The sequence below is a fragment of the Ursus maritimus genome, unplaced genomic scaffold (genome assembly GCF_017311325.1).
Source record: "Ursus maritimus isolate PB19 unplaced genomic scaffold, ASM1731132v1 scaffold_25, whole genome shotgun sequence".
In the NCBI taxonomy this organism is placed as follows: Eukaryota; Metazoa; Chordata; class Mammalia; order Carnivora; family Ursidae; genus Ursus; species Ursus maritimus.
In genome coordinates, this window is record NW_024425008.1 from 257,147 (window position 1) to 383,564 (window position 126,418).

General features: G+C 61.6%; 4 protein-coding genes and 1 long non-coding RNA gene across 10 annotated transcripts in view; 2 read left to right on the top strand and 3 right to left on the bottom strand.

Moving 5' to 3' along the window:
* The window catches only part of PACS2 (phosphofurin acidic cluster sorting protein 2), a 53,995-nt gene extending 34,646 nt beyond the window's left edge, over positions 1-19,349 (bottom strand). For 3 of the 4 annotated variants that reach the window (XM_040641299.1, XM_040641298.1, XM_040641301.1), the window contains exon 1: positions 19,222-19,349. In XM_040641299.1, the coding sequence (XP_040497233.1) occupies positions 19,222-19,340 (119 nt within the window). In that variant the 5' untranslated portion in view covers positions 19,341-19,349. Of the gene's footprint in view, positions 1-2,049; positions 2,082-19,221 lie in introns of those variants that run through there. The other variant, XM_040641300.1, reaches the window with a different exon arrangement.
* Positions 19,350-39,316: 19,967 nt separating this feature from the next.
* Positions 39,317-97,204, top strand: BRF1 (BRF1 RNA polymerase III transcription initiation factor subunit). Of its 2 annotated transcripts, XM_040641303.1 has the most exons (18): positions 39,317-39,525; positions 47,165-47,245; positions 57,706-57,879; positions 69,432-69,463; positions 71,840-71,912; positions 78,211-78,360; positions 79,177-79,270; positions 80,105-80,231; positions 80,667-80,706; positions 80,792-80,884; positions 84,864-85,133; positions 86,608-86,669; positions 87,039-87,120; positions 87,195-87,250; positions 88,234-88,490; positions 91,509-91,560; positions 91,955-92,123; positions 92,520-97,204. In XM_040641303.1, exons 1-18 carry the CDS (start codon positions 39,342-39,344, stop codon positions 92,555-92,557), a joined length of 2,034 nt encoding a protein of 677 aa, XP_040497237.1. In that variant the 5' UTR covers positions 39,317-39,341; the 3' UTR covers positions 92,558-97,204. The 2 variants fall into 2 exon arrangements, with proteins under 2 accessions (XP_040497237.1, XP_040497236.1); XM_040641302.1 differs by lacking the exons at positions 91,509-91,560; positions 91,955-92,123; positions 92,520-97,204 and having other exon boundaries at positions 88,234-89,134.
* On the bottom strand, positions 73,295-75,477 carry BTBD6 (BTB domain containing 6). Its single transcript, XM_040641304.1, has 4 exons — positions 75,092-75,477; positions 74,910-75,000; positions 74,665-74,783; positions 73,295-74,487 (listed from the first exon to the last, which is right to left on the bottom strand). Exons 1-4 carry the CDS (start codon positions 75,454-75,456, stop codon positions 73,455-73,457), a joined length of 1,608 nt encoding a protein of 535 aa, XP_040497238.1. The 5' UTR covers positions 75,457-75,477; the 3' UTR covers positions 73,295-73,454.
* Positions 97,205-107,121: 9,917 nt separating the features above from the next.
* LOC121105175 lies at positions 107,122-110,473 on the bottom strand. 2 transcript variants are annotated; one of them, XR_005837563.1, is made up of 3 exons: positions 108,655-110,473; positions 107,597-108,565; positions 107,122-107,434 (listed from the first exon to the last, which is right to left on the bottom strand). It is a non-coding gene; the product is annotated as an uncharacterized LOC121105175 (long non-coding RNA). The 2 variants fall into 2 exon arrangements; XR_005837564.1 differs by having other exon boundaries at positions 107,597-107,684; positions 108,121-110,473.
* A 3,491-nt stretch (positions 110,474-113,964) lies between these two features.
* NUDT14 (nudix hydrolase 14) lies at positions 113,965-121,258 on the top strand. The gene is made up of 5 exons (XM_040641305.1): positions 113,965-114,140; positions 116,961-117,004; positions 117,609-117,673; positions 117,839-118,076; positions 120,943-121,258. Exons 1-5 carry the CDS (start codon positions 114,060-114,062, stop codon positions 121,181-121,183), a joined length of 669 nt encoding a protein of 222 aa, XP_040497239.1. The 5' UTR covers positions 113,965-114,059; the 3' UTR covers positions 121,184-121,258.
* Positions 121,259-126,418: the final 5,160 nt, after the last annotated feature.

Sequence of the window (126,418 nt, forward strand, 5' to 3'; positions counted from 1 at the left end):
CTCCAACAGAGCACAGGGGTTTGCTTTCAACGTCTGACCAAAACCTCTGCCAGGAGGAGTTCTCCCACAGCCTGAGACGCAGGCAAGACTGTCTCCCCGACTGTCCCCCAGGCCCGCCCGGGGCGTGGGGGGTCCTCCGTTCATGCACCGGCTGAGAACGCCGGCGGACAGCGCATGGAGAAGACACTGCTCCCTCGGACCAGAGGAACTGACGTGTCAGGAGGGACCTGCAGAAGGGGCTGTGTGCCTGCCCAGACCCTGCCTGCAGTGGATGCAGGCGGTCAGGCAAGGCGCCTGCGCGGCCTGGTGGGGGGGGCGGACAATGGACCCGCCTGAAGGAGTGCCAAGGCCCCTGCCCTCGGCACAGGCAGCACCTGTTTCTGGGATGTTGGGGCGCCTGCAAGGGGCCCAGTCTCTTATCTTTTCTGTCCATTTCCACCCTGTTGCTGCTCTGTTCTCCTTGGCTTTGTCTTGCCCCCCTGTGCTGAGCTTTCTGTCTGCCATCAAGTTCTGGCGCTTACAACGGAATGTTCTGGAATGTTCCTTCACCAGAGCCTCCCTTTCCCATTTCACAGATGCAGCGATGTGCCACCATTTAGTTCTGCCCCCTGCTCACCTGCTATCCTGGACCCACGTGGCTGCTGGAGCCCAGAGTGGGAACGAGGAAGTCACCAGGCTCCACCCTCTGCCTGGGCCCCGTGTCTCGGCCTCTCTCCCTGCTGCCAACCTGGCCCAGCGGCCCTCCTGGCTTTGCCGGGCTTGAGGCACAGGTGTCCGTGTACGTGGGCACCACCTGCGCCCACTCTGCTGTTCTCTACATCCTACCCAGGATGAGAAGTTCCCAGAATGCACCTCTCCCCAATGCGTGGCCAGTGTCTCCAAGACCACCCAGGACTGCAGCCCAGGCCCGCCGGCCCCGACTTCTCTCCACCTCCTAGAAGCCCTCTGTTCTCTCCTCCTGCGTCGCCTGCCCTGTGGGCCCCCGAGGTCCTGTTGGTGCCAGCCGGTATGGAGATGCCTCGCTGCCAAAGCCCAGTGCCCACCTCCAGCCAGCCTCTGGGCAGGTGCGATGGGCAGTGCCACCTGACACCTCCTGCCTCCAGCCCAGGATCCGAGCCAGCCCCCTACCCCCTTGTGGTTCCCCCAGCAGCAGCAATCAGGCCCGTGCTCCAATGTCACCCCCCCCCACTGAGGGCACTCAGGGCCGGGAAGTGCGCGTTCCCCACCATCTGGACGGGCCCCAGGGCCCAGAGCAGTGCCAGCACAGGCAGGCAGGGTCTCGCCGAGGAAACGGGGCCGGGTACACCAAGCCACACGGAGGAAGGCACAAGGCCCCAATGCAGGAGACCCACTCTTCCTGAGATGGGAGACGCGGACGTTACCGCGAGCAAAGTCAGACAACAGATGCAGGAAAACAGCCACCGGCAGACAAAGGGCTAATGTCCAGGGCACAAAGCCTCTTACAGAAGCACAACAAAAAGACAAGCAAGCCACAGAACGTGGGCGACAGCCACGAAGAGGCGACCCACAGAAATGCAGACCCACAATCCCAATGACCTCAGGCTCCAGAACCTTCCAGGGCTGCTGTCCACCCCCTGCTGCCTGGAGCCCCGAGGGCGAGGGCGGGATCAGGCCACACCCACTGCACACCCCTCACTTCTCACTTTGAAAAGCTCTAGCTACAGGAAAGTTAGTGGTTCAGGGAGTGCCCCGTCCCCCCTACCACCGATGGACACCTCCAGGATTTCCAGTCAAAAACCCAAGACCGAGTCAGGGCATCAAGACCCTAAGCCCCCAGTGAGCAGCCCCCAGGACTTGGGGGCTGTCTCCTGAGATGTCCATGGGTCCGGCCACCTGCCACACGCAGAACCGCCGCCCCCCGGGCAGATGCCCCGACTCGTGAGGCCTGGGGTGCCCTCCACCGTGGGCAGCATGGTGCAGGTGGGCTGTGAGCCATACACCAGTTCACCTGCCTGCTGTCTCCTCAAATCCAGAACGATCCCCGCCCCACTTCCTTCAGATTACTTTCTGTTGTGGTGAAATACGTACAACGTAAAGTTGGCCATTTTGAAGTCTTCAGGTCGGTGGCGCTTACTAGGTTTAACAGGAAGCAACTACCACCTCTCGGGGCAGAACGCCCTCATCGGTCTGTGAAGCAAGCCCTGCCCTGGCACCTGGCGGCCACCGGTCCGCTCTCACTCCGTGGGTCCTCCTGTCCGGACGTCCCGTTGAACAGGAACCGTACAGCATGTGGCCTTCTGTGTCTGGCTTCTTCACCGAGCACGTTCTCCGGAGCCGTCCATGCTGCAGACTTTATTCCTTTTTAAGGGCTGAATAAGAACCCACTCTCTGGACATTTCTACGCATTCACCCTCCCTGATGCACGTGCGGGTTGCTTACTCCTGGCGACCGCAGGCCGCCGCGGTGGACATTTGTGAGGGAGCCTCCCCTGGTCTGAGACCCCCGGCCCCACATATGCTCTGTTTTCCCTACACGCACACACCTACCATAAGGCTGGGCTTACACATTGGGCACCGTCCGTGCTCACACAGCCGCGGATGGTCAGAGAACAGTGAGGGTCAGAGGTCAGAGAACACCGCCAGCGAGGCTCCAGGAAGGCAGTCTGACTACTGTCCAGTCCCGCACTCACCCTGCCTGGGGTGACATGAGTGATGTTGGCGTGTGACGAGCATGAAGCTGCCACTGCCCTCTGACCACGTCAGGAGGAGGCCCATCTGCCTCCGGACCACAGCGGATGGCAAGCCACTGAGGCGGCCACGAGAGGGCTGCTGGGAGAGTTTCTGCGGGATGCCCTGCCCCCACTCTTCTGAAGAGTGATTTGCTGAGCCACCCGGTAACTCCACCCAACCCTCTGAGGGACTGCGCACTGTTCCAGGATGGCTGGCACGGAGCACCCCACGTGGCCAAGGAGGGGCCCCTCCAGGCCCAGCTCCGCGGGTGGCACACAGGGCCTGCAGGGCTCAAGGGGAACACTTCATGGGTTTCTGCAAAACGGACCAGCACTCCGGCTGGCCCTCTGAGCCAAACACTGACTTCTACAGTTTTCCTCCAGGCACGGGGGCGTGGTTAACACTGCACCCACGCGTGGGGCATACCTCCGTGGTCCCAAACGTGCTGACTGTGTGCTTAGTAGGAGGGAAAACTGAGGGGCCTTTTGTGTTCAGAAGCTGACCCGTCTGTGCGGTCACGTGTCTGCCCTGGTGGGAGCTGAGGCTCTGTGGTGGCCACTGGCCAGGGGCCCCCACACTCCAGCCACCTCTTGGGGATCAGCCAGTCCAACAGCAGGGCCGCCAGGCCCCACTCTAGGCTCCAGGTGTGCCGGGCCACAGCCTAGTCTCGGGGCAAGGCTGGGGGAGGTGGAGGCCTGGGGACCAGCATTTGGCCGACATGCTTCCTTTAAAGACCTTCCGGCCATGCAAGGCGGTGGCCAGACAGTTTGTAAGAACAAGTTCTGCAAAAGGCTGAGGGTTCCAGTTCCGCCCACATCCCAAGCACTGGTCTCCTTTCTCCGGCAGCCTCGGGTGGCTGCCAGCTCTCACTGCCCAGTGCAGCTTTCTCTGGTGTTTGAGACTTATCAGGACATGGTTGCTTCCTGCTGATCAAGAGGCAAGGTCAGCGGTGCCATCTCAGTGTCTCTGCTGGCCAGCATAAGGGGCCAGGATGGCCTTCATCACCGAGGCTGGGAACCCCTGGAAGTGAGGGGAAGGAGGAAGAGTGGCTGGGTCACTGTGAGCCCACCTTCTGGCCCCGGTCCAGCCAGCCTGCCCATGGTGGGGTCAGGGCACCAGAGGAAGGGGGGAGGAGCCAGTCCCCGAGAGAGGTGCTGGTGTCAGAGACCAGCGTGGCCACCTGAAGGGAGTCAGCTGCCTGCAGAGAGCACTGCGTGTCTGCGGGGGGTGCTCTGAGGGGCTCTGGGACCCCAAAAGCTCCAGTCAGCCAGCCACGAGACCATTTTCCACAAGAGCACTGGCCATGGGCCACTGCCTGCTCTAGGACCAACCAACCATCAGGAGATCTTCTCCTGGGGCTGTGTCCTCCACTCTGGTGACCCAAATGCCCCAGAGGTCACCCCGGCCCCTCCTCTAGCCCAGCAGCCCCAGGCATGCAGGTGAACCTCACCAGCCACTGGAGGGGAACCCCACATTGTCTCCAGCAGGCAAGTCCCTGCCCAGCGCTGTTCTGGAGGGAAGTTCACCCAGTCATGTCCCCAGGCTAACCCAGAAGGGAGCCGAAACCTTCTCTGCTGGGACAGCAAGCTCCCGATTTTGGGCAGTACGGCCCTCAGTGATGGGCTTCTACGAGGGCCAGGAGGCGTGGGGCCCCCCAGCTGACCGCAGAGAACCGTGCAGCAACCCCATCATGGGCCGGCTTAGGGGAGGGACAGAACAGCCCCCACTGGGCATGGGCTGTGGCCATCTGGAAGGGCACTAGGTGGTTCTGGGTTGTCCAGCAACGGGACTGTGCATGGGGCAGCCCGACCTCCCAGAGGTGAAGGGAGGCGGGGGCAGACGGGGCAGGTATGGTCCACGTGGGCCTGACCCAAGTCCTGGGCTCTGCGGGGCTCCGGGTCCACGTGGATAAGGAGCGACGACGCTGCCCACAGGTGCGGTCTGGGGAGGGGACGGTGGAGACCTGTGATGGGGAGCAGGACCCCCATGCTGTGGGCATCCCTCCAAACGCCAGAGGGACAGTGGGTACTACAGACTAAATTCTGTTTTCCCCCAAATTCATGTCGAAACCTGACCTGCTGTGTGATGGCATGAGGAGGTGGGTCTCTGGGGGTGAGGCCTGGGCGGCAGAGGCTGTGGCTGATGGACTGAGACTTCCACGGGCACTGATCCACTGGGGCCACACGGCTCCCCACACAGCAGTCTCCCCGAGGACGCCCGGGCACCCCGAAGGCCCATAAGCGACGACAACCCTGCCATCACAGGGTCGGGCGCCCTGCCTGCCCGCCCGTGCGCCCCTGCTCTCACCCACAGCCACCTCTGGCCAGGGGAGTGTTGGCACGGCCACGGCTTCCGTCCAGGGCTCCTGAGACCCCACTGTGTCCCGTGTGCCCAGGGTCACCCCAGAACAGCGGCCTGCCCCCCGACAGTGCGCTGACACGCCCAGCACACAGGGGCCACCAGGGACGCATGGCCACGGCAGCACCCCCCGGAGCAGTCCCGGGGGAGCATGGGTATTCCCGACCGCGTCAGGCACGCGCCCACCGAGCCCACAGAGGCCGAGGAACGGACCCGCGCTCGTATTCAGCAGCGTTGCAAGGACAGCAGTGGTGCTGATGACGGACTCGCGCCGCGTGCACCAAACCCAAAGGAAGCCCTTCCGAGCAACCAGCGGGAGCACGTGTTCCCCGCCGAGGGACCAGGAGCAGGCCTATCTCCACCTTCTCAAAGTCGCAGCGGAGGCCCGAGGCCAGACCCTCAAAGGGCCGAGGGCAGGAGTGCAGGCGCCCCCGTGCTGGTCCCGCTGTGCAGGGGGCCGGGGGCGGGGTGGTGGGGGGCGCCGCTCTCCCTTCAAGGTCCCTAACACCACTTTCACACAAGCCAGCCACAGAGAAATAGACCAGAAAACACATTTCCTGGAAGGGGTAATAAAGGAAAGCCAATCAATCTTGATCGGTTTTTGAGGAAAAAATGACCAAAACTAGCGAAGGGGAAGCACAACAAAGAGAAGATGAGGGAACGAGTGCAGATACATCGGTTGCCACAGAAACACAGACCTGCCAGTCAAAAGTCCACGCGGGTTCTCACAACCCTGTAAGCGCCAGGAGGCCGACCCCACGGGCTGGGCGGGGCTGCACCAGACGCAGCTGGCACCTCAATGATGTCAGGACGTGCTTCACACCAAGAGCAGGATTCGAGCAAAGAGGGCAGAGGGGACCACCCCCGTCACCAGGATGCGGAGCCACGGCCGGCTCTGGCCACCTCCCGATCTCCTGCGGGAGATGGGAATGCTGGGTCCTGAGCAGGGCAGGTGGCCCGGCCCTGGTGGTGACCTGGGAAGTACCAGATCCACCCCCAGGACCAGGATCCACAGGGATGCCACTCGCCCCACTGGCCAGGGCACGTGACCGGAGGCCGGCAGGAAAGGAGCATGGATGTGGTCCCCATGCTCGTGGCCTCCGCTGGGAAAGGACCCCAGACGAAGTTCCAGGAAGCCCTGAACTGCGCCCTCTCACAAACACGCCGTGGGCTTCTTGGCACATCCAGCCCAGCTCTCTGCTGAAACCATCCAGCAGGCACTTCCAGCCCACCTGGGCGGGGTCCTGGCCCAGGAGCCACCACCCTCTGGCCTCCATGCACGTCACAGGGCCTCTGCCAGCACCAGGCCCCCCATCCTTCACTCCATGCCGCCCCCAGCCCAGCGCCCCTTTCCCCCCACTGGTGCCACCGGGGCACACCCACTTCACCAGCAGCTTTGCACCTAAGATGCTGGACACAGCCACAAAGAACGTGGGCATCAACCACCCACCCAGCTCCTCCACAAGGCCTCGGGTCTCCACCGCATTCCCCGGGCCACCGTACATCCCCTCGCACACCCTGCTCTGACCCCTGCTCTTCTGAGCAACAGGGGATCAATCCAGGAGGGCCGCTCCTCGTGCCAGGAAACACATGGCCACCTGCTCCCCCTGGCCTGCAGCCCTCGCTCCCCTCCCTCCCATTCAAGGCTCACACACACCGCCTGCAAGCCCCTCCAGCTACCACCACGACCCTCCTCCCCCAGACAGCACCCATTCCCTCCAGTTCTCTCGTGGCCACGCCCATCGGGCTCAGCGGCCACGGAGAACTTCCCGGGCAGCCCCAACGAGGGGCTCGTGCTCACACATCTCCTCCCAGGAGCAGCCTCCCGGAAAGCCTGGGTCTGGGGCCGCTGGCTTCCAGGGATGTTCTCACCCCTCCCACCACTCGGTGCCCTGGAGCCCAGCGCCCAGCACCCAGCCCGTCAGCCCGTTCTCAGACACACGCCTGACCTCGGGCCAGAAGGGAGTCACTCAGGTACACCAGGGCTGTTACCAAGCAAGAGGCAGGTCATACCGAGGTTAAGCCCCGGTCAGCTGCATCGGCCTGCAGCCTCCTCCGTGGGTACAGAAGTCATCACTCAGGACCCCTAGCTCCCCGAGCAAACGTGCGAAGCCAGAATCGTGCCCACGCGTGTAAGAGCCAGGAAGGTGCCAGCACATGGGGTCAGGTGCACCTGCTCGGGAGGGCCCTGCTCGCAGCCCTTCGTCTCCAGAGGGGCTGCGAGAGCCCGCGAAGTGAGGGGCAGAACTGGGTGCCGGGTGGAGCCGGCACAAGGAGGACGCAGATGCGGGTGGGCCCCTGCCTCTCCTCCGTGTGCACCCTGAGTTCCAGATGCGCCATTTTCCGACTGGGAGTCTTGTTCTGTCTGGTGGCACCTGACGCCGGGCGCCACGTGCCTGCTGGGGTTGGTAGTGAAATGAACCCACTGTGGGCCTGCCAGCCACCTGGAGCCTCAGGTCTGGGGACAGTGCTACAGGTGTGCCCCAGACACAGAGGGACTGCCTGCCCCACCCCCAGCCAGTTCGAGCAGCCCTCTGGGTGCTTACACCACAGCAAGCCCCCCAGAGGTTGCTCAGGACCCCCGCCCCCAACATACCACACTACAGAGATGGAGACTGTCCCAGAGCTCCTGGAGGCCCCCGTGTCCTCCCCAAACCAGCAGCCAGGCCGGTGCCCAGGATGGTGCTGGAGGGCTGCAGGCAGCACATGGGGGACGGCAGGCTGGGCCTGCTTCCGGGGAAAGGCAGCAGCTCAAATGACGATGGGAATGCCAAGCTGAGCGCCTGGTGCAGGGGGGAGGGGGTGGGGACGGGGCCGCGCTGGGGGCCTCAGCACCCGGGGGGGGGGGGCACAGCGCAGGTCCAGCAAGGATGAGAACCCCCCGCCCTGGCTTCACCTTGCCCTCCCACGAGGGTCAGTCCACAGCCCGGGGGTGTCGGACTGAAGCCCGCTGACCACAAATCTCCCTGCTGCACGACTGAGTCTGCCTGCCTTTCTTCCTGGGCCACCAGCCGCAAAAATGGGCTGGGCTGCCAGGTGGCATCTCTCGGGAGCAGGGATCTCCTCGTCCCTCCTCTTAAAGGTAAGTGGGAAAATGCGCTGGTGGAGGGAATTCACCAGGCGCTCTTCTAAACAAGGCTAAGCAGACACGTCTCTGTCCAAACACAAACAGCGTAACTGGAAACGCTCCGTACATTGCCCAGCGCGCTCCAATTTAAAGGAAAGGTGGTGGCTGGGGGCCGATCCCGAGGGTCCGTGTGGCGGTTTCCCCACCCGCCTGGCCCATCGCACCCGTCCCAAGAGCCCTCTGCCTGGAGAGGCAGCCGCAGCCGCTATTCCAGGACAGAGTGCACGCCGGACGTCCCAGCTTTCCAGTGACCGTGAGGCCGGCACAGTAGTTTCCTGTGTCCCCCACAGTGACGGCTGGTGACACAGCTGTCCCCTCCCCAGGAGCTTGCTCCTCCCTGGCGGGCCTCTGTGCTGGCACAGGATGGAATGTCTGCCTGTCCAAACCGCTGAGCCGGGGCAGCCCGCCCCCCTGCCAGCCACACGCCCCAGGGGACGGCCATCATCACCTTTTCTTGAGAAAACTATTCTCCAAGAGGCAAAATAGCAAAGAAGAAAGCAGGTGTGGTCATCCTCGGTTCAGGTCAGAAGAAGGCGGAGGGCAGAACCTCGCAGGGCCTACCCCATCCTCGCCAGCTCCTCCCAGAGAACCTTCACCGTGGCCCCCACAGCCGTTTGCCACCTGCTTGAGGCTTTTTTCTGCCGAGATCAACACCATGGGGGCCGCTCGGGGGACTCAGTCATCGGCAGTCCTCCTCCAGGGCTGGGCTACAAATCAACACGCTTCTGGAACCTTCTGTGACCTGCCAGGGCCACAGTGACACAGTCCAGAACCCACAGACGGGTGCGGCCCAGCCTCCCCGGCACACGCAGGCAAGTCGGGGGCAGAGGCGTCCAACCCTCCCCCTCCCCGGCCCCCGGCCTCCTCGCGGCAGGGCCCTTCCCTCAGCTGGGCGAGGGCAGCACATGCGAGGCTGGGGCACGAAGCAGGAAGGCGGCCTCTGCTCCTGCAGCACTGCCTGAGCGGCGAGCCACTGGTAGGGCGTCCTTGTATGCCCCCACCCGCCAGATCCTCAGCCTCCCCGACGTCCCTTCTCCTCTGGGATGCCCCCACCATCTTCCCTTCCCTGGGCTCGCTCTGAGCAGGGCCCTGCCCGCCCACCCGGCCACAGCTCAGCCCCCGCCCTGTCCTCACGCCTCTCTCGAGGGCCCCACACCCACAAAGCAAACGCACCCACAAATGAGTTCATCGTCCTGAATGCTCCATCGGACAAGCACTGTGTTTGTAAACACACACCACGCTCACGCGTTTCAGAGAGGGGGTGCACCCATGTCATTCCTCATTACCCGCCCAAAGTTACCTTCAAGTTACGGGGACCCTGCTCTGGAGGACTGGCCGCACGGCCTAGGACCCCCACGGGGACCCCAGTGAACAGCGAACTGGCTGCAGGCTAGGTCACCAGAGAGCCCACAACCCAGGACAGGTCTTCCCAGCCAAGGCGCCCCCCTGCCCCCTGGCCGAGCACACCCCAGCCTGGAGCAGGGGCAGCGGGGGAGTGCCTGGGCCACTGCAGAGTGCCAGAGGGCTACCTGACCCCCGCTCCCTCTCTGGGCCCACTGCAGAGCGTCTCCAGGCAGCCTGTGCCCAGCCATGTCCTCAGTGGTACTCGGAAGGACAAGCCAAACTGCCCGTGCAGAGGGAGGCCCTAGCATGGCGACTCACTGACCAGAGCCTGCCCCCCCCCCCCAGGACACCTGCCCTTCAGATGCCCCGGAGGCACCCAACATCCACTCCCTGGTGGGCAGGGCTGAGCCTGTGAGAGACGAGACACCACAGAGCACCCTGCCGAGTTCAGAAGCGCGGGACACCTGTCCTCCCGGGGTCTGGGGACACCTGCACAGAGCCTTCCCTCACGCTGTGGCAGGGAGGCCCAGGAGAAGTTCATCGAAGACCAGGGAGGTGCTCACCGGCCACGACAGAAAGATGCACCATCATGGGACGCGAGGTCAGCAGCAGCCACCCTGGAGAGTGAGCCTCAGGTTAAGTGAAAGACGCAGGCATCCCTGCTGTCCCCAGTCTGAGGCTCTGACTCATACACAATCACCCCAGAGGTCACCCGAGGGTCTGCCTAGGGGGGCACCACCACTGTCCCAATGCGGGCAACGTGTGCCCCACAGATTGAATGATCGGGGACAGGAAGGAGCACGTGCCACATGTAGGCTGGAGGCTGTGCGGTCCACACAGGGCAGAGCCAGCACGCTGGTGAAGGGCACAGCCACATCCAGGCAGAGAGAAGGGCCTCCGAGGGCCTGCCCAGGGCTGGGGGGCAGAGACAGCGGCCAGCCCCCTGCCAACAGGGCTCCGCCTCCAGAGGCCAGAGGGCGACAGCACCGACAGACCCCCGAACCCGCGCTGCTCACCTGGCCTGCACCATGTAGGGGGGGCACACGCTAGGGCAATGGAACGGCCACAGGGAACCAGGACATGAAGCCAGCTGACAGCCAGCCGTGAGGCATTCGAGGCACTGCCCTTACTGCCAAGAGCAAGACCTGGCACGGGGGAGAAAAAAGCTGGGCCAGGCCCCTCCTGAAGCCCACCCAGCCCACCTGACGATGGGGGAGCAGAACCCCACTGGGGGTCGGCCTGACCCTCCTGTGGCCACTGCCATCCTGTCCTATCCTCTCCCACCATCGGGACAACGGTGCCCTCAGGGCAGGGCCACCAAAGGTGCCAGCGTCCCCGGCACCATGGCTGGGTGCTACCTGCAAGGGGGCCAGGGGGCTGTGAGAAAAGGCCGGTGGCGGCAGTGGGGACAGAACAGCCACTGCAAGCCTGGCCACAAGAAGGGCTGGTGCGCTCACTCCCTGGTGCCTCCCACCCCCACCTCTGCCCCTCTGAGGTGCAGTCGACACCGTCTATCGGGCGCCCCCACAGAGGACCCACCCTGGGCAAACCAGCCGCAGACCCAGGGCTGCAGCCTTGACTCCGCGGGGCGCGAAGGGCCAGGCCAGCAGCAGCCAGGCTCTGCCTGTGGACGGCTGCTGACAGCGGCCCTGAGGGGCGTGTGCTTCTCCACGAGTCAGGTGCACAGCACGGAACACTGCCTTCCTCCAGGGGAGACGGGGCCCGGGCAGGCGGGAGACGCTTCAAATCACACAGCGCTATCACTAGGCACAGATGCCCTGCAGACAGCGCGGCTCTCAGCGCGCCACGGCTCCTGCACCGTCCGCCCTGACTTGGGGTGCCTTTGAGACGACCTGCCTCAGGGCACAAGGGAACACTCCCACGCTATTTTCAGGGCTGACTTTCCATTCCATGCCGCAGCCTAGCAATCCACGGGAGCTGACAAGGCACAGGCCAGGAAGGGGCCAGCAGCTCCACGCGCTTGCCACGCTCTGTGCCATGTCCACACTCTGCCCAGCACCACCAGCAGGAACACAGGGATGTGCCAGTTCCCAGACAGCAGCAGCCTGAGGCCGGCGGTGCCTGCGGGGAGGACGCGCTCAGTGGCACTGTGCTCCCCACCCTGCCCACCTGCATCTGAGCATCTCTGTGACACCTGGGCTCCAGAAGGACCCTCAAGATCTGACCCATCACAGGGCCAAAAAGACCCATCATTTTTCCTGATTGTAGAGCCGCCCTCTGGAATGGTCTCCCTACTCCCACCACCTGCACCATGGACACCCTCCCTCATCTACCCCTCCTGGGTGGGATGGCCGGCACGTTGGGCAGAAGCAGGGGGAGATCCCAAGGAGAGATGAGGGCACAGCAGGGCACCCGAGGGGTCCCCACCTAGTTCACAGACCCTTAAGCACCCAGTGAGACCACACACCTGCCCCAGCAAAGCACCTGCTCAGGTCCTTTCAGGCAGCTCTTCCTTCCTCACAGAAGCCCTTTCTGCACGGGAAGCACGGGAAGCAGACCGCAGACTGGGCGTGCACATGTGTGCACGGGAAGCACGGGAAGCAGACCGCGGACTGGGCGTGCACGCGTGTGCACGCGAATAGGTGGGCTGAAATGAGCTGCGGCGAGGGGCACTGACGGCCCACGTCCTCCTCACAGCCGCAGACCGCAGAGCCGGCTTCCTTGGTCCCCCCACAGCAGACTTTACCTTTCAGACACTGCAAGCATGTGATGCACTCTCAAACAAATGCCCCCCTCCGTCCATGCACACATCCGACGACCCCCGCTGCCAGCCAAGTCCACACTGGATGCAGCCTGCGGCCCGCCCTGCACGGCTCTCCCAGCACACACCCTCAGTGAGAGTGGTGGCTTCCTCCCAACTCACAACAGAACCCACACTCTGAGCAGAGCCCCTCCAATCAGCTCCAGGAGTGCTTACCAAGTAGCTACTCCATGATCACGCCGTGCTCTGGGCAGGGCCGGGGGAGAGCGTGGTCCCCACCAGCCGCAGCAGCTCTCGTGTGGGCCACAGGGGCAGCAGGACGTGGACAGAAGTAGAAGGAGGGGCTGACAACTGGCTACCATTACAGGGACACGTGAAACCTGCCCAGCCCGCCTCACCATGACCACCCAGTGGGGGAAGGGCTACTACACATCCAGATGGCAACCCAGACGGGAAGAGAAAGAGCACAGGACAAAGGCAACAACTGGACTGAGGGTGCTGACCCTTCCCAACACTGGTAAAAACCACCAATCCACAAAGTTGGAAAGTCCCAACACTGACCATGGCGGCATCAAGAGAAAGCCACACCTGGACACAACGGAAGTGATCGCAAAGCCACCAGGGAGAAGGACAGACCTTCAAATGACCTGCCTGACTGACAGCTGACCTCTCAAGGGCAAAACTGTGCAAGTCAGGGAATGTGCATCCTTCACATGCAGAAAGGAGATGCCGCCTGCACCCCCACACCCCCCAGAACACCTGCACGTGCAGAGGGGACATACCGCCTGCACCCCCCCGAACACCCTCCAGAAACAAGGGTAAGCATTTTGAGAACACAGAAAGAGCAGTTAGTTACCAACACACCCTCACTAAAGAAAATCCTGAAGATGCATTTTCAGACACAAAAGGGAGAGAAAGAGTTCCACGTTCTGAGTTGCCAGAAGAATGAAGAAAAGCGATGAGTTCTGAGGTTACTCGAGGTTAATCGAGTGCTAGCAGAACAAAGAAACAACAACCTGTCGTGGGCTGAGCAGGACAAATAAGATACACTGAACCACAGTGCGGGAGCGTGAACAGGCCGGGTCAGAACAGCACATCGCGAGGTTCGTGCCTGCACCTGTCAGGAACAGGATAAAGATAACTTTGAAACACAGCCAGTATGGGGGCACCTGGGGGGCTCAGTCAGTCAGCGTCTGACTCTTGGTTTCAGCTCAGGTCATGATCTCGGGGTCGTGGGATCAGCCCGCGTCGGCTCCGCGCTGGGCACACTGGGTGTGGAACCCGCTAAAGGTTCTCTCCCCCGCACCCCCCCATAAAATAAATACAGCCAGTACGCAAATTACAGTTCACGCAGTAACCACTAAAGAGGCAGAAACAGTGCTAAGTTTCAAACTAATACATGAGGTGGAAACAGAATAAGGAAAAAAACCAGCGCAGACTAAGGTAAAACAAAAGAGAAAAACAGACATAAAAACAAGAAAATAATAAGCACAAAAACCAAAATAACTATGAACCCAAATATCAATAATTCTGATAAATGACAACAGACTGAACGTTGTAGTTAAGAACAAAGATTGTCAGATTGAACAAAAATGGGTCCTAGCTCCACGCCGAGGTACCAAAGACACATCTCACGTATAAGGGTGCGGAAGAGTCTAAAGAAAAGAGATGGAAAAAGAAATAGCAGCAAATACTACGCAGAGCTAGCCTGTCACCAAAGCGCACGTCCAGGCGGAAAGCATCACCACACAGGGTCACATACGCTCCAAGTTCAAAACCCCCGGAAGGTATTCTAACCAACCGTGTATGCCTAAAAATGTAGTTTCAAAACGAGAGAACTCCAAGAGAAACCGATACATCCAGCATCAAGTTAGGAGGTTTTAACACGCTTCTCCAGGAGACAGGAAGGGGAACAGACCTGCAGACCGCAGCGAGCAGACATCCCACAGCGTCCACTGCCAGACGCACAGTCCTGCTCGGTACAAAGAGGGCAGGCACGAAAACGGACCTCAAACTGAGCATAAGGCAAGTTCCGAAAAACGTTAAGGACCTGGTGTGATACTGACCACTTTCTCTGACCACAACATGACTAAGCTAGGAAAGAACCATGGGAAGAAGAAATGAACTGGATCATGGAACAGTAACTAGGCTCGTACGTTTGCCTGTTAGGAAACTTTGAAATATCCCGACAGGTTAAAGAAAGAATGATGGGAAATTAAAAAAACTATTTGAAGCGGGACGACTGTCCATATAAAAGCTTGTGAGCTGCAGCGAAGGCAGCCCTTGTCTGAAAGGTACAGGTGCCGCAGGAAAGGAAGTGAGGAGCAAAATAAGCAGCCGTGCGCGTACGTTAACAAAATTACAACAGCAGCAGCAAAATAAACCCGAGGAGCTCCTGGTGAGGCAGGTCGGAGCGTCCCTGTCCACCTGCACTGTCAGCGGAGGGAACTGAGGGGGACAGCTCTACAGATCCTGCAGCCATCTAAAAAATAAAAGAATATTATGAGCAACTTTGTGCCAATAAATCCAAAAATCTGGACAAAGCGTACAAATTCTCAGAAATACGTATTTTTAAAAAGCTAACTCAGAGAGGGCGGATGTGTCCTACAACTGCTAAAGACACTGAGTCCGGGTCGCGCTGCCTAGGAAGGAACCCCAAGCTATGGTGACTTTATGGGTGACTTTCCCCGAACATGCGGACACACAGTCCCAGTCCTGCACAGGCGACACTCTGACGTGCGTCCTACGAGGCTTCCTGGTGCCGAAATCCGGTGAGGTCGCAGACCCTGCATAAACACGCAGCTGTGCCAGAGTGTCATCACCCAAACCCACCAACGAACAGCAAGGGTAACGCTGCATGACCAGGCTTTCTTCCCCAGGAATTTTTCCAAGGATGGAAGGTTAGTTTAATACTAGAAAATCCATTTATGTAAGATAACGTTACGTAACGTAACAGCAAGTCAAAGAAAATGACGCGATGCTCTTAATTTTTAGAGAAACCTGTTTGCTTATGCTCAGCCTCTACTCCCACCAAGCACAGAACGAGTCTCAGGAGAAGCCGCTGCCAGCTGAACGGCTGCAAGTCGCGAGATGGCGGCATGGAGTGTCGCAGAGTCATGGGTGGTGCCACCACTCCAGAAAACGGCAGTTCCTCCCAAAACTGACACACGCCCACCTCCCCTGCAGCCAGTCATTACCAAAGAGAAGTGAAAGCATAGGACTTCCAAAGTCCTGCACCCAGACGGTCATGGCAACTTTGAACCCAAGAGCCTCAAACTGCAAACAACCCACCCACCTACCAGAAGCGGCGGGCTTCCACAACGTGTGGTTTACTCCTGCAGTGGGATACGGCGCACCGGGAGCAGGAAGCTGCGGAAACAGACTCAGCACGGGTGAGCCCGAGGGCCGCACGCTGCCCGTGCCACCACACCGACCGTCTAGAGCAGTGGGACCGGCCTGCCGGCACGCACAAACCAACACTCTCGTCTCGCTGGGGTGTGGCTGGTGCGCACAGCGCTGCCAACACACGCGCTGCCAGCCGGCCATCCCTCCAGCACGTGAACCAAACCACAACCAGATCCCTCAAATGGCCCAGGATACAAACAAGGAGTTCACAGACTAAGATTTCAGCGAGTGTTAAGCACAGGAAAGGATGACCAGCCTCACAACATTTAAAATTGGTGAATAACCCCAAACAGGGAAGAAAAAATAGTAGGAAGCTCAAGGGTCTCAAGGGACCCAGAACCTGCTGGGGTCCAGGGTGGGGGCCCAGGAGGCCGCTTTGGGAACCCCAGTGGTGGGGCACGTCCAGGCGGCGGCTGGGAAGGGTCAGACACCGCTGCTGATGGTCACCAGGGAGGAGTGCTGCCCGTAGTGGTTACCTCGAGGAAACACACGAGATCCGGCCTCCCTCGAGGTACGGCCCTGACACCTGGCAGGAGCCCCTGCGAGGAGCAGAGCCCCGACCAGAGGGAAGAGCAGGAAACAAGCCAGCCAGGCCGAAGGCAGGTGCACAGGCCTTGCAGACGGCCAAGAAATTCACATAGTTGGAAGAAGACAGTTTCAACACTTCCTGCCGGGGAAGGATTACCCTGAAGAAAACGCTGAGACTCAAGTCGGCAAGAAAAATAAAAATAAGAAGGAGAAAGAAAAATTGGCCAAAGAAGTGACCTGCAATTTCGCTGACAAGGAAGTGCAAATAGCCTGCATTAGTATCAGGGAAATTCAAATTAAAACCACAAGACCATTTCACACCCACCAGACTGGCAAAAATTAAAAGTCAGGCGAAGTGCTGGCAAGAATGCCGAGCACTGGGGACGCGCATCCCCGCCGGTGGGGGCTGGAGTTGGCACAACCACACTCCATGAAGCCGCCTGGTAGTAACACTGAGCACACACCCCCTACTATGGGCACATGCTTACCCCAGGCCTGGCTGCCCACAGCCACACACGTGCAGAGCCCCGGCACTCAGAGGCCGACGGCAACACGGACGAAACTGGCCGCCACCTGGAAATAAGCCACAGGTCGCCTAAAGAGCAGGGACCCACACCATCATTTTGTAGGAACCACCACACGGCAGTGACAGCCACTGGCCCAACGTCACTCCAAAACGTAAAGACTGGGCAAAAACTAGACATGCGAAGGAACAGAGAGAGTACGACCCCTTTTACAGAAAGTCCCAGGAGCAAACTAAGAACAGCCCGTCCAAGGACTCTGACCTGCAGGCAGTACAAGCAGGAGACCAGCACCACCTCTCAGGGAGGGGCTCTGGTCACCGTGGAAAGTAGGGGGCCGTTGCTCTGACGTTCTGAACGTTCAACCCATCAACTCTGAGGGCCTATCAGACGACTCCATGGCCACAGGACACAACTTGCCATCACCCCTCCCCCATCCCCAATATCCCATCCAGGCGGAGCCATGGAGCCCCCAACACCTGTGTTGTCCAGCCCACTGCACACCCTCCCCCCCACACTCACTGGAGTGCACTTCCCAGACCAGCTCCAGCAGGGGCTCACGAGGCCCCTAAATGCAGCTCCCACCCTCCTGTCATCTCCTGCAACCAACCCCCAACACCCCCAGTTAAACTTCAGTGGTCTTTTGAGGGAGCCCCAGAGAGCTGGTGAGGAGGCACAGCAAAGACAGGATACAGTCTGCACCCTGTCCGGGGGCACTTGGAGTAGCAAGGGAGCAGTGACAGGAGGAGGCAAGGAGGGGTACAGGCATGGGTTTGTGGGACGGTGATGGGGAAGGAGCCAAGGAGGGGAACAGGTGTGGATTTGTGGGCCAGTGATGGGGAAGGAGGCAGGGAAGGAGACAGGTGTGGATTTGGAGGGCACTGACAGAAGGCAGCCAGCAGAAGAGGTCTGCTGGGTTGTGGCGGTGACAACGCAGAGGGGGATAGACAGAAGCATGGGGGGAAGGAGAGTCCACAAAGACCCCTGGCAGTGGGGCTCGAAGCTAGGGCAATTGCCCAGGATGGGAAAGGGTGAGCAGGCTGGGCCTGGGGAGACGCTCCTGAGCTTGGCTGAGAGGCCCAGAGACTTCCCAGAGAAGAGGCAAACAGGTGGATCTGAAGTCCTTGGCCCCAAAGCCTGGCTAATGCTGACCCTCAGGTCACACAGGAGGCAGGTGTATGGAGGGCCCATCCTCTTCACTTGGCACAGCCAGTGCTCTGACCGCCCAGCCCTGCAGTCCTGGAGGGGAAACCCCAGACTGGCAGCCCCAACACCTGGCCCCACGACCCCTGTAGGATGAACCGGCTGCATGTGTGGCACCCCCAGCAGTTCACCACCCACGTCTTGTGTCTGGATGGCAATCCTGAGGTCCTCACCAGGAGGTCTCCCCAGGAAGCGCTCTTCCCGGCAGCCCTCGAGGTCTGGTGTCCACTCCAGAATAGACCCTGGTCCAAGTCTGTCTGTCCCCCTCAGCCTGAGAGCTTCATCATCGGGGACCACTGAGTCAGGAAGAAGCCAAGAGAGCTCCAAGCTGACAAGAACAACAGGGAAGTCACCAGTTCGACTCGAGTTGATCTGGATACAGCACTGGCCTGTGGCCTAGACCTCCACCAGCTATTCCCACAGGGGTCCAGGCACTTCCCCTCCAAGTGAGAGGGCGGTCTTTCACCACCGCGAAATTGACAGCCTGATGCAAAGAACCCAGCTTAGGCACACACGCAGGTGTCTCTGAACTAGGAAGCACAATGCAAACAGGTAAAGGGCCGGCAGGACAGAGCAGGCCCCCGAGACCACGAGTAAAGAGGCGTGTGCTGGATGGGACAGAACAATCATAGTTCCAACTTTAGGTGTTCTATGGACACTGCGGGCCCTGAGGGTCACTCCCAGGACGCTCAGGCTTGACGGGGTGGCTGACCGCAAAAGGAAATCTGACAGCAGGGGAGAGAGGAGACACCCTGAGTCAACTCACCAGCACCGCATCAGCGGACAGGTGCAATGATGCCGCCTGGGAGCAGAACCAGGTGAGCTCCCTGAGCCTCGGAAGACTGCGGGGCCAAAGAAACCCGCGCCACTCCCTCCTGGCGGTGCCAGGACCTCAGAGGCGCTCCCCGCGTCAGAGGCTGCTCCCACCGAATACGCAAGCTCGAGTGGGGAGCGCAAACGCGAGGCCCTGAGTGCGGGACCCCGGGGCAGACGGTCCCATCTGCGGGTCCTGGGTGGACCGTCCCGGGTGGGGCCTCCGGGTGCGAGGTCCCAGGGGACTGCCCCGCTGCACTATCCCGGCTGCCCCCCCTTCCGAGCACGAGGTCCCGGGTGGAGTCCCGGGTGGGGACCGCCCGGGGCGCAGGTCCCGGATGGACAGTGCCGGGCGGGGACCCCGGGCGCAGGTCCCGAGTGGACGGTGCCAGGCGGACAGTCCCGGGTGGGGACGGCGCGGTGCGCAGGGCCCGGATGGACAGCCCGGGCGGACAGTCCCGGGTGTCCGGCAGGTGCGCGCGGGAACAAAGCGGCCGGGCGGCGGCGTACCTGGGCACGCAGCTGGGGCTGGAGCCGTCCACCTCCCAGGTGGCGAACAGGTTCATGGGCACGGGCGTGTTGAGCGCGGCGGGCGCGCCGGCCAGGCCCAGGCGGCCCCGCTCGGCCATGGCGCCGGCCCCGCCGCTCCCTCGGCGGCCTGGGCTGCGGCCGGGCCGCGGACGCGCGGCGGCGAGCGGGCGGCGGCCGGGCGCGCGGAGGGCGGCGGCGCGGTCCACATGGCTGCCGGCGGCGGGGACGGCCGGGCGGGCGGCGGACAGCCCGCGGGCGGCAACCAGGCTACGGCCGCCCCGCCCGCGCCGCGCGCCCCGCCCCGCCCGCCCGCGCCCGCGCCGCGCCCCGGCACGCGCCCGCCCCCAATCCGCCGCCGCCGCCGATTGGCTGGACGGGCGCGCGCTCGCCGCCTCGAGCCCAATCGCGGCCGGCGGAACGCTCGCCGGAAGTGCGGGGACGCGCGCGCTCCCCGCCGCCGACTCGCGAGGCGTCCCCGGCCCGCGGCCCGCGGGAGCGCGCGCCCGCGCCAGGGCACAGGCCCCGCCCGGCCCGCCCCACCCCGCCCCCCGCCCCGGGAGCCGCCGGGTGGGACCCTCCTCCCCCTCCCGCTCCCCCCTTTCCCCCTCTCTCCTCCCCCTCCCCCCGGGGTCCGCGCGCCCAACGCTTTCCCGCTTCCCCGGCCTCCCGCACCCGCCCAGACCCCAGCCCCGCGCACTCGCGTGTCCGCGGCGCCCCCAGGGGCACTCATTGTCGCCCGGCGTGCCCCATGTCTCCACGCACCCACCCCGGGGCCTCCGCGAGTCCTCGCCCCCCGCGCACTGCCCCTGCCCCCGGGGTCCCCAGTACCGACGCCCTAGCGCACCCGGCCCCGCGCCCCTCCTGTCCCCCGAAGGCTCTCCCACCCCGCGAACTCTCCGTGCGCCCCCGCGCCGACACCGCGGACCTCGGGCGCCTCTCGCCCCGCACCGACGCCCTTGTCCCCCCACCCCAAGGCCCTGGCGGACCCCCGCTGGGGCGTGCGGACCAGGGCCGCAGGGCGTTGGGGCCCCACGACTGGCCCCGCGTGTGGAGCTGACCTTCGGCCGGTCCCTCTGCAGCGTGCTGTCCCCGCCCGAGCCCCCTTACTGCCCAGCAGTACCCCGTGCGCTCTTGACCAGAGACAATGGAGAACAAATGTCTGGCCCAGGGGCTCGTGGTGCACTTGGGTGTCCAGGCGGGTAGGAGACCGTGACCAGGACGACCCACTGGGCCTGTGGAGCAGGGAGGGTGGGGAAAGCACCCAAGAAAGGCCATCTAGATTTGGGGGCCCAAGGAAGAGTCCCCTGCCCCATGCTTTTGGCGGTGGTTGTGGTCAGTCAACAGATTGCTGCCTGGGACGAGGGAAAAGCTTTTCTGGCTCCTTCTCTTTGTATCCCCGCTACTACACCCTCGCCTTTCTTTCCGTTCCTGTCTGTGTTTCGTTGTCTACAAGTAGTTTTCTTGAAACGAGTCCAGTCCAAGCAAACCCTCTTTCTTCCCTGGCCCTGGGGCTTTGCCATCCTGGGTCTGCTGTGTGCTGCAGGGGACCCCGTGCCCTGCTCCCTGTGAGAGCCGGGCCTCCCGCCACGGCTCAGTATCCACAGCTACACACAGACAGGCCACACTTGGGAGAGAACACGAGGGTCCGTGTCTCTCACATGCTCCTGCCCCTGTGGGGTGGCACGGCCCGAAGCCCGAGGGCCTGTGTCCTCAGCTAGCTGACCGGGTATGGTCATAGAGAGCTGGTCCCGCCAGGCAGAGCGCCTGGGGGTTGCCTACCTGCGAGGTGGGGGGAGGGGGATGTGGCGGTGTTCAGGGAGCACGCAGCAGTCCCTTGTGAGGACAGGCCGCCTTTGGTGGCGGGGCAGAAGATAGACAGCCACCAACCTCAGCGTTTGGACAGCGCGAGGAGCCGTTGCACTCAGCTAGACGGGCTGCGCGGCACTCCATGTCTGTGTGTGCCAGCATTGTGCCAGGCAAGGAGTACAACGGGGTGAAGAAACGTGGGGTGACCACGCCAAGCATGTGGGGGCTTGACCCCGGCGGCCCGTTCTGGCAGACCCGCGCCCTTCCTGGACGTGACAGTCCTGTCTGCATTCCCACTTGACTGCTGAGGAAACTGAGGCACAGACGTTATGCAGCTGCAAGGGGAGGCGCCCAGGCGTGTGTCCCACAGGCTGGCCCAGAGCCGCCCCAGGTGACCACCACGGTGGAAATTCTGAAATACTTCTTCGAGTCAGGGAACCAGAGACGGAACACACGCCCACCCCACCCCGTGCACTCTACCTGTGAGGCTGCCTGTTCTGTTTTTTATTTTTTATTTTTTTATTTTTATTTTTTTTTAAGATTTTATTTATTTATTTAACAAAGATGGAGACAGCCAGCGAGAGAGGGAACACAAGCAGGGGGAGTGGGAGAGGAAGAAGCAGGCTCATAGCGGAGGAGCCTGACGTGGGGCTCGATCCCATAACGCCGGGATCACGCCCTGGGCCGAAGGCAGACGCTTAACCACTGTGCCACCCAGGCGCCCCTGTTCTGTTTTTTAAAGTGGGGAGATGAACACCAAAGTGTTTGTGGGGATGGGATCGTGGCCTTCTGTGTTTTCCAAATTTTCTATAGCGGTGATCAGAGTTAACTTTTTTGGCCAGATACTGTTATTTGCATTGTCATTCTCTATAGTTGAAAATGAGTCTATGTTCATCTTCCACTTGTGGAATATTCCAGGAAGAGTGAGGACACCCCTCCACACAAGCCTGGCGTGGTCTTACACACACACACACACACACACACACACACTCACCCTAAGTGTGGGCAGCGTACCTGCTTTCTGGCGGCTGTTTCTTTAAGGCAGGAACTTAGTTCAAGAGGAATTTCTCTGGACTGGGTGTGGTTGGGGAGGGATCCCTGAGAAGGGGCTGTCCAGAATCCTGGAACCCAGGAGGGCTCCCTGACGACCTTTCCTGAGGACCTGACTGTCTTGGCCAGACCTTTCCTGAGGACCTGACTGTCTTGGCCAGACCTTTCCTGAGGACCTGACTGTCTTGGCCAGACCTTTCCTGAGGACCTGACTGTCTTGGCCAGACCTTTCCTGGCCTGCCACCGTTTTTAAAATGAATTAAAGCCTCAGGTTTCCAGCTGGTGCAATGGACTCCCGCTGTATTGCAGGTGGGAGGAGGTCAGGTTCAAAGCCCCTTTGACCCAGGCCCCACCCACCATCGCTGAGAGCCTCGCTGCCTGCAGGTTGGGGCTCTGGCATTTCTAGGTGGGCCCTACGGACCCGCTGACTCTTTGGAAACTCATCCATCTATTTGGCCTGACCAAGGTTATACACCCCAGGTGTGGGGACATGGTGAGGCATCAGGCAGGTGTGGTCCCTGCTGGCAAGAGGTTCCCCTGTGGGTGTGGGACTGCTGGGCTCCCCTGGGTGCAGGAACTGGGCATGCATCTTCCCAGCAGGAGACCCACAGGCTCAGGGGCACAGTTGGCAACAGATGGCGTGCAGGCGCCAAACCTCGGCTGTGCTCAGGTGGGGAGGCCGGTAAGCTCCTGTGCACTGTCGGGGCGGCTCAGCCTGTCCGCTAGGTGGCCGGGGCCTCCTGTCGGCCCGGGCGCGGGTGAGGTGCATGGCCTCTGCCTGCTCTAGCCTGCAGCTGTGCCGGCCTTCTCTTCCTTCCGGGAGCCAGGCTGAGGAGGCTGCCCTCGCTGGAACCAGTGTTGTCTAGTCTCTGCTCCTGTCAGAAGAGTAGGTCTGACACTCCAGCACGTGGCCTGTGTCGCATCCACCGCCCTGGGCGGAACAGGGGTGTGCCCCAGCCCCCACTGCTGAGGTAGGCACAGAAACTCCTTGCACAGAAGGCACAGCAGGTCTCCAGGAGTGACCAGGGAGGCCAGCCTCCTACAGGGAGAGGAACCGTGGTCGCCAGGGGCCCAGGCAGCTTCCTGACGCAGGGCAGGCACACGGGGGATGGTGTGAGTGGAAGGCAGGCTGCTAGCCCCCGGGCACGTCTGAGATGCTCCAGGAGTGCAGCAGGGGTGTGGGCACTGGGTGCATGAGCTGCAGAGGGTGTGCGGACTCAGCTTACGAGCACTCCCAGTTGTCCGCCTGTGGGTATTCCAGCCCCATTAACCACGGCTGCTGAGCCACTGCTTCAGAAGCTACCGGTTCCCTCAGGAACCTCCAGCACGTTCCAGGTAACCCTCACAGGGTTGAGGCCAAAGGCTCAGATATTTGCTCATTTGTTCACTAAATAGATGATGATCAAGCCAGTTTCAAACCTCGAGAATACAGGAAAGAAACCGCAGGACAGTTCTCACCCTCGTGGGGCTCGCATTCTCCCCGACGAAGAACGTGAATGGTCAGCTGACACAGAAGCCCTGAGCTTGCAGATGGTGGGGGTGTAGCCAGCAGGGTTCGCAGAGCTCGGTGGATGGGCTACGGTAGCAGACTTGGTTCTGCGGACGGCGGAACGGGAAATCACCAGATGGCCGCGCTAATGGGAATTACAGAAGAGAGGTAGAGAATGTGGAGACAGGTATGAAGGCTAATGATATACTCACCCAGAGTTCTGGAACAAAAGAGAAGGGATGACTGCAGAGGCCCTGCCACCAACAGGACCCCTCGGAGCAGCGGGGCGTTGGGGCAGTGCTGTGAGCAAGACGGCAGAGCCGACGTGGAGCGAGGAGGCCCACAGCCAGAGCTGGTGTCGCCCTGGCTCTGCAGGAGACGGGCAGAGAGGCGGGCAGGGAGGAGCCCATCAGCCACGGTCGGGGGCTTTACTCCCCTCTGAAGGGTGCTGCCTCCACAAGGCTTTCCAAAGCAGGGAGAGGCCGCCTGCTTCCTGCTTCTAAGGCACCCCTGCTTGTTCTGGGGAGCACGGACTATGGGGGCAAAAGTGGGTGGAGGAGACCCTGGGGGGGCATGGACAGAGGGGAGGCAGGGAAGGGATGGGCACGATTGTAGGTGGCAAGGGTGTTAACTGGCGCACAGGCTCGACGAGGAAGATGGGGGTGTGCGGTGCAGAGGAAGATGGCGGCCACCGTGTTGCTCACGGCAGGAGTGACGGGGGCGGGGGCGGACAAAGGGGAGGCGAGCTGCACCCAGTAGGCAGGCGATGATGAACTTAATGGGCCTGTTAATAATGCAATGTTGATGAAGACCACAGTGTATCTGGAAACGTCCTTCTGGCAAACACCCACCTGGGGGCGGGTGTAAGGGAAGCCCAGACAGGGCAAGAAGGGACCGGGAAGGGGAAGTCATAGAAACCTGGAAGAGGGAGCAGCATGGAGGGCGCCGAGCGGCCCGTGAAGGCTGACCTGCCCGGAAGCCCAGACACAAGGGAGCCCGTTCACACAGAGGCCCCCCTTGGTAGTGGGAGTAGCTCCACGCGCATCTGTGGAATGGCCAAGTGGGTGAGAAAGAGCTCACAGAGGAGACGGTGAGCAGCGCGTGGCACCCCTACACCCAGAACACCGGCAGGTAGAAAATAGCAGGGAAGCTGGGAAAGAAAAACAAAACACCTGGGAACAAATGTTGTCAAAGTTAGAAAGTGTTAAAATTCTACTGAGGCAGATAAGAGAGGTTTACTCGCTCCTGACTTGAACTTGGACTGTGATCTACGCCAAAATGTCGATTTGGATATAGTCACATTAATTCTCAGATGGACGTGCAACGCTGGATGTGAGCGTATGGCCAGGATGCTTTTGCAAGGGAAGAGGGAGGAGGGGCTGCCTGACCCTAAGGATGGAGTGACTGGTGTCACGAGGTAGGGACCAGCGGGGGCGTGGGGGGGGCTGAGAGCCCGGGTCGCACCTCAGGCACTCAGGAACCGAGGGGGTGCTGACAGCTGCACAGCACGGGGATTATCAGGGAAAGATGGGTTACCCCAAAAATGGTATGGGGACAACAGGCTGGACTCTTTTTGTAAAACCTTAATCTTTACCTCACTTTTTACACCAAAATAAATTCCAGACGGAGCAAGAATTTAATCATGAAACATGAAACTATAAAGGCTCTAGAAAAAGTTAGAAAGAGTAGTCCGTATTTTTTTTTACTGAGGAGGGTTTTTACAAGCAAACCACAAAGCGCTAAAAGATGAGATTCATAATCTTGTCTATGTTCCTAAAAAAAAAGCCAAAAAGACCACAAACTTGGAAAAAATGCAAACGATAGATCAAAAGAATAATTTTTTTTAAAGATTTTATTTATTTATTTAACACAGATAGAGACAGCCAGCGAGAGCGGGAACACAAGCAGGGGGAGTGGGAGAGGAAGAAGCAGGCTCATAGCGGAGGAGCCTGATGTGGGGCTCGATCCCATAATGCCGGGATCACGCCCTGAGCCGAAGGCAGATGCTTAACTTCTGTGCCACCCAGGCGCCCCAAAAGAATAATTTTTTAACACATAAAGAGGTCTTGGAAATCAGTTAGGAACAAAGAGAACCAAGTAGAAAAATCTGCAAAAGATACGACCCCCGTTTTACAGCCACTATTAAAAATTAAATCATATGAATTTACAATCAAATAACCGCTATGAAAATGAAAGGTAATAACCACTCTGAACTCACGCTACTAGGTGCAAGGCATTTTAGGACGCTCTGCGCTCCTGATGTGTTTGTGTCTGGGGCATCCACTGGTGAAAACGCGGCTTGCCACGCTCCCTGAGCTCACGGTGGGGCCAGTGCATGCGCGGCCTGAGCTGGCCATGTGGGAGCGTCTAGACACTGGCAAACACCCGGGACTGGAGTCACTGCTTTCTCCGTGGCAACAGCCAGGTGGCTTGTCCCACAAGAGGGTGCCTCTCAGGTCTTGTCGCCAGCCGCCAGAGCTCCCGCCGCGCAGGTGATGTCCTACATTCTGGGGCTTCTCCCCTGCAAACAAATCCTCCCCTGCAAACAAACCAGGAAACCGATGTTGAAAAGAGCGTTGAACACAGTGGCAGATGCTCCACTTCCCAGAACAAAAGACAAAGGCCGTGAAACAAAGACGGCCGGGTGGCGCCTGTGGTCCTTGCCGAGCAAGCGTGTGGGAGAAGAGCGCGTCCCCTCCTCCTGTGCCGAGCACCCTTCCGGAGTTATCCTTGCCCCCAAACGCACGACCTCAAATGCGCCTCCCGAGATCCAAGATCCCGCACCATGGGCCCCTCCTCCAGCTCCCAAGGGAAAACGTGCAAAGGACACCCCTGTGTTTCACAGAAAAAAGTCCTCTGATGATGGCAGTTGTGCCCAGGAAGGAGGGACGTAGACAGGGCACTGTGGGGGGTGGGGAGCGCGCTCTTCCCCCCCCCCCGGACTTTATGTCTGCACAGACCACGGCCTCTGTACAGCCACTCCGTCCACCACCAGGTCTTCCTAACTTTGGACTGGCTGGTGGCTCTCACCCCTTCCCGAGGCCCCTGGGTCCTCCCGCCAATGACCACCCGTCCCTCCTCTCCTCCAGGCCAGGGGCAGCTGCAGTGGATGTGGCCTGCATGGCTCTCAAGGCTGGTCGGAACAGGCACCCTGCTCACAGGCGCTCTCCCTCCCCCCAGCTCCTCCTCTCTCCCTGCCTCTGTGTCTATCTCTGTCCCTCATTCTCTGTCTCTCCCTGCCGTGTGAGCACAGGGCAGGAAGGCAGCCTTCTCCGAGGCAGTGGCTCCCCAGGGGCCTCACTGGCAACACCTTGACCTCAGGCTTCCAGCCTCTGGAGCTGTGAGAAACAGACTGGAGTTCCAGGTGTCCCGTCTCTTATGGCGGCCCGAGCCGACTGACTCTGTCTCCCCGCTGACCGTTGGAAGCCAGCCACCCTGCACTGGTACAGACGTGGTAGGTGAGCGAGGGCGGAGGGCCCCGCGTGACCTTCCTACCACGGGGCCGCACGGCAGCTGGATCCAGCCTGCTGAGCCCCGATCGAACGCCAGTCCCGGCACGATGGAAATGTTGTCCTTCATGGATTTTTTTAAGTAGGCGCCATGCCCAGGGCAGAGCCCAAGGTAGGGCTCGTTCCCACGACCCTGAGATCAAGGTCTGAGCCGAGATCAACAGCAGGACGCCTAACCGACGGAGCCACCCAGGCGTCCCATCCTTGGTGGGGTTTTTAACAGCTTTATTGAGGTAGAGTTAACGTGACAGAATCCATGGGGCGCCTGGGCGGCTCCGTCGGTTGAGTGTCCGACTTGATCTCAGCTCGGGTCATGATCTCAGGGTCGTGGGATCAGGCCCTGTGTGGGGCTCCACACTGGGTGTGGAGCCTGCTTGAGAACATACAACAAAATCCACCCATTTAGAGTATAATTAAGTGATTTTAGTAACTGTAAAGTTGTACAGCCATCACCACCAATTTGGGACTGTTCTCGGCACCCCCAAACTCCCTTGTGCCCATTTGCAGTCATGTCCTGTCCTGTCTCCGGCCCCTGACAACCATGGTCTGCTTTCTGCCTCTACAGACTGGCCTCTTCCGGGCATTTCACACAAACAGAAGGATACTGTATGTGAGCTCCTGCAGGTGACCTCTTTCACCTAGCACGGGGGTCCGGAGGTTCCTTCACGCAGGCCTGGGGTGCTGTGTTCTTTCTGTGGCCGGCCACGTGCCATTGCGTTGTGGAGATGTGCCGCCTTTAGTCTGTGCATTCAGCAGCTGGTGGACATTCCGTTGCTCCCAGATGGGGCTATGTTAGGGGTGATGCCGCCATGCACGTCCACGTACAAGTGTTGGTGTGGACCTAGGCCTTCAGTTCTCTTGGACAGGTTCCCGGGAGAAGAGTCATGTAGTATGGTAGCTCTTGACAAGTGAGACGCTTAGAGAAACTTGTAAAGATCCTCTTAAGACTTTATGAAATGGCCAAAGTCTTTTTCCAGAGTAACTTCACCGTTTTCCATTGTTTTTAAAGATTTTATTTATTGAGAGAGAGAGAGCACGAGCAGGGGGAGAGGCAGAGGCAGAGGGAGAAGCAGACTCCCCGCTGAGCAGGGAGGCTGACGTGGGGCTCGATCCCAGGACCCTGAGATCATGACCCAAGCCGAAGGCAGACGCCTCACCGCCTGAGCCGCCCGGGATCCCCAGCACTTTCCATTTTCAGCAGGTACGGGTGAGGGCTCTTGTCTCCCCACATGCTCCGCCGCCCTCACTGCCCGTCGTTTCCGTTACACTGCTGAGTGCAGAACGGTGTCTGCTTGTGGCTGGACGTGCGTTTCCCTAACGCGTGATGACTGGAGGGTCTCTTCCTGTGCTGCCTGGTCGTTTGTGTGTCTTCTTTGCTGAAATGTCTACTCAAATCTTTTAATTGGGTTGTTTCTACTTGAATGATTGAGTTGTAAGAGTTCTTTGTATACTCTGGATATGAGCTATCCACCAGATTTGTAATTTGCAAATACTTCTCCGATTTGTGACTTGTATTTTCGTCTTATTAATGCTGTTTTTTGAAAAGCAAAGTCTCAAATTTTGATGAAGGTCAATTAGTCAGCTGGTCCCTTTATGCTTTTGGTGCCAGATCCACGAACTCCTTGCTCAACCAAAGGTTCCAAGGATGGTGGTTCTGGTAGTTTCTACGGGGACCCTTTGGGACTTTCTACATTTAGATTCTGTGCTCTTCTTCCTGTCCAGTCTAGATGCCATGCTGTCACTGTTCTTCCCCCTAATTTTTATCTGTATTTTATTTTCGTTCCAGTACACTGCATTAACATACTGTGTCGTATGTCAGGCTCCACTGTGACACACTGATGCTACAGTTCTCTACGTACTCGCTGCTCGTCACGGTAAGCGCTCTCTTCATCCTTCCCCTGTTTCACCCGTCCCCCCCGCCTCCCCTCCGCCAACCGTCTGTTTCTTTGCTATAGTTAACAGTCGGCCTTTTCTGTTTGTCTCATTTTTAATTCATTTGTCTTGTTTCTTAAATTCCACATTTGAGTGAAATCATACAGTATTTGTCTTTCTCTGACTGGCTTATTTCATTCAGCATAACACCCTCCAGTTCTGTCTGATCTGTGTTGTTGCAAATGGCAAGATTTCACTCTTTTTACGACTGAATAACCTTCCATTGTACATACAGACCATCTCTTCCTTACCCCCTCACGTGCCCGTGGACACTCAGGAGCTTCCACGGTTTGGCTATGGTAGATGTTGCCGCTATAAACACAGGGGTGCGTGGACCCTTGGAACTAGTGTTGGTGCTGGAGCTTGCCACGCGATCAGTCACGCTCCAGGCTGTGCACCAGGTGAAGTTAGAGCTTATGGTCACCACCCTCCTCAGGCCGCCGGCAGGAAGATCGAGTTTCAGCCTTCCCCCACAAAACACCAGCAGGAAACCCAGACAGACCTGCGGTGAGGCAGGAGAGGCCTCAAGCACAGCAAAGCCACCCTGAGACGCCGGGGGTGTCTCAGTGTAGACGCACCCAAGGACATTCCTGGCGGAGAGCCTGCAGGTGTCAGATGTGTCCGCGGACAAAACCACCATCAGCAAAGTTAGACGGCGAACGGGAGAAGCATGTTTGTGACCCCGAGCACATGACAGCCTCCCGCGAATGGATGGAAACAGTGCAAAGGCCGGGAAGGGCGCCCCTGCAGATGGTGTGGACCGGCTGGAAGTCACGGGCGAGGATTCCCACACGCGAGGTGCTCCTGTCCTCGTCAGATTGCGGGGGGTTGAACGCCAGGGTCCCTGCGCCTGCGCCGGGGGGCGGGGGATGGGTGCCAGCGCCCTGGAGCAGTTGCATCAGGCCGCGGAGGAACTGCCGGAGGGCAGGTCAGGAGAAGACCCTGCGGTGGCAGCACCGCGCAGTGATGCTTGCTGGTGACCCCAAGGTCACCATCAGACCAGTGGGGAGCAGCGTAAGTCTAGAGACCCAGCCGGCGCGGCTCCTGAGACTGACTGTCCAGGGTCACAGAGTAGGGCGTGGTTAGGTCCCGCGGCACAGCCACGCTGGCAAACGTGCCACAGCCGTGAGAAATGGCACGTTTGCAGGTGGCTAAAAATAGAACACTCGATGCGATCCTGTCTGGCCGACAGAGGCGTGCACAGGTGCACAGGTGGGACAGACATTTACGTGTAAGCAATGTAGCACACGGAAGACGTACTTTCAGGTTGGAAATGAACCAACGTGGTAAGAAGTGACCTCCATGGTGGGAATTCACTCGATTTAGTTTCTCCGTTTTGCTTATCTTTATTTCCAATTTTCTCTGCAATGGACATGTACAAATTGTGTACTAAAAATAGAGGAAAATAATACAAGCTCAGTCATCAGAAGCCAGCAGACCAAGCCGACTGCTGGCCGGGCGTCGCGTGCCGTCAGGCTGGGGCTCCTCCCAGGCCTGGAAACTGCACAAAGGGCCCCCGCCCGCCACCTGCTCCCACAACAAGCAAGAATGCTGTCTCTCCAGGGTAACACCCCAATATCAAAGGGAAGCGTGCAAATCTATGAGGCAGTTAAAAGGTCCCAGCGCAAAAAGTTCAGAAAAGCAGAAGATTCAGACAAGACGTTGGATGAAACATCGCATTGCCCATCGGCTCCAGCATTAGGAGCTACGAGTTAAAACAAGATGCGTGTTTCATCGGCTCCTGGATACGGATGAACGTGGACGAAACGTGGACCTCAGGTCACCAGGACACCGTGGTGTCTCAGTTTGCTCACGGCAGGTGTCCCTCCCGCTCGTTCTCTGTGCAGGTTGGGTGCCCGCGCGGCCTCTCGAGGGCTGGACCGCGCAGCCCCTGTCAAGCGGCTCAGCCTTGGGTCTCGGGCTCATAGACGTCTCGCGGCATCTTCAGGCGAAACCGGGAACATCAACGGGGATGGGGAACAGGTGCGTGCCACATTTCAAAGAGCAGAACTCGGGGAGAGGAACGTCTAAGTGTCAGTATCAAGGATGGCACGTCCGCCCGCGGAGTGGAGTCGCCAGGAGAACGGAGGCCCACGCAGTTGTTCCACGGTGGGGAGGCGCTCGCTGCATATCAGCGTGTGAACGTCAGCCTGCACAGCCGAACACAGCACGCCCTCGGCTCAGGAGTAGTGCGTCCAAGAAGCACCCGCGGACAGCCTCCTGCCTCCTCCCCGGGCTGTTCTCTGCCCTGAGAATAAGGGCCGCCATTGCGTTTAGACTTGAATATTTCTCTGTGTTTCCCACAATGGAAACCGCGTCACCATCAGCCACTACAGCAGGTAAACGTCGGAAAAGAAGGGGAAGCAGTGAGGCCGTACCACAGACGTCAGCGGAGGGAGCTCGCCGGCACTTGGTGGAAGGTGGGAGCTCAGCGTCCGCGCTGCCTCCGAACCACCCGCCCGACGCACGGCTGCTCAGGTGGGTGTGGAGCTGGTGTCTGGTTTTCCTTACGGCTTTCTTCATTTTCCTAATGTTTTACAATTAGCTAAAAATGACCATGGTGATCTGAAGGCAACAGGATTTCCTTTTTCTTTTTTTTTTTTTTAAGTTGTCAGAGAGAGAGAGAGATCGTGAGCTGGGGGAGGAGTAGAGGGAGAAGCAGACTCCCTGCTGAGCAAGGAGCCGGGGGTGGGACTCGATTCCTGGGACCATGGCCTGAGCCGGAGACAGAGGCCCAACCGACTGAGCTCCCCAGGCGTCCAGGCAACAGTATTTCTTAAGTCAAAGAAGTGAAGGTGGGTGGGCTGGAGGTGGGCCCAGGAGGCTGGGTTTGGCGCCGTAGCAGGGCCGAGGTGGGAGGGAACCGCACAGTTCTGAGCAAGCAGGACCTGAGTGACACGCACTTTTCACAGCCTGTGGGACACAGGGCATGGGACGCTGGCGGCACCTGCGGGGGTCGCTGCCCTGCTTGGCCTGGCGGAGGCTGTGGGGTCCAGGCGAAGAGCCATGGGGAAGAAGCCTGCCCGCGACTCGATGGCACTCGGGGCTGCGGCAGGAGGAGAGAGGAGTACGAGCCAGCTCAGGGCTGGAAACTGACAGTGCCCAGGAGAGAAAGAAAATTCGGGAGGAGGAGACACAGCGCAGAAGGCCACACACGCACACGCACGCGCACGCGTGCACACGCGCACACGCGCACACACACACGCACGCACACGCACACACACGCGCGCACACGCACACACACGCGCACACACGGGCCATGCGAGCGTCTGGATGTGGAGCTGTGTGCTGGAGGCGCTGGTCTGCAGCACACGTCTGCAGAGCAGCACGGAGTCACACGGATGCAGAACGTCTCCTGGAAACTTCCAGACACTACAAATGGGTGGAAGTCACCCTGACAGGTTTGGTCAGTGGAGGGACAAGAGGGAATTGGTCGGTGGGCTGCCTGCACAGGGTGGAGGGACGGGCGTGCGCTTTGTGAGGCGGGGCCAGCCCAGAGGAGATCCTGTCCATTCGGCAGGTAACTACTGGGTGTCGTACCCTTTGGGCCAGGAGTCACGTGTTTGTACATAATTTTAAATTTTGCAGTAGACTGGGAGTTTGCAAATATAGATCCAGCCGTTCTACTGACTAACGTTGCGTGCTCACCTGTCCAATCCAGAATGACCCTGGTTCAGGGGCTGTGTCACCACTGTGATGTCCCCTCTCCCCGGGTCCTTCCCTTCTTGGGACGTGTGTTGGGGTCCTTGGGTTCAGCCGAGGCTTGGAGACATCAGGACATCCCAAGAGCCCCAGTTCTTGCTTTGAGTGTCAGAGGTGGGGTGGCCGTGCTGGGTCTGGACATGGAATGTGTGCCCTGGCCCTCGGCTTCCGTGGAGGAGGACGGACTGAGCCCCACCAAGCCTCACGGTCAGGGAGGTGTGTTCTGAGCTGTCTGCAAACAAAACTACTGTCCGTAGGATATTGGTTGCTCCCCCTAGTGTTCCCACAATGCTAGCATGGAGGTGCCATCACCCCTATTATGCAGACTGGAGAGGGGAGCTTGGAGAGCTGGCCCGTGGCCGTGCACCGGGTAGAAAGGCAAGGTCATGGGAGCCTTAGGATCGGTCTCTGGGGTGGAGGGGTGGCCTCTAGTGGTCTGGAAGCTGGCCCTGGGGTCCTCCGGGGTGGGGGATCATGTCCCGGACTGCAGGAGAGGGATGGCATGGGGAGACCGGGTCTGTCTGGGGTTGGTTGGTGTGTGTATCAAAGGAGAGCTCAGGCCAGCTGTTTGCTGTCTCGAGGAATGAGCTGACCCTGGGTCTGCATGGTCACAAGACATCAAAGCATCGTAAAATATAGAAAATTAAAAAAACAGCATGACGAATACAGAAAGCCACGAGGAGTGGGCAGTTTATGGGGCCTCATCGTTCCCCTGGCCCTGGAACCCCGCTGGCTAGGCTGTTTCCCAGGCCCCGAGGTAAGGAAATCCTTTCTGCTTTGTCTCTGGGGTGCGTCAGCTTCGATTAAAGCTGGTGTCTTTCCCGTCTGATGGTCACACTGCTTTCTGGGGTCCCTCTAGGAAATGGCCGTGCCCTGAGCCCCCAGTGGGCCCGGCCTGTCTGCTCATGTGTTCCTGGAGTCAGACAGAGCAGAGAAAACCCAGGGCCCTTGTCACAGTTGACTGGAGAGCATGGCTTACCCTTCCCGGGGCCTGACTTCCATTCCCTAACCTGCTCACGCGGGAGCCCTCGTGGGTGCTTGGGGGTGGGCGTAGTGCCCTCTGTCTGCCCACGCTTGTCAGGACAGGTAGTCCGTCCTAGGTGTTCAGTGAGCATCTTCTGTGTTCTCGCGGCCGGGGTCCCCCAGGGGCCTGACAGGTGTCTCAAGGGGGCAGCATCCCTACATTCTCCCTCCACACTGACTCTGGCCTTCGTACCCTCACTCCACCTTGGGGTGGCTCACTCCGCCCTGTGGTCCCTCTGAGCAAAGGCTTCTTGGCCCAGGGGCGCCTGGGTGGCTCAGTCAGTGAAGCGTCTGCCTTCGGCTCAGGTCACGATCCCAGGGTCCTGGGATCGAGTCCCACATTGGGCTCCCTGCTCCGCAGGGGGTCTGCTTGTTCCTCTGCCTGCCGTTCCCCCTGCTTGTGCTCTCTCTCACTCTCTCTGTCTCTCTCTCAAATGAATAAATGAAATCTGCAAAAAAAAAAAAAAAGTTTTCTTGGCCCGGACAGCACCCACTTCTCCCCAACCCCCAAACCAGCCGCACTCTTCAGACCTCTTGCCCTGGGGGGTGCCGTCATCCCCACCCCTTTCCCCTTTGTTTAGTGAAACCCCAGGCCTGCCCTGCGCCCAGGAGGCCCCAGGGCCTTGCACGCGTCTGCCTCCAGGAGCTTCCCTGTGAGCCCGTCCGGTGTACCGGGGGAGACTAGGATTTAGCAGCCACGCGGATGCAGGCTGGATTCTAGCTTTGTCCCCTGTTGGCCGTGAGTTCGGGGCTGTCACCCCTCAGGTTATCAGGGGTTCCCTGCAGAGAACGGGACCTGCAGCAGAGTGTTGCCGCGAGGACTGATGCAGCCGTGCACGGAGAGAGCAGTGCGCCTAGGAAGCAGTAAGAGAGAGATTTGAGACACCCCCAGATCCCATTCCCCAAACTAAACAACGGGGCTTCCAAATAACCCTTGGGTCCAAGAAGGAGTCGAGAGTGGGATTAGAAAGAATTGCAGATTGAATGAAATGAAAACCGGACATGTCGAAATTTGTGGGATTTGCTGAAGGAACCCTTGGAGGCCGACATCTAGCACTACGCGGCCTGTGTCGCAGAGGAAGGGAACTGTCGATGAGCTCGTCTCCCCACGACAAAACCAGGCAGGAAAAGAACTAATTAAACCCCACTTAAGCAGCGGGGAGAATGGAATAAATGTCAGAGTAGAAATCTGTGAAATAGAACACAGAAAAACAATAAAGAAAATCAATACATCCAATATGGTTCTTGGAGAGAGTCGGTCACATTGATAAGCCTCTGGAGACCAGAGACAGAAGACAAAAACGGCCAGTTCTAGACTCGCGGACGTGACCACCGGGGCAGGAGCAAACATTTTGCTCGTTGTGTCTGTGGTGCTGATGGGTGTCAGCCCCGATCAAAGTTACCAAATAACCCCCGTGCCAGAGAAGAAACCAGAAGGGAAACTCATCAAGTTATACACTTTATTATGCGTGGCTACTGCATGCCTGTTATATCTCAATAAAGCTGTAAACAAAACCCGAAAGCATTTTTGGGGAGAAATTTAGAAAGACCCAAATAAAAGGCAAGGGGGAGAAGCGGCAAGCAGAGGTCTGGGAAGTCTCAGGAAGGTGGAGTTCAAGTCTTGCCCTGCAGGGTCCGGGGTCCCTGTTGACTCCTCGGACTCGGGGTTTGGCCCCTAAAAGGCAATGCCTGCAAACCAGGAAACAGAGCACCCTCCCAAAGCCTGAAACAAAGCTCGGAGTCCTATCAGTGCCCGATTGTATCAAAGAGCCGCCCCTACCCTATTTGACTGACAGACTAGAAATGAATTCTCTCTGAATAGCAAAGCATCTCCCAGAGCCTCAATGTTTTCCAGCAGGGTGATCATCATTTATCCCGAAACGGTCAGGTGTGCCAGGAAACAGGGTCCCGTGAACCGAGAATCAACAGTCGACATGAACCCTGGGTCACCCCATAAGAGAATCACTGCAATGAACTTTAAATGTGATTGGTACATGCAAGAAAACAAACAGGAAGAAACGGAGCATTTCACCAGGGAACTGACATCTAAAGAGAAAGTACCAGATGGATGCTGGAGAAGTGAAATCCAAAATAATCCAAATCGACAATCACAGAGATGGTCTTAACAGCAGATTACAGAGCGCAGAAGAGGGGATTTGTGAAGCGGAGCCTGGGTGAGCAGAAAATGCCCAGGGGGAAGGGCGGAGGGCGACCGTGGAGTAAAGATAGGGAGCGGAGTGCCGGAAGCAGAGGGCCGACAGAGGATGGCTCAGAAGCACTATTTGAACGATACTGGCCAAGAATTAAAAAAAAAAAAAAACAGACGAAAGACAAAAACGATAGATTTAAGACACTCTATGAATTTTAATTAGCATAAATACAAAGAAAATACACCCAGGAATATCCTAATAAAACTGCTCAAAATCAAAATGTAAAAGCATCCAGGAAAAACTGGTACATTATCCTTAGGGGGCAACAGAAAGAGCCAACGCAGAGTTTTTGGACAGAAATGATGGGAGCAGGAAGACAATGGAAGGATGTCTTAAAGGTCCTTAATGGCAAGGACTGCCAACCTTCAATTTCGTATGGGGGGCCGGCTACTGCTGCCGGCCCCTGTCCCCAGTCTCCTGGTCCTACGGCCCAGCTGCTCCCTGGCCCCTCACCTGACCCCACGCTGTGGGGATGCCCCTGTGCCCTCTCACCGTCCCCCTCCTCGGGGCTGTGCATCTGGGCCTGACACGTCTGCAGCCAGGCCCCAGAGGGGGGGCTCCCCTCCAGACGCCCTCCCCCCTCCCCGCACAGGGCCCAGCAGGGACGACACCCACTCCTCTCCCTGCTCCCAAGAGCTCCCCACAGGAGGCCTCTCGGGGTCGGCTGGACCCCTCTCTCTGGAGGCCCACTGCTCCCATTCTGGGGCTCCTGCCGATGGGGAGTCCCACCCACGCCTGGGATGGCCTCCCCTCCTCTCTGCAGGTGCGCAGGACAGGTGGCTGGGTAGAAGGGCACTCTGGGTGCTTCCCTGGCTCTGCAGCTGCCGTCTTGGGCTCGTCCGATGCCCTGTCCCCTTAGCTTAGCGTCCGTCTGTCCTTTCACGGGTGAGTATTCCCCTCCCGCCCCCCGGCCTAGGTGTGTCCCGTCCACACTGGCAGCAGCGGGGGCTTGGCACCGGCCCTCCCCTCCCAGGAGCCTGCAGCGCCGGGTGTGGCCGAGTCAGAGTGACTGCAACCTTACGGGAGACCCCGAGCCGCAGCCGCCCCGCTAGGCTCTCCCGGATCCCTGACCCTGAGAAATGGCGGGAGAGGACAGATGTTTGTTATTTTAAGCTGCCAAGCTTTGTGGTAATTTGTCAGGCAGCAACTAGCAATTACGACACCGCGTGGGGGTGTGTGCATACTCCCTACTCCCCGATGCTCCCCTGGGGTCCTCGTGGGGAACGCCCACACGCTGGGGGCCCACAAACACAAGGCTCACCCCTGGAACAACCTCAGTTTCCTAAGCAAGAGATGCGTCCAAAAATCCCCTGTGGTTTCGACCGTCGACTCCGCCGTGGTGGAAAAGAAGGTCTCAGGGTAAGGGAATCTCAGCAACACTGGGAGGGAGAGAAGGGACATGTAGAAGGCTCGATTTGGGGAGATTTGTGTACATTTTACAAACATTCAAAACCACAGCTTATAGGGAGTATAAATCCTCTTGGGGTGGAGACGCGCCCGGGCTGGGGAGTGCTCACCTCCAGGTAGGGAGACAGGGGGATGAGTTCGAGCCCCCCAGGGCTGTGTGTCTCACAACATCCAAAGAAGACAAGTGCAACAAATGAGGAGAGGTGAGCCCGGCAGGCAGGATGGGAACGTGCTAGACTTTGGTGCGGCTGGGGGACTTTGCCCGACTGTTTTCCCACGTTGCTCCTGTTTTTAGTCATGAAATATTTTTATGAAGAAAAGCCCCTAGTTTAAGCTTATCAAAGCAGGTAAGTTCTGGCTCTCGCCCCTTAGGTGGCTTTGCACACTGTTAGGACTCAGGCACAGTTTCAGCTGCATGGGCTTGGGGCCCACGTCCGTGGTGAGGGCCGGTGCTGGAGAGCTGGAGACCTCACACCAGGCAGGGGCTCAGACGCCAGCCACCCACCCTCACAACGCACAGCTACGGGAAACTGAGCTATGCTCTTAAGTGCTCAGTTCTGTCTGCTGCGTCTTGCTTTGACTTTTAGCGCGGAGTGCTACTTGGGATTTATTTTTAGAACAGTGTGAGGCTGGGGCTCAATTTACCCTCTCCTACTCTAAGGGAAGGAGAATGCTAGCAGGCAAGAGTCTGTCTTTTCCTTAGTGGCTTGAGGCCCCTGAACTGTCGTGTGCAGTGGGGTTTGCTGCTTTTATTGTACTTGTGCATTTGTCCGTCCGTGTACAAAGGTCACGTGGTTCTAACGCCTGTAATTTGATAGAATATTTTGATATGCAAAAGGACAGTTTTCCTCTCCTTCAGTTTTGTTTTTTTTTTTAATTTAAAAATCGTCTGGACTATGCTTGTGAATGCTCTCCTGCAGATGACTCTGGGAATCAGCTTTCCAGATTATTCGAAAACCTCGTTGACATTTTGATTGGGATTAAGCCGGCTTTACGAAGGGACTCAGGAACGGTTTGTGTATTTGCAACTCTGATGGTTTGAGCCCCGGCCGCGTCCTACAGCGAAACTTCGGAGCGTTTACAAACCGTGGTCCTGCGCCTTTCTTTCCAGGCTGTTCTCAGGGACGCCACGGGCATTGCGGTGACTGGGATGGCACCTGCAGGTGCTTGAGGGCGTGCGTGGGTCGGGGGCACAGAAACGTCACTGCCAAGGCTACCGGCGCTGCGCACGTCACTGTCAGCAAGTGGGGACTTCTGCGGCGACACGACAGGGGCCGGGGGCGCAAGCGGAAGCCAGGGAGCCGGGGCGAGCCGCGAGGCGGGCCTGCAAGCTCCGGGGAAGGGGCGGGCGCCCGGGCCCGGGGTCTCCACTCGCCACCTGCGCCGCCGGGCCCGCCCCAGACATGCTTGGGCCCCGCCCTCCGTCCTGGCCCCGCCCACGACTCCCGGTCCAGTCCCCGGCGGCTCTCCCCACCAAACCCCGCCCACCGCCCAAAGCCCCGCCCACAGCTCCGATTCTGGTCCCCGGCCTCGCCCCCCCACCCAGAGCCCCTCCCACCGCCCCGGCCCCGCCCACCGGTCCCGGTCCCGTCGCCGGCGGCGCTCTCCACCGAAGCCCCGCCCACAGCCCTGGCCCCGCCCACAGCCCTGGCCCCGCCCCTGCTGACGCCTGCGCGCAGCCAGCGAGGCCTACCGCCGGGTGGTTCCGAGGTCCGGTAGTGGCGCCCGCGTCCGGAGGTGGCGGGTTCGAGTCCTCGCGGCCGCGCCGCAGCTCCGGTGCCCGTCCCCGACGCGCGGGCGCGACCGTTGCGGGCGGCGCGGCCGCGGCGTGCGCGGCGAATCTGCCGCTGCGAATCGGCGGGCTCGGCGGCGGCGGCGGCGGCGGCCTCGCGAGAGTCGGGCGGGCGGACCCGGGCCGGGGCCGGCGGCGGGCGGGCGGCGGGCGGACGGGCCCGCGCGGGAGCCGCCGGCATGACGGGCCGCGTGTGCCGCGGCTGCGGCGGCACGGACATCGAGCTGGACACGGCGCGCGGCGACGCCGTGTGCACCGGCTGCGGCTCGGTGCTCGAGGACAACATCATCGTGTCCGAGGTGCAGTTCGTGGAGAACAGCGGCGGCGGCTCGTCGGCCGTGGGCCAGTTCGTGTCGCTGGACGGTGGGTCCGCGCGGGGGGACGCGGGGGGACGCGGGAGCGGGGGGAAGCCAGGTGGTGCCCAGCGCCGGGCCGTGGGGCGGGAGGCCGGCGGGCCGGTGAACTAATAACGGAATTTACAAGAGGGGGAAGCAGGCGCACTCCGGCCCCCTGTGTGTGGACCTCCGGTGAAACGGGCCCCTCGGGCACAGCCCCGGGGCTGTCAGCGCAGCGAGCGTAAAGAAAAGTTCCGGAGCCCCACATCGCCGACAGCGGCTCTTCGGGGCGCCCTGTCCCCAGGCGCAGCAGGCGCGGGATGCGCTCTGGGTCCCCACCTCGGGGGACTGGCATCTCCCCTCGCCCCTGCCTGTGACTCGGCCCAGGACGGCGCCGGTGCAGTACTTGGTCCCGGGGGGCCGGGTCGTGCGCCCTCCAGACGATGGAGAAGGTCGAGCGAAGGCGCTTTGGGGGGGGGGGGTCACTGTGGTGGCGAGGGACAGCGAGCGTGCAAGCCTGGCGGTGGCTCTGTGTGCGAACACGGTTTCGCTCCTGCGGGCCGTCCACCTGGGCTACGAGCAGCTCCGGCCAGCCCCAGCCGGCGCTCTCAAATACTCGTCTTTCATGGTTGATTGCTGGTCTATGGCAATACGGTTGATTTCTGTTGTTGGCCTGTTTCCTGCGACTTCGCTAAACTTAGTTACTAGTTGTGGGAGTTTTTACATTTCGGGATTTTCTATTTTGACAGTCATGTTGTTTATAAATAAGGTCTGTTTTATTTCTTCCTTTTGTTTCTCTTTCGTGCCTCACAGCGGACGTGCTTGCCTTGTTCCCAGTCTTAGGGGAAGCGTTCGGTATGTTTCCAGTGTCCACATTACCTACAGGTTTTTGGTCCATAAAGTTGAGGAAGTTCCTTCTCTACTCCTAGTTTGTTGAAAGTTTTTATCACGAGTGGCTGTTGAATTTTGTTAAAGGCTTTTTCGCTATCATCTGACACAGTCATGGTTTTCTTCTGGAGTCTGTCTGCGTGGCTGATTTTTGCCCATAGAGCTGCCTTTCCTTCTGGGGTGAGCCCACTTGATCGCGGAGAGCTGTTCTTGTACGTGCGGCTGGATTAGACGTGCTGACATGTTGCCGAAGGTGCTTGTGTGGAATGTGGGTATGTCTTTGCTTTCGATACCAAGAACGCTTTGGGAAATGCTCCCTTCCCTTATTTATTATTTTTTTTTGGAAGAGACTGTGTGGAATTGGTGTTATTTCTTCCTTGAATGTTTGGTGGAATTTACCAGTGTAGCCGTCTGGGCCCAGAGGTGTTTGTTTTGTTTTGTTTTGTTTTTTTCCAGAAGGCTTTTAACTACACACTCAGTATCTTTAATAGTTGTAATAGTTATATTTTAGATTATCTTCTTCTCCGTGGGTGAGTTTGTGGTTTTGAGGATTTGGTCCATTTGATCTAATTGCTGAACTTATGCCTGCAGAGCTGTTGGTACCGTTTCCTTGTCCTTTTGATGTCTGCAGGGTCTCTAGTGATGCCTGGTTCTCCATTCACACACTTCCTTTCACATCTTCACTCTTCTTCCCTTTGTCTCTCTTGCTGGAAGTTTATCACTTTAGTTGATCTTAGCAAAGAACTGGCTTTGGGTCTCGTTGGCTTCTCTCTCCCACTCTCTCCCCATCATCTCTGACACAGGGCACAGGTGTTCGTGCTCTTCTGAGGCGGCTTCCTGGGCTGCTGGGGCGGAGAATCCGCAGACCATGTTGTGGGTTTGTCACACATTGTCAGACTGTCCCTCGAGTCACTGGAAAGAGGGTAAGGACCACAGTAAGAACAGATGGTCATAGGAGCTGACTCTTAGGGATTTCCCGTGGAAAGGCACTGTGCTGAGTGCACCCCTCACCTGACGGCCGCCTGCCCTCACTGCAGTTGGGGAAGCAGGCTGTAGAGGAGGGACACCCCGAGAGTCCGGGACGTGAGTGATGTGCTCCCTCCTGTGTGCAGTGAGCTTGGTCACACAGCCGGGTGCTGTTGGAGGGCGTGATTTCAAGGGTGTGAAGACGCTTCCCCAGCCCAGCCCGGCTCTGTCCTACGGGCTTGTTCTCTGGGGGGCCCGCAGGGAAGCGCTGCAGAAGTGTGGTGGGTTCTTAGCTCCCAGCCTGGCAGGGCGACTGCTCCTGGGAGAGGGGAGGGGCCTCAGTCGGCCCTCTGCCCCGGTGGCTTCGTCCCTTCCCACTCAGGGCAGTGATCACACGGGCTTCTGACTTGGGTTACTCTGGCGCCCCTGGCAGAGGCCATGTGCCAGCTGGCTCTTCTCGGGTCCTCCTTTGCTCTAGCCTCACCCTGAAAGCTGAGCTTGCTCCCTGGGCTGCCCTCATCCGGGGCCTGTGCTCACTATCTTTCCTAAGCATTCTTTCTTATTCCTTGAGAACTGCGTCAGCTTAGGGGTGTACCTGGGACTCTGTAAGTTAGACACCAGGGCCTTGTGGCCAGAGGCCCTGACTGTCCAGGGGCCTTTCCTGGTGAGCACCTGTTGTGTGCCAGGTCTGGCCTCCAGGGCCAAGGAGCTCTGGTCCCCGATTCCCCGGAAGATGTTCTTGGACCAGCAGAATGTGAGGCCAGCATCCATTGGTGGTGTGAGTGGTACTGGGGACATTGGAGCCAAGTCCTTCAGCTGGCGGGCACAGGTGTGAGGAAGGCGGCCAGCGCAGAGGACGGGTGGGTATGTGAGGACTGCATGCAGCTTGATGTGGCCAGAGTGGCAAGTCAGTGGGCAAAGCTGGACTGACTGGGGCCTTAGTGGGGTCCTGAAGAAGGGTCCTGCTGCTCCCCTGGGGAGGGACTCACCCCAAGTGTGTCGGGGAGCGGGAAGGCAGAGCAGGGTTCCCAGCAAGGTACGTGTGAGCGTCCTGGGCCATGTGTCCACCCTGAAGGCCTCAGAGCCAGCAGCTCTTCCCCTGGGCGTCCCCTCTGTAGTTGATGGTGACCCCCCTGTGGCCCTCCCCTGGAGTTGTCAGCACTGCTCCCCTGAGACGCAGCCTAGAGGCAGAGGGAGCTCCGGCACCAGGCAGCCTGTGGTTCCTGTTCCCCTGGGGTCCTTCCCTCTATCTCCCGGGGAGCACTTGCCATGGTTTCCGTAGTCACAACTTTCGTGACTACAGACTTCGTCTTTTAGTCAAGATGTCTGTAAGCACTGGCGTTGTCACAGATAGGAGTGGTGAAGTACTTTCCACACATTCGTGTTGGATGAACTCCCCCAGCCGTAATACAATGAGAAAGGTTTGCAGCCCCCAACCCTGGACGGGGAGGGCGCCCAAGAGAGGGAGCTGCTCTTGTTGCTGGGGAAGGTCCCTCTGCCCTAAAGAATGGTGGGACCTGCACCCACCTGCCTAGCTGTGCCCTGCCCCTCGGGGGCTTTCCCAGGCACAGCCCCCCTGTGTCTTAGGCCTCTGAGCACAGGATGGTGTCCTGGCCGAGCTCCAGTTGAGAGGTAGAGGGTTCTGCCTCTCTGCTGCTGTCCTGTGGCCCCTCAAAGCCTTGTGAGTCCTGGCCAAAGTGCCTGTTCTCAGGAAACGTTGGCTGAACTCTGTGCCAGAGGCACAGAGTGAGAGGGCTGCTCTTTCTGAGATGTCATTTGCAGCTTTCTCCATCTACCACGCTCCATACTGCGTGGTTTCCTGAATCAGAGTGTTAATCCCCACGAAACAGGCTCTTCGGAGCTGTGCCGGGTGGAAGGAAGTCTCCACTGCTGCCCTGCTTCGCTCCCGGCGTCACTAGATCCGTGTCTGGGCAGCGTCCTGGGACGCAGCACCCTGTGGCCTGGTCAAGGGTCTTTCAGGAGCCCCAAAGAGGCTTGTGTCCACGTGGGGACCCCGGCTGCAGGACTGCTGAGCCTACTTCCAGGGCCCTCTGGAGAAGGGCTTACACAGCAGCGACAGAAACCCTCCCTTTAACTTATTAAAGTGCTAACCCATGTTGGCGGAGCCTGTGGGTGACGTGGGGACACACGTGTGCAGTCCGGCCCTCCTCTCCCTGGTGTCAAGGTGTCGGTGCTGCTGGCTCTGGTCCTCGTGCTCCCAGTGATCAGGCCTGCGTGTGCCCCTCCGGTTCCAGGGTCTGCAGGCAGCGGGGGCACTGGGCGTGGCATCGGGCCCTCTGCCGCCGTCCACGAGGGGGCGGTCTTGGCCTGGGTGTACCTTCCACAGTGCCTTCCAGCTGCTTGTGCTTTTTTTTTTTTAAGATTTTATTTACTCATTTGACAGAGATAGAGACAGCCAGTGAGAGAGGGAACACAAGCAGGGGGAGTGGGAGAGGAAGAAGCAGGCTCAGCAGAGGAGGAGCCTGATGTGGGGCTCGATCCCGGGACTCCAGGATCACACCCTGAGCCAAAGGCAGACGCTTAACGACGGAGCCCTCCAGGCGCCCCTGCTTGTGCTTTTTTTGCTGCAAGAGCTTCTTACAGAAAATTTCTCATGTTTTCAGAAGTAGAGGGAATAGCGTGAAGGGGATCTGAAGGCCAAGAGTACCCTCTCCTGGCAGTTGTGACTGGAGGTGGTAATTCAGCTTTTTTCGTGCTTCATGGGACCCTTAGCCTCCTGGTTTTCATGGGCTGAGATTTGCTAAATGCGCACTTTTTATAGTATCCATGCATGCATTCCAGATTTTATCTCTTGTAACCAAATCCTGGTGGGTGCTGTTTGCTGAGTAAAAGAGTCTGCCTTAGCTTGGCAAAGCAGGCTTTGACCCCCACCCCTCGCCACAGAGAACCGAGTCTGTGGAGGGGACAGGATCCCCGTGTCTCCTGGGAGCACCTGATGCCCTGAGGCTACGCACAGGGAGCTCAGGGAGCACGGGGCAAATGTGCACATGTGTGACCGGGGGGGTCAGGAGACCACCCCCAGGGTTGAAGCCACCCCAGGAAGGGTGGCTGGGTCCTCAGGGAGAGGCAGGGAAGGACAGCACAGGAACAGGAAGTAGAGGTCTCGGGAGAGGGCTGGGGGTCCTGGGGGGGGTGCTTGTGGGGGAGGGTGACCTCTGGAGGTTTTGTGAGATTTTGAGGAATAAGGAGATTGCATTTAATACTGAACCAGAATGAAGTCCCACTCTTCTTCATTTTTTTTTTTTAAGATTTTATTTATTTGAGAGAGAGAGAGAGATCATGAATGGGGGAAGGGGCAGAGGCAGAGGGAGAAGCAGACTCTCCACTGAGCAGGGAGCCCAACGCGGGACTTGATCCCAGGACCCTGAGATCCTGATCTGAGCTGAAGGCAGATGCTCAACCCACTGAGCCACCCAGGCGCCCCCCGACTCTTCTTCAAATAGCATCTCTGTGTGATCTGCCCTGGCCACCTTCTGTCTGTGTCTAAGCAGGGAGTGGTGGCTGGAGGAAGGCCCCCTGGGGTCCTTGTTCCTGCAAGGTAGGGCTTTGTGGGGTTCACACCATTTCATTGTCCTTTTTCTTTTCTTTCTTTGTTTTTTTTTTTTTTTTGAAGTTTGTATTTACTTGAGAAAGAGGGGGAAGTGAGCACTAGAGAGAGAGAGAGAGGGAGAATGAGCACAAGCAGGGGGAGCAGCAGAGGTGGAGGGAGAAACAGACTCCGCTGAGCAGGGAGCCCGACGCGGGGCTCGATCCCAGGACCCTGAGATCATGATCTGAGCTGAAGGCAGACGCTTAACTGACTGAGCCTCTCAGGTGCCCCATTATCCTTTTTCTAATGCAGTAGTCCAAGTATTTATTAAAAGTACATATCCATTGTGATTAAGACAACATGGCGATTTTTCTCTTTTCCTAAATTAAAAGTTGGGGGGGGTTGCTGGAAACAAACAGGCTAAGATGTGGCTGTCGTGCTCAGGTGCTCTGAGTGAGAGGGCGTTCCTCAGTGGTTCTCGTGTGAGAAGATTGCACATGTAAAGATCCTCGAGTTGTAAAAAGCCACTGCCACCAAAACCAGAGGGTAGGAGGTGCAGAGCCCTGATCTCAGCCCAGTGAGCCTGTGTCAGGCTCTGTGGAGCTGACAGGTGGCATGCTGGTGGTTTTGGAAGCTCCTTGGTGCCTGTCCAGGTGGATGAATCTCCTCTGGGCCCTGCCTGAACCTCTCCAGCCCATGAGGGCACACTGCCGGCCCCTCTCCGTCTCCATCCTCTGTGACCTATTCTTGGTGTCAGGTCTGCGGTGGTGGTTTGCTGGGGCAGCAGTAGAAACCAACACTCCCCAGGTGGTGAGGGACACCTGTCCGGGGCACTGCACTCTACAGGACGCGTCCGCTGGGCTGGTCCTGGGGCCTTCGTAACCATGGTAACCACGGAGGAGGCAGCGGAGGGTGCTGGGGGCCCCAGCCCTCCACAGGCCCCTCTCCTCTGCCCCGTGGCGGGAGTGCTGGGTGCTGGGCCCCCGGGCAGCCGGCTCCCAGCTCTGCTCCTGGCCAGCCTGTGGCCTAGCCCCTAGCCCAGCGTTGCCCAGCAAAGCCCACCTGTTGCTCTTTTCCACATTCTCTTGGCTTATCTTACTTGTTTTTGTTGCCGGCTAAACTTGGGAACTATTTTGCTGAGATCTTTCAGGACTCTTGTGAGTGTTGGTTTGGGATTTGATTGCAGTCCCAGATGTCCTGGAGGTCATGCTTGTTCTGCACTGTGCTGCTGGCTGCCCGTGGATGACCCTGAGGTCCCTGCTGGCCCTGGGCGTGGGCCATGTGCTTTCCCTGGGGGCCTGTTCCCAGATGTGATTTGGGTTTCCAGGTCCCTGCCTTGTCTCAGTTTGCATTTCATTGTCACGTGTGTCCTGGTCCTTTCTGCAGGCCTGACATCCTGCGGCTGAGGCTCTGGGGTGTCCCCTAAGTGCAGAGGCCTCTCACCCTGCGGTGTGTACTTGGTCACACACTGGCCCGTGGGATGGGCAGCGCTTCCCAGCTCCACTGCCTTGTCCTGGCTGCCCAGACACCCTTTGGCTTCGATGGTGGAGTTTGTAAGTCTGGTGAACAATCCAGATGTCCACCTGGCCGTTTTCAAAGGGTAACAGGGCAGAAGTCCCAGCCCCAGTGCCTTGCAGAGCAGAGTGCATGGCACTTCCTGGGGCATCTCAGCATTGGTGAGAGATCCAAGGTAGAGTGCCTGCAGGTCTGGCTGTGGCCACCCTTTGGGACCGAGACTCCCTAGGCTGCGGTTCTGTGGGTGGGCAGCGTATAGGTGGGTAGAGATTTGAGTGCCTCCTGTAGGCCAGCTGGCTCACAGGCTCTCGGCCACAGAGGCCCACGGTCCTATGGGTGGGGGGGGCCGGGTGTGTTGACCAGCGGCCACTGTGCAGATGTAACTCCTGTGCACGGGCTGGCTCAGGGCACACAGAGGGCCCTGGGATGGGGGGTGCTATCATCTGCAGGTGCGCTGTGCTCTCTCTGGCCGCCATGTGGCAGCGTGCAGTCTGGAACATGGTTAGAGAGTGCAGGTGGGTATGGTCCACTTCCCACGGCTCAAGGTCAAGGCCACATGTGCACTGGCATGGCAGAGGGAGGTGAGGTTTGCCGGTTGTTAAGAATGGCAGGGGGAATCCCCAATTCTCCAGCCGTGAATGCTGATCCCACATTGTCCTTGCTGCAGAAACACCCCCTGCAATGAAGGTCTACTGGTCTGGCTGTTTCCTGCCAAGTTTTGACTAATCAGTCGGATTTGTTTTTCTAGGTGCTGGCAAAACCCCAACCCTGGGTGGCGGCTTCCATGTGAACCTGGGAAAGGAGTCAAGAGCACAGACCCTGCAGAACGGTACCCATGGCGGGGGCTCTGGATGAGGGCAGGTTTCAGGGGTGAAGGGCAAGAGCAGGCGGCCTGCAGTGACGCGTGGCTAGTGCTTTCTGAACCGTGTTGAACAGAAGTGTCTTACTCCTGACTTCTGGGGAAAGCGTCCAGTCTCGCGCTATTAAGGAGGACGTTAGCTGTGGTCAGCTCAGGCAGGGACATGTTCTGCCAGCCCCTCTCGACGTTTGCATGAGGACACTGTCAGGAATGTCAGGGCATGGAAGAATGACTCCCCTGTGCCGCGTCCCCTTGCTCTGTGGTCTTTACGGGTGGACCTCGGAGACACTGCGGGTTCGGTTCCAAATTGCCACAGTAAAGCGGGTATCGCGGTAAAGTGAGTCACACGGACTGTTTGGGTTCCCGGTGCGTGCCAAAGTTATGTTTACGTTATACCGCTGTCCGTTACGTGTGCAATAGCATTATGTCTAAAAAGTCAGTGTTCAGATCTTAATTAATCATACCTCACTGCTGACAGCGCTCACCGTCATCGAGGCCCTCAGCCCGTCACAGTCTCCCCGCCGCAGGAGCGCTGGCCCCATGGTGCTGGCGGCCGACTGGTCAGGGTGGTGGGCGCTGGAGGCGGGGGAGCCCCCGGCGATGTCTCAAAATAAGACAAGCAGGAAATGTGCTGCACTGTGGGCCCTTCCCTCCACGGACGATGTCTCTGGAGCGGGCGAGCTGGTCGATGGCGTGTTGGCCACAGGAGAACGTCTCCCAGAATGGGGGTCGGTGCTCTCGAACCGGCTGCAGCGTGCGGACCGCTCGTGGACGGCCTCGGTCCTTCGTCACCGGCCGGCAGTGTTCCCAGCGTCTCCGCCAGGAGCAGTTTGCATCTCAAGAATGCATGGTCTCTGCTCACCCACAAGAAGCCAGTCCTCCTCCTCTCAAGCTTTCCCGTGAGATCGGAGCTGTTCAGTCCCGTCTTCTGGCCCCACTTCTGATCCTAGTTCCTCGCTGTTCCCACCACATCTGCACTGACTTCCCCCCCTCAAGCCTGAGCCCCTGCCCGTCACCCCGAGGGCTGGAGTCCACTTCCTCCAAACCCCTGGGGGTGGTCTGAGCTCTTCATGGGTCACGAACGTTCCTCATGGCATCGGGAACGGTGAATCCTTCTCAGGACGTTTCCATGTACTTCGCCCGCATCTACCTGACGGCGGCCACGGCCTCAGACGCATGCTCCTTAATGACAAGACACAAGGATCAAACGAGCCCTCGCCCCGCGGGCTGTTGGGCGGCTGTGGTGGCCGCACAGACCCACACCGGCCCGCGTGGTGGCCTCGGTCGCCGCTCTGGGCGCCCGGCGCTGCCGGTGAGCGCTTACACTCTGGAAGGAAATCTCGCTCCGACAGCAGGGCTCCACAGCGGGCTGAAGTACTCAGTGACCCGTGCTGTGGACACACGTGCTGCCATCGGGCCTCGTGCTGTCTGTGGCGCTCAGGCAGAGGAGATGGAGTCGGATGTTAAGGCCCCGGGGGGTTCAGGGGTAAACGAGCGTCGGCTTCCCTTGAGGTCCCCGGCTGCAGTGCAGCTCACGGGGTCGCCTGTCCTCTGGAGCTTTGAGGGGCACGGAGCTGCCTCTCGAGCTGATGAGTCCTTGATGGCACCTTCTTAGGGAGAAGGCTGCTGCGTCCGCACGGAAGATCTGGTGTTGAGCGCGGCCACCTTCCCGGTGACCCTCGCTTGGTCTGCGGGAAAACATGCTGGTTCTCCCTCAGCCCGGCTGCTTCACCTTGCAGGTGTGGGCTGTGGTGTAGGTGCAGGTGTAGGCACAGGTGTGGGCTGTGGTGTAGGTGCAGGTGTGGACGCAGGTGTGGGCTGTGGTATGGGCGCAGGTGTAGGCGCAGGTGTGGGCTGTGGTGTAGGTGCAGGTGTAGGTGCAGGTGTGGGCTGTGGTATGGGCACAGGTGTAGGCGCAGGTGTGGGCTGTGGTATGGGCGCAGGTGTAGGCGCAGGTGTGGGCTGTGGTGTGGGCGCAGGTGTAGGCGCAGGTGTGGGCTGTGGTGTGGGCGCAGGTGTGGACGCGGATGTGGGTGCAGGTGTGGGCTGTGGTGTAGGTGCAGGTGTGGACAAGGGCTTGGGCGCAGGTGTGGGCTGCAGTGTGGACGCAGGTGTAGGTGCAAGTGTGGGCGCAGGTGTAGGCGCAGGTGTGGGCTGTGGTGTAGGTGCAGGTGTGGGCGCAGGTGTGGGCAGTGGTGTAGGTGCAGGTGTAGGCGCAGGTGTGGGCTGTGGTATAGGCGCAGGTGTGGGCGCAGGTGTGGATGCAGACGCTCTGGTTGGCTCCAGACACTCCTCCCGCGGGCCCCTCCCCTCTGGGCCTCCTCCGGTGGGGAGAGTCGGGGCCTGGCTGGGGACCAGGCTCTGGCTGCAGGGAGTGCTGTGGTGGCCAGTGTGGTCTCCTCTCCGGACCACTCAGACCGTCTCCAGATCAGCATGAAGGCTTTTTCGCCTTTTCATCATTCTTGTGCTCGCTGGAATGGCACTTTTAATTTCCTTCCAGAACTTTCCCTCTGCCTTCACAGCTGGGCTCACTGTCTGGTGAAGAGGCCAGGCTTTCGGCCTCTCTCGCCTTCGACGAGCTGTCCTCGCTCGCTGACTCACTCCTAGCTAGACTTAGCGTGAGCACCGGCACTCTCTCCTTGCGCTTGAACACTCAGAGGCCGCCGCAGGGTTATTAACTGGCCTAATTCCAATATCGTTGTGTCTCGGGACCAGAGAGGTCCGAGGACGGGGGAGGGGGAGGGGGGAACGGCTGGTGGGGGAGCAGTCAGGACACACACGACATTAGGTTCGCGGTCTTCTATGGGCGTGGCTGGCGGCTGGAAGCAGTTACAACAGTAACATCAAAGACCGCTGGTCACAGACCACCGTGATGGATAAAACGATAAGAAAAAGTTTGAAATGTTGGGAGAATTACCAAAATGTGACACCGAGGCAAGTAGCGAGCGAGTGTGGTTGGAAAAATGGTGCCCACAGACAAGCTGGAGGCAGGGGTGCCGCAAACCTTCAGTCTGTGAGAAGCGTAGTGTCTGCATAGAGCAAACGGGGTGCACCTGTACCCGCCTGTGGGAAGGCGGCCGGGCGAGCTCCCGCACACAGGGACCACCACCCCTGTGGGTAGGTGTGGGGCCCCAGCACCGTCCACGGCCCTGGGCTAGTGCTTAGCACACCACCCTGGCTTTGCATTTCCGTTATGCTTCTTCCTTTGACCCCGTGGTTTACTGTTAGTGGAGTTCGCTCTCATTAGAGATCACACTGTGTGCAGGACCTCCGTCCTTTGAAACACTGGACGCTTGCCTTACCGTCCAGCACACGGTCACGTCTGGTCCGCTGGGCCCTTGAGAGGAGTATTGTTCTGCACACGTTCTGTACACATCACTCAGGTTTCCTCGTGGTGCTCGCTGAGTTTGGTTCTGCTTGTTATGTCGCTGGAGGGCATGGGAAAATCCCCCATGGTGACCGTGGGTCCTCCCCGTAGCTTGGTCGGGTTTTTGTGTGAACAGTTTGAAGACCGTGTTCTTGGTGCGTACAGACGTGGACATGTTCGTGGCTGGCAGCCCGACCCTCTGCTGCACAAGGATCGCTCTGCCCTTGACCCCCTCCCTGTTGGCCCAGCTCCGCCCGCTTCCTTCTGACTGGTGCTGCCACACTGTGCGCTTTCTCTTTGGCTGACCTGCAGATCTGCATGTGAGGAGCTGTTTCCCGGGAGAGAACGTGCGTTTCTAAGGACCGGCACGCTGTGTTTACTAGAGTAGCGTGTGGGTCACACCCAAAGAGTTGGAAAGGGTAGCATTCATGCCGACACACAGCAGTAAAACCGGAAACTAGTGACAAAGGCGGAAATAATCCGCCCTGTTAGAAATGGTGGCCTCGTGGTTAAGTAAATCAGAATAGAACTTGCAGAGTCCTCAGAGTGGGGTGTCAGCGAGGTCTGAGACTGAGGTATTTGGGGAAGCGCTAGGCAGCCCCAAGAGCCTGCAGTCTTGAGAAGACCCTTGCCTCTTGTCCTCTGCAGGCCTTTCTGCGGAGCTCCTGCCTGCGGTTGGCGGCCTGCGGTCAGCGGCCTGCAGTCAGTGGCCTGCGGTCAGCAGCCTGGTGCCTGCACGAGGGCCTGGCTGCCCTGCCGCCTGGCTGGGCAGGCATCTCCTCCCACCATTGTCAGCATCCGGTCTTTGCCCGAGTCTGGGCTGCAGGGGCAAAGGGAGGCCAGCGGGTCCAGCCCCTGGTTCTCTCGCTTTAGACCAGAGCCATCTGCGTAGCGCCTGGGGCCCAGCTTGCTCTTTGCTTGGCAGTGAGCCCGCGTTGTGTCGTCCCCCTGTCCTCGGAGATCTTTCTCTGCCCTGGCGAGTGTGTGCCGATTTTATCTCCTTCCTGTCATTTTCCGTTGCTCTTGGGGCAGGTCCCAGCAGGTCTTGTCCATGTCGTCGAAGGTGTAATTGGCGCATCTGTGATGTGTTGGAGCTCCCCCGCCTCCTGTTCTCGTTGTGTCCTGAACTTGTGAAAGAGCTGTTATTGCCCGCTGCTGCGTCGGTCCTGGCGGGTGCTTGTCTCCCCTCCTGCCCCATGTGGGAGCGGCGTGCTAACGCGCCGTGGGGATGCCCCCGTGCCCGCGCCGCGGGTGTCTGCAGGCGCCTCCACCGGGCAGAGTCCCGGGTGCCGCCCCGCCTGCCGGGTTTGGGTGCGGTCTGGGAACATAGCTTCCGCTGTTGCGGGGTGTGAGGTGCCGCTTGCCTTTCTGAGGAAACGGGGAAGCTGGGAAGTGAGCAGACTGGCGGCTCCTACGGCCTGGTCGAGAGTCACGCTCACGTGGGGTTTGCAGTCTCCCGGCCTCCCTCCCGACTAGCGCGGGTGCCCACGCCTTTCCTGGGTTTGTCTCTGGTTTTGTTGGGAATGCACTCTGGTTGTGGTTGGCAAGCCATCAGTGAGCGAGACGCTCTGCGTATGTGTGCAGGGGCCCCACAGGTACGCACAGAAAGCAGGAGCTGCCGATCCAGAGCCGTCAGCGGGGAAGGTGGCTGCCAGTCCCGGTGTTGGTCTCTGTCTTCATCTTTCCTAACCGGGCCCTTGTGGGGTTTTCCCTCTGTCTTTGGAATGGGGACGCGCCGCTGGGCTGAAGCTTTCTTCATTGACTCGATGAGCCCTTTTACTGGGGAGACATTTCTGTTCTGTTCTTTCTGCGTGTCTGTTTCTCTTGGTTAAACACACGTGGAGTAATGCTTCTTGAACCCGGGAAGCCCCTCAGCTCTGGGTTCTGGACCGTGTGCGGACTTCATCGCATGGATGCCCCACTGTTCCTGGGCGTGGACAGTCGGGGATTCCCCGCTGGCTGCCGCCCCCCCCCCCGCCCCCGCGGATGTCGTCGTTCGGCGGCCGCTGCCAGGGGGCGTGCGTGCTCATGTCAGCACGGCCGTGCCGTTCACCCACCTGGCAGCAGCTGCGTGGGCGCAGGGGCCGTGGTGGTCCTTGGCGTCCGTCGGTCTCGCACCCGCAGCGATCTCGCTTGCTCCACAGCGGAGTGATGGCGCGGGCCGCCTGTGTGTGCGCTTTGGCCGTTGGGAGAGTTGTGAGTTGCCTGCCCGTTGTGTCTTTTGCACGCATGTTTTGAGAAGCGAGCTGCCATTTTGTTACTGCTTGGTCGATGTTTTCACAGATCCTGGGTTCGAGTCCTTGCCTGAGTACACACACTGTGAACCCTTTTCCCAGTTGATGGCTGAGCTTTTCACTCTCCTGTCTTTTGTTGAATAGAAGTGTCTTAATTTTAGTGAAGTCCCAATATGTTGGTTTTTTATGGTTGGGGGTTTTGTGACTTAAATTCTGGTCTATCCCAAGATCTGAAGACGCTGTCCTGTGTTTCCGCCGGAAGCTTGGTTGTTTTCTAGTGTGCATTTAGGGTTGGGGTCCACGTCTGTGGTGGCCATGACCCCCTCCCTTCCCCATTGCATGCTCCCACTGTGCGGCTACTCTCCCCAGGGCGACGTGGGGCAGGGTGGTGACGTGCGTGCTCTCGGCCGGGTCCTGACATTGACGTGACGGTGGCTGCCAGCTTGTTGTCCGCAGGGACAATGTTCGCACTTCATCACCTGCTCCCTCCTATCTGCTGAAGTGATTCTATGTGTTGTCTCTTTATTTTGTTCCTGTGGTGGATTGCCCTGATTTTGTGAATGTCAAGCTCTCCTCGACTTCTGGGAGAAGCCCACGGGGCCACGGGGCACTTGGTCTGCTGTCTGTCAGGGCTCAGGGTCCTCCGGGACGTGTGGGGGGACGCGAAGCCGTCTGGGCCTTCGTCCGGACCTTCAGTTTTCTTTCTCACTTTTAAAGATGAAAGATGCCATTTCTTTGATGGGATGCTTTTTTGTAGAGTTTTAGTGGGACCGGTCAGATTTCCTCTTCCCTCTTGTCAGTTTTGGTAAGACGTCCTTTTCCAGTTGGTAAGAGTGATTCAGACTCAGACTGTCGTCACGGTCGTTCCTAACACCCTCGTCCTGTGCTCCCTGGTCTCCTGATTTGGGGCACGGCCTTTCTTCACTCATGACCTTGGTCATCTGCCTTCTCTGCGTGTCCTTAATGGCTCTTGCTCAGGATTTAGCGGCGCAACAATGTGTTAATCTCTGCAGAGCGTTGGCTGTGGGTCTTCCGTCCGGTTTGCTTCCTTCTTGACAGCAGTCTTCTCTCCGTGATCCCCTCCCTTCGATGTCTTCAGCTCCCTGTTATTTCTCAGCTTCTTAACTTGGAAGATTTTGTCCCTTTGTTAAGCCCCTGGTTCTGATGTTTGCAGCCACAGCTGCTCATTGCGGTGCTCCGGCTCAGCCCGCCAGTTTACAGACAGCTATTTCTCCTTTTTGTTCTATGGGCTTTTTTAAGTTTTATTTTAAGCTACCTCTAGTCTCCCAGGAGAGCTGCAGAGACAGCCCCCGAGTGTGCCCTCCACCCGCTTCCCTAGTGCAGACATCTCCCATAGCCTGCCTGCCGGGCCGCTGCTCATCCTGGGCCGTCCTTGGCCCCCTCCCGTCTGCGACCATTTCTCCCAGCCTGGACACACTCGAACAGTCCTGGCTCGTTGGAGTCAGCCGTGGATTTGAGGTGATCCCTTGTCTTTGCCCCGTATCAGGGTGTACCCGGGCTCCCGTGGCTTGGCACTAGTGACCCAGCCTTGTGTGCTGCCACGTTCCTCCCTTTCCCGTGCTGTGCTCCTTAAAGACCAGTCCCTGAGGCTGGCCCACACGCAGACAGGAGGGCTGTGGCTGCACCATGATGGCAAAGCCGTAGGGAGATGGGTGGCACTTCTCCTCCGAGCGTGGAGCTGCCCCGCGCTGCCTTGCTGTCTGCCTGCCTTCTGCACCGCAGTGCTCGCGCCCATGTCCTGCCCTCAGTTCTGTGTGCGTGTGGAGTCCTTGCTCTGCGGGACTGCTGTTTCTCTGTGTGGCGTCCGTTGTCCTTATGCTGTGTCCTTGTTCTTTCTGATGACCCTCCTGCAGGAGTCTGCGCCCCGTCTGGAGGGAGAGGCCTGTCGAGCCAGCCACGAGCCTCCCCCGTGGACCCTGCCGGCCGCTGCTCTTCCTCCGTCCCTGAGCCCACTGTCAAGGTCTTTATCTGTGTCTGTTGGCCATTGCTTAATTTTGAGTTTTGTTTTGTTTTGTTTTTAAGCAGGCTCCACGCCCAACGTGGGGCTTGAACTCATGACCCTGAGATCAAGACCCAAGCCAAGATCAGGAGTTGGACACTCAACTGACTGAGACACCCAGGAGCCCCTAATTTTGAGTTTTAAAACAAGTTCAGTGATCATATTTTTAATTGTCAAGGGCTGTATCTTTTTAATGATACCTTCTCGATACTTTTTTTCTTTAAGATTTCATTTCCTGATTAGAGAGCGAGAGTGTGCGCGTGCGTGCGAGCACAAGCAGGGGGAGCAGCAGAGGGAGAAGGAGAAGCAAGCCCCCGCTGAGCAGGGGGCCCGATGCGGGACTTGATCCCAGTACCAGGATCATGACCTGAGCCGAAGGCAGACGCTTCACCGACTGAGCCACCCAGGCGCCCCTCTCTTGATACGTTTCTATGCATTGATATCTTTTCTGATACCCTGGAGGATGTCATGGGCTTTGAACCTTTTTTCCGACACCAGTCTGCTCGTGGAGCCTGGTGTTTCTCTTCCCTTTCGTTGCCCACGGAGATGCTGATTTTCGGTGTCTGTTCTCACCTCTGCAAATGGGCTTCTGTTGTGTGGTGCCCCCAGAGCCAGTCTACGTGGCCCTGCTGGGACACCCCAGTATCCGCTGCGCTGGCCTGACCTTGGGGCCTGGCTGGTGTCACGAAGGTCCTCCTGCCTGGGGAGGGTGTGAGGGAGGTGCCCTGTGGGCGGAGGGCCTGAGACTCGAGCGGTTCTGACCGAGACCCTTCCTTCTCCATGTTTCTGGGGCACCTGCCCCAACCCTGCGCTGGGTTCATTTTCCTGCCCTCCCGGCCGTTGCCACGGGCCTGGAAAGATGCTGTTCAACCGCTGGCTTGCATGGAGAGATGGGCCTGATTTTCACAAAATGCCAAAATGAGGAAGGGAACTATGTGCTAGGGTGTTTACTTTTAGCATTCATTTTTTGGGAGGAAGCCTAAGGAGAATAAGCTATGGTTATTAGTTAGTTATATGGTTTTTCATTAGGAATTGATTTTATAAGAATTTGTACTTATTAACATCGTTGTACGACTGTACGCGCATGCCTGGGTCATGGGGTTTATTCAGTTTGCCTCTTGTGCTTGCTTTCCTCTCATGGAGTAAAAACTTACTTTGGGGTACTGCTAATGGGTACAGGGTTTCTTTTGGGGTGATGAAATTTTTAAGTTGTGGTGAATATGTTAAAACCATTTTAAAAAAGATTTTATATATTCATTTGAGAGAAAGAGAGAGCACACAAACTGGTGGGAGGGGCGGAGGGAGAAGCAGGCTTCCCGCTGAACAGGGAGCCCGATGCGAGGCTTGATCCCAGGACCCCAGGATCACAACCTGAGCCGAAAGCAGACGCTTAATGACTGAGCCACCCAGGCGCCCCTAAAACCATTGAGTTGTATGCCTTAAGTGGGTGGATTTTACGATATGTGAATTAGATGCAATAAAGATATTGTAAGATAACTCATTGCAGTAATTCTGAGCCCCCAAGCCACCAGGAGTCCCCTCCACTTTGTTCCCAGAACTCCCAGATGGGCACCAGACGGCCGGCAGGTAGGCTGTTCACAGGTTCTCCGTCACAGGCTCGCTGGGCTGAGTGTGTGTGTGCCAGCGGGGAGCCAGTGATAGGCTCTGGGGACAGTGACCCAGCCCTGTGTCGGCTCAGCCCGACAGGGGGGCTCCAGGCAGCGCAGGGATGCTGCCCTGGGAGGGGTGCTGATCATCAGGTCTCCCAGCTGCCAGAGCACATGCGGGCTGCCCGTCCCATTCTCTCTGGCGCTGACTCTCTGGGCCCACCTGTGGCTGGTGGTCATTGTTGGCTGTGCGTGTGGGGTGGGCAGGCCGGACCATGGGACCCGAGGAAGCCTTCCTCAGCCTGCTGTCCTTGTTGGACAGCAGGGGACTCTGCACTTAGCTTTTTGTGGGTGATACACGAGTCCCTGGCTTCTTTCCCTGGCCCAGCTTAGGGTGCCCTTCGCCAGGAGAGAGTGTATCTGGGAAGCCAGAGGGTGCTGGGCAGAGTGGGGAGTCTGTGTGGTGGGGTCCAGTGTGGTAGCCGGGAGTGGGGTGTGGACGGCTACTTACAGTCCAGCTCCTGCTGTGCCCCTGATGTGGGCTTCGGACTTCCTGGTGCCATGCTGTGCAGCCCACGGCAGCCCCTCCTGTCCACACAGCACGCCTGTCTCCTCTCCTGCTGCTGCCCACAGTTCTGGGACGGGCTTACCCAGAACCAGGTGTGTGCAGATCATGTCCGGGGTCCGTGGACGTCCTGGAAGCCCCTTCCCTCCCTGAATCTGCCAGGTGCTGCCCCTGCCCTTGTCCAGGTGGCACATGGGAGGCTGGGGGCTGGAGCAGCAGCTCTCGGTGGAAAGGCTGGTGTGGGGCCGGCTAGCCAGGACACACGCAGGCCCTGCTGGGAAGGCTGGGTGGGCATGACCTGGCCGTTGGAGCAGGAGGCAAGCCTGGCACTCAGCGGTGGGCGAGGGGCCGTGTTGTCTGCCTGTCAGGAGGCTGTGTCTGTCTGGAGCACGTGGCGATGTTCACTGGTGAGGAGTAGCCCCAGGCTGGCCCCACACACAGCCCTTTGCAGGCATCCTGAGCTCGGGCTGAGAACCGATGCTGCTGTGGTGCAGAGAGGAGTGAGAGGCATAGGCCCCAGTGTCCACACGTGGAGCTTGGAACACATGAGAAGTGAAGTTGAAACCGTAGAAGGGAGAGGGCCGGTCTGTATCCTTCCCGCTGGGAACCAGTGGTAATATGTCGTGTTGTGTCCTAGGGAGGCGTCAGATCCACCACCTGGGGAACCAGCTCCAGCTCAACCAGCACTGCCTGGACACAGCCTTCAACTTCTTCAAGATGGCCGTGAGCAAGCACCTGACCCGCGGCCGCAAGATGGCCCACGTGATCGCGGCCTGCCTCTACCTGGTGTGCCGCACGGAGGGCACACCGCGTATCCTTTGCTTCGGGGCCTCGCGGAGGAGCCCTGTCTCGGCTCTGTGGGGGTCATCCTTCTTCCAGTAGCCCGGTGTTTGTGTTCCATTGAAACGCCAGGGATGAGCCGTCGGGATGGGTGCGAGGCTTCCTGGAGTCGAGTGGCTTTTCACCAGTTGCGAACCGGGAAGCTGGGCGCCCTTGGGGAGGACAGAGTGCACTGTGCCTGTGGCTGGCCGCTGGCAGCCAGGCCACTGTCCTGCTGTCCTCCTGCCACCGGGCCTTCTTGGAGAGGATGGGCGTCTGTTCTGTCCTTGTGCTTGGACTGCCTGCTCTCCTGCGTGGCCCTGGCAGGCCGTCCTGTGCACCCAGAATTCTCTCTGGTGCGTCCCCCTGGGAGAGCCTTCCGGGGCTTTCTCGCCCTCCACCCTGGCTGTCCGCCCTCTGCACCTGCTTGCGTCTCTTTTCTGCTGTCCTTCTGGGCCCCCTTGGCCTCTCTGGCACGGGACCCCTGCTCCTGGTCCTGTGACCTTGTTTCGTGTAGCACAGCCTCCAGTGGTTTCCTGCAGGTGGTCTCCCTTCCGCCTACGCTCTTGGGGGTGGCCTGGTGGACTTCAGTTTCCATGTCGGTCTCCAGATTTGGACAGCGCTGCCCACGGTCTTCTGCTCCTGGGCTCCTGTCGAGCAGCTGAGCACCCTGACCCTTGGCCCTGTGCCCGTGGTGGGGGTGCTGTTCCCTGGAGGCCTTCGTTCTCCCTGAGCTGTGGCCCAGAGTCCCACCACGGCCTCTCGAGCTGTTCACGATTCCTCCCTTGGCATCACTCTCGTTCACGGCCGGCCTGCCATCTGCCTTCTCACATGTACTCTCTCCTCGTCCCCACTTCCCTTTCACCTCGGGGGACTCTGTCTCCTGCCACGTTTTCATTTCTGCTCTCGAGCTTCCAATTGGAGGAGCTCTTTGTGTCCTCTGAACACTTCCTCTTGGTGATGCCCCGTTCTGGGGGCGTGGTGCGCATGCCTCTCTTGGGGCAGCAGCCACCCTCTGGGCGCTTCTTGCGGCATCTGTGTCCCCGTCACAGGCCATCCTCATGGGCAGCCGGCCTCGACTCTGGCTCCTGTTAAGTAAGCGTGGGCTGCTGGAAGGGTCCTGGTGGCAGCGTGCGTGGCTGGGCTTGTTGGCTCCCCTTCTGGTTGGGTAACCCTCAATATGAGAATCTTTCATTAAAATGCGGTAAGATTTTGGAAACGTGTGATTCCAGCATAAAGTGCCTGAAGCAGGCGTAGCTTCGAAGCAGAGACAGGCCTCGGGTTCCCATCACAGAACCGCCAGACACCGCCACTGCCCTTGGGCGCCTGCCTTGCCTCGGTTACGCTCTGCTCCTCACAAAACCTGTGTGTGATGCTGACGTCGCCGAGCGGGTGCACGGAGCTCGAGGGCGAGCTGGCTCTGCCACCCGAGCTCATGGGAGCGCCGGGGAGCAGGACATGGTGTGCAGGCCAGGCTCCGGAATCTGGAGCAGACGCTCCCGTGGCAGAAGTGGGTGTAGGCAAGCCGGACAGCACGCTGGCCGCGGGAAGAGTAGTGCGGTGCCTTGTGCGCTGCGGCGGGAGGGAGAGGGTATGACACCCGTGGTAGAGCCTTTCTTACTACGGCAGAGTCCCACTCGGCCCTGTGGCCCCACCCTGTCCACCAGAGAAGTGTCCTCGGAGATGCTGGGACGTGGCGCCCATGGCAGCACTGTCACGGTCGCCTGAAGCAGGGACCGGATGGGGGCCAGGCCTGTAGCCTGCTGTCCCTGGGCAGAACCGTTAGGGCGGTAGGCAGAAAACCCTGTTGTTGCCAGGCGGGTCTGTGCGCACCAGCGGAAGGGGCCTTGCTGCGCAGCTGGCGTTGGAGCCTTTGGTACTTACGGGATCCCGCCGAGCCGCCAGCAGGCCTGTCTGTGAGCAGCGGGGTCTAAGCCTGGAAGCTGTGTGTGCACCGGGGAGACCTCTGTCACCTGCGACTTGCCATCACCTGCACGGGCTCTGGGTGGGAGGGACGATGCGCACTGAGCGGTCCCAGGGCCCCCTGGCTGCACCCTGCACGCTGCCGCCTGCAGACCCTCCTCGTCCAGCTTCAGACCCCTGGGGCTTTGTTAGGGTTAGGGTTTGGTTCGCAGCCCTGGGCCGGGCTTCCAGGGTCTGCCTTCTGTGACTCCAGCCGCTGCGTGTCTCCCTCACGTTCATCTCAGGACCTTGTTTCTTGCTTATTCAGAGGGCAGTACAGTCTACGGATGTCCCTTCTGCCACCGGGCTCCCCAGCACACCTTTACTTGCTTCCCTCTGCCCCTCTCCGTGTGTCCCCAAGGACAACCAAGAGTTTTTAAAAAAAAGTTTTTAAATAACTGTTTTCTAGATGAGTTTTAGGTTCACAGTGAAATGGAAGGAGAGGTACAGAGATTTCCCATGTGCCCCACTCCCACACGCACATCCTCCCTGGTGTGGACCCCCCCCCCAAGATGGTGTGTCGGTTATGCTGATGGACCTGTGTGGGCACACCAGCCCGGAGTCCCTGGCTCACCATGGAGCTCACTCCTAGTGACGTGCCCCCTGTGGGTGTGGGCAAATGGGTAATGACACGTGTCCATCTCTGTGTAGCTGACGGGGGGCCTGTGGTTGAAAGAAGGCCAAGGCACTGCTGGCTGGCACGTGTCAGAGGCGGCCAGTGTCACCAGGCACCAGGAGGTTGCAGGTTCAAAGCCGCCATACGCTGATGTGGAGCGGGCTGTCTGCACGCAGGTTGGCCAGCTGGGGACTTCTGGAATCCTGCGGACTGCGTGTCAGTCCTGCCCTGACCAGTGCGTGTGCAGCTCTGTCCTGCGTCGAGGCCCGGGTCAAGTGTCTGTGTGGCAAGTAGCCTCCCCTCCCGGCTGCATCCATCGTGGTGGGACCTAACTGAGGACCACCTTCATGTCTTGTCCTTTACGGCACATGTGTGCACCTGTCTGCCTGCCCCAGATCGTGGGGTTCCTTCCAGAAGCTTTTGGTTTTATGGGTCCCCTCGGAGTTTGGGATTTCTGAGGGGTTGGGTTTGCTTCTCTCCGTGGGGCATCCAGCACGCGGTGCAGGTGGGTCTGCCTCCGGCGTCTCAGAGCTCTCCTGAGGTTTGCTCGCCTGCCCGATGGCCAATAGCGGACTGCTAGAACCTCGGCCTGGGCACATGTCTGAGGGCCTGGAGCAGAAGGCTTCCGGCCGCAGCTGCCCTGCGGTCTCGGGTGTCTGCACTGTCCTTGGCCCTCTGTCCTTCTGTGGAAGGTTTTGAGTCAGATTGTCTATTTCTATGAGAAATCTCGTGGGATTCTTTGATTGGGGTGTATGGGTCCATTTGTGGGGGACTGAAGTTCACGTTGACGTGAACAATATTGAATCTTCCAATCAACGACTATCCCGTGTTCCTCCAGGTGTTCCCTACTTGCAGGGATGTTGTGTTACTTTTTTTTTTTTTTAAAGATTTTATTTGAGAGAGTGAGAGGGAAAGAGATTAAGAGAATGAGTGGGGGGAGGGTTAGAGGGAGAAGCTGACCCCCCGCTGAGCAGGGAGCCCGATGCGGGACTCGATCCCAGGACCCTGGGATCACGACCTGAGCCCAAGGCAGACACTTGACTGACTGAGCCCTCCAGGCGCCCGACGTGTTGCTTTTGACGAGGGGGCGTCTCCTGTGCTTTATTCCTGAGTGCGTGTGTGTTGGACGAACGTAGGCGGCCTCTCGCTGGTGATGTACACAAGCATGGTCGAGTTTCGCGTGTTGACGTCACATCCGATACAACGGGGTTGGTTATGAATCTTACGAGTGAATGTCGGGATCGTACACAGTTGCGTGTGTCGTTCATCCCTTCCGATCTGTGTGCCTGTCACCCGTTCTCCTTGCCGGTCTGCACGCCCGCAGCGGCCTGCGTGGTGTGCGTGCCGCTGCGGGAGGCTCCCTTGGCTGTGTCCAGGCCGCGGGCGGCGCTGTGCTCGCCCGCTGTGGAAGTCTGCAGGCTCTGGCAGATGCACCTCCTGGGATGGAGAACGCGTCGTCTCTCCTGCTGCCGAGGGCTCTTGTCAGGAAGGGCGCGCGTCTCCCACCTGTTCATCAGAGTGACCCTCCTGTGGGGTTGACCCTTCGTGGGGGCTGAGGTGAGTCACACTGATTCTCGGATGTTAAAGCAGCCTTGGCCATGACGCGTTACCCTCTGTAGGCCTTGCCGGGCATCTCTGCTGGGGTCACATAGGAAGTCGTGCGGTTCGCCTGTTGTTCTTGTCATGTCCTTGTCAAGGGGCCTGGCACTCGGTTGGCTTGGAGGCCGTCGGCACTGTCTCTTCTTTTGACATCGGGGGGAATCCACCGCGAAGCCATCTGGGCCTTGAGCGTTCTTTGTGGCGGTGTCGTAACCATGCTCCATTTAGCAACACGATGCGCGGCTGCAGGCACTTTGTGCCCGCTGTGCCCGTTTTGCTCAGTTTTCTCTTCCAAGGCACTGTTCACGTTGTTTCAGACCCCATGTATGTTGGCACAGTTTTTACACCTCCTTGGCACCCCGCCATCATGGCTGGACGCCCCCTCCCGTGTCTCTGCAGGTGCTTCTCCCTCGTTTTCCTTCGCTCCATCTTGCTGGGGTGCTGCCAGCTTTATGAGTCTTTTTTCCTGGGTGCTGGCTTTATGGAGACGTAAGTCACATTCCGCACAGTTCACCCAGTCGGTCCGCGACTCAGCGGGGCCCTCGCCCTGTCGCCTGGGAAACAGCCCGGCCTCGGAGCCCCCGTCTCTTGGCCCGCGTCTGTGGTCTGTCTGTCTCCGTGGGTCTGTTCTGGGCGTTTCGGGGAGGTGCGGAGCACAAGCGGCACGTCGTTGGCGCTCCGTGTGGAACCATGTGCGGCACCGTCAGGCTGCTGCGCACGTTCCCGCCCGCGGTGGGGGCGCCCCGGTGTCCGTGTGCCCGCCAGCTGCCGGCAGTCCTCCCGAGGATCCAGACTTCTGCTTGGTTGGTGACCTGTGGTGCACGCTCACTTTTCGTGTCATTGATTTCTGTTTTTTTCTCTCCACGTGTTTGCTTTGGGTTTGACTTACCGTCTTTCCTGCTTCCTGATGTGGGAAGCTCACGTTCTTGATTGCAGTCCTTCGGCTCTTCCTCAGAACAGCACTCAGGACTGGATTTCCCTCCAGACAGGTTTCAGTGACATCACACAGCTGATGTGTCACCTTCTTGTTATCTGTCTGCTCCAGAATGTTTTCTGCTTGCTGTCGTTACTTTGTTTTCAGTCCCCGAGTCACATGGGAGTCTGCTGATTATTTTGAGAACAGTTGGGGTTTTCTAGTTATCTGTGTGCGATCAGTTTGCAGCGCGGCTGTGTGTGGGCCCGGGCGTCCACCGGATGCGGCCCCGCATTTCACGCGTACTGCGCTTTGCATCACAGCTCAGCGCTCGGTGCCCTCGGTGGTTGGGAGAATGCGTGTCCGTGGTTGCTGGGCGGAGTGCTCTTGGAATACCCATCGGCTCGCGGTGCTGGGCCAGGGTCACCTCACCCCTACTGACGTTTGCCTGCTGGACCGGAAGGAGAGCGTTGGGCCTCCCACGTCTTTCCCCCGACCCCACCAGCTCCTGTTGTGCTGGGCGGCCTTGTGGGGAGGATGAGACCCAACACGGTCTCTCCCCTGGGGGAGCCGACTCTGAGCCTCACGAAATGTCCCCCTGATGACCGAGCACCTCTCCCCCCGATTCTCCCGAGTCCGACAAGGTCCACGTACACCTGCTGTCTTCCTGTGTGTGCGCGTGGTCCGTCTCTTCCAGCTTGAGATCCAGTCTCTCAGGAGCAACGTATAACTGTGTGCTCGTCTCTGATTCTTTAATCCAGCCTTAAAATATTAAATCCAACGCCTTACCGGGGTATTTGTGTCTAATTCCGCTGTTTGTTCCATTTGTCCTTTGTTCTTCCTCACCACCCCTCAGAGAAGTCAAGTATTTCATCCCATTTTCCTTTACGTAGCTTGTCTGTTCTGCACGGATTGTCACCGTTTCGCCCACCACCCCGGTGGTCACACCTCTGCGGCGGCACCCGGGCCCCCGAGCAGCACTGCGCGGCGCTGTCAGTCTTGCCGCCTGATGTCGTCACGCTCACTCACGTCTCCCTGTCGTGACCCTTCCCATCCCGATTCTGTGCGTTCCAGAAGTCCTGTTTGTGCGTTTGGTCTGTCTGCTTTGTTTGGCAGGTGTTCGGGGTGGCCGGCGGGTCTTTCTGTGGTGCTCGCTGGACCCGTGCTGTCGAGGGGACTCCCCATCTTGTCGTCACTGTCGTCAAGGCCCTCACCTGCCCTCACTGCCTGCTGGGAGGGAGTGTCTTTGTCCTGTTGTTTGTAGGCCTTCTAGAATTTGTGGCTTCGTGTGTGTTGTCTGTTCTGGGTGAGTCTGGGGCAGCGTGGTGTCTGGTGCAGTGCCCGCCCCGCCCTCTTTTCCCTTCTGGGCTCCGGGCTGCACACAGCATCACGTCCCACCGTGGCTTTGGTGTTGCCCGTTCTGTTTCTTTTCCTTCTCCTCTGTTTTGGTCCGAGTGTTTTCCAGTGACCTATCTGTGTGTTCCCTTGACCTTTCCTTTGCTGTGTCTAACTGGGTGTTAAACCTATCTATTCACTTTTTAATTTCAGTTATCACTTTTTATTAGATTCTAAGTCTTTGGTAAAATTCTCCCATCTCTTCAGTTACACGGAAGTCTTCAGTAAGTCCCCACAGGAGGCTCAGTGGTGGTTCTGTTTTTACCAGTTGGGGTATTTATTTGGTCTTGCCTATTCTCGTGCTTGGTAAGTTTTTATTGAACTGATGGATATTATATTTGAAAAATTGTGGGGACTGTGCGTAATTCTTCACCAGAGGGGGTTTCCCACCCTCTGGCAGGCAGGCGGCAGGCAGTGTGTGGGCAGCTAGGCTGGCCCCTGCCTGCGAGCCTCGGGCGTGCGCTCTCCTCAGGCCCTTTGTTCCCTGCCTGCTCCCACCCTTCCCAGCTGACAGCTGCCGGCCAGGGTCTGGAGGGAGCCTGTGCACGCTCTCCGGCCGGCCCCATGAGTCTGGCTGTCTTGGAAGCGCCTGGACCCTAAGCTTCACCTTCCTCCAGGCAGGACTGCGTGCACCCCAGGCCTCTGCACTTGGCCCCGGGGCAGCACAACCCGCTGCGTTGGCCCCCCTTCTTATGAGGGTCTTCCCCACAGGTGTGGCTCCCCAGTTGCTGTCCTGCACTGTACCAAGCTTTTTGGCTTGTTCTCCTGTGCGTCGTGCTAGAGGGGTTGTTGCCCATGCACACTCTCGTGGCGGTGAGCCGCAGCCCCTCCTTGCCTGGCATTCACCCCGACTGCTCCCCCAGCTTCCATGGCCAGGCCCTGGGTGGTTTGCCTCTAGTTGCGGGTGAGCCTTTCCAGACTGAAGTCAGGCCTTGTTCCCTCCTTGCCTGAACTCTCGGTGGCTCTTCCTGTGGCCAACAGGCTGTAGCTTCCGGCTCCTGTCTCCCTTTCCCTCCCTCCCTCTTCTCGCCACAGCAGCTCCTGACATCAGGTGTGCTGACCTTTCCCGGAGCCCTCCAGTCAGAGATGTCGGCCTGCTGCCAGCTGGTGGGGAGCGGACACTCCTGCAGCACAGTGGTCGGCATGATACCAGAGTTAGGACTGTCCCAGGGCTTGTGCTGCTTAGTGCCTTGCTGAGCCAGGAGCCACCAGCTACAGGATGGACCGTCTCTGCGTGCTGGTGCTGCAGGCCTGAGCTCTGCCCTCCCCCAGCAGTCAGGGAGGCAGGGCCGCTGGTGTGCCAGTGCATGCGGCTGACCTGGGATCTGGCCCGAGGCCCTTCCTATGCCTCTTCCTGGCCCAGGCCCTGGCACGGAGCCGGGAGGGCAGGCTGCAGGCACCTCCAGACCATGGGATTGTCGTGCGGAGTGATGATGGTGGCCTGTGTCGATTATACATAAGGGAGAGTGATGTACACAAGGGAGACCCCACCACAGGATGCAGCGGCCTGGCCCCGTCTCTAGGCAGGTGCACTGTGCTGGGGATGTGCAGCACTCCGGGAGCAGGGTTGGCGTGTGCCTGCAGTGTGTGTGCGGGGAGCAGGACCGGCACCCTGCAGGGTACCGGGCTCTTCTGCCAGGCACAGCCAGTGCAGTGGGCAGGGTGTTGAGGGTTCCTGGTGGCCTTTGTCCTTGCTGGGGCGTGGCTGTGAGCTCCTCTCTAAACAGAGATGTGTGCTGGGCCGTAAATAAGTACCATGTGGTGTGGCTGCCTGGGGAAAGATGAGTCAGAGCAGAAGCTGGCCTGCAGAAGGGGGTGCGGGCTGGACGGTGGACAGTGGGTGGGTGCTGGGCAGGTCATCCTCTTCCATGAGGTGCAGGTGTCCACTCCGTGGTGCTGACCGTGCTGCTGTTCCTGGGCCTCCCTGTCTCTCCTCCCGTCTGGACCGGGGAATGGCGGTGCTGGCGCGGGCGTGGCCACCCTACCACCCCCACCATCGTCTGCTGGAAGCTCATGCGCGTCCTGCTAGACCTTCCGTTGGACTGGACGTCGAGGGCTGTTTCTCCGGTTCTCCCTTCGGTCACCTTGACAAAGCTCGGAGCATGAGGCTGTGTAGAGAAATCGCATGTGCTTCTGACTTTCTCTTCTGCCTGCTTTAAATCTCTGTCAGCTTTTCCACTTACCGAAAATGGGTGTGAGTTTAAATCAAGCCCTGATTGTTCTCCGGAAGCAGCACGCAGACCAGCCAGATGGTGTCCTGGCCCCCGGCGTTGGGGCTGGGAGCGCCAGCCCCGGGCGCACTTCCTCAAAGCCCGCTGGCGGTCTGCCGGAGCCCCCTCCCTGAGTTTTGATCTGTTGGGACTCTCAGGAGTGTCTAGAATCTTCTGACGGTGTTTATCTGCCACCGTTCTCTGCGTTTACGTGTCTCTTCCGGGACCGGCCCTCCAAGTTGGTGCTCACCGAGCAGAAGCCGCACCGAGCAGGGCACGTCGGGGACCAGGAGGGAGGCCGTCAGAGCAGAGGTGCTCGCGCCCGAGTGCTGCGCTCAGCACCGGCACACAGGCCTCGTCCTTTTTTAGGATTCCAGCAAATTTGGACCTCTGGTTGGCGTCCCTGTGCCAGGAAGGTTAGAAGCAGCTGCTTAGCAAAAAGGTAGAGACGCAGGCCCACTGGTCAGGCCGGACAGAAGACTTTCCAAAGTCACCCTAAGTGTCATCCCAAATGCTCATTAGTCGGGGGACCCGCTGTGGGCCAGGCCCTGAGGGCATTAACAGGCCTGGGCCCCAGACAGGTCACGGGAATGTGGACGCCCGTGTAGGGACGCACACTGTTGATACTGTCACTGTGTCCAGGCGGCCAGTGCACCCCGGCCATGTGCCCCACCACCTCTGGTGTCTCACGGAGACCAGTCCTGGCAACTCGGTTACATTGTGAACTCCAGTCTCCCTTTTAAAGTACACACACTGTCCCCCGTCATTTTACTGTGGGGATCTCAGACCCCTGGCAAGGTCGAAGGACTCACACAGTGGACACCCCGCCCTGCTGTCCTCCCCAGCCTCACACTTTGTGGCACATTTCAGAGTAAGGCACAGGCCTCTACTGCCCTGCAGCTGGCAGGTCGCTAACTCACTAGATGTCAGTATTTGCTAGATCTCTCTCTTCCCTTTTGTGGTAAAATTGGCATCGAACAAAGTACACAAGTATTAATGGTACCGTTTGAGGAGTTTTGCCAAGTGTGCTTCTCTGCAGCCAGGCCTCCCAGCAGGATCCAGGGCGACACCATCCTGCGGCCAGCTGCTGCGGCCCTTCTGGTCAGGCTGCTTGCCCTGCCCCGGGGTACCCACTGTCTGAGGATTCCCATTGGTTAGTTTTGCTTGTTCTGAGTGTCCGGTAAAGGGAAGCCCTGTTCTGTAAGGTTTCTGTCACTAGGCAAGCTTTGGACTCATCGGTGTGCTGCGTGCCAGGATATGCTCCCTCCGTTGTGGGAACGTGGGACTGGCCGCGGGTTCTTCTGTCAGTGGACGTCTGGGCTCTTCTTGCCCTTTGGCTGTTTGTGTGAGGCTCCTGGACGTGTCCGTGGGTGAATACCTTGGTGTGGACTAGCTGGTCAGAGGCGGGTGTGTGGTTAGTATTACAAGACACTCGTGGCCTTTTTCCAAAGTGGTCGTTCCATGGTGGCCCAGCCAGCCGAGGACGTGGGTTGGGGTGGCCCCGCCCCTGCCAGCATCTGGTGCTGTTGGGGGCACTTTGTGTGCATTTCTCGGAGCTCGGTGCTTCTCGTCTTGAAGTGTCCATCACAACTGTTACCTGTTACTTGGCCTTTATTTTATTATTATCTTTCGAATAGACTTCATTTTTTGAGCAGTTGTAGGTTAAAGGCAAAACTGTGCGGACTTCCCCATCTCCCCCCGCCCACACACAGTTTCCCGGTTCACACCTGCACCGGTGTGCTGTGCGGCCCGTGTTGCTACGTGACAGCTCACTGGGGTGCCCGTGCCTGTGACATCATACGGAGGCCTCACGGCCCTGCAAGTCCCCCGTGCTCCCCTGTTCATCCCTGGGCACCACGCCCACCCCCGCAGCCACTGACCCGTTGCCTGTTTCCGGAGCTCCGCCTCTTGGCTTGCTGCGTCTCGCGTGTCTGTTTCGACGCCACGGGTTTCTGCTCTGTCCTGTAGGACGGCTTCCTTTCCCTCCTCTGTGCTTCTTTCCGTACTTGGTCCCGCCAGCTGGTCAGTCTTCACTGGCAACCCTCCCGTCCGAGTGTGTGCCTTCAGAGACCGAGAAACAGGGTACCTTTTATTCAAGGACCTTAGAGGTTGTGGTGGTGTGTGTGGGACCTCATGGGAGGCTGTGGCATCGGGGACTTCTTTCTCCTCCTGTGTTTGGGCCTGACGCCTGGTCCGCTCTGACTCAGCCCCTCGATTTCTCTGTCACCGCCTCAGAGCCACAGCAGACCCATGAGTGAATGTGACGTTTCACCACACCCGACCAGGGGCCTTACTCAGCAGCTGGTGTCTTGTGTGTTTGTGTGTCCAGCTGGGTTCCAAGTCACGGGGGACATCATCTGGTGACGCTTTGATCACCTGCTGAAGCACGAGGACAGGTCCCGTGCCAGAGTCCCCGCGGCTGTCCCCCCGAGCACCAGCACCCTGGAGGTGCCTGCCAGCCACCAGAGGGGGCCCACTGTGTGTGTGTCTGTCCCCAGGAGCCACGTGTCGTGGGGCAGAAGCCACGTGCAGCACCGGCCAGGTCTCAGGAGCTGCTCGAGGGATGGAGTGAGTGTCGTCAAGTGCTTCTGGGCTGTGCCCCATGAGGCGTGGGGGCTGCTCTGGGAAGGCAGTGAGTACTCTGAGGACTGCGTCGATGGCCCTGGGTGTGGTTCACGGGTTCTGGTCAGCCCTGATGCCGACGCCTCACCCCTCTTGGGAGAGCCAGTGCCGAGCTTGGATTCACAGCAAGGTCCTCTGGCCGGGTGGTAGGTCTGCGCCTTGGGGAAGCGATCGGGTAACTGGAGCCCGTGGGCTTGGGTGCAGACGTTCCTTGACTCCTGCCACAGACATGCTCCTCGACCTCAGTGACCTGCTCCAGGTAGACTGGTTTCCTTCCTGAGCCCCTTTCCCAAGGGAGGCTGGGCCTGGGGCCAGGAGGCTGGTCCACAGAACAAAGGACATACCAGGCTGTGGTCTGTTTCAAAACCAGTAGGGGAGCAGTAAACACAGGTCACAGCGCTGTCCTGGGAGCTGGGCGGCCTCGGCCTCAGAACCAGTGGAAAGACCCAGCTGGACTTGGTCCGAGGGAAGGGAAATACTTTAAAAGGAAAAGGGGACTCAAACTCATGTATCTTCAACAACATAAAACCCCATGTGATAGTCTGTTTAGGGACTCTGGGTACCAGGAAAGCATTTTCTGTGGCATCTCTTGTTTCCAAACTACTGAAGAGAATGGAAAGACCCAGCAAGAGGGACTCGGCAGGGATGGGGCCATCGAGGTTCTGCATGTGTTCCGTCCCTGGGAACGGTGCTAGGGCAGGCAGGGGGATCCGTCCACGGAGGACTCGGAAAGAGCAGGGGGATCACGGAAAACAGACGTGACCACAGCGTGAGGGTGTGTGTGGGACTCACAGAGATTGCACCCCTTTGAGGAAAGCTTGGTCAGGACTGGGTGCCCCACATGCCACAGAGTCCCTGTGGTGCCAGAGCTTGACTTCCGTGTAAACCAGATGCTGCCTGTGTCTGCCCTCCCAGCTGTCTTTATAAATGGCATCTCTCAGGAGTCCTGCAGAAATATTCTGTGGCCAAGCTAATAATAACCTGTTGGAATTGTGGAAACCCAGCGCTCCGCGTGCAGTGCACGGTCAGGGCGTGGCCTCACGGCCTGTCCCTCCTGGGACTTCCTGGGACAGGAAGCAGGGAGGGAGGCTAGAGCAGGGCTGCCGAGGGCTGACACAGGTTCAGGGTTCAGCTCCCCCAGCAGAAACGGGGGGGGGGTGTCCTGGCACCCCATGAAGGCGTAGCTGGCACAGAGATGAGCCACAGACACAGGCAGGGGTCCTCGGAGTCCGTGTCATTGTTTCTAATGTCTGCTGATGAATGTCAGCATCTCCGGCAGGAACCACACACATTGTAGGAGCACGGCCTTTTAAACATTGGACTCTCCCTTTGAAGTCTTTTCAGAGAACCCTTTTCTGTGGTGTCCAGGTGTCCATCTGCCTGGGACAGGGCTGGGGAGGTGGGAGGTGTGAAGGGGGTTAGCTGGGTCAGGGAGGTGCTGCAGAGAGGAAAGGGGCAGCACGCTGCGGGACCACTCTGGACCACTCTGGTCCAGACGGGCATGAAGTCAGGAGGGTGAAGATGCAGGAGCTTGGGGTGCTCCTAGAAGATGCACGCTTCCGCACACACGCACACACACACGCATGCTCGCATGCACGTGTGCCATGGTGGGTAGGCCAGGGGCAGAATCCATTGAGAAGGCCAGCTCTGTGAGCCACCAGCCCTACGAAGGGGGCTTCCCGAGAAGGAGGCCTGGGGGTGGAGCACCCTCCATCTCCCCCAGGGGGACTTTGTACTATTCTTCGGTGCTCCCTGACGGCCACAGGCGCCCATCCGTGCTGCCTGAGAGCCCTCCCCCCCCATGGTGTTCTCGACTCTTCTTCGCAGTCTTTTCTGGTGCTTCTTGGGCACGAGGCTAAGGGGCCCTCGTGGCAAAGGGACTCTGCGGGGACACCAGAGGCAGAGGGCCAGGGCGAGGACACTGAGGCCTGCGAGTCCCAGGGGCAGGGCCAGCCCTCTCCAGCTCAGGCGAAAGGGGCTAAGCCCGGGCTCTTCCCAATTCCGCACCTCGTCCGAGCTGTCCAGCTTCTGCCACGCCTGCTGTCAAACACCGCTCAGAAGGCCCTCCCCACAGCCCTCCCCCCAGGCCTTGGTCAGCACAGAGCAGGCTCTTGGGACAACGCCGGGCTCAGCTGCACTGGAGGTCTGCACCCTGGAGTCCTTGACCATGTGTTCAATTGCAAGCAACCTGGTCAGGCGAGGGACTCCACAGCAGATTTGGACTTAAGGTGGGAGCAGTGCGGGGGAGGGGGGGCTGGTCACTGTGACCTGCAGAGACCGCGGCCATGACAGAGCTGGTCCACAGGGACACAGACAGGGATCCCAGCGAGGGCTGAGGCCACGCCCCCCAGGGAGCATGCAGGGGTGCTCTGGGAGCTCGCACCGTGCCGGCCATCTCTCAGCACTTTCTCTTAGCAGATCTGGTCGTTGCTGAGACAGCGGCAGGGTCTGAAAAAGCTGTCTGGGATTGGGAAGCAGCGCCATGGGCTGCTCTGTGGGCTCAGGGCAGGGGGCTGGCGGGGGGCGGGGGGCGCTGGCCAGGACCTCTTATGTGGGGATCTGTGAGAGACTGGACAATGAAACGCACGTTCCCTAAATCCCAACGCTGTCCTCAGTTGTGGCTTCTCTCCCACAGGTGAATGTGTATGTGCTGGGGAAGACGTTCCTTCTTCTGGCAAGAGAGCTCTGCATCAACGCGCCAGCGATAGGTATGGCGGGGCTGGCCCAGGGCAGCAGCCGGGCCCGGTGCTGGGAGCGGGGGGGGGAGTCCTGTGCAGGGACAGGGGCTCCACCAGGTCATAAGAAATGTCTGAGAAGCAGCCAAGAGCCCAGCAATTTGGGGGTTCCTTCTGGGTACCCGGCAGGTGTGGGGGTGGACACAGAAGGAAACAGGACCCATCTTTCTACCTCTTGAGGAATACACCTGGTGGCAGGTGCCCCGGGGAAGGCAGGACCTCTGCGGACGGAGCAGGTGCTCTTCTAGCCCGCTCTGCCTTCACGGGAGCTCTACCTAGAGGGCTGTGTTCAAGTCTGCTTGCAGGGACTGCTCCCTGTCTTGCCCATCATCCTCTTCAAGCGTATCTCATTTCAAGGAGGCAGAGGGCAGGGCCAGGGAGGGTGGGCTGAGGGTGCAGTGCCAGCTAACCCACAGGATGGTCCCCTGGGGCTGGGAAGGTGGGTCTGGTGGCGGGTGGGTCAGGAGGGGGCGCCGCTGCAGAGGTGCACCAGGCTTGGCCATTCTGCTCCAGCCCAGACCCTCTGCAAGAGGCCGCTTCTCTGTGCCGAGTGACAGGTCCCTCCAAGCTGAGGTTTTTCAGAAACAAAGCAACCGGCCAGAGTGTGTTGCCTGGGAGGACAGGGGCAAGGGGCTCAAAGAGCCTGCTTTACCCCAAAGCATGCCTGCACAGGGGCCACCTGGGGCCTGCCACGGGAGCTGCTGGCACACCTGAGGCAGACGGTTGGTCTCCAGGGCCTGCAGCCTTGGGGCTGGCAGACAGCCTCTCCTCACCCCCCACCCTCCAATCTGTGAGTCCTCCAGGAGGGCTTTGTCTGAGAGGCTGGCATGCCCCAGGAAGTAGGACGCAAGCAGAGCGTTCTAGCCACAGACCCACGGAGGAAGCTGACAGGGACAGAAAGGCCTCCCCGAGGCAGTTTCTAACCAGGAGGCATGGCTTAGCACTGGAGGCCTTCTGGTGTGCTGGAAGGGACACGCCATCACAGACACGTGGGAAAGCATGCCTCAGCTTCACACTCCTTTGCTCATTTCTCTTGATGGCTCTTGTTTCACTGAAACCTCATTATGAAAATCTGGCTAGACCTAGTGCACTATTTTTAGGTCACTTTTCCCAATTCTGGATTTGAAGGGAAGGTTTTAGGTTAAGCATAGTGCCGCTGCAAATTCACAGGCGTGGGAGGGATGGCAAGGCCCACAGAGCAGGCAGTGTGGGCACCATGGGGAGGGGGCCTGCGTGAAGCCTGCCTTGGGCCCCCAGATTGGCCTAGCAGCCAGGACTCAGAAGCCCCGGCTCTGGTCGTACTGAAGAGCCTCAAGTTCCCAGCTTCGGGCGCAGATGACTATGCATAAGAGAGATACAAAGGAAGCGAAGCCTTTAATGGTCTCAGCAAGGCAGCTGGCAGCGGGATAAAGGGGTCGCACAGTCTCCTGCACGTCCCTTCCCGGCAGGGCCGGCTGCAGAGAAAGGCCTCCTCCTGGTGCCCGTCCTAGCGCATCCACGGCACCCCACGGCACCTCAGGCATAGAAGATGAGCTCGGGGATCTGCCCACCCTGGACCCCGGTCCCGTTGGTGCTGTCTGAGGAGCACTGGAACTGGAAGGTCACCTTCCCACATTGTACTTCCGTCATGCCTTCCTGCCCGAAGTAGCTGAGCTCGCTGCCGTCCAGGACAGCGCTGGCTGTGTAGAAGGTGTCCTGCTCGACCTGCACAGGGTGTTCAAACCACACTGAGAAGGTGTTGCTGGAGCCGTCCGACACAAACTTGGTCAGGTTCTGAGCCAGGACCACCCCCAGCCGCTTCAGTTCAATCTTCACACTGTACTCGGCTTTCCCAGAGCTGGACCCGTACAGGCCCAGCCCTGCGACAAACACCCTCCTGTCCACGGCAAACTGGATGCTGTCACAGCGCCCGCGGTAGCGCCACTGGTTGCTGCGGTAGGCGGAAGACTGGAAGCGATGGCAGCGCTGCGGGGCCAGGCCCTTCCTCTTGGTCAGGGGGAAGCTGAGGAGGGGCTTGTTGGCCGCCGTGTACCACAGGAAGATGTTGTGGGTCTCCTCCAGGGTCAGGATGTCCGACTGGGCAGCGCCATTGGCAAACTCCTCCAGGGTCATAGTGGGAATTCGGACCAGGTAGAGGGCAGGTCCCAAAACGTGCCTCTTGTTGCGCGGGGTGACTGGCAAGCCCTGTCTCTTGCACTCTGCCTCGGCCCAATTCAGGACGGCCTCGAAGACCACTGCCTCCTTGGCGTTGAGGGCTTCCCGCGTCACGATGATTTCCAGCGTCTGCCAGTCGATTTCACAGAAGCCCTCGGACCTCAGAGCCATCTCAGCCTGAGCATCAATGACCTCCCAGCAGCGCTGGGTCAGCTCCGGCTCCTCAAAGAGCCGACTCTGGGACAGCAGGACGCAGGCGTTTTTGGCTTCCAGACTCGTCTCCAGGAAATTGACACAGGCTTTTGCTAGAGCAGGGACGATGTACTTCTTGGCAGCATAGAGGGTGGCCAGCACCGTGTCGGCTTCCAGATCAATCTCGTCACTGTACATATACCTGGGCAGGGTGGGGACTGCATCACAGGCTGCACGGGGCATGCTAGGGCCCCTGGGATCTGGGACGCGGGGGCCCTCAGTCCTTACAGCCTTCCGGGGTGCAGCTGGAGCAGGCCAGCTGGTGGCAGCCAGGCGGCAGCAGCCACCCCCTCCCCGCACCCTCATGCAGCCGACTTACTTCAACAAGATGAGAAAAGCTGCGGGCTCCACGTCGGGGATGTGGATTTCTGACTTGACTTCTGCCAAATCGCCGTAAAACATGGCATAGAAGACGGAGCTCCCGACGGCTAGGACATACTGCGGATGAGACAGAAGCTGCCCTGAGCCCTGCCCCCTCCCTGCCCCCAGCGGATGCCCGGATGCCACACCCGGGGGAGAGGACAGTTGTTGCTCAGGAGCTGGGCCGAGCGTCCGTCCACTCACCTTGTGGGCAGGCACCCTGCGGGCCGCTCCCGGGGGCCCCACGATGAAGTGCACGTCGGCCATGAGCTCGTTGTTGAACATCAGCGCGTTCCTGCAAAGGGCAGAGGCACACGGCTCGCGGCTCGGGGGTCGGGCCGGGGCGGGGGCGCGCGGCGCGGGGCGCGGGTGCGGCCCGGGCTCACCTCTCGCGCAGGGTCGGGTGGAAGGACTGCCAGTTGGGGCTCTCCAAGTTGTTGTTGTCGGGCGCGGGCGGCGCGGGCGCGGGCGGCGGCGGCGCGGGCGGCGGGGCGCTGGGTGGGCCTTTCCTGCCGGCGGCGGCGGCGGCGGCGTTGCTGTTGGCGATGTCCGTGGCGGTGGCGGCCGCGGCGCCGGCGGCCGGGTACAGCTCCGCGGCCATCTTCGCGGGCAGGGCGGCCTCCGCGCGCGCCGTTGGTGCGCCGTGCGCCCTCGCGCCGCGCCGGGGCCGGGGGGGCGGCTCTGCGAGCACCAGGAGCGCCGTGAGGCACTGCGCCACCCGGCCGTGCAGGCAGGCCAGGGGCAGCAGCATGGGGGCCGCGGCGGGCGCTGCTGCTTCGGGCCGCCCGCCCGCCCCGCCCCGCCCCGCCGCGCGCAGCCCGCAGCCCGCAGCGCGGCGCAGGGCGCCGTCCGGCCCGCCTCGCCCCTGCCGCCGCGGCGCCCGCGCGTCACGCCGCGTCACGGCGGGCCCCGCCCCTTCCCCCGCGCGGACGACGGGCGCGCTCACGGCCTGGACGGCCCCGCACCCCGCGCGGACGACGTGCGCGCTCGCGGCCTGGGCCGCCCCGCCCCGCCCCCGTGGGCGGTCGCCAGCTGCGGCGGGGGAGGCGGGGGTGCAGGTGGGAGCGCTGCGGGGACAGCGGTGGCGCGCGCGGTCCGCGGACGCACGTGTGTGTGTCTCCGTGCGGGGCGTCCACGAGCCGCTTTCCGGATGCAAGCTGTGCACGCGCTTCCTCGTGTGTCGCTGGTCGCCGCGCCGGTGTGCGAGCAGTGTCGCCGTGTGCTCCATATCGTCGTCCACCTTCCGCCTGTCGCCCGTCCGGGGCCGGGGTGACCGGCGCAGGGCGGGGTCTGACCGGGTCCGGCCTCTGCAGCTTCTCTGCCCTTTTATGTCTTTTTCTGCCTCTTTGGAGCATCTTACGTGTGTGTTCCTTGTTAGTTCTTAGTGTATGGCCTCTATCATTATGGGTTTTATCTATTGGGGAGCGAGAGCGAGCAAGAGGCCGGGCAGACGGAGGGAGAACCGTAAGCAGGTTCCATGCCCTGCGCGGAGCCCGAGTCACACCCTTGACCGAGGGAGCCCGCCAGGCACCCCGGTGGTTGCTTCTTCATCAAACATGGCAGTTTTCACAGGTACCTAAGAGGTTGGGGCACTTGAGGCAGCGCGCCCTGGGAGGGTTCCCTCTCTGCGGTGTCCGGAGGCTTTCCTCCCCATTGCACAGGCTTTGGAAAAGCCGGGCCCCCCTCTGCTGGTGCTGGGTCAGTGGGGCTGCTGGCGACTCTAACCGTTCCTTGTTTTGTCCTTTCTGCCTTCATCTCTCTGTCAAGTTGGACAAACTGCGTTACCTCTCACCTTGTTGTGGTTCTAAGACTGTGGTTTCCAGTGCCTCCTGCTGTGTTCAGTTCCCGCTGTGTTGGGTGCGTCCACAGGCGTGTGGCCGCGTGGTCTCCTGTGAGGTGGTTTTCCCTCTGTCATAAAGTCCTCCTCTCGGCCCCTCAGGGCCCCCTGCCCCGTGTCCCTGCAGCTGCCTCTCTCCAAGGTGGCGAGCCTGGTGGTGCCCGCGTGGCCTTTGTCACCGTTCCGTGCCACATTTTTAGTGTCTCTTGTAAACAGCGGGTGCTGGGTCTTACCTCTTTCTCCCAGCTGGTGAGAGGGTTTACCTAGGTGGTGTGATGTGTTGTGGTTTCTTACCGTCCCCTGTATACGGTCTGCGTGGTCAGCTTTGAGCCTGGGCAGTCTGGAGCTAGGCACCCCTCCGCCACTGGCTTTGTTCTGTTTTGGTCGGGTTTTTGTTTGTGATTTGGTTGCTAAAAGACATGTCATTGGGAGAAAACAGGTATATTTTTAAAGTAATGTTACCGTCAGGGTTTCAAACTGATTTTGGTAAAGCATGAGCCCCAGAGCTAAAGATGAAAGCTTGACGCTGGTGCGTTCTTGAAATACTGACCGGCACGTTTGAAAGCTCCTTCTGAGGTTTGGAGACAGATGTGCCAGGAGACTGGGCCGTGCTGGCATAGCTTCACGTGCCGCCCAGCCTGCCCCACCCAGGACCCAGCTCCTCACAGACCGCACAGCACCCAGGGCCTCTGGAAAGGTGGATGGGTGGCAGCTGCTCGCCGGCTCAGCCTCTGCAGTTGGCTGCAGGATGTCGCTCCGGTCCTTGCCGTCCTTGGGGTGGGGCTGCTGCCCATCTCCTGTGGTCCTTTATGTGAGCCAAGGTGGGCAGAGGGAGGAAGGGGTACTTGTAGGCCGACATGGGGCTTCCAGGGGCCAGAGCTCAGTCACGTAGGCCCTCATAGATGCAGGAAGTTGGGAGAAGTGACCGGGCTGGGGCCCCAAAGGCGGGTGCTTGGTGTTGGTGGACAGCAGGGTCCTGCCGGTCACCATCTGCCAGCACACGCCTGCTTTCTGGCTGGCCTGGGGCCCCCTCGGGACACCCCCTATTCAAGTCTCAGCAAGGCCTTCCTGGTGATCCCGTCCAAAGCAAGTCTCGCCCCTGATGTTCCGTCGGGGGCCGTGCATGATTCCTCCGTGCACTTAGGGCAGTGCTGCAGTCAGCTGAGTTCATGAGGTCACCTGGAGGCTGGACGCTCCCTAAAGCCTAGGCCAGGGGTCTTCCAGGGGTCTTCCAGGGAGTGGGGCATGAGGGAGGGAGAGTGTATGTGTGCGTGCATGCACGGGTCCCTCCTGAGCCTTCCTTTGCTAAGAAAAGTGTGCTTGAGAGACACGCACACACCTGTAGACAACAGGGCAGAAAACGTAGGTCGTGTTCTGTGATAGTAAACTAGACCAACGAACAGCTGAGAGATAGGCTCCGGTTCAGTCCCGATGCGCAAAATGCCAGAGCGGCAAGGTACTGTGTATGCGTGAACACGAGCATGTGGGAGGCCTCTGCGAGCAGCAGCTGAGGGTCGAGGAGCCTGTGCGTGGAGGACTGGAAGGACGCGCTGTGTGGTGTCCGTGTGCCTCCCGGATCTGGAACACGCACATTCCATGAAGCCTGGTGGGGGGTGCTCCCGTTCCCGGCCGCGCCCTGGGCGCACTGAGGCCTTGTGTCTGCGGCAGACCCGTGCCTGTACATCCCGCGCTTTGCCCACCTGCTGGAGTTCGGGGAGAAGAACCACGAGGTGTCCATGACGGCCCTGAGGCTCCTGCAGAGGATGAAAAGGGACTGGATGCACACTGGCCGGCGCCCCTCGGGCCTCTGTGGAGCAGGTATGACAGCCCTGGGGTCATGCTGGCCAGGCCCCCTGGCCGTGGGGGACGGGTGGGCTGTCTCCAGAGCTGACCCGGCCCTCAGGGGCTCCCATGCGGCCAGCCCTGCCCTGACCCCAGTGCCGAGTTGTTACTACAGAGAGTACCCGGGCCTTTTGGGCTGTGTCTCCTCGCCCCCCCCCCCCCAAAGGGCAGCTGTCCGGGGTCCCTCAGAGTCCTCCAGCTCTGTCCCCGACGCCGTGAGGTCTGATGCAGCCCTTGGGCCTGGGGTCCTCCTCAGCAGGCCCTTACTCCTCTCTGGGGGTCCTTACCCCAGGACCCCCCACCCCCCGGCTCCAGGCCTTCCTGCAATGCCAAGGGCCCGCGTTCCCATGCTCAGCTACCGCCAAAAATCACTTCCCGGTGCACTGCCGACTCCGGGCCTCTCGTAGTCAGCCCGGCTGTGGCCGCCACACAGGGCCCTTTGCCCCCCGACCTGGGCTGTGTCCACAGAATCCTTACCTCTGTTGCCAACCAGTGTGCCTGTTCGGGTCACCTCAGAGTTCGCTCACCGGCTTTGAGGGGGTCACACGAGGTTCTCAGAAGACGTGTTTTTGTTCCCTTCGTGTTTAAGACGGGGTGTGTGACGCGGCACTCTCTGCGATTCTCGTCTGTGGCTCAGTTGCACGCGGGGCAGCGTGCAGCTCTCGGGGGTCGGGACCATCGCATACACGCGTAACTGTTCCTTGCTGTAAGGCTGGGTACTCGCCCCGCGCAGGGCGCTCACTGCCCGAGTACGGAGTTCCGATCGTGACTCCCCGTCGTGCTCCTCTCCAGCTCTTCTGGTTGCGGCCAGGATGCATGATTTCCGGAGAACCGTCAAAGAGGTCATCAGCGTGGTCAAGGTGTGCGAGTCCACGCTGCGCAAGAGGTAGGTGGCTCTCGCTCATGGCCTGGGGCTCAGACACCTCATCCGTCTGCTGGTCAGAGCCACCTCCTGAGGGGTCCTTGGGGCGTGGCCCTCCCGCGGTCCTGCTGCCTGCTGGTCTGGCCAGGACCCAGTGCAGCCCAGGTCCCAGAGGGCCGCCCGCCTCCCTCCAGGGCGTCTTGGTCGGTCCTCCTGACGCCACGCCAGCTGCACCTGCAGTGGGGCCCTTCCACCCCGCGTTTCTCTCCGAGGTAGGTTGGGGTGGACTGAGAGCCCGAGTGACTGGCCCCCCCACGGCCGGGGAAGCCGGGCTCAAACAGAGGGCCGGGTGCCTGCAAGCCCCTGCTTTGGGGTGTGCTGGTTGTGGGGTGGCAGAGCTCAGCTCCAGTGTCAGCTGTGCGTGGGCTGTGACGGGTAGCCGCGAGCCGGATCACCGGCAGACCTGTCCTTGCAGCTGTTTTACCGCCAGTCTGCCACATTTGATGGCTGTTTCTCAACTGAGGTCCTATCCTGCGGCACTTTCGAAAGGCAGAAAGAGAAATATTTTGCACATTTGACTCCTAATTCTCTTTGAATAGATTTTTATTGAAAGAAAATTTTTTTAATTTTTAAACGTTTTGTAGGTTGTATAAAAGGCAGGTGATTAATCCCCAGCTGTCGACCACCTGGGGCTGCCAGCTTGGCCTCCTTCCTCCTGGGCCTCCTCGGAGTCTCCCCACGGGCGCGACAAGCACACGTGGCGTTTCCTTCTGGGGTGCCGCCGGTGGCCGCGGCGAGTAGGGCTCATGGCCGGGTGGGGCCGGTGTGCCGGGCTCCCCAGGACATGGCTTGTTCCAGGCTGACGGAGTTTGAGGACACACCCACGAGCCAGCTGACTGTGGACGAGTTCATGAAGATCGACCTGGAGGGGGAGTGCGACCCCCCGTCGTACACGGCCGGGCAGCGGAAGCTGCGCATGAAGCAGGTACGCCCCACGCTGGCCGGGCCTCGCCTGTGCAGCATGCCGGTGTCTCGCCTGTTCTCTAATGTCCTGTGTCACGTTCTCATTTTAACAAGTGAGTTAGGTCCAAAGGCTAGGCTGGGTCTGTTTCCACATGGTGCACAGGGAGAGGTAGACAGACGGGTGGGGTTGGGGCTGAGCCCTGGGGGTGCAGGAGGGGCACCCTTGCCGCTGGCCGGGGGGTGGCAGGCTGCCGGGTCCCTCGATGGCCCCCACGCCTTCCCCACAGCCATCAGGGTCTGCCCCGGCGCTGCCCTGGGTGCTTGGGGTGCAGTTCCTTTGGGGCACCGGTGTTGGCCTGTGTCGGGAGGGCTGGGGACCCTAGGCGCCGTGAAGCACACTGCTTCCCCAGATGGCCTCCTCGTCTCTTTGCTGAACGTTCTCATTGCTTTGTTTCAGCTTGAGCAAGTCCTGTCCAAGAAACTGGAGGACGTTGAAGGTAACCGACCGATCTCGCCGCGACAGGTGCCTCCGGCTCCCTAGAGAAGTGGGTTTGTGCTTACTGGTGCTGTCACTCATTTCAGGTGAAATATCCAGCTATCAGGATGCCATCGAGATCGAGTTAGAGAACAGCCGGCCGAAGGCGAAGGGGGCCCTCGCCAACCTGACTAGAGACGGTGAGTCCGGCTGTGTCCCCCACGGCTTCGAGGGGCTGGTCCTGCGCACGTTACCCACGCCAGGCACTCCCCTGACGGCTGACCACCTGCCCCTGCCTGCTGCCGCCCCATCCAGGGCCACAGGGTCCTCCTTTACAGGGTCCCAGCCTGGCCGCCGGCCGCCTCCTGGCCCCGACGTGCTGTGCTGAGTGTCCACCTGCTCCCAGGACCCCCATCCGCCCAGGTTCTAGCCCGTGGGGGGAAGCAGCTCCTCGGCACCTGGATCTTCCTTCCGGACTGTTCTGCCGCCGCCCACCAGAATCCCTTCTGCCGCCGCCCACTCTGCCTGTACCTTCCTCGGCTGCCTTGGGGCCTCCTCCCCGTCATGGCCCCCACGCGTGTTTCCACCCTGGGGCATCGCAGAGCCGCTGTGTGCACTCTTGCACGGGTGTTCTTGTGCGCACGCGGTCTTCCTTCCTCTCCTGGACGCCCCCACGTTGCCTTCCGTCCCAGTCCTCGGAGCCCCCGTCTGTGGGTCTGCAGCTGGGCCCTGCTGCCCCGTCTGTCTGGCTCTCCAGGCCCAGGTGCTGAGTAGGCGTTGCCGCCGACGCTTACCGCCCGCGCGCTTCGGACCGTCGAGGGTGGGCGCCTCCGCCCACTCCTCTTCCCCAGGGTCTGCAGCCTTTCGTACTCGTTTCCTCACGCGCTTCTCTTGCCCGCCTTGCCCCATCCCAGCGCCCTGTCGACCCCCTCCCAAGAGCGAGCATCTCCCACCCCGTGGCTGTTCCTCAGCCGCCCTCTGGACCAAGCCGCCTGCCCCTGCTGCTGCGTGAGCGCTGTCCTTCCCCTGGTTTCCGCTGCCGCTTCTGTGTGCTCGGGGGTCAGGAATGCTTCCGCTCTTGGTAACGCGCGCTCGGTCGTTGGGTTTTCCACGTGAGTAATCCCGTCTTTACAAAGAATACTGCTTCGTGCTCGCCACCGACTTTCGGGCCCCTGATGTCTCCCAGCGCCCAGGCTGTGGCCTGGCCCTTCAGCGCCTGCTGAGTGGTGGCAGCAGGCACGTGGCCCAGGGGCTGCCCAGGACACGGAGCAGGCTTTGGGCTAAAGTGCCATCTTGCCCCGAGAAGGACATGCCCACCCACCGTTTTCACTGGGCGTTGTCTTGGCCATCGGTGAGTGTTTCCGGCATCTGCAGGGCCTGTGGAGAGAATGTAGGGTTTTCTGGGCCCAGTGAGTGTGTCCCGGCCCCCGCGGGGCGCCCTGGTGTCAGGCCTGCCCTGTCTGGGCCTCCACGGTCTGCACGGACTTGGGCAGAGCTGCGTCTCAGGGTGCGTTTGGGTTTGTCAGTCATGTGCGTGTGTTCTTCTCCCCCGTGTTTTCTGGTTTTGTAGCTGATTATTGATTTCCCGCGAACGCTGCTTTTGGCCTGGTTCGTCTGTGGTGCGGCCTCCCTGTTTGCTGAGTCAGTGATTCGTGCTGCTGCCTCTGCTCCTTCCAGCCTCCCCCGCATGCTGACCTTTGGAGTCACTGCTGGACGGGTTTGCTCTGGCGTTTGGGGCAAATGCATGCAGGGAGCCCCGAGCCTTGGCGGAGCTCTGTGTCGCTCAGACTTTCAGCTTTTCTTTGATGCTGAGGTTCCTGGGAGGGACTTAACATCTGGGGCTGGGGGCGGAGTCTTTTGTTTTCCCGTCTTGGCGTAAATGTCCACACTTATCGCTATGCACGGGGGTATCACTGGCTCTCTCCCCCAGGTGGTCTTTGGTGTGTTTGTGGTTGGGGATGCCCATGGGCCCCTGTGTCCCCCGGGGCGCCACCAGCTCTTCTGGTCCTCACTCACTCTGCCCGCTGACCCCTCAAGGACGAAGGTGGCCAGTGTCAGCTTGCCCCCGCCATGACCCCTGCGGCCGCTGTTTTCTGGCAGGCGGGCATGTGTGTGGTGTCTGGCTCTGGGTGACGTGGGGTCCCTCCGCAAGTGTGCGTGTGCTGCCTGCTCCCCGTACCCCCGCCGGAAGCTCTTCTCCTCTAGCGGTCGGAGCCCGTTCCTAGCCGCCCCTGTGACTCGGTGGCGGTGTTCTCTGACTCCGGGGAGGTCTGGCTTTGCACCCGTGCTTTTCTTCGTGCCATTTCCTGGGCAGCACCTGCCGCGAGGAAGCCGGCCGGCTGTCCGCCACCAGCAGGCCACCCCGCCTCCTGCCCTGGTCTCAGCTTCTCACACGCGTTCTCCTGACAAGAACGTCGGGGATGCGTCCCTCTTCCTAGCTCCCCACAGTGTGGTTATCCAGACCCTTTCCGTGTCATCGGGATGGTGGACGTTTTGTCCCCTCTGTCTGGACTGAGCCTGAAACCAGGTGGGGTTGTCCAGCTGCCTGGGGTCACAGGAGGCGGCCTGGCTGACAAGGCCGTGGCTCCTGTGATGTGTCGTGGGGATGTAGGCAGCGGGCCACCCTCCCGCTGCCCGCCTCCCTGCGGGGACATCGGCTGACAGGCAGTACTGAAGGGACCAGTGAGGGCAGGTGATATTTCGGGAGAGGCTGGTGCTCATGTGGGGTGCAGTGGGGGCCATGGGAGGTCCCGAGCAGGGGCGGAGGGGACACGGTCTGACTCAGGTTGAAGAGGAGGGTCGACTGTGAGAGTGGCGTGGGCTGCGGGCGATGAGGCCAGGGGGAGGCCGGACGCTGCAGGTGCTCCTGCGGCCGGCCCCGCTGGCAGGACGGGAGTGCGGACTCCCCGGGCGCGGCAGCTGAGGCCGGGGCCTGGCCTTTGGGCGGGGGCGCCCCGAGATGAGCGCGGAGGCCCAGCACTGTTATCCGGAAGGATTGTCAGCCCACATGATTTTCCTGCTCACAGGGAATTAGATGGTTTCCTGCCCCTAGAGAAGCATTTGCGAAGGTGTGACATCCCCGTGAGCCTCGGTGCTTAGCGGGAGCGCCGAGTGTTACACGTTAAGAGCTAGAGCCAGAGACGTGGTTCTTAAAAATTAAACATTCTGATGGGTGAGTTTTTAACAAATTTCGTGCGGCGTAACTCACGTACATCAAACTGCGAATCTAAAATGCAGCCGCGGTAACTCTCGACAAACGCCGCCTCGCTAGACGATGGCGGTGGCTGAGGTCGGGAACGTGCGTGCCCCCGGGACCCTCGGGCCTTTGCTGCCCCGCCCGCCCACGCCCGGCAGCCTCTGAGCCGCCTGCTGCCCCGAAGTCCCTCGTGCTTCCTACGGGCTTGTGTCCTGACTCCCCTCCGGCTGCCGTGGTCTGGGCAACGGCGCAGCTCCCCGTCTGTGGCTCCCTGAACACGCACGGGTGGCCGGTCCAGCTGAGGCTGCGGCACCTTTGGGGGGTTTCTAGGTTTGGGTTGTTGTGCACACGGCTCTGGGAACATTTGTGTGCGTGTGTCCGTGTGGACTCTTGGTGTCCTCGGCAAGCGCCGAGCTGCAGACGCGCGGGGTGGACCGCAGGGCACGTGCCCAGCCTTGTCCGATGCAGCCGTGCTGTGCGCGCCCTGCCTTGAGTGGGAGCTGTTTCCCGGCGCCGCTCCTGGCCTGGAGGGAGGGTGATGGCGCCCTCAGGCCTTCTGCCCGGTTTGGTCGGCTTGTGTGTCTTCCTGTCGCGGAGCCTGGAGCGTTGTTTGCGTGCTCCAGACACACGTGCTCACGGGAGGACCGGGCTCTCGTTTGGCGCAGTCCTGCCTGGTGCTGTTTTATGGGTTCCTGTCAGTGTCCCATCTGGGAAGTTCTGCCCGATTCAAAGCCCCAAACGTCTTCTCTCCTCTTAGTTTCTAAAGTGTTAATGCTCTTAGCTGTTACGTTCATCTCGAGTTAAGTTTTCGTGTGGTGCGAGGCACGTAGGCCGAGGGCTCTCGGTGGGCGCGGGGATGTCGGGCAGCCTCTGCCAGTGAAGCATCACATGCCCTCGGCAGCCAGACGGCCATGTTTTCCTGCATGCCGGCGGGGCTGTGGCGCTCTGCCTGCGTCACAGGGTGTGTGACGTTGTGTCCCTAGGCTCCGTCGAGGACTCCACGTCCAGCTTGTGTGGTGACGAGGACCCTGAGGACGAGGAGCTGGAGGCTGTTGCCAGCCACCTGAACAAGGATTTCTATCAGGAGCTGCTCGGCGGCAGCATGTCCAGCAGCTCCGAGGTGGCGGGTGGCCCTGAGGGGGGCAGCAGGCCCCCTGCCCTGGAGTCCCTGCTCGGCCCCCTGCCCACGGCGGCCAGCCTGGGCATATCGGACCCCATCCGAGAGTGCATCTCCTCCCAGAGCCAGGACCCCCGTGAGTGCTGGGAGCCCCGGGGACGGGTGTTGGATGGGGAGAGGGTGGGGTCTCCTCTGGCTGGTGGGGTGGGGCCGTGGTCGGCAGATTCCATGTCACCCCTCCCCATCTGGGAGGTGGAGGTGCTTTTGGGGTGCAGCCTCACGGAAGGGCAGGCCAGGGAGGGGAGCTGCCAGTTTCGCTGTGCAGGGCGGTGTGAGCCATCATTGACCCCAGTGTGTGCGGACACCCTGAACACCAGCAGGGCTTGTCACCGCCTCCAGAGCCCTCCTCCACTGGCCCACTGGCTTGGGGCCTGTCCGGAGCCCTCTGCTTGGTTGGGCTGTGGCCACAGGCTCCTTCATGCCCGGGTGAAGCCTTCTGCACAGGGACGGGGACTGGCTTCCCTGCCCGTCCTTCTGCGTCTGTCCAGGCCGAGGGCAAGTGCTGCCTGAGGGCACAGTCCCCACGCGTGGCCCGGCATCACCCGCTGGGCTGCCGTGCGGGCAGTGCCAGGGTGCCTGAGCAGGACGATGGCCTGGGGCGCTGGCAGCTCTGGGAGGACGGCCGGTGTGGTTCCGCTATGTTGTACTGTCCAGAGCAGGCTCTGGCCCTCTGCCAGAGGTCCACCAGGTGCCTCCAGGCTGCAGACAGGCCCTGCCTGGTCCCTGGGCGCCTAGGGCTTGGCCTCTGTGTGCCAGGGGTCCCCGTGAGGGTGTGCCGCGCAGATGTTGGTCACGTGCCTCCGGTGACAGGCAGGCACACGTCTGCCCTGATGGCACTGCTGTCTAGGGTTAGAGGGACCACGACAGCCCGAACCCGTCAGTCACATACATGAAGGTTGTACTGCGAGGGTGGGTCCCCCAGAGCGCCAGGCAGAGGGCCCGTGCAAAGGCCCCGAGGCAGGAAGAGACCCTTCTTGTGGGAGCTGAGGGAGCGGGCAGTGGGGCAGAGTGTGTGAGTGCCGGGGAGCCTGCCCAGGGCCTGACCGCAGAGCCACAGCACGGCGGGAGAGCACCCCCCTGGCCCACTGGGTGCGGGTGGACCACCTGGTGGCCGGGGTCTGCTCCGATTTCTGGGCTGTGCAGGTTGTGCTGTTGACCCAGTGGGGGGTACAAGGGGCGTGGCCAGCAGGGTTTGGCGATGTCCAGAGGACATCACTGAGGACTCGCTGAGGGCCCGTCTCCTGGGCCGGTGAGCAGAGAACTAGACGACCCGCTCTCCCGCTCTGAAGGCGCCTCTGTCGTAGGGAGTCCCGAGGGCTCTAGTTTAGTGTCCTTCCTACACGCAGCCCTGGGGTGTGAGCTGCGCACTGTGCGCGGAGCGGGGCCGGGCCTGCTGGCGACGAGGGGGCTTCTGTCTGCCCTTGGCCAGAGCCGAGGTCCCCGAGGAGGGGCTCCTACCCTGGAAGGGGTCCTGAGACCGCCCAGGGGACATCTGCACTTGCTCTCCAGAACCTGACCCCAAATGACCGTGGTGCTGTGCTTCCCCATAGCGGACGCGTGTGGGGATGGCGAGCTGGACCTCAGTGGCATCGACGACCTGGAGATCGACAGGGTGAGCGTCCACGTGCGCTCTGCGTTCCCCTTCGGGAGCCCCAGGTGCCATGCCAGCCCCGCCCGCACCGGTCCCACAGGCCCTCCCGTGGGCGGGGCATCCCCCCCCCCCAACAATCATGCCCCCACACGGCTCCTAGGACCTGTGTCCGCGCACTCTGGCCAGCCTGGCTCCTGTGCCCGCGTGCGGGTTTGCAGACACAGCCCCCGCTATCAGCCTTGGAAAGGGTGGAGGAGGACAGGTGTCCCTGACTGGCTCCCAGTAATGAGCCCGCGGCCCCAAGAGTCAGAGGCCCACCCTTGACCAGCTTCTACACGTGGGAAGCGTTTTGGTGGCTGAGACCTGAGTGTGGTGCTGTGCTCTGCCCAGTATATCCTGAACGAGGCGGAAGCCCGTGTGAAGGCCGAGCTGTGGATGCGGGAGAATGCAGAGTACCTGCGGGAGCAGAGGGGTAAGCGCCCGCCTACCTGCCCCGGAGCCTGGCTCCAGGGTCCCTGCTGATCCTGCCATTTGGGGACTTTTCAGAGAAAGAAGCAAGGATAGCGAAGGAGAAGGAGCTCGGCATCTATAAGGAGCACAAGGTAGGTCTCCTTCGATGTGTGGACCAGCCTTGCCCCTCCCCAGGTCATACGAGCGCTCCCAGGGGGGTGGTACTGGCCTGCGGCAGACCTGGGTCCCCGGCCACCCAGTCCTGCATGGTGCTGGCCTTCCCTCGGACAGGTGTACCCTTCAGCTTTGGGGAAGACCTTAGGCAGGCTGAGTCGGGGCCTCAGGACCTCCATTGAGGGCCCTGCCCCACCTCTGGGACCCTCTCTGGGACCTGGGAAAGCCTGCTTGTCATGTCCATCCTGTGGCTGGTCACAGAGCCGTGGTTTGCTGCTTCTGAGCGGCTGGACGGGGAGTCTGGCCGTGAGGCCGAGCTGAGGAGTGGTTGAGCCTCTGAGCAAGAAAGGCAGGAGCCAGGCGTGCCGCAGCCCGGGTCACTGCTCTCCTCAAGAGCCTTTCCGGGGAGGGCCTGCAGCTTGGGGTCAGGGCTTAGGGCCCCTAGCAGTGTGGTGGGCAGGCTGGTGGGCAGGGAGGTGGCAGAAGGCACAGCTGGGCTCCTCTGGGTGGTGCAGCACCCAGGACGAGGTCCCTTCATGCTGGGCGACCTGTCCAGAGCACGGCACCCTGCTTTGCCCTGTTCGGGTAGCCACAGTGTCCAGCACAGCCTGGTGTCCGTATGGCAGGCTTGTGGGCAGCTCACAGTGCTTGCTGCTGGGTGACCCCTCCCCAGGGGCTCACTGAGCTGGCCACACACCCTGAGACCTGTCTCTAGCCCCCCAGCTGATGGATGGGGCTGGCTTCCTCCTGAGAGGAGGAGGTTGGAGCCGTCCTCTGGGGGCCTGGGCCAAGGCCCTGCACACCTCAGCTCCTGGGGGCGGGGGTCCCCAGCAGACTCTGATTGCCTGGTCCCTCCCCCCACGGTGTCCAGCTGGAGGTGCCCCCACATCCCACGCAGCACCTGGCAGGTCTGCAGGCGTTGAGACCTCCAGGGGGCAGTAACTCTCCTGTTTCCATTGAGCCCAAGAAGTCTTGCAAGCGACGGGAGCCGATCCAGGCCAGCACGGCTGGGGAGGCCATTGAAAAGATGTTGGAGCAGAAGAAAATCTCCAGCAAGATCAACTACAGCGTGCTCCGGGACCTCAACAGCAAGGGCGGGGGCAGCCTGCGGGGGGAGGACACGCAGCCGGAGGAGCGGGCCAGCTCCCGGAAGCTGTCTCGGAGGAAAACGCCTGCCAGCAGGAACCGGGCTGACTCCGTGAGCAGCGTGGGGAAAAGGTACTGCGCCAGGTGGGCCGGTCCCCCACCTGGATGCTGGGAACAGATGTCTGCCCTAGCCAGCTCACATTTGCGTGTAGGGCTGGGGGCTGAGGAGGGGGCTCCTGCCCTGCAGGGTGTGTTCTGTCTCAGGGAGCAGACAAGCCAGGCTTTTCTCCTGGGAGGGGCCCTCTGTGCACCCCTCCCCTGGCTGCGCAGCTCTCTGCCCTCTAGGAGGAAGGGCGGGGAGCAGAGAGCAAACTGTCGAAGGGGGCAAACGGGATGGGGGGAGAAGCCGTGAGCCGCGGCCAGGTGCCCCTCCTGGTGGGGCAGTGAAGGCCAGCGCCCTGCACAGATGGGTCCGGGCAGCTCTGCCCCACTCCCTGCGCCGTGGCCTGCTGTCGGGTGGCTGCAGGCTGGCACTGTGGTCCTGAGGGGTCCCAGCCATGCCCAGGCTGGTCCTCCAGGTCATACGCCTGGCGCGGAGTTGCCCCTGGATGGCCTGGGAGCTTAGGGGTTGCCTGGAGGGGCGGCCTGCTATACTCCCACCCACCTCTTCCCCGGATCTCCGTTGTTAGCAGTTTCTAATCTTGATTCATCTGAGAAGTAAAAATGTTCTATTCTGGTTTTATTTCTTGTAATTTGGAGTAAATGTTTTTCATGGTTTTGTGGCACTTTTTTTTTTAAAGTTTATTGAAGTTTTTTTAAGTTTATTGTTCGAACATGGGGTTCGAACTCACGACCCTTGAGGTCAGGCGTCCCAAGCTTTTCCAGCTGAGACCCCCCGGGCGCCCCTTGTGACACTTCCTATAAGTTAATTCTTCCATTTCCTCGTTCTGTGAGTCCCAGAGCGCCCAGACAGCCTGTCACTGTCCGGCATCCCTGTGTTCCTTTCTGACTGGGGCCTGGGGCCACGCACCCCCAGCCTGTCTCCTGCCTGCTCAGTGGGTCCCAGACCATGAGAGGCAGCGCACAGGGTCCTCTCAGATGGCTCCTTGGGGAGGGTGCATCACCCTGTCTGTGGTACAGGGGGGCTGCTTTCCTGGAGCCCCGGATCTGCCTTTGGTTACCAGGGGACAGGGTGTGGGGGAGCCCCTGTCTCACGGGTCAGCTGTTCCCCGTCCGTCCTAGTGTGTCTGCCGTCCAGGCTGTGAGAGGGTGAGCAGGCTGGGGCTGTGGGCCGAGGAGGGGCGCGTGCTTTCCAGGTGCCCGTACACCCTGCCACGGCCGCTTGGAAGGGGCCAGCGGGGTGGGGATGTGAGACCCAGGCCCCCCTCCCCCGCTGGCTGTCCCATGTTCCACTGACCACTATGAACCCTCTGCAGCTGGGTGGTGGACAGGGCCAGCTTCCCACGTCCTGGGCTCAGGTGGCCCTGGACTCTGCGGGGCCTCGGGGGGTGCTGCTGTGGCGTGAGCCCACGGAAGCCTCCCACGAGAGCTTGGAGCCCCTGCTGTGGAGGGCCTGTCCACCTGCTGGAAGCTGTTAGAACGTCCATTCCCAGCGTTCCCGCGGCTTCTTGGCGTGTCACAGTGGTGGGTGTCCCTCAGTCATCCGAGCCCCTCCCAGGTGCTTTCCCCCCACAGGCCCTGGGGTAGGGTCCCTGAACCTGGACAGCATCTGTGGCCAGGGCGTGGGAGGACAGTCTGTCTCCTCTTGGGGAGTCCCCACCGTCACCCTCCTCCCAGACAGGTCAGCAGCATCCCAGGAATGTGGGTATGAGGCCCTCCCTTCTTGGTTCCCTACAAGGAACAGTGTGGAAGGGTCTGGAGGAGGGAGCGTAGAGCCTCCCCGTTGGCCTCTCCTCTTCTCCAGCCACAGGGATGACCAGGGCCGAGGATGGCCCGGGGGAGGCGCCTCCCACCGCGGCCACTACCTGCCGTCCCCACGCATTCTTCCTGAAGCAGACCATCCAGAACCTGGGCCAAGAGCAGCTGGGCAGGCAGCCTGGAGAACCCTAGGGCAGTACAGTTTTAGATGACTTTTTTTTTTTTTTAAAGATTTTATTTATTTATTTGACAGAAAGAGAGACAGCCAGCGAGAGAGGGAACACAGCAGGGGAGTGGGAGAGGAAGAAGCAGGCTCATAGCGGAGGAGCCTGATGTGGGGCTCGATCCCAGAACGCTGGGATCACTCCCCGAGCCGAAGGCAGACGCTCAAGGACTGCGCTACCCAGGCGCCCCAGTTTTAGATTACTTTTTAAAAAATATTTATTTTAGAGAGGGGGAAAGAGAGAGCATGCATGGGCGTGAGCAGGGAGAGGAACAGAGGGAAAGAAGAGGGAGGGGAAAGAATCTCAAGCAGACGTCATGCAAAGCACGGGGCTCCACCCTCCACCCTGAAGTCATGTCCTGAGCCGAAACCAGGAGTCGGGTGCTTGACCGGCAATACCACCCTGGTGCCCCCCAGTTTTAGGTTTTTATTCATCAAATGACAAATGTGCATCAGGTCTCCCCAGGGCTATCTCCTGCCGACCTGCATAGTGTTTGAGCTAAAATGTGCTACCTACATTAAAAAGAGTTTTCGTAGAAAAACTCTTATTTCCAGCTTCTAGCAACCTCCCCGCTCCCACCCCTGTTCCCAGGACTGCGTGATGGCCCCGTGGGGGTGGTGACTCGGGCCCGCTGCGCCGTCAGGAGGGGACAGGTGTGGTCAGTCACGCATCTTTGTGTGGCGTGGACGTGGGATGTGTCACGTACGGGCGAGGGCCGTGGGTGCACGTGGGCTGTGCCTGGCAGGGTGGGCATGGGGTGGGCGTGAGCCACGCAGAGGGAACAGGACCGCTGACCCAGGATGGGTGAGGAGCGTGAGGTCTGCAGCGTCCGCTGAGGAGAGTGACCTCAGAGCGAGCCCCGGGGAGGGGGTCGGGGGAGGCAGGCAGGGCCGCGGGCACCGGGTCTGGGGGAGCGGAGCTGGAGGGAGCACCCCCCGTCCCCACCGCAGGACCGGGCACTCAGGGCACTCTGCAAGTGGAGCAGGGCCCCCTGCCCCCAGCTGTGCTGCGGCCTGGGCTGAGGCCACCATGCTGTGCTTGCTTTTAGGTTGAGGCCGATGGTGTCTGCGCAGCCGGCCAAGAAGGCAGCTGTAGGAGAGGTACGTCGCGTGGCCGCAGCAGGGTCCAGGCGCTGTGTCCGTGAGCAGCCGAGAAGTCGGGCCGTGGCAGGGAGGGGGCACAGCTGTCCTGGCAGGCACACGGGGTCCTGAGGCCCACTGGCGGCAGGGGAAGGGCCTGCTGCCTCTGCCAGGTGCTGTGCTGCCTGGCCATGTCCTCAGGGCGAGGCCCGCGGCAGACACGAAGGCTTTCTGGGTACTCCTGGGTGTGCACGGGCTGGACGGAGGGGCTGCTTGGGGGTCAGGGGGCTCTGAAGGGTGGGAAGCATCCAGGACACGACGGCAGGAGCCAGCGGGCCCCAGGAGTCCAGGCTGGTGCTGTGATGCCCGTCCCCCAGGGCAGGCAGCTCCTCAGAGCCTGTCTGCTTGGTTGCAGACCTTGCTCCCGAGCTCGCCCACCCTGGGAGCCGCGCCCATCCGTCCGGCGGCCGTGGTGGAGAGCGGGCCGGTGTCCTACCACCCCGAGGAGGATCCCGATGAGGAGGACCCAGACGAGGAGGACGGGGAGCCCTGCGTCAGTGCCCTGCAGATGATGGGCAGCCACGGTGAGGGAGCTCTGTGCGCTGGGGGGGGGGGGTGCTTCTGAGGAAGAGGCGCCAGTCCTCTGCTCCTGACGATCCCTAAACTCAGGCCTCTTGGCTTCACATGAAGCCTTCTTTCGCTCCGGAGGGAGGTTGGGACGGAGACGCCTGCACATTGGCTGTGTCGTCCTGAGGCCCCCGAGCGTTGTGGCGGCCGTGGGGTCCGGGCTGCAGGGGGGCCGCCTGGCCAGCAGGAGTGGGGTTCCTGCCTCCCACTCACACAGGTGCTCTGCCGAGAGCCAGGTCCCAGGGCCCTGCAGAGGTGAAGACACCACGATGGCAGGCCTCACCCCTTCCAGGAGGGGCAGCCCAGGTGGGCACTGCCCCAGGGTGTCCACGGCTGCCCTCTGTGACCCACAGATTACGGCTGTGACGGTGAGGAAGACGATGGTTACTGAGCCGCGGCCCTTCAGCCAGTGGCATCTGGCAGTGGGCCCCGCTGCGTGTGGTGGGGATGAGACGGGGCCTCTGCAGGCCCACCTGCCCCACAGCCCTCGCCAGAGCCTCTCAGCGCCTCCGTGGCACTTGCTGCCAGGACCACACATGGAACACCGTAAGGAGCGTGTGCGCGGCAAGGGGACTGGACCCGTGCCTGCGCGTCCGAGCAGATGTGGGTCTTACGGCCCAGGAACCCTCACAGGCGGCCCCGTCCTGTCCCACGGAAGGGCACTGAGGCACGTGGAGGCCCACTCTCGCAAGTGAGTGTTGGGCTGGGGGGGGCTGCAGCACCCCACTGGCTGCACATGTGGAGCCAGGTGTCTCGGCCCCTACCCCTCCCCTGGCCTGAGAATGGCAGCACCCGACTCCCCCTGCTGCTGTCTTGAGCCGGACCCTGGACTGTCCCGCACCTGGACGCAGCCCGGCCGCTAGTGACCTCAGTCAGCGGCAGTCTGCACAGACATGGGACTGTCGGTTCCACACCCCTGCCCAGTGCACAGCTGCCCCGGGGGTGCCCTGCGCAGCCCGTGGGGCTGGCCTGCGTGTCGGGCTGGCCCTGCACTGAGCCGGAGTCTGGGAGAGCAGGATCTTGTTGGAGCTGGGGTCTGGCTTGCGGTCCGCAGAGGGATGGCAGGCAGAGGGTCCTCGAGCACGGCCACACTGCTCTGGATGGTTCCCGCTGCCCTCAACCTCCCCCAGGGGCCAGGCCCCGCCATTGGGAGGCCCAGGGACCACTTCTTCCAGGCTCTCTGCGTGGGCATTGCCACTCCGGACACGGCCAGGGGGGCAGGGCAGATGCCTATCCCCCTTGAGGCCCCAGCCTTGGCCACCCTGGTCCTACATGGCAGAGCCAGGCCATACCGCCTTCCCAGGGCCCAGCCCTCCACCTCCAGGGCTGGGCCGGACCCCTCCCAGAGTGCCGCGGAGTCTGCAGGAAGGGCATTTTGAGGTCCTTGGCTACACCTGTCTGGACCCTACAGCTGGCTGGGTTGCTGGGGCCCCTAGAAGGCTGGAGAGGACAGTGGGTTCAGTGAAACAGAAAGATCCACAACTTGAGCAGACACCCACTGAGGCTATGGCCTGTGCTTTCCCGTCTGGCTCCGTGGTCTGCCCTGGAGGAGTGAGGCCACGGCAGGGCCTCCCGGCCAGTGGAGGTGGGAGAGGCACACAGCAGGCCCCTGGCCCTGTTGTCAGATGCACGAAGGGGATGTGGCTTGGGCTTCATCCGTGCCCCCCTTGCGCCCACCCTCGTGGGAAGTCCCCAAGTCTGTCTGTCCCTGGCATGGGCTGTCTTGGTCAGGGTCCCTCCAGGGGCCACAGGGCAGGGAGGGCTTGGCTGCAACGGCTCTTCCAGAGCCCCAAGCCCTGGGCCTCTGGCTTTGGGATGTTCACTGTACCGTTCAGGGAGCAGAGTGGGCCCCTGGGACCTCCAGGTGGAGGGGTCGCGGGGACAGAGTCGCTCTCTGGGACACAGGGCTGCCGGTGTAGCACGGTGAACAGGGCAGCCTTTAAGACGTGGCTTGGGTGGGACGCCTCCATTAGGAGCCTGAGTGAGAGCAGGTTTCTGGGCAGAGGCCGCTGGGAGAGCTGAGCCTGCAAAGCGGGGAGGGAGGGGATCTCGTAGGAGGTTTGCAAAGAGGGGAGGGATTTGAGGGGAAGAGGCTGGCAGGTGCCCAGGGTGGCCAGCAGGGCCAAGGCCCGGAGGTAAGGGGACATGATGCTGGGAGGAGGAGGAGGTGGCCCAGGGAGGCTGGACAGGCAGATAGGGCTCCTGGCAGGTGAGCTCTGGGGGCAGATGGCAGTGAGCAAGTGTGTCTGGCTGAAGCAGGGAGGGTCAGGGCCCCAGATGGCTGGGAGACAGGCCAGGGAGGAAGGGCTGGTGGGAAGGACCGTCCCCTGAGAGGGTGTGGTGAGGAGGGTCACGTGGGTAGGAGGGGGCGCCGGGGTACTCATGCTTTGGCGGTGACCAAGGTGCTGGTGAGGGATGAGGCCCCAGGCCAGCAGCCAACAGGGTACCCCTGGGCTGTGGCCTGTGCCCCGTGTGCCGGCCACCACGGCCACATGGGTGGGCTTGAGGGGGACACGCAGGCCGGTCTGCGCCTCTGTCCCACATGTGCATGGGTCTCTTCCTGCCCTGGGCACAGCCTGCAACCCCACCGTACTGGGGGGGGGGGGGCTGTCCCTGGTGGGTCCGGGCTCCAGCTGCAGCTTCCCAGCATTCTGTGAAGCTCAGCCCCTTCAGGGTCCCTGTGGCATGGCGCGGGCCCTGCAGCTGCTGGGACAGGACACCCGACACCCGCTTCACTGCCCCCTGACCTTTTTTCCTTCGGTGTGGACGGCAGGAATGGGTGCCCTAGAAGCTCGGAGAGGCCTGGGTGCCTCTCAGGAGCCCTCCCTCCAGTGTCCGAGGGTCAGCGTCACCGAGGTGCTCCAAGGGCCGGGGCCTGACTCTGACTGGGGTCCAGCCCCGAGGATGTGCCTCCGGCAGTGGGCTGTTTTGCAGTCTTTGCCAGGGACGCCTCGCTCCCACTGCACGCTGTTCCCTGCTGGCGAGGCCCCTTGGCGGTGGGCCTGCTACCACCCTGGGCTCCACAGCCTTCCCTGCGGGCTGGACACGTGGACCGCCTGCCCTGCTCGAACGGCAGCACAGGAGCCCGAAGGGGCACAGGAGCCGGCATGGAGGCGGCCTCCCTGGCTAACGACCACGGGCGCGTCCTGAGAAGAGCACACGGCTTTCCGCTACCTCACCGCAGTGCCAGGGTGGAGCCGGAAGGGGGCAGCCTGCCCGGCACGTGTGAGCCCCTCCCCACAGCCCTGGAAGCCTGTCCATGCTGGGGGCCCTCCCGTGACCATCTGAGGAGCACGTGTCCACCCACCAGCATGCACACAAGCCTGTCCCTGAGCCTCCAGAGCTGGAACCCCAGGCCTGCCAGGCTCTGCCCCTCCCAACATGCCAGCGAGGCCAGGTCCCTGTGTGGGGGCCCCAGGCAGCAAGCAGGCATGTCTGGCCCTGTTCATGCTGCCCCTGCCCCCCCAGTCCAGCTCTCCTTGGCCAAGAGGTCCCTTCTCCAGAGTCATGTAGGGAGGGCTTGAGTGATGGAGGAACGGATGGACAAGCCAGCACCAGCCCAGGCAGAGAGCAGTGTACCCGGACACGCCTGTTCCCACACAGGCCACCCCCCTGTGCCCATGCATGCCTCTCCCTGCACGCACACGCATGCGTTCACTTGGGCGCACTCACACAGACCTGTGCGCAGCCCCTGGACCCCCTTCCAGGTGCCAGTGGAGGCTGTGGTCAGACGCCTGATGGTGTCTCTTCTTGCAGGGTGCCTGGGACAGGGCCTGCCCTGGACCCGTTCCCCAGAGAGGAGGTCCCGCCCAAGACCAGGGGTGTGTGTCTGCACGTGTAGCACCTGCTGGCCACCCATCCCGCACCGTGCTGTGGGCCCTGTGCCTGTCCCGTCCCTCCCAGCCCTGGGGGTGGAACTACAGGTTACCCACTGATAGGGCTGCAGCGGGGCAGGTGGGCTGCAGTCCCTCCGAGAATGGGGGGGCAGGTCTGCGACTCCGCCCAGCCAGCCGGGGCCCTAGCTAGAGCCTCCCCAGGCCATTCCCAGGCGTCCTGTGTGGGCAGTGGGAGCCCCGAGGGCAAGGAGAGGTAGGCGGGAGGGAGGTTGGAATGAGTGCGCTCTGCGTCCACCTCCCAAGAGCTGTCCCTGGCGGATGACATCTGTCCAGTTGCTCTGAAAGGCCACCCTCCCACACCTGTGCACCCTGCTGTTCACCGGTGACCATGGTCACACCAGCCTGATTGTCCCATAGCCTTGCGTGCGCTGCGTCCCCTCTGCTCCCTGCCGGGTGCCCTCCTCCAGCCCCACAGCGGCTTCTGGATTGGTCAGGCCCCTGATCGGGCAGCAGGGCTGGTAGCACCCACTGCTACCAGAACCCCCTGAGGGCAGAGTGGGCCTCTTCGGAAGAGGGGCAGGGGGTGGGCAGCCCCCGACAAAGATCCACGGGTGCAGGGAGCTCTACCACGGGCTGCCTCCGAGGCCTCGGGCTCAGGGAGTCCAGCAGGGCCCTGCGCTGGCCTCCAGCAGAGCCATGAACACTGCTGCCCCCTCGCCCTCCCAGGACCGGTCCTGGGTGGCAGCGGTGCCTCTGTCTGCCTCCTGCTCCTTGCGGCATGCCAGTGTCCACCTGCCCCTCTGTCCACCTCTTGGTGGCAGCAACACTGACTGAGCTCCTCCGGGGGCTGTGTGGTGGGGAGGGGCTGGCAGGTGTGAGGCCGGGCTTGGGGTGCCCCTGTCACGGGTGCGGGTTGTGGCCGGCTGCCCACTCCCATGTTGGTGGACCTGGGCCCTGGGAAGAGTGTAGGGTGCCCACTGCCACCCCCAAGGCCGCAGACAGTCCAGCAGGGCACACGTGTAACGGTCAGGGGGACAAGGTACCTAACCGTCTGTCCTAGGTACGGCACTGTCAACCCTCCCTGCCCCCTGGCAGCCTCTTGGGTGCCCAGGTCAGGCCCCGCCTGACTCCCCACAAGGCTTCCCACCCCTGTGGCGACACTGCATTCCCCAAATAATAAAGACTAGGAGCCGTGAAGTGCAGGTCGTTGGTCTGGGTGTGTGGTCTTTGTCCACAGTGTGCCAAGGCCACTAATGCCTCATTGAAGGGCCCGCCTGGCTGACCGCCCCCCACCACAGACGGGCATCTTAGGCTCACCATCCCCCATGTACTGGGCCTGAGGACCCCCTTGCCCAGCAAGGCAGCAAAGACTGGCATGGGGAGAAGGTGACCCAAGCACCCAGGCGCCCAGCAGGTGCAGCGGGAGCCTAGGAATCTGCTGGGCCTCTTGGACCCTCCTCGGGGCCCCAGGGCCCTGTTGCCCGGACTCTGACCACCCCTCCCTGTGCGACCATGCCCAATGGACCATCTGAGCTCTCCGGCCTGCAGCGCGCTGGACACTAGAGCCCAGCTGCCCGTGACCCTAGAGATCCCCCGGTTGTGGCCCCCTTCCCTGTGCAGGGCTGGTCCCCGTTACTCCACCCCCATCCCGCAGCCACACTCTTGGGCAGCAGGGGGTGCCCCAGGACCAGCCAGCCTCGGAGGACTTGCCCTGCTGGGGGCGGGGCACTCCACTTGTCCTGATGGCCTTTCTTGTGGCCCCCACCCCAGCTCCAGCCCCAAGTGCCTGCCAACACCCAGGCCCCGGGCGGCCCTTCAGGACTCTGCCTCCCTGCACATGCACCCTGGCCCCCAGGGGACACCAGAGTGGCCAGTTGCTTCCTGTGGGGAGGGGCCCTTGACTCAGGGCTTCCAGGCTTTGCGTGTGGCCGGCGGCTTCCCCGACTGGTCCGTGCCTCTCTGCCTACGTGCCGAGAGGGTTGGCTGGTCCCTGGGGAGGCCTGGGCCCCAGCCAGGCTGGCAAAGGGTAGGGGCCAAGCGACCGGCTCCAAAGCTGCAAGCCCTTCAAAGGGGACGTGGGCGGTGGCAGCGTGGAGACTCTTTATGGCTTTCCTGCCGGTAGAGGAACCTGGCTCAGGAAGCCATTGTCCCCCATACAATGGGCCTGGCTGGGACCTGTGAGGGCAGGGGCCCCAGATTGGTGGAGCCTGACCTTGACCCTGATCCACCACCGATAGTCCCCAGTACCCTCATGGCCACTGTGGCTGGCCCCGGCTAGGAAAGTGGACAGCTGCTCCCGTCTGAGAACTAGGGCCCCAGAGAGAGGGCGGTGGGTGGGGAGCACTCGTGGAGCAACCCCGGGGGGCTGTGGAGGAGGCGCCCCGCAGCCCCAGCCAGCTCATGGGTGGGCTTCCATCCCAGGAAACCAACTGCTGAGGCCACGGAGACACAGCCAGTGCCCAGGAGGCCCTAGCTGGGCGGAAGGCGTGCCTGCTCTGCCAGATGACATGGGGGCTGCCCACGACTGCCTGGCCCGTCTAGGGGGGTGAGCTCCACAGCCCCTGCACCTGCTGTCCGTCAGCAGACACCTGGAGCTGAGCAGGCAGCTGGGGGTGGGGTACGTCTCGGGCAGGAGGCCAGTGTCCCAGCAGGACCTGACTGCAGGTGGTCACAGGTCCTGCAGAGGGTGGTGGGCCCAGAGGCGGAGCCAGGACCGGCGCCTCTGTGTGTGTGGCCTCAGCTGGGCCCTGCGTGGACACATGCACACACTGTGCTCACGCAGAGACACGTGCGTGTCATGTCAGGGAGGGGAAATGCAGATGTTAGTGTAGGTCTTGGAACCGTCCCTCTGCAGCCTGCACTCACTGCCCCCAGATCTCCCTGAGGCCTCGCCACCTCCGGGCTCCCCTCCCCTCGGAAGCCCCTTACCGGGAGAGGTTTCCTGCAACCACCCACAGGACTCTGGAGAACACTCATTTCCCAGCCGTCGGTTCACACGGGTACTCATCCAGCCAGTGCAAAGTTTACTCTCAGGTTGGCCCTGGGGACCTGGCAGGGAGGGAACAGCCTCCGCGCTACTGGGAGGTCCAGCAGCAGGGGGTGGGTGCTGAGAGGAGCCGCTGTGCAGCCAACCGGCCACAGAGAGTTGGGCCATCGGGTGGACGGGGAGCCTGGGCAGGGTCTGAGCAGGTGGGCCCCTGTGGGGATGGGGAGCAGCAGGTTTGGGGGTGTGGCGTGTGCAGGGCAGCTGGTAGAAGAATCTAGGATGACAGGCAGAGAGAGGCATAGGCGTCTGGAGCTCATCAGCCTATGGGTGGCGTTCAAGGCCCCCTCAGGGCAACCCCTGCCTGGCCCTGGCTGGGCTGCTCCGCAGAGACAGACTTCCCGGATGATCACTGACCCCAGCCTGGGGATGTGAGTGTTGGGGGGAGGGGGCACGGTGGTCACACGGCCCAGGACACAGGGCTGGAAGGAACACGCACACACACGAGGTTCCCAGCCGTGCAGAGCACGCCCGGCCCGGCCCTGCCCTATGGGCTCCGTGGGTTCGCAGGGGGTAGGGGCTGCCTGGTCCCGGCCAGCAGGCGGCACTGCAGGACAGTCAGGAAGCCCTCTTGCCGGCCTGGCGGGCGCGTGCGTACGTGTGTCAGTGCCCCGAGGAGCCCTCGCTCCTGGGAGGAAGGAGCCCACCCAGATGGCTGGCTCCTTTGCCATTTACACTGGCCTCCTGATGTGGGCAGAGTGCTCCTGGTGATCAGACCAAGAAGACCTCCCAGGCCCTCTCCACTCCGCCCTCAACTTCCGTTCCCGTGCCCTCAGGCACCCTGGGTGAGGGGTGGGTTCTGCAGTGGACAGCAGGCTCCAGGTCCCCATTGAAGGTCCAGTATTTGTGGAAGCCTCCAAGTTCCATGGAGTGGTGATATGCCTCGGGAGGCCCTGGGGCCAGAGGGGTGTAGGGATTAGCCAGGAAGACTTCCTGGAGGAGGAGGGGTCCACACTGGGACACAAAGGAAGAGAAGCTGGTTGAGCACAGTTGGGCACAGAAGAGGCAGGTGGGCTGCCGACCTGGGGTCGGTGACAGAGGGCAAGGGAGAGAAAGGGGAGATTTGGTAAAAGCTTCTGAGGGTGGGGGAGGTCAGAGTTTCTTGCAGAATGGGGGGGAGGAGACTGCCGAGCCAGCAGGTGCAGAGCAAGTATGTGGCCAGAGAGGTGGGCGGAGGGGGAGGCGTATGCTTGACCCAGGTGGGCCCTACAGCCCTGGCTGCTCACCCTATTGGCTTCAGTCAGCTTGGGATTGTGGGGAGGGCAGACAACCCTGGTAGCTGGGGTTGGGGGATGGAGGGACCAACAAGCATTTCCTGAGGGCAGAGCTGGACCCTAAAACACGGGAAAGATGGTGGGTGGAGAGCAGCCGAAGGGCAGGCCTGGGGCTCCTGGGAATGGGGTTTGGAGTGGCCTTGCCAGCCAGGTGCTGGCTTGGGTGAGAGCAGGAGGGCACAGGCGGGGGAGGTGTGTATGGGGGGGCAGGGTGTCCCCAGGCCAGGCTCCCAGTGAGTCACTGCTGACCCGTCGTCCCGGCGCCGTGGGGGCCCAGGCTGGGCTCGCCGCAGGAAGCTGATAAAGGGCCAGAGTCAAAAGCCTCCAGGCCTCCCACTTCCTGCAGCCCCAGCAGCAGGGCGCGGTGCTGGGGGGCGGGGGGGCTGTCAAGCATCTGCTGATGCAGGCCCAGGTGTCCCTGGCCTGGCCTGGATGGCCCACATAACGACACCGACTGTGACCCATGATGGCCCTGCCGTGCCTGTGCAGGATGTAGTCAGGGTCGTTATGGTGGGCGCGGGGAGTCCCAGGCAGCCACTGGCAGGAGCGACCGCTGCCGTTTTGAGGCGTCAGATCAGGCGCAGAGTGGAAAGGGTGGCCGGGGCCAGGACACGGCCAGGGCCAGGACAGGGGGTGCAGGAGAGCATGGCAGGCAGCCCACGGTGGGTGCATGTTTACCTGATGGTCAGGCTGTGTCCGCCCCAAGGTCAGGTGTATGACCGCCTGCCCGGGCCTCAGAGGGGTCAAGGTTAACCCAGGTCATCCAGGAGTTGGGGTGCTCGGGGGAGGGAGGAGGGGCAGGAGGGCACTCCAGGGCACCACTCCCAGTGACTGCAGCCCTTATGCGCCCCAGCACTTCCACCATCACATGAGGGAGAGCGACCTCCCCCTACGCCACGCCAGCTGGTCCTGCTCCGCCAGGGCCACGTGCCAGCACCACCGTCCCCACAGTCGCCCCCAACCCAACCTCTGGGACCTTGGCACAGTCACTGCGCGCGCCCTCCCTGCCAAGGATGGCAACCAACGGCCACCATCGCGGAGACACGTCCCACCCAAACCGGGCGACGGACGCGCAGCGAGGCGCCGACGTGCCTGAGCATCAGGACGTCGGATGCCTTTGGGGGAAACAGCAAACGTCACGCTCTCGGCACAGCGTGGCTTCCCTCGCCCGCGCAGCGGCCCGGCTGGCGGGAGGCCGCCGGCACCTCCGGGCCCGGGGGCGGGGCCACCGCGGGGGCGGAGCCGCTCCGCCAGGAGCTCCCGGATTGGCCCCCGCGCGGCAGGCAGGGGCGGGCCTGCCGCTCATTGGCCCGCAGCTGGAGGGGCGGGGCCGCCTCCAGCCAGTGCTGCCGCCGCGGGCCCCGGAGCCGGGCGAGCCCGCGGACGCCGGGCCGGGGCGGAGGGCCGGGCCGGGCCGAGCCGGGCGTCCGTCCCCGCGCCGGGCGCCGCGGAGCAGGGCCTTATCAGCGTGGGCAGCTGGCGGCCCGTCCGTGCGCGAGCGCCCCGGCCCAATTCAATGGCCATTGTCCGCCGGCCCCTTTGTTCAGGAGGCGGCCACTTCCTGCGGGGACGGCCTGGGACGGGCGGGCAGGAAACGCTCCGAGCCGAGGCCCAGACGCCGAGGCCGCCCCAGCCCGGGGTCAGAGGCGACGGCCACCTGCCCCGGGGGCGCCCTGGGCTTGGGGCCGGGGGCCCGGCGGGGCTCAGCCCAGCGCCCAGCTCGGAGTCGCAGGGGTCCCGTCGCAGGGTGGGCGCAAGGGGCGCCGGCTGGCGCGTCCCCTCCTGGGGAGGCGGGGGTGGGGGCTGGGCCCATGAGATCAGATCCTGGAGGGCGGGGGGGGGGGGGTGGCAGGCAGAGGAAGCCGGAGGGATATCCTCAGGCACAGGGGTGCCCCTCCCAGGTCGGCTCTCTTCCCTGATCCCTGGTGGGGGGTGACAGGCTCCCAGAGGCTAAGAAGAGCATCAGGCAGGACTCAAAGCCCAGGGGATGGGAATCCAACTCCCACGGCCTCTCTAGGGGAGGAGGAGTGCACTCCAGACTCCAGGCCGAAGTTTAGGACTGTGGCCTGGGTAAGGGAAAACAGGGCCCCAGGTGCTCCACCACAGGGGGCCAAGCCTCCGGTTCTGCCTTCCCCTGGACTCTGCTGTGCAGTCCTGCCCACCATGGACAGACTGTCTTCCTAGGGTCCCTCACCACACCTCCTTGTCCTTCTTCCCTTTGCTGCAAGGCTGCCCACTCACCAGGGCCCATGGTGCAGCCCCGAGCAGTGCTCCCGATTGGTCAGACCTTGATCACATGCTTGACCCTCAGCTGGGAGTGGGGTCTACAGAGTGGGTGGGAGATGGGCGCTGGCGCAGCACCAGAGCTCACGGTTCCTGTCCAACCCAGAACCAAGCTGGTCAAGGCATGGATGGTCACAGCCTCTCCACCGTCCCACCCACCTGGCAGGGACCTTCCTTGGCCAGCCCCCATCCCCCCCCCCCCCCGCCCCGTGCCCTGGAATTTCTTGCACTTCCTTCCTCTGAAGCCCCCATGTGGCCTGCCCTGCAAAGCACCCCCCCACACACACACACTCATATCCAACTGCATCAGAAAAAAACTGCCACGGGAATTCCAATGGCGGAACTTACTGAGGACTTGGAAACAGAGGGCTTGGAAAGGCTGGAGGACAGTTGGGCAACCAGAAAGTAAATGCTACAGGATGCTGCTGTCCGGGGCCCGAGGAGCCAGGGGAGGGTTGCTACCCAGCCCCCACGTGGCTGAGTCCCCAGAGGGTCAGACTGCCGGAGATGCCCCTCTGTGACCTTGGGCCAACCTTGTTCCCCTCTGAACGCATAGCTATGATACGGGGGTTTGGGCAGACAAAGAGAGGTGTCAGACAGAGAACACCCAGCACAGTGCTGGAACGTAGTAGGCGCTTTACAAAGGGCAGTGGGCATTTACCAAGGGACTAGGCACCCACCAGGGAGACAGAGGAGCCGTGCCACCCTGGTGCCCCGGCCTCAGCAGCTGGAGGTCACAAGGTCTGGGAGAGGCTTGAACTCGACCCATCTGAAAGGCCGATGCCAAGTAGGTCTAGGGAGACAGGGCCGTGAGCGACAAAGGAGAATGGGCCAGCGGGCCCGGGAAAGCCCCAGACCCTGCACAGGGTGCCTGCCCCCAGAGAGCAGAGGGGAGGTGGGAGGGGCCGTCTCCACGCCCCCTCCGTGTGGTCCAGAGGGCATCCACCGGGCTGTGCAGCAGGATTCCAAGAGGAGCCACATGGGCCAGTCCCACACAGTTGTCAGGGACGCTCAAGGGAAAGGACTGTGTGTCACCCAAAACCAGGTGGTCAGTCCTACCGTCTCTGTACTGTGGGGGCCCTGAAGGGGAAGGGCAGGGGATGGAACAAAGGTGTGCCCAGGCAGGACCCCAGAAGCCAGGGGAGGACTGGTCTGGCCTCGGTGGGTGTTGGTGTGGGCGCGGCTAAAGCCTCAGGAGAGGCAAGAGGGTGGTTTGCTAGGGGCTTGCCCGGGAAGACCAAGAAGTGAGCATCCACAGGGAGGGGATCCTCGAGGTCACATGGGGCTTTCGGCCCTGGGGACGACAGAAAGGTTAAAACATAGCCGGAGCACCTGGGCAGTGCAGTCGGTTGAGCGTCTGACCCTGGATTTCGGCTCAGGTCATGATCTCAGGGTCGTGGGATGGAGCACAGTGTCAGGCTCTGGGCTCAGCAGAGAGTCTGCTTGGGCCCTTCTCTCTGCCTCAGCCCTCCCCAGCCCCTGTGCGCTCTCTCTCTCTCTGGCCTGACAGGCTGAGAGCCCTGCCCCACACATCAGCGCTGTAAGGTCACAGCCAAGGACCCTCTGAAGAGCTTGCAGCCTCCGTCACGGGTAGAGGTGGATGGAGAAGCATCCTTATCGCGTTTCCGAAGGAGAACAATTCAGCGTGAGCCTGGCCCGGTGTCTGTCCTGGACGCCCTGCACTTGGCCACCCAGTCCGCACCCCTCCCCTGCCGGGGGTACAGGGGTCAAATCTCCTGCCCCAAGGTCCTGGCCTCATACTTCTTCTCTATAAGGGAAAGACCCCAAGGGCTGCCCTGGGGCTGCTCCTGCTGCCACGAGGGACTGTCCCCACCCTACGAGCAGGTCCTACATCCCCTAGGGTCTGGGTCCGACTGCCCGGGCCCTTCAGGACGGTGGCTGCCCAGGACCCCGTGGCACCTTCAGGTTCAGCCCCTGCATCCTGGGCCTCACTGGCCATCACCGTTCAGCCTCCCCATATCCAGGCTGCCCCCCCAGGCCACCCCACCCCCTCACCCAGAGTTCAGAAGGAGGCCCAGGCAGCGCCATCACCGTGCCTCCCTCGACCCCGTCCCCCTCTGCCCGTCCCCATAGCCTGCCCTCACTACAGCCCACAGGCATCCCGTCCCTCACTTCTGGGAAGCGGGGACCCCCTGTCCCCCAAGAAGCTCTCCTCACGCTCACGCGCCTGGTGCCTGGCTCCGCACAGCTGTTAGCCCTCCGCCCAGGTCTCCCTCCTCCGGGAAGCCCCCCACGGCATCGCCCAGCCCTGTGGCTGCCTGTCTAGCTGCAGCCCCTCTGCACGTTCAAGCAGCTGGGGGTGGGCTGAGCCCAGAGGACGGACGGCTGCTGGACCTTGTCTGCCCCGGGGTCTGGGGGTGCGAGGCTCCAGCAGCACCGCTGGACCAGACTTGGCTAGGGGCTTCTCTTTGTGGGAGGTCTCCGTGTGAATCAGCCCTCGGGCCCAGGCACAAATGCAGGAAATCGCCATTCTACTGGCTCTATTTTCTCCCACAGAGGGGAAAGTCTGTCACACGAAGGGCATTGTTCCCGGATCGCGTTTTCCATGCTTTCCGGGTGGGCCCAGGCCGCGATGTGGCTTGGGCGTTCTGGGGGCTTCTGGCCGAACTGTTTCCCTTCGAGACCCAGGGGCGCCTAGAGGCTGGGAATGTGGGGCCACCGTGCAGCCACCAGCCTCGGGGAGACATGGGCACGCCCATGAGGCCGTGTGTGTCCCAGAGCCCAGGTCTGCACTGTGTTGGGGCCAGAGTGAGGTCAGGGCCAGGGTTCCACACACCACCCACGTGCTCTCTGCTTGCCTGTAGGCCTTGGGGTCCTGCCCGGGCTCCACCCCAACCCTGCCTCCCTCTCCCCAGGTGGGCCACCCCAAACCCACGCTGCGCCCCCGGAGCCTTCAAGATCTGGCCAGGGCCTGCTATCCTACTGTCCCCAGGTCAGCCTGGCTCTGGCCTGCATGAGCCCCGCTGTCCTGAGGGGTACTGTGCCACAGCTGCGGGACAGGGTCGGGCTGGGCCCCTGGGGGACAGTGGAGGGGCAGGCTGCCCTCACATGACCCCACCCCCTGCCACTCTGCCCCAGTGCTGCCCTTGGGCCAACATCAGGTCCCACATGGGGTACATGGGGTAACATGGGGTAAAGGGCTGGGGCTGCAGCTTACATCTCAGCTGGTCGGCCACGAGCCCGAGAAGCACCAGGCAGGGCTGTGCATGGCAGCATTCCTGTGAGGAGCCTGGGAGCATGGGGGTGCAGGGGCCCCGGGCTAGAGGTGGGAGCAGTGGGAGACGGGCAGGGGCTTAGGCTGGAGGGTGTGGGGAGCTGCGTGGCCAGGAACCAGGCCGGAGCTGGGTGTCAGGGCCTTAGGAAGAGTGGTGACAAGCAGGAGGGGTGGGGAGTGGCCTCGGGGTGCGTAGAAAGAGGCCCCAGCCCCCGGCCCCAAGCACTTCAGTCCCAGCTGGGCAAACTCCATGGTGGGGCCAGGGTGGCCAGGCCAAGGAGGTGCCCAGCTTGAGAGAAGAAAGGAGCACCGTGGCCCAGAGGTTCTGGGCAGACAGACAGACCACAGACGGGGACACGGGAAGCCAGAGGCGGGAGCCCAGGGCTCAGACATGACGTGTCCCTGGAGGAGAAGGAACCAGGGGAGGTCACAGCGAGGCTTCTCCCGGGACAGGGAGGGCTGCAGAGCCGGCAGTCCTGTCAGGGTAGAGGTGGAGGGAGGGGTTTCCCCGAAGGACCGAATAGAGAAGGGGAATCTTCAGGGAAACAAAGTCCACAGATTGGCTGAAATTGCAGACGTAGGACTCAGGTGCAGCGGGCCTCCAGGGCGCACAGGTGGCGTGGGCATGGCGTTCGGCGATGTGGCCCCACGCACCCCCATCTCTCGCCAGCGCAGGTCATGTGGACCCCACTCCTCCATCCTTCCTGCCCCCGGCCCCCACCTTTCCTCCTCACGCCCCCACGCGCCTCCTCCCGCCCGCTGGCTCTGAAGCAAACCCTGGGTATCGCTTCATATTTCAGTCCGTGAGGCTCAGAGACTGTTTCCCGGAAAGTGACTAACGCCATCGCCGCTCTGGCGCCCGGTCAGGGCTGCAGTCTCCGGGCCGGCTGGCCTGACGGGGGCCCGCACACGGCCGCCGCGCTGTGACAGCCTGATGTGCCCCTCGAACCTCCGTATCCTCAGGTTCTCCCTCCCACTCGAAGAAACCCGCCTGTCGTCCGCCAGCCCACGTCTGCTGTCAGCGCCCTGCCTCCCTCAGCCGTGTGTTCTCCTGCAGGGAGGGGCGTGGTCTCAGGCTCTTGTTTTACTGTATTTTTTTATTGTGGTAAAATATACCTAACATAAAGTTGACCATTATGACCATTTTGTTTAATTTTAATTTATTTTTTAAAGATTTTATTTATTTATTTGTCAGAGAGAGAGAGAGAGCATGAGCAGGGGAGGGGCAGAGGCAGAGGGAGAAGTAGGCTCCCCGCTGAGCAAGAAGCCCAATGCGGGGCTCTATCCCGGGACCCTGAGATCCTGACCTGAGCCGAAGGCAGACACTTAACCCACTGAGCCACCCAGGCGCCCCCATGACAACCATTTTAAAGTAATAGCATCACCAGGGACAAAGAGGAATGCCAGCACTTGTGAGATGACTACAAATCAGAAAAACGGAACATATATGCAACCAAAACATAGCTTCAGAAGACAGAAAGCCACAGATGACCAGTGTCCCACTCCAGCAACTCTCTGCGCACGGACGGCTCCAGCTTCCACCAGCAAAGATGTGAAGCGTCTGGATAACGCCATCGATAGAGAGAAGCACGGTTTCCTGGCACAAATGGGGCGTTCACCACATCAACATGTTTGGTCCCCAAAGAGGCCTCAGGACGCTTTGAGAAGCAGAAGTGGCCACAGGGGAGGCAGGCAGGGAATGAAGCCCCCCCGCCCCACCCCGCGCCACAGAAAGGGGCTCTGATCTGGAATTCCATACCCGGCCCGGCCGTCACTGAGTGTGAAGGGAAAAGAAGACACGCGGGAGCCACACTGTATCTGCCAGGCGCACGCAAGCTCTGGAGGACCTGCTCCGTGAAAATGAGAGTGTAAACCGCGCCCGAGAGCCAGCCGCAGTCTCTCGGGGGAGCCAGAGCAAGGGAGCCCCCAGGGGAGCAGGGGGAGCGGTCTGCTGGGCCGCTGCGCCCTCTGAGCCCTGGCCCCCCAGATCAGACAGCTGAGGACGTGGCTTCCCCAGGAGCGTCTCTGACACGCGCCTGACCTAGCCGGAGGGCGGGAGGACCCCGCTGGGGTTAGAAGCAGAAACACAGGGCAGCCCATCCTCCTGGTCCTGCCTAACGCCCTGACTGTGGGGGCCTGGGTGTCCCCAGATCGTCAGTGTGCCCCCCGGCTCCTGAACTCCCCGGGAGGCTGAGGCCAGCCCTGGCCCCCGACGCTCTTCTCCTGGGGCTTCAGCTGAGCAGTTTGTCAAAACCAAAGAGGTTGCAGCTTGGGGACACGCACCAGCGCTAACCGTGAGGGGCAGCCCGCAGCGTCTGGAGGCTACTTGGCGGAGAGCAGCGCCCCCAGCAGCGACCAGCGTGTTTCGTAGCTGGCGGGCTCTGGAATGTCTACTAAGCTGTGTTCCTTCAAACTGATCTTTTCTGTTCTTCTGCACGCACAACACACGGAACCGTGAAAACCAGCGGTGTGCCTTCCCACAGCACTAATGGTGGAGGGTACCGAGTAGGGTGGCGCTCACAGCGCAGGGGGACAGCGCGGGGCCAAGCCCGCCCACGCAGAGGCACTCAGTTCTGGAGAAAACCCAGAGGCGGGCAGATCTGAATGCAGGCGGAGGCTTGCTCTGGGCGCCTGCCGAGCCTCCCAGGCCTGAGGTTCTCCCAGGTGACCGGCAGACCCAGCGCCCATTGAGATTCAAATTCCTGCTGTTGCTTTTACCACACTCGCTCTAAGAAGAGTAAGGAAGAGCGAAGGTTAATGATAAGGAGGGTAATTTTGAAGAGGGGAAAAAGAAAAAGCAAAGAGGTGGAACTGTACCGTCAGATACGAGCACGTGCCTCCAGGTGCAGCAGGGACGCCATGCGGCGTTGGCACGGGAGTCGGCAGAGGCGGGAGAGGACGCCGAATGGCCCCGGCGCTCTGCGGCTCTGGGGTTCTCCGGGGAGCCTCAGCTGAGAGCCGCAGGCAGGCTCAGCGTCGCTCCGTCTGTGTGCTTCAGGCCAGAGGCCAGAGGTCTCCCCTCTGGAGAGAAGGCCCCGATCCTAAAACCCCAGGGGCTTGCTGGACAGCAGCACTGCAACCCCCGTGAAGGACACACCTGCCCAGACGCACATGGGGCCCCCCATGGCCCTGCATGAAAGGGAACAGGACGGGGCACCGTCCTCGGAGGACCTCCTTGGAGACACCAGAAGGAGAAGGGGGAAACGCCAGACACAGGGACACACGGACATGTTTACAGACCAAAAGTGTCACTGGCTGAGAGTCTGGAAACCCAGCCAAGATGGGACATAATGGAATTTCAGGACCCAGACACAGCCAGAGGGACACAGGCCCCCACAAAGGGTCAGGGATTGGCCCAGCTGTTACCATGATGCCAGAAGCAACGGGCAGCCCCGTGGTCAAGCCAGGATGGGCCACCTAGCCAGACCACGATCAGAGGAGGGTCCCAACCACTGGGTTTTCATGAGACATTTCTCAGTTGAAGAAGGCCAGCAAAATGACAACAAGGACCAGGGAGGAGGAAGACACGGGTCAGTGACACTGGGACGGAAGTTATCTGGAGACGAGGGCCCCCTGGGTCCTGGAGAAGGGGCACCAGTGCAGGATGGCCGCCACACAAGACCCATCACAGGGTGATCGGGCACGTTGACCCGCGTCCTCCAGAGAAGCAGACAGATACACGTATGTGCGTGTGCACAGAGGTCGCTCTGAGGGACCGGTCACCCAGCGCTCGTGCAGGCCGCAAGGTCCACGGCCGGCGGGTAGTGAGCTGCAGACCCAGGAGAGCAGCCGTGCGGGTAGTGAGCTGCAGACCCAGGAGAGCAGCCGTGGGCTCCACTGTGAGCCCCCAGGCCGAGCAGACCCATGTCCCAGCAGGACGACAGGCACGGGGAGTGGATTCTCTCTCCCTCTGCCTTGATGGTCTGCTCCTGCCCTCAACTGATCGGACGAGGCCCACCCCCACCGGGCCGGCATCTGCTTTCCTGGGTTCACGGAGTCAGATGCCCAGCTCATCCAGAAACACCGGAGTCATGTTCCACCAAATCCCTGTGTGCCTGCGGCCCAGCCACGCGGACGGGTAAAGCGAGCCATCACGGAAGAAGGAAAAAGACGCGATGAAGAAACCAGAGGATAGGTGTGGAAGGAAACATAAGCTGCAAAGTGCGCACTCTCATAAAGGAACCCCACACCCAGCGCTGATGTAGCAGGAACCCTGGGAGAGCAAGAGGGGGCGCGTGCGTGCGCACGTGCTCACAGGAAGCCGACAAGAGCTGAGCTCTCCCGACTGTGCCGCTGAGGCAGTGGGTCCACTCTGCACCACCACACCTCTTCCTCACCTTCCATGGTATGTGCCTGGGGAAGGCAGTGCGCGCCCTGGCCCAGACCTGCCAGGAGAATGGTCACTCGTTCTCCCAGTGGGGCCTTCAGGGCAAGGGTTTCCTTCCAGTTGCAAAACCGCACCCCTTTCCTGATGCCACTGGGTCTGTAGGCAATGCTGGGGCCACAGTAGCCACTCTGTGACCGTGAGGTGGAGTGGGGCTGACCTGCTGTGCATGGTGGAGCGCTCAGGGGACAGCTCCGGGCCTCCTCCTTCCAGACTGCCCCCGTGACATGGTCAGCCCCGTGCTGTGTGGGCTCCTTCAGGTGGCTCTCCTGCCGCCTGTGGCTGAGCTTGCCCCAACCAAGGCATTACACATATCACACGGCAGAGGATGATGCCTTCAACCCATGATCAAGAGACAGCCCCACGAGCACAGACACCTGGAGGGAACCAGGACAAGCATCCGCTCCAGACGTGAGTCCTGCAGCTGCTTTCCACACCCTGCCCCGACCTCACCGTTCCTGCTGGCCCGCCACGCCTCTGCCCTCCCGGCCGGCACCACCCTCCATCCCCAGAGTCTCTCATATCAGGACGCCCTGACCAGTATCCTCACCTCTCTGGACTCACAGCTGCCCCCCAGCCCCACTAGGAGAAGGCTGAACCTTGGGGGAAGCCGGGGTCCACCTGTCTATCTGCCCAGGCTGCTGGATACTGCTTGAGAGCACCCTCCAGCCTGGTCCCTGACGAAACCCTGCTGGCCAGGCCATCGAGGCTGCCAGCCCCCTGCCCCGTGGGGACCGCCGTGCAGCCCCCCTCCCTCCCATCCTGGCCTCAGCAGGTGAGCCCCAGCTCCCACCCAGAGCGGGAAGGCAGCAGCCAGCAGAAGCCTCCCAGGGGTCCCGCGAGCTCCTGCCCACTGCAGAGAAGCGGGTCCCTCCCGCGCTCCGGCAGCACTGAAGTGTCCCAGGGCCTCTCGACACAGGGTCCTGCCGGGCTGCGGTGCCCCCTGGCCCACGCCCTGACGCCCAGACCTGCAGCTGTGGAACCTCTTGGGGCACAGATGTGAGATGGGGAGATTGGATTACTGGGGTGGGCCCGAGGTCATCACAAGCGTCCTTATGAGGAGGAGGACGATGATGAGACGCGATGATGGGAGCAGGGTCAGGAGAGAGCCCCACTGTGTGGGCTCCTCTAGAGGCTGGAAAAGGCCAGGACGGGTTCTGTCCTGGAGCCCCCAGAGGGAATGCGGTGCCGCTGCCAGCTTGGTCGTAACCCAGGGGGGCCCGTGTCGGACTCCTGCCCCCAGAGCCGCAGGATGATAAATGTAAGCGGTCTTCAGCCAGCATGTCCATGGTTGTAGGTCGCTGCAGCACGGGGCACGGATGCAGGGGCTCCACCCCAGCTCAGCCCACCGGCACTGGCCCTTCCTCTTCCTCCAGGTCTCCGGGACGGTCGCCTCCTCAGCTAGTCCATCCCACAGCCTCGGCCCCTCCTGCACTGCGTGGGATACTTGCCCCAGTCCCTCTTACCAGGGACTCCCTGGTTCCAGGCCACCTGGCATGCGGTAGGCACTCCAGAGAAATGGCCGTACTCACACCTCACCCAAGAGACTTGCCCGTGCCCCCAGGATCCTGACCCCAGGTTCACGGTTAGCCTGCGCTGGCCACGTCCCGGACAGGGGGGAACATGGGGAGACGGGCTGGGGGGCCATGGTCAGCACAGAATGTTCTTGCTTCTGAATTATCTGAATTGTGGGCCTTTTTGTGGCTGAATGATACTCTCTCATATGGCTGACTGCACGGGTGACTTGCTTGCCGGCCGGTGGAGGCTCGGGCTGCTCCCCGCAGCTGAGGTCGGCAGGGCGGCCAGTGCAGGAGTCGGCGGAGTCCTCTCCAGTCCTGGCTGCACACCTAGGATGTACTTAGCGGCTCACACGGCAACTGGGTGGCTACCTTTTGGAGGAACCGCCAGACTGCTTCCGCTAGGAGCAGCACCTTGCTAACAGCTTGAAGGGACATAGATTCTGCTGCTTACACTACTAGCCATCTCTGCTTGCATCATGAAAATGTTACTTTCCCTCCAATCAGGGAAAACGATGCTTGGTGCAGAGGCCGCCTCTTCTTCCCAGACGCTCCTGGCTCCCCGTGGCCCCTCCTCTGTCTGGCTGCGCTATGCGAGCTCTGGGATTTGTCCTGGTTGAAGGCAGGATGAGTTCCTGGGTCCCCTGTGCATGGAGGACAGGCCCACCTGGCTGCCGGGTGGGGTGGGGCCGGCCTCTGGGATGGGCCCTGGTGTGAGCCTCTCCAGTCCGAAGGACACGGGGTGGCCGACGAAGGCTGGGAAGCACAAACCCCTAGGTTTATTGAGGGGTGTGATGGCGACTCTCTGACAGCAGCCCCAGGAACCATGCTTTCCTGGTGCCGCAGAACCCCGTGAGGCTCCTTCCTCGGGCAGCCCCATGACCTTCCTTCTGACACAGGATGCAGCCAAGTAGCAGTGCTTGACATCTGAGGCGGGTCGTGGGAAGACTGGGCTGGTGACCCTGTGCAGGGGGAGCTCCTGTCATGGGAGCACCCCACTGCTCTGAGATCGCCATGCCGCACTGGAAGGACCCGCGCGGTGAGATGGCCAGCCAGCCCCAGCTGCTCTGGGTGCCCAGCTGAGCTGCCAGACACGGGCAATGAAGGCGTCCTGGACGTGCAAGCCCACGGAGCCTCCTGAAGATCTCAGTCCCCGCTGCCCCCTGACCACACGTGCAGGGAAACCCCAAGGCAGAGCTGCCCAGCCGAGCCAGGGCCACCCCTGCACCAAGAGACTTAGCAACAAATGGGTGTTTAGAGCCACAAAATCTGGGGGCTCCTGTTACACTACACAGCACTAGATAAGGAGACAGGGGAGTCAGCTTCGAGACCACGTGGCCAGTCCCGCCTGGCTATGAGCTGTGGGGCCATAGTTCAGAGAGCTGGTGCAGGGCTCAGCTCCCCCTCCCCACCGTTCTTAGCGGCCCCTGGGGAGGCAGCGGCTGCATTTGGAAGGCGTCCTCAGATCCACACCCAAGGAGGGAATCCAGTTGTTGGGGCCTTTCCACGGCTCGGGAGGGGGCTCGGGAGGGGTGTCGGCAGGGTCGGCCTTCCTGAGGGTGGTGATAACAGCACGCCCCGGGGGTGAAGGAGGCACAGCTCCAGAGACTGGGACTGGCAGGGCCTCCCAAGTGGGCCAGGTGGACAGTCCTCCCAAGAACCCAGAGCGGAGGGCCTGGCTCTGCCTCGGCCCTGTTCCCGCCCCCTTCCCGGGCCTTCCAGAGCTGCTGTCTTCCTGGCCCTCAGGCTCCCCGGAGGTGTCTACACTGTCCCGCACCACCGCCCGCGCAGTGGCGCTGCGCGCAGCCACCGACCGACCCCTTCCTTCCTTCTGTTGCAGGCTCCACCCGGCACCCGCGACTGATTACTGCTCCCATCAGGGCCCAGCCTCTCCTCCCCTGGGTACTGACCTCCCCTCGCATCACCTAGTCTCAGGGCCCCGGTCAACCCGGGGGGCTGGGACAGCCGCTCGGGTCCTCCTGCCAGGGCTGGACCGCGAAGCCCCGAGTCCCCGAGCACAAGCAATTGCTTGTCCGGCGGGTCCCCTCCAGCCACGCCCCCGCGCCCGCCAGCCCGCAGCCTGGACCCACCGGCTAGCCCCAGCTCCGCTCACACCGGGGGCGGATCCCGGAGCGCCCCACCGGCGCGGGGACTCGGCAGGTGCTGCCCGCGCGCCCTGCGCTCCCCGCCCCGCCCCTGCGCCCTCCTGCCCCGCCCGCGCGCACTGGGCATGCTCAGAGCCTGGTCACGCGCCCGGCAGCCCGAGGCCGGTGCGGACTCTGCCCGCGTCCGGCCCGGGCCGGGCTGCCCTGCGCGCTGCCATGGAGCGCATCGAGGGGGTGGCCGTGGGCCGCTGCGCGGCCTCGCTCTACCTGCGGCCGTTCACGCTGCACTACCGCCAGGTGAGCCCGCCCCGCCCGCGCGCGCCTTCCGCGGCCCCTCCGGCGGCCCGGGCCCCGCGGAGCCCCGCCCACAGCCTGGGACTCCGCCCTCGGCCCCGCCCCCTCGTGGAGCTTACCAGCTCAGCGTGCGGGTCTGGTGCTAGTCCGGTTCCCAGACTGGGTGAGCGCCCGAATCGGGACACCTCTGGGGACTACCCATCCCTCCGAGGAGGCTTTGCAGGGCCCCGGCACTTTTTGCAGTGGGACGTATGGGGTGTCCCGGGGGTCAGGGAAAGCTTCCTGGAGGTGGGGGTTTTTATTCTCGGCAGCGGAGGTAGGCTTGTGGCCTGAGGACGCAGGAGGGGGATCTGGCAGGGCACTGGGGAGCCTCTCCAGGTGGGCTTCCTTCCGAGGACACCTCCTCAGAGCCCCCACCTGCCCAGCACGCAGGCAGCCCTCTCCGCCTGCCCATCTCCCCCGTCGCCAGCGAGAGCAGGACCTCGCTGACTCCTTGGGCACCGTGCATAGAGCAAGTTCACAAGAAATATTTCTTGGGCGGGTGAGAACCAGCCCTGTGGTTTGGGCCCCCCACCCTCTGCTTGGCGGCTCCACCCGCCCCCAGCGCATTGCCTGCTGTTGGATTATCTCCCGGCCTTCAGCAGGCAGACTGCCCTCCCGCTTCTCTGTCAGGACGGTGCTCCGGGTCTTCGGTGCTCCTCTTCCCGGTCCCCCCTGGGCGGCTTCTCTTCCCTGTCAGCTCCACGGCCCTTCCTCTCACCAGCCCCGTGAAGCCTTCTTAGCCAGCCTGACAGAGGCCCCCGCAGCCCTCACTCGCCCTGTCCACGTAGCCCTTGGCTCCAGGGGCACAGGGAAATCATGCGGATGGGCAGGTTGGCAGTGCTGGCCTGGGACAGAAGCAGGGGTCAGCTGACAAACTGTGGGGACATGGAAGTCGCGGCCCTTCTCCTTGGCATTGACTTTGGGTGGGAGTGCCTGATGGTGGCTGTGCGGCCCCCAAGGGGCTGGGGCTCGGCCAGTGGGGCTCCACCGATGGGTTAGGTGACCAGAGTGGAGCCAAGGCAGCTTTCCTTCAGGGGCTGTGGGACATGGGCCTGGGCCGTGCATGCCACCGGGGGGCATCTGCATCCCTGGCCGGGGGAGGCATGGTGGCCAGACAGACTAGAGGCAGGTCACCCCCCACCTTGGAAGATTAGCGGGGCCTGGGACCCAACTAGCTGGTCTGGCGGTCCTGTGGGCAGGACTGGCTGGGCCTCACTGGCCTTTCTGGCCCATCGCTTGCACTCTGTCCCGGCCGGACCTAAGGGTCTGACATTTTGATCTTGAGTTGGGAGGGTCCCCGGGACTTGCGGGAGGTGGTACTTATCCCAAGGGAGGCAGGAGGCACAGCAGGCACTTGGCGGGCCTGGGGCTGGGGGGGCAGGCCTTCTCTGGAGTGCGTCCTGGGTGGGTGGCCGGCCCCGGGGTGGCCAGATTGCAGGCAGGCCCGGGCTTGCCTCCTGGGGGTGGTGCCTCCCCATGGCCTCCCAGGCAGCCCGACCATCCCCTTGGAAACAAAGGCCCCTGCCACTCCTCCAGGGACTTCTGCTTCCCGCAGAGCTCAGACTCATTTGCTCAGCTCCCCTTGGACCAGCATGCGGGCCTCTGCTTGTGAAGCCCCTCTGCTTGGAATGCCCTTCCCTCACTTCTGTGAGGCCTGGTATGGTGTCGCCTCTTCCAGGAAGTCCTCCCTCTTCTGCAGCCCTGGCTGCATGTTCTGTGTCTCTGGTGCTCAGGTCCCTGTCCACTTCAAGGCCTGGACAGAGCCCCAAGGGCGGGGCCTGCAGCTCTGCAGTGCCTTAGGGCTGACCCAATGGCTGAGGGCACATGGGCTAAGGACACGCGATGGGCAGCCACAGGGCAGGGCCCCAGGGCCCTGGGTCCAGCCTCTCTGGCAGAGACCCCTAGGGGAGGAGGCAGGACCGGGTGGAATAGCCACTGTCCATGTCCACTCTAGCCCCAAGGATGGAAGCCTGCCTTGCCTAGTGGTGTCCGGCTGGCAGGATTCTGGGCCCTTCATACACCCCGCCTGTCGGAACCTCACGAATGCCCCTTCTGGCTCCCCCGGCAGGCCTGGTCCAGCCCCTGCCTCTCACTGCCTCCTTCACTCACTCATTGCCCTGGGAGCCCATCAGGGGTGGTGCCCAGGTTTGGGGAGCAGGATGATGGAGGCAAGCGACAGAACAGCAGGGCGACAGGATGCATGAGACAGGCCGGGGGAGGGGTCATCCCCTGTCCAGTCGCCATCACCGCATCACCATGTCCGGCAGGGCAATTCCCCCGCCAGGCTGGGGCACCCCCACCCCAGCTGCTCCTGGTGCTGGTGCACTCAGGAGCCGGCCTGCCCTCCTGCCTTCCTGTCTGCCGCTGTCCATTGGCCTGAGGGAGCTTCCGCCCTGAAAACGGGATCTCTGCTCCCCACCACCGCCAGTCCCGCCCTTCCCCCATGCCCCGCACGGTCCCGCCCGCACTTGGTGACTGTGTGTTTCTGCAGCGCCTTGAGCTCAGCCTGTGCTAGGTGGCAGGTCATGCTGGGCCTCAGATGCCTTCCCACCCTGTGCTCTGGTTTCCGGCCCCGCCCCTGGAAAGCATCAGGCTGTCTTTGACCTCCCTCCCCTACCTGCTGCAGCTCCCGGATCGGACCGTGATGGGCCCAGGCCTTGGTGGGCCGCCTGGGCAGGGACTGGTATGGTGGGTCTGTCTGGCCTGCCCAAATTCCCAGGACACTTGCTCCCATGCCGGCAGCCCTCTGGCCCCCACTGACCGCTGCCCTGCCTCTTTCAGAATGGCACCCAGAAGTCATGGGACTTCATGAAGACACATGACAGGTGAGAGCCCAGCCTGGCCTGGCTGCTGGGGAAGCCCCAGGCCGATGCCCACTGGGACACTGGGGACCCCCCTGCCTCTGCTTTGCTGTACCCCTCGTGTTCTCTGGGTGTCCCCTCTGGTTCCCGGCTCAGGCTGCCTGGACCGTAGTGGCAGGCGGGCCCTCTTGGACCTGGAAGAGGCCATCTGGGTGCCCTCGTCCTCCCCTGAGCATCAGGTGTGTGGGCCGGATGGCAGTGAGGCGCGAGGAGTGTGGCTGGTAGGCAGCTGGCCAGCAGGGACCACATGTCCCGTCAGTCAGCTGGCCTCAGCTGCTGCCACCCCCGACCTGTCCAGCTGCCCAGCATGTCCTTCCCCACCCCTGTTCCCCCGTTCTGCCAGTCGGAATAAGTAGGCCTGCGTCCTGGCCTGACTGTGGGACCCTGGCACGCTCTGGCCCTGCCTGGGCCTCAGTCTCCCCATCTGAGTAAGGGACCAATTTTCCCAGACCTTTGGGGAAAGGAGGTGGGCTGAGCATGCTGGGAATGGGGGGCTGGGAGCCAGGGGCCCTGGGGAGGTGAGGTGAGAGAGTTGCTTCTTTGCTGAGCTCCGTCCACCCCCCTGCAGTGTGGCCATTCTCATGTTCAACTCTTCCCAGCAGAGCCTGGTGTTGGTGAAGCAGTTCCGGCCAGGTGAGGCCCACAGAGTGGGCAGTGGGGGAGGGGACAGGCTCCTGGGGCCCTGGGGTCAGAATGTAGATTGGGGGAGGGGGCTCCCGGGGGAAGAAACTAAGGCCCAGTGAGGGAGTCTTGCACCCACTACCTGGCTGTGACCATGGTCCGCACTTCCCCGACCAGCCGTGTACGTGGGCGAGGTGGAACGCCGCTTCCCAGGGTCCCTGGCAGCTGTGGACCAGGATGGACCCCGGCAGCTGCAGGTGGCACTGCCTGGCTCGGTGGGGGTGACATACGAGCTGTGTGCGGGCCTCGTGGACCAGCCCGGGCTCTCGCTGGAGGAAGTGGCCTGCACGGAGGCTTGGGAGGAGTGTGGCTACCGCCTGGCTCCCTCCGACCTGCGCCGGGTCGCCACCTACAAGTGAGTGGGGTCGGGCCACAGGCCTGCAAAGCTGGGGAAGGGCATCTTGTCGGCACCGCCCCAGGGATGCGACAGGCTGGGAGGCCGTGAGCGCCCTGTCCCCAGGGTCGTGCAAGCGGGGCAGTTCCTCCTTGTTTCCCAACATGGTGTCGGGGGATGGTTGGACAGAACACACCTCAGACGTGATCCAGGCCGGAACCCAGGGCTCTTGGGGCCAGTTGTGGAGCATGCCAGCCCCCACCCTTCGGCCCCCAGCCTCGTGGGGCCTGCTCTGGGTGGCAGCTGCTGCCGACAGATGCCTCTACTTCCTGTGGGATTAAGCACCGGGCGCTGGGGGTGGGGGTGACTCACAGATCTGCTGTCACACGGAGGCTCAGGAATGAGGCTGGGGGCAGGGGCTGCAGCACGGCTGGGGAGGGGAAGGGGTGTGGCCAGTCCCCACCAAAGCCCGGGGGTCCCCCACCCATGTTCCCCATGGGGCCGTCCTTCCAGGACGGGACGTTGGGGTGAAGCCCATGCATCCCCTGCCCCAGGGACGCTGTCACGGGTCCCTGAGCCTGGTGAAGTGTGGGAGCGGGACGACACCCCCCCCCATGACATGGAGCAGGGGCCCCTGGCAGCCTTCTCTAGAGGGGCGGGGGCCTGCTCCCCTGGGGAGGGGGCTGGTGGGGAACTCTGCTTCGCAGCCCGGCGCAGGGCCACTCAGCGTTGGGCCAGGCCCTCTGCCTCCGCAGCCCAAGGGCTCTGTCAGGGTGTCTCCCTGGCCTAGGGGCTGGGGGGCTGGAGCTGACCTCCAGGCCGAGGAAGGGGAGGAGCCAGGGCCTGGAGCTGCCGCATCCGACACAGGTGCCAAATGGTTGAGCTCCGTGGTCTGAGGGGCAGGTCTGCTCTCCACAGGTGTCCTTGGTGCTGGGGGCCAAGAGCGCCTGAGGGTCCTGATGTGGGCCGGGGTTGAGCCGGTGGGAGGCACCCCGGGGGGGGCGACCCCAGGTGAGGTGAGCCTGGGGAGGGTCCTGGCAGAGGCTCCACACAGCCTCACTTGCTCTGGGGCACGTGGGTGGACAGCCCCCAGCGTAGCGTTTCCACAAGCCGGGCCTCGGGGCCATAGTCTGATCCCAAGGGTGCTGGGGAGACCGGGAGGGCTCTGGGCAGTGAGCAGCTGTGAAGCCTTGTATTTTGCAGACAAGGTGTGGCTGTGGGGAGGCAGGACCGAAGGGGCCGGAGTCGAGGTCAGGGCAGCTCTGCCTGGGGGTCTGCCAGGGGCTGGACAGACAGCATAGCTCATGCTTCCTCTGTGTGTGGGGGTGAGCCAGGCCACTCACCTGCCCGTCCAAGGTGACAAGGCCCAGGCATTCCTCTGAGATCGCCCAGTGGAGGATGGGGCTGGGCACGTTCTTCTTGCTCCGGGTCAGAGCCGTGCCCATCTCCTTCACGAGCCGGCGGAAACTGGGCCTGGAAACCCCACAGACTGGCGCTTCCATCAAAGGCGCGGGCCGTGGCCACCGCCGGAAACAGGCCGTCAGGAGGGACTGTGGCAGATAAGGGGCTGGGGGTGGAGGAAGCAGCTGGGTGAGTCTGGATGGGGCTCCCCCTCCTGGGGAGGGAGGCACGGAAGCCCCCCTGTGTGCTGGGCCGCTGTCAGGAGCAGCCTGCGCCCTGCACATCTCTGGCTGGCCTCAGACCCCCTCGGGTCTCCCCTCCCCCTGCACACTCGTGCTTGCCTCTTCTCCGCGGCTTCCGGGATGCAGAGGGGCCCCGCCACTGCCCTGTCCTCACAGACATCCCATCCCGCTGCCCATTCTGGCCTTCCACTGGTGCCACTCTGGGCCGCGGTGCTGCACCTGGCTGCCTGTCCCCCTCCTGGTGGCCAGCAGCCCCCTCTGGCCACCAGCCACCGAAGGAGGGGACTCCCTCTCACCCCTCCATGCCCTGGCTGCCTTAGCACAAGCCATCCCCAGCCTGGAAGTGGCGTCCCAGAGGGGCTGGCGTTGGGGGCTGTCCCAGGCTGGGCCACACGGTTGCCATGTGGGTCTTTGCTTCCAGCCAGCCCAGAGCCCTGGGTGCAGGCCAGGGTCTGTGGTGGGAAGGGAGGCCCTGGCTGAGGGGCTCATGGGAGCAGAGGGGCCTCAACCTGCACGAGGTTGCTCCCGCCTGACACCGCAGAGACCTCACGGCTTCAGTCAACCCCATTTACAGCCTCACAGTGGCTGGGGGTCCGCAGTCTGCTTCCTGGGGACAGGGCCCAATGCTCAGGGGCTGGCCGGTCTGCAGCCAGGGCATTGGCTGGGGCCGTGGACTCATCTGGGGCTCAGGGTCCCCTTCTCAGCTCACGTGGTTGTGGCAGAATACAGCTCCTTATGGCTGTGTGGCTGAGGGCCCCACTTCCTGGCTGGCTGTTGGCCGGGGACCACTGTCCGCTCCCTGAGGCCACCTGCAGGCCTGGACCACGTGGCCCCCTCACATGGCAGCTTGCTTCGTCTACAAGGCCTGTAGGATGGCGTCTCTCTGACTTCCTACGTCTCTGACATCTAAATCTTCTCTGAAGAGCTCACCTAATTAGGTCAGGCCCACCAGAATAATCTCTAGATGAACTGAAAGTCAAGTGATTAAGGCCCTCGGTTACAGAATCCTTCCACCTTTGCCACGTGACTTAAGAACCACAGAAGTGATAGCCAACATGTTGCCGGGTTTCTGCCACACTTGGGGTGGTGGGAACCTGTCGGGGGACTCAGGGTGGTGTGTCCTGGCGTCCTGCCTGCCAGATGGGTCTCCCTGGCCAGGAGTGGCTAGAAGGGAGGCTGGAAGGGGCAGGGGTGGCCCGTGAGGCCTGTGTGGCCAGTTCAGTAGATGCTGTCTCAACCCGTAGGTCTGGTGTGGGACTCACTGGCTCCAGCCAGACTATGTTCTACGCAGAGGTGACAGATGCCCAGCGGGGCGGCCCGGGAGGAGGCCTGGCAGAGGAGGGCGAGCTCATTGAGGTTGTGCACCTGCCCCTGGATGGTGCCCAGGCCTTCGCAGATGACCCGGATGTCCCCAAGACCCTCGGTGTCATCTTTGGCATCTCATGGTTCTTCAGCTGCGTGGCCCCTGGCCTGGGTGCCCAGTGAGACTCCAGGGGCTCAAGACCAAGGCTGGTTCTGGCCAGTTGCCCTGCAGATCAAATAAAGGCTTGTGTAGCTCTAGTCTGTGTCCACTGGCTCCGAGCTGTGACCAGGGGTGGGCAGGGGAGGTGGAGGGACAGTGGATCTTTCCCAGATGGGCCCTGAGGGAGGGTGGCCCTCGATGAGAGCCTCTCAGTGCCACTGAGAAGCCTGTGGCTGCAGGCAGGGCAGGGACGGCTGTGAGCGGCTGGGGGCTGGCAGAGGGCTAAGGTCAGGCTTTAGGTGGGGGCCCGGGGAGAGACAGGGAGGATGGTGCCAGGCCAGGCCACCTCTTGGGGCAGGAGAGGTGGGGATGGGGGCTTGGCGGGGCCAGGCACTCAGGGAGGTCTGCATGGTGGGCTATGGGGTGGCCGTATGGCCATGGTGTGGTGGCTGAGCCACCCCTCAGGAGGAGGGGGTGGGACAGAAGTGCAGGCTGTGCATTCTTGGGGGCACACGCTCCCTCTGCGGCTGGGCTAGAGCCCCTCTCCAGGAGCCCAAAGCCAGAGCTGCTCCAGATCTGGTCCTAGTGCCCCCAGTAGCCCCTGCATCCCCTGGGCCATTGGGAGTTTGTGCTGAGATCTTGCTCTGCCTGCCGGCCTGCGTGTGGGCCTACAGGGCTAAAAGGACCCCTGCCCTGTGCACTGGCCTGTCTGACGGGTCAGGGACTATGGGATCTGCCTGTGTGACCCTTAAACACTTGGGGTCACAGGAGGGCTTGGTGCCCACTCAGCTATACACCCAGTAAGGCCTCCATAGGTCACAGGTGGATTGGAGCCCATTGTGGAGAGTATGCTGCGAGCTGGGGCCTTTGCAGGATGGGGGCCCGACCTGAGGGCTGGGGAAGCTCTTGGAGGGAGGGCCAGCCTGACCCTTTCCCTGAGCCTTCCAAGTCCTCCAGTTAGCCCCATGGGCGATGCTGTGGGTGATGGGTTGTGGTGGCTTGGAGAGGGCAGGTGTCCAGGGGCTGATGCTGTCACAGGCAGATGGGGACTGGAGTGGCCAGGAGCTTTGCTGCAAACCTCACGTAGTGCTCTGAGCCGCTGTATCCCCTGGGATTGGTGGAAGATGCTGAGGAAGGCCATGCCTTTGGCTCTCACTGCGACCCCATTGTCGGGTAGGGGCACCTCACTTGGGCAGAGGTCCACCTGGCCCCCTGTAATCCCCCTGCCCTGGCCCCAGGCTGACCCCATACAGGCAGGTGTTTTTTTCTGAGCGTGCACAGAGGGTACGTCCCTTCCTGCTGGCCTGGAGAGTGCTTGTGGCTCAGCCCAGTGGGGACCGGCACAGTGCAGACAGCCCCTGGGCCTGGCGATGGAGGCTGTGCCCAAGGGGCCCACTCAAGCAGCACCACCTGTATGCAAATGCTGGCTGCGACCCAGGTGGGGCCTCCTGGGAGCCCAGCCAGGTGAGGGACATGCTGCCGAGGAGAGGCCCTGAGGCATGCGGTGTGTGCCCAAAGAGCTGGCAGGGCTGGGCTGCAGTGGGGTCCTGAGCAGGCCAGGTCCACGCTATGCAGAGGAGCCCAGCGGGGTGGCACTGCATCTGGAGAACAATTCGCAGGGCCAGAACTCTGCCCAGCCTAGAACCACCCCACCCTGCCTCCCTCCTTCGCGGCCTCCCTGGTGCCCACCTCCAGAGCCCCACCATCCTTCCTGGCTGACCTGTAGGCATTGCCCACGGCCTCACAGGGGCCCCTGGCAGGTGTGGGTGGCGCTGGTGGCTCCCTGTGCCGTGGGAAGCAAGCTGGAGGCTCTGAACTGGCAGGGTGGGGGATGAGGGACAGAGCGCCTGGACTTGGGTGCAGTCCAGCCCCCCCATTCTGCTCTGCAGCCTGGCGGGGCAGGTCAGCAGGCACTGCCGCTGGGCCTAATGGAGCTGGCATCAATTTCCCGGCACTGGGGGCTGGGGGGGGGGCTGTAACCGGAAACTCCCCTCCCTGGCCGCTATATTTAGCACCACAGAACACGGGCGGAAGCGCAGCTCACTCCTGAGCCAAGGCGGCTCTGTCCAAACTCCCGGCAGCCTGTACCCCAGCCTGGTCCTGAAGACCCCCTGACAGCCTGAGGGTCTCTACCCCATCTATGCCTTGTCAAGCTCAAGTGGCCCACCCACCTCAGAACATGCCTGAGAGCCCCTCTTACTGGGGAGCTCAGAGAGGGAGCCCCCAGGCTAGGGAGCAGCGGAGCTGGGTGAGAGACGGGTGTCGTGACCCAGTGGGGCCCAGAGCAGGGATGGGGTCTTCCTGGAAGAGGCAGGGCAGCCTGGCCCAGCATGGGCGGAAGCAGGAGCCCTGGCCCCCATCAGATTCCCAGCCCTCCAGCCCAAGGGCTGCAGAAATCCCTATGGGGGGGACCCCAAAGTGGAGGACTTCCCCCTCTCCCAATAGCCTCCAAGGCCTACCCCTTGCCTGAAGTGGCCACCTTCCTGACTTGAACCTCTCCTGGGTATCAAGTCTGGGCTGTGGCTCCCAGGGAACAGGAGGAGAAAGGGGACAGTGAGTGAGAGGGGGGCTTCTGTGCTCTCCGGGTAGCACCATAAACAAGGGAGCGGGGAGCCAGCCCCCAATAGGTATCCTGGGTCTGCTGGCTCCCTGGTACTGCCCTGATGCACACCCAGATGCTCTGGGCCAGGAGGACCAGGTCCTGCGCCCAAAAGGCCTGGAGGGAGGCGGATGGGGCCAGGCCATTGTCTCCCTAGCGTTGCAGTGCAGGTGGGGGCTCTCTGCACACCCCAGGCGGGGCTGGCCAGCAGGAAGGGCCCTGGGGAGGCTGTATCCCTGGAGAGGCTGAGCTTGGATCTCGAGATGGAGTGAGCATCCCTTCCTGCTGCCTCCAAGCTGAGACAGCTCTGGGGGGCGGGGGAGCTGCTGCTGAAACACAGCAGCTTGTGGGGCTGGCGGCACAGCGTCTCTGGGCTGTCCTTCCCTCCCACAGCTGGCCATGCAGGAAGCTTTGAGGTGGCTGAGGGAGGGGCACACCAGGGGATTGTTCTCTGGATCCCGCCTCTCACTTCGTTAGGAATTCCCCCTGCTCGGTCCCTCCGCTGCCAGGCCCCGGCTGGGTCACTGGCCCCCTCTCACTGGCACTGTGCCCTGCCCTTGACCCCTGCTGCCCCTCTCCCTGCAGCCGGGGATCTCTGTGAAAATGTACGTCACTAGTGTGCAGCCCACCCGGCACGGCTGCTCTCGGCGTTCCCCCTTGGTCTCAGCATGAAGACCAGTGGAGAGGCCCAGAGCAGCCCTGCACTCACTACCGCCAGCAGCTGCACCCACGCCCCTCACCTGCTTGGCCTCTGCCACGGTGTCTTTCTCACAGGCCTTCACGGGGGTCAGGCTTCCACACCCCAGGGCCTTTGCATGTGCTGTTCCCAGCTCCTCACCCGGCTAACCCTTGCCTGCCTTTGGGTCTTAGCAGGCCCCCTGCGCAGTTTGCCCTGTCTGCCTCACCCCTACAGTTTGTCATTCAAGCTCTGTGCACCCTGGATCAGGGCCCCCCAAGGGTTCCCCACTTGGCTGAATGATGGCAGAGGCACCCAGGGCTTCCCTGGCTAGTGGGGAGGTGGGCATGGACAGGGATGGAGCCCTCATCTCATGGAGCTGTGTATGTGTGTGGGGGGGGTGCAGGGGATCTCCTCACTTGTGTTGGGGCCTGGAGGACATGGGTACCTGCTTCTGGGCCAGGGCAGAGAGAAGGAAGCATCCCCACAGTGACCCCCCCGCACCCCCCTGCGGGCAGTAACTGGAGGGCTCTGAACACAGCTCGCATTCCCTTATTTGGCGGGGGTCGCTGTGTGTGGCGGGCCTGGCTTGTGTCCTGCCCCCTCATCCCAACAGACAGAGGCGCTCAGGTAGGGAGGGATGGGCACTCCGAGCAGGCCAGGCCCATCCCTTCAGGGCCTTCCAGCGGCTCTGATGCCTGGATCCTGGAGGGGCTGCTTAGCACCAGCGGCCCATGCACCCCCCGTTGGGGGGGGCATTCTCAGGACATCGGGGCCCCTTGGGCAGCTGGCCGCACACCCTGGTGAGAGAGAGGGCAGCGCTTGCGCTCCCGAGCCCCTTCTGCCAGGCCCGCCACCCCCGCGCCTGGCCCCCTTCAAGGCCGCCTCTCCCAGGAAGCCTTCCGTGTCCCACCCCGCCGACCGCCGCTCCCAGCCATAGCGGCTGCTAGCTCCAGGCAAGGACACTACTCCCAGCCCCCAGCCAAGGGGCCCACGACAGACTTGCGCGAGGAGCCAGAGGAGAGATGACAGCTCAGTTATCGTGGGGGTGGGGCCAGACCCCTGCGGACCTCGGGATCCCTAACTGCACGGGCGACCGCCAGCCCTGGAAGGGACCCTGCTTGCTGGAGGGCAGCTGGTGTTTGCAGACAAGGAGCCCTTGGTATTGACCCCGGGCGGGGGGGCGGCGCGAGGTTACCCGGCAGAGGGCAGCACGGTGATGACGGAGGGGCGGGACGTGGGGACCTGGTGACCAGGACAGCAGGAGGAGCCTCTTCGGGTAGCTCTCACCTCGTCCTTTGAGCGTGCTCCACCGTCTTTCATTCCCCGGTCGTTCCCCCGTGTCCCCGCCCAAGCCCAGTCTCCGACCCCGGCGTTCCGCAAGAGCGTGGCCTGGAGACCCCTGCGCCAGCGCGGACCGGGGCGCCCAGCTTACGCTGCGGAGCATCTGTTGCCTGGCGGCCCGACCCGCGAGCCGCGCGGCGGGAGGGCAGGGGTGTCGGCGAGGAGCAGCGCCCCCTGCGGCGGGCGTGGAGTCGGTAGGGGCGGCGCGGAGGGGGACATTCCCCAAGGAAGGGTCCCAGGCCGCGCCCGCCCCGCGTGGGGGCCGAGCCCTAATTTGTGCCGGAGGCGGCTTCTCCCCTGGGACGGTGAGGAGCGCCGCGGCGGCGCACTGATGGGAGGGGACCTCGGCGGTGACCTCAGGGGCGCCCCACCCCCGGCTCCTGACACCCGGCGGGGCTCGGGCGAGGGGAGGCCGCTTGGCGGCGCCGGCCCCCGCACGCCGGCCTTGTTGGAGGCGTGACGGAACCCCCGCCGCCCGGGGGCCCGGCGAAGCGCGCGCCGGGTCTGAGCGCGGGCAGGAGCGCCCTCCGCCGCCTTTAAAGCCGGGCGCCCCCGGCCCCCAGCCCCACCCCGCGGCGCGGCCCCGCCCCCTCATGCATATGCAGGTACGCGGGTGACGAATGGGCGAGCGAGCTGTCA

Bases quoted from the DNA above. Each gene is read 5' to 3' on its own strand.
- BRF1 (XM_040641302.1), top strand. From the start codon at position 39,342: ATGACGGGCCGCGTGTGCCGCGGCTGCGGCGGCACGGACATCGAGCTG. The intron at 86,670-87,038 runs GTGAGCGTCCAC...TGCTCTGCCCAG, and splicing joins ACGACCTGGAGATCGACAGG to TATATCCTGAACGAGGCGGA. The intron at 87,251-88,233 runs GTAGGTCTCCTT...GTTTCCATTGAG, and splicing joins GCATCTATAAGGAGCACAAG to CCCAAGAAGTCTTGCAAGCG.
- BTBD6 (XM_040641304.1), bottom strand. From the start codon at position 75,456: ATGCTGCTGCCCCTGGCCTGCCTGCACGGCCGGGTGGCGCAGTGCCTC. The intron at 74,784-74,909 runs GTGAGTGGACGG...TCTCATCCGCAG, and splicing joins GCAGGGTGCCTGCCCACAAG to TATGTCCTAGCCGTCGGGAG. The intron at 74,488-74,664 runs GTAAGTCGGCTG...CACCCTGCCCAG, and splicing joins GCTTTTCTCATCTTGTTGAA to GTATATGTACAGTGACGAGA.
- NUDT14 (XM_040641305.1), top strand. From the start codon at position 114,060: ATGGAGCGCATCGAGGGGGTGGCCGTGGGCCGCTGCGCGGCCTCGCTC. The intron at 114,141-116,960 runs GTGAGCCCGCCC...TGCCTCTTTCAG, and splicing joins TCACGCTGCACTACCGCCAG to AATGGCACCCAGAAGTCATG. The intron at 117,674-117,838 runs GTGAGGCCCACA...TTCCCCGACCAG, and splicing joins GGTGAAGCAGTTCCGGCCAG to CCGTGTACGTGGGCGAGGTG.